Here is a 144,179-nt window from a genome sequence, read left to right as displayed (position 1 = left end):
GTGTGGACAGGGGTGTGATGTAGGGCAAGTGGGATCTGTCTTCAGTGTTAACTAACCTTTTTCACCCTTACATTACAACAGACAGTAGTAGTTCTCTTACTTCCAAGAAGTCAGATGTGATTAGAACAGATGGAGAAAATACAGATGAAAAGAAATAGAGCACTTATTCGACTCCATGGGGCTCATGCCCAGAGATTGTGCTTAGTGAAGGCAGGGGCTTTTGTTTGTTTGTTTGCTTTTTTAACCTCATAATGCAGGTGTTTTTTCTCAAGCCCCTGAGGTAAACCAGCTGTGTAGGAGAGAGAGAAGGAAAATGGAAAGCCTGTTTGGAATCAAACCTTCTTTTATTTATCTATTTCCAAAGGCTCAGAGTTTTTGTAATATAAGTTTAAAATGTGTGTATACATATCATCTCCCTGTAAGATTATAAAGTCTAAACCAAAGAGGACACCAAAAGGCCATAGAATTCTTGAATGCCAAAGTAGGAAGAGCTTTTAGAATCATCCAGAATCATCTTATCAACTGGACCCAGAATTTTGGAGGAAAAAACTAGCCTAAAGCCACACACCTGATCAACGACAATGCTAGAACAAGAACCCAAATTTGTACTTACTAATCACACACCAGTGATTCAGTCACCCTATCCCCTCCATCGGAACTATAATGCATCTGGATTATACACGTTTCAAAGAGAAGCAATGGCTGGGACCTGAAGAAACTAAATATGGGTAAGAGAATAATGTAGAAGATTTAACCCAGATTTCATTGACTACATATTGAAGAAGCTGCATTGAATTCAGTCTATATGTAGGCCAACCTTGTAGGTTTGTTGGGCCACCAAGGCACTTGGGGTAACGGCTCATGCAAAAACATGATGTAGGCACAGAACTTCTGAAGTCAATTAAGCCCTAAAATAAGCTCTTTGTTCCCCAAATTTATTGAGATGTAATTCACAATTAAAAATTGTATATATTTAAGATGTACATCTTGATGATTTGATATATGTATACATTGTGAAATAATCACCACAGTGAAGTTCATTAATGTACCTATAACCTCCCAGAGTTACTATTTTTTTTTTTAATTATGGTGAGAACACTTAAGATTTCCCTTCTTAGCAAATTTCAGGTATACACTACAGTACTGATAACTATCGTCACATTATGGTATATTAGATCTCCCGATTTATTCATTTTTGTGTAACTGAAACTTTGCACCCCTTGACCAATATCTCTCTTCAGAAAGACCTTTCTTTGACGAGTCTGATCACCATCTCTAGAATTATCTTCAGGGTCATAAGAAGTCCAGAGGGTTTCTATTTTTTTATGGAGATTTTCTCTCTAAAAATCAAAAAAATACCCAAAACCAAACAAAAATATCGTGCCTGCTTTGCCATGCTTCCAGTGTTTATTGGGTTTCCACATAAGAAACTATAAGTCTATGGATGTTCTGATGGACACCTGTGGTCTTACACAGAAACCTCCTTCTACTGGGAATAGCCCCTATTCCATAGGCCAAGAGAAGAAGACACTATGGTGTGCTATGTTCCCACCCCATTGGCCAAAGGTTATTGCTAGTCGACAGTAAGTGTTTGATGCAGTTCAGTCAAAGCTCTGGTGGGACTGGCATCCCTGCTTCCCATTGTATCTGAGAATCATCTGCATTCTTCCCTTTTCAACAGTTCTGTTACTTAAAATTCTCTTGGATTCTGAGAGACATTGGTTTTTCTTAAGGTACTTGATCTGTTTCCTCTCTCCTTCAACCAAGAGACCTAAGACAGATAGAAAATAAGAATCAAAATATAATTTTCATAGTTCCATTTATATAGAGAGATTTATGTAAAATCATATATGTACTTTACATACATTTCTGAAAAGATGACGTCATCCCATTTTACAAAGGAAATAGGGGGTAGCTCAGAGACATTTGTGACTTTTTCAAGGTCACACAGCCAGGGAATATAAAATCTGTGACACAACTCAAGACCTGCCTTTCTCTTTCCAGCACAGTTCCCAGTTCCTAACTCAGGTAGTTTAAAGTTTATTGGAGGTCCACAAATAAATATAGAAAATACCAAAACAAAGAAAGTAAATGGACTTACATAAATTGCTATGAATCCAGAAAATAATTTCACAGATGAAGCAGTCTAGCAAAGTCCTTCTTATTGTTCTGAGACCAATCCCAAAGTGTGTGTGTGTGGCAGGGGGAGGCGGGGTTCCCCACAGCACCAAGTAATTCTCCAGACACCTGCTGGGTGTCCTGTAATTCAACTCAATTCTGACACTCTCTACCCAGAGACAGTATCAGATGCCACACACCGAAGGCTCAGTCTTCCAAGACTGTCTGTCCCCTCCCCACCCCACCTCACCTCACTCCCGCCACGCCCCACCTCAGACACTAGTCACAATCTCTGCTTACCTATACTTGGACTAACTGGCTATAAACCAGAGATTCCCACAAGCCCCTCCTCAGGTTTGATTAATTTTCTGGAGCAGCTCACAGAACTCGGAGAAATATTTTATTACTAGATTACCAGTTTATGATAAAAAGATATAACTCAGGAACAGCCAGATGGAAGAGACGCATGGGGAAAGGACACAGCGGAGCTCCCACGCCCTCTCCAGCTTTTCCATGTGTTCACCTACCTGGAAGCTCTCTGTGCCGTGTCCTTTTGGGTTTTTATGGAGGCATGATTATCTAAGCATGATTAATTAAATCATTAACCATTAGCAATTGATCCCACCTCCAGCTCCTCTTTCCTCCCAGGATGTCAGGCGGGTGGGATTGACAATTCACACCTTCTAATCACATGCTTGGGTACCCTGGTAACCAGGCCCCATCCTTAGGTGCTTTCCAAATGTCACCTTATTAGCATGAAAAGAGACATCTTCATTGCTGTCCTCCTTAGCAAATTCCAAGGGATTTAGGGGCTCTGTGCTGGGAATGGGGACAAAGACCAAACATATATATTTTATAAATCTCACCATCAGAGTCCTAAAATATAAGGTATTTCCATTGAGATCAACATGAGCAAAAGCAAAGTAAGTGAAAATGCAAAATATGGCAGGAAGTTAGCATTCACAGAGCACTGCAGTGGAGGTAAGAACAGAAAGCTATTTAAGAGTCATATAGTATTGAAGTTCTTAAAGCTGTCTAAGGAATTTGGACTCTGTTCCCTTAGCACTGAGAACACAATGGAAGACTTTGAGAAGGGAGGCGGATTCTTCAGTGTGGGTTTGGATCAGAGATGGAAGAAAATGGAGGTGTGGTCATTATCGCAATGACACTTATTCCTCCAGAACTTTTCTGTATCAGAATAGAAGGGCATGCTTTATGTCCAGACTGGGAGCTCCACTTAGATACCCATTCTCTCTAAAATTTAGCTCTTTGATCACATGAGCAACATAACCCTTATTCTTAAATCATTTATTTCAATCCAGAGTCTGAGGCCACATCTCCAAAACCAACTACTTGCAGTTCCTCCTAAGTCACCAACGGTGATTTCCATAGTGTGATTCAAGACTCTCGGCCCACCACCTACATTGCTCATGGTGCAACCCTATTTTATGCTAAATAGAGTAAGTTCTCCCTACTTCTTTATAGTCTTACTCATGGCCCTGCTTTTGACTTTATTTTTCTCTTGCATTGCTCTAGAGCAGGGGACAATCCATTTTTAATTAGCCCGCAGCAAATTCCAAAAATATATTTAGTTTACTTAAATAAACCAGGTGAGGCAATAGTACTTTACCTCAAGTGAGTGGCCCAGCTGTTTGTGTATTTTACCACATATGGCCATTGGTGAAAAACGTTGAAAAAAGTTTGGACACTCCTGCTCTAGAGGGATAGATAAGATGTTTTGTATTCAAAACAATTCTGTAAACATGGCTTTTACAAATTGGGATTATTTCATTATGTCAACATTCTCAGATGTTAGCAGACTTTTTCCCATGCTCTGTTTTAAAGGAAAATTGGAGAGCAATTGAAAACACCTTTGACCTCAATTCTAGGAGTTTAAATTAATGGGGAGATTTCAGAGGACAATAGCAAATGAAAAATCTTGATTCCCTACTCAAAAAGTTTTCTACCCCTTTGGAGCGGATAGAGTCCTTTTTCTATGCTTCTATTGTGCCATGCAAAATCCTTTTGTCACAGTGCCTTTTATATGTGCTTAGCACCCCTATTACATAGTAAGCCCATTAAAGGCAGGTGCTGTGTTTTATTGAACTAAATCCCTTTCTTAGAGGGGCTGCCTAGCTCGTAATGATTCTTTAATCACTGGGAATACCTAAGTGTGTGAGACCCAACTGCCGTGTCTGCATTATCTGTCTGCATACCTTTGGCCATAGCAGTTTTATCCTCAACTAAAGAGCTAAGTCAATCCGAACAGTGTATTCTCTCTTTTGGAAAATTGTAATTGCAAAACAAGAGACAAATGAGTCATATTGATGATAGTATTAAAGACTAAACTGTACTCCTTTTCCCTAGGTCTTCTGAAATTCCCTGCTCCCCACTTCTCCTGAGTCTTAGTATTCACCTCTTTGGATTTAAGGAGCCAACCATCCGATATTCTTTCAAAATCCCCACTTTTTAAAGCTAGCCTACGTTGGCTTCGGATACTTTAATCATGAGAATCATCTCTAATTTTGTTTACCGTTATCATTATCATAATACAGATCTCAGAAATTTACACACAGTGAGTATTTGAGATGTAAGTTAAATGAATGATCTCTGGATCGTTGACACAAATATCAGCCTTTTTAGGGTTCCAACACTAGAATCAAAAGTCAAAGAAGAACTGAATATTATTATGACACTTTCACAAACTGCAACCTTACATACGACGGGTCACCTCCTCAGACTATTCCGATCTGGGCATTTCAAATGAAGAGATTATATCACATGACCTTATAGGTTGCCCCTAGGCCCAGTACCAGGCTCTAATCTCATACTACTCTACGAAAAAGATACACGTCTTGACATTAGTTCAAATTTTTTTGGGTGAAAAACTGTGTGATCGTTTATCTTAATCTTCACCTCCATATGTGTAGGTCTCCATATACTACATGAAAGTTAATTTTATGAGTTTTTTTATATGGTAAAGTCAGAGCTGGGATTGAATTCAGGTCCTACAGCTTCTGGTTCAGTGTACTTTCCTTTATCCCATGCTGCTTCTTCAGTTCCACTGCCACATATGGAAACATCTGTCTAACAGTCACCCAGATAGTCTTTCCAGATTGTCCTCATTAATCATTTAACACAGTCAACATTCTTCCCAGAGAAGCAATCCTTCCCAGTGAGGCTTAGGTTATCAATACTGTTTTAGGCAATGCATGGCGTTGATGGAAATCCTGGTAAGGAGATGGTGCTTGGAACAAATTGGTTTTACATAGTCAGAACTGTTTTCTGTAAGTTGAAGGGTGCCTTATGTTTTGATAGTACACACCTGGCACAGAAATTACACTTTTTCAGGACTCAGTATATGCATATTTGATCCTGGATGATAGAAAGTGAATGCACTGGAGTCAGAAAATGTTGGATGCCCCTTGAAGACTACTCACATATTATAGATTCACTCAGATGACTGGAAGTGACTTCATTTCCCTGGACTTTACTTCCTATATAAAACTGGACTTAGGTCAGTGGTTTTCCAGGTATATTCTGAGGAGATGCAGGTTCCATGGTAGGGTCTCAGAAGGCACCTTGCAGCAGCCAGTATAGGCACCTTGCAGCTGCACAGAAAGGGCTTCAGGGAACCTGTTTTCCCACTTCAATTAGAACAGCTCTGCTTTAGTATCACACTCCGTGAATTCTCTAATGGTATTCTTTAGGAGTAACGATAAAAACTCTAAAACAACTCATTTCTTAAAGTTCTAAAAGTGGGTTTATCTATCTATCCACCTATCTATCCATCTATCTATCTATGTATCTATCTGTCACCTCTCTTAATCTGTCTCACAAATGAGGAAGACAGGATGTTACAAACATGCTCCTCAATGCATCGCCATCAAGGGTTTGGAATAAAATCAGTTTTTTTCTTTGTGAAAAACAAATGGATTCACACATCTCCAATTACTGATTGCACTTTGCCACGGTGAGGCCTCACTATTAGTTTATCCACTCAGAATTAACATCTGCATGCCTGAACTCAGCTTCTCTCTCTGGCAAACCAGCTCCAGGCTCAGTGAAAGGCAGTTTATATTTTTTTATCTCCCTGGGTAGCCGCCATTAAACCCTAACATTGTATCTGACCTCTCTCTCTCTCTCTCTCCTTTAAATGCTGCATACACTTATTTACCTAGCCATTGCAATACTTCTTGTCTGTTTTGGGTTTTGTTGTTGTTGTTGTTGTTTTGTGTGTGTGTGCAGTGTCATACACGTCTGCTTTTTTATTTCAATATCTACTTTTATAATCCTAATTGAGAGAAGCATCTTATTAGATGCTGAGGTGACTGCAACAATCTCCCAAGTACCCGTCACGAGGCACAATCATTCTAAGTCTCACTCCACACGATCAAATCTTCGTGGCCACATCAATCTTTGCAGAATGCTGGTTCCAGATATGTCGTCAATAGAGCTTTGTAAATCCAACATTTCTGGATTAGATTTTAAGGCTCTCCATACGCTCTCGCCATCTTACATATCTACATATGTTATCCAAAGTCTTTTTTTAATCCAAAGAATTCACTCTGGAATGCTGATTCCTTTGCTATATCAGGAACACAGAATCATTTGGATTCAAATAGAGGTGATCTGGTTTGGCGTTCCAGCTGTTGTATTTGATAGGACACTTGATTTTCTCAAGTATAAAATGGAGAATGTAACACCCACAAAACTCTCCTCACTAGGATGCAGGGAGGACTAAATGACATGAGTAAAGGTTCATATGAGGGGTTCATTCACTTGATATAAAGTTAGAATCTTTCAAGACATACCCTCTAATATACAAGGGCAAATTTCACATTTCTACATTGCAATATTGCTGCGCCTGTCTAAATCACAGGTGGAAGAGTCAACACACTACATTAATTGAGTCAGTTTCACTATTTAGCTCACATTTCTGTGAGATTGTCAAAATATCATGTGTCTCTCAAAGTATCCTTTAAACCAGGGGTGTCCAAACTTTTTTCACCGTTTTTCACCAAGGGCCATATGCGGTAAAACACACAAACAGCCGGGCCACTCACTCGAGGTGAAGTACCTATTGCCTCACCTGGTTTATTTAAGTAAACTAAATATATATTTGGAATTTGCTGTGGGCCAATTAACAATGGATTGCAGACCGCAGTTGGCCCGCAGGCCACAGTTTGGACACCCCTGCTTTAAACCATTCTAAAGTTTTGGTTATTTTTTTCCTTATATATTTATCACTTCTATAGCATCCTTTCTAAATATAATACCTCTCTTCCATTTCTCCATTTCATACACATACTTCTATTTGCCCATCACAGGGCTACGCTCAAAGCAAATTCATTATTGTCTTGACAAAACTGCTCCTCTGTGTCATCTTTTCTAACAGTCTTCACATTTCAGAAAATCCCTGCATCACACTTCTTGGAATCATCAGTGACTCTCGCAACAGGGTTTAGGCAGGAAAACATAGCACGCCAGGTACCGCATTTCCCTGAAAATAAGACTGGGTCTTAGATTAAGATTTGCTCCAAAAGACACATTAGGGCTTATGTTCAGGGGATGTCATCCTGAAAAACCATGCTAGGGCTTATTTTCCAGTTAGGTCTTAGTTTCGGGGAAACACAGTATTTTTAAGAGAGATTTAATATGGGAATTGATTATACGAGTGTGTGTGTGTGTGGGGGAGAGAGAGAGAGAGAGAGAGAGAGAGAGAGAGAGAGCAGAATCAAGGACTATAGGAATCAGCCATCTTCCCCAGAATTAGGAGGTCAAAGAGAAGAGCTTGGGATGATTATAACATAGACCCTCAGTTAGAAGATGCTCCACAGAGCTGGTGCTCCGACCACTGAGAAGGGTAACATTAGCAAGCTCTAACTGGCATCTCTGAGAAGGTGCGGTGTGATTGCTGAAAGAAGCCAGAGTTTAGAATCCTGTTGCCAGGGGAAAGTGTCGTTTCTGGATCATTGCTGGCAAAATAAAAAGGAGCAAGCCCCTTCTGCTTGTCTTCTTCTAGTGGTCCTTAGTGGCAGAGCTTTCCAGGAAACTGGGTACAGAAAAAAAAAGTAATTTCAGAAGTCCAGTCTCAGCATGAAAACACAAACACAATGTGGATTTGAGACAGTAGCTTTTACATCCACGTAATCACCAAGTCCTGAAAATTCTCCCTTTGTCAGTGCTAGAATGTCCTATCTCCTTATTTCTTATTGCCATGCCCCCAGTGCAGGTTTCATCATTTCTTGTCCAGATTGTCCAAATAAGCTGCTAACTTGCGTCTGTATCTCTTTCCTCCCTCAAATCCATCCTTCACACCTACAATCTAGTTACTTTTCTAACAAATCACCGTGATCATGTTACAACCTGTTTGAAAACCTTTCAAAATTTCTTATGGTTCCTTCATTGTATTGACATATTTCGCTCTGGGCAATCTGAAGTATGCCGTGCTCCATCGCCACTCAGAGAATTCTTCTAAAAAACCCTTATCCCATCCGCAAAGAAAAATATCCCCCCACCCCCCACCCCCGCAAAACTTGATAGCATTCTCTATTCAGGCTTTGAGCATCACTGAGTATCATGTGTCAGACATTAAAAAAAATGTATGTTTTAATTTGTGAGTCTGTTACCCTTACTAAACTACAAATGCCCCCTAGAACCAGTTTTATGTTTATTTTGTTTGTACCTATGGTACTCTGCAGAAAACCGGACCTGTAGTAGATGCTATATGCTAGTCATTGAATGAATGAATGAATCAATGAATGAATGAACGATACATACACTTGTCTCATGGAAAATCGAGCTATTTGTTTTCTTGTCCTGCTGGTTTTGTACATTGTTTTGTCCACACAGAAGCTTCCAGGCTATCTGGATCAATGCTGCCTAAAAAGCAGGTGCTGAAACCCACAGTGCTGCTGCCAGCTCCATGGGCATGGGACAGAGCAGATGCAACAGTGGTTCAAAGGTTTCAGCTTGAGTCACACCAAGGCCAGTGAGTTTGGGGAGAAAACTGAAGTTAAAGCAAGGAGGCGGCTTCGTGGGGTAGTTCACCCTTGCTGCCCTTCTCCCCTCTTCATGGAAGCCTGAAATAAGTTCTCCCCTCCCTGTAACCCCTGCCTCCTCTCCATTTCTACCGCCTCATTTCTAAATGCTGCCGTTTTAGAGAATGGAGTGTACTTCCAGCTGCAGGCACTAAATCATTGTTGTGCTTTGGACGTGTGCTGTGGAAGGGAGTCCTGTGATGAATGGGGCTGTCCATATTTACACTGGGTGTGCAACAGCTGTGGGGATCGTCCTGTGCAATGAGTATTCTGGGCAAACTTGGCATGTCCCCGCCCCACCCCCACCTCCTCCACCTCTTCCTCATGCAATGACAGTGACTGATTGGCCACTTCTACAGAAAACTGCCCTTTAGAACAAAGGAATCCCAGTGTCCCCTCTTGCAGAAGCATATGCACACATGTGGTCACACACACACAGACACACTTACGCACACAGCACCCTCTTTCAACTGTCAGTGTCGCATGCTTTTTGGCAATGCCCTATTTCCCTGCATAGCCCTGCAAACAGCAAAACTATTCAAATGTAGGCAAGTGGTGCAGGAGGAGCAATCCCTGTCTTCAAAAAAAAAAAAAAAAAATCTGCTTATGGGCTTGCAGAGAAATACTGCATGGGTCATCCCCAAACTTAGTGCCCGAGGCAAGTTGTGTCAAATACAGGTCATGCTACAGCCCCCTGTAACCAGTGCTTTTTGCCTGTAGGCAATCCACCTTCCTGACAGCATTGAGTTCTAGTGCCAAAGAGAGAAAGACAAGAGGGAGAGAATACAGATCGCAAAGATACATCACATTTACGTTGTTCTGTACAGTTTATGATGCATACCCTTCCCTTCCACCCTTCAGTGCTAAAGCTTTTCAAGCGTAAAGAATAGGTGTGTGTACGGGGGTGGGATGAGATGGGGAGTTGGAGAGAGAGAGAGAGAGAGAAATTGTTTAATCTCAAAAAGGCTAAGCAAGTTGTACTATTTCAATTAGCTAGACTATTTTAGATGAGAATATACATCTGGTCTTCAGGCTTTATTGTATAATTTTAAAGTATACAATAAAATTTTATACTTTTTATTTCAATATGTATCATGTAAACCAAACCTGAGGAAGATTGCCATCCAACCATGTGTCGTCCAACCAAATTCTGATAACAGGACGTCAAGACATAGAGGTCATGATGATCGTAAAGATCCCAGGGGTAAATCGCAGGGTTTAATCCACCCCACGTTCTGCCTGAGTAGGTGACCAAAGAATCATTGGTTTGACAAGACTGATTCCAGGTTTCCAGATTACTCATCAATAATTTTGCAATTTCTTTTTAGAGCACACAACTGAATTGCTATTCTTAGGTTTCTCCTTCATATGTTCCAACCTGGGCAGGGACACTTCCCGTGATATGCAGCAAAGGGGCTACAGAATCTATAAGAATTGTTCCAAACTCTACTCCATGAAATCCTGGTGGGTCATTGAGGCCTTGGTGGTATCCCAGACAACTAGTAGAAAGAGGGAGGAGAAGACCAAGTTAATTGGAGAAACTCCCCCATCCTCTGTGCTCCCAACAGAAAATTTTATTTGTGCAGTGTTCCACATCTAACAACAACAACAACGACAACATGCTGAAAACCGCTTAGCAGATTTACGTTTCAGTTCTCTACTAGACTTCTGTTCTTGAGCAAATGTTATAGAGCTCTGAGCCTCCTTTCCCAGCAGTAAAAGACAGATAGAAATAACCCCTCCATCAGAGAGTTGGTGTTAAGGATCCACTGCTAAAACGTCTCGGACAAACCAGATTTCATAGATTGGAAAACATTACTGAAGCTAAGAAGATGTTAGTACTGTTGAAGTGGTTCTAAAATGACCTCTTTTGCTCCTGTCTGCCCTACCACGGCTATCAAAGACAAGACTTGATTTCTGTATGGCCTGCAGTCATTCTCTATTTTGAAACCTAGTCAAACGCAAAACAAGGACTCCAAGATGAGGGTGTGGCCCAAGACCCTTGGGGCAGGTTCAGTTTCCTCACATATTTGTTCTATAATCTTAAACTAGTTTATTCACCCAGAAAACACTTTTTGTTCGTGTATAAATTAGAATTATTAATTTATCTGCGTAAAATTGTTATGAGGACTATGTGATTTAACGAATACAAAGAGTTTGGCACCAGGTAGTGATTTAATAAATTCTCTTTTCATTTTGTTTTGATGTTATTTGGGTTGTTTTAGTAGGAGATTTGAACGAGAAGCTAGGCAGTATGACTAAGATGTAAAAAAGAAATCCTCCCATAGCTTTGGGAAAAACTGGGTTAGGTGGGTTTATCAACGGCCACGTTTTTCATGAGTTAATATTAATAATATCAAAGGAAGATGTTTTAATGCAGCATCTCCCAAATCTACTTGACATTGGAACTGGTATCGGCTGGAAGTTTTTAGGGTGAGAGGGTCCTATAGACCTTCCTGTGATGATAGACACGCCTGTATCTGCCTAACCGATATGGTGGCCGCCAGCCACGTGTAGCTATTGAGCACTTGGACAGTGACTCATGCGACTAAGAAACTGAGTTTAAATTTTATTCACACCAATTAATTTCTGACTCAAATGTAAGTAACCACATGTGGCTAGCAGCTACCACATTGAACAGCACAGACATAGAGCCGTGTTTCAGGGAACACACTTCGACAAATGCTACAGCAATACCAACAGCTGGGAAAACTGTCAGAAGCTGGCAGGCCTGCGGAAGAAGGGTGAAGCCGGCAGGAGAGCTGCTAGCTTTGCTCAGGGAACAAAAAGTCGTGACTAACAGCTACTAATCCCGGTGGGTTTACCAAGAAGCTAATGAAGCTGCAGCTTCTGTGCGATCCCTTTGCATGGGTCCATCTGAGGTCCTGGGCGTTTTCCACGTGAGCATATGTTTTAGCGTAAAAGTTTCAACAGTAAAATGCATTCACTCTAATTGATTAAAACAGCTCTTTTCAGTGAAACTTGTATTATGTAATGCTTTCTTCTCATGTTGGTTGGTGACTGTGTAGCCATGCACATTTTTGGAGTCTGGAGAGTGGGAAGTTCAGTTGGTGATACACAGTGGTTGGGTCTCAGTGAAATATATATGGTGTGATCCAAAAATATAGTGAATGTACAAATTAAAATATACTGTAATAAAAATACTGTACAAATACAGTAAAAGACACATTGCCATTAATCCTCCTCAAAATACTCCCCCTCACTTAAAACACACGTATCCCATAGTTCTTGCCACTTTCTGAAGCAGTTCTGGAAGTCCTCTTTTATGAGTATTTTTAGTTGTGTGGTTGAGGCTGCCTTGATGTCCTGAATCATTTTGACTTTGGGGAAGAGCCAGAAGTTACACAGTGCAAAATCCGGTGAATAAGGTGGATGAGAACACACTGTCATTTTTTTTATTTGACAGAAATTGCTGTACCAGGAGCGATTTGTGACATGGAGCGTTGTTACGATGGAGTATGATTTACAGCACACCTTCTCTCAACCGTAGCTCACATCCAACTGACTGCATGGAACAAGTTGAAACTTGTCACACACTGTTACTAAAATTCTACATGCCATTCCCATATTGAAGATCCCTGCCTTTCTGTTGGATGGCACTCGGCAGTAGCTTTCACCATATATTTTGATCACACTTCGTGTTTACATAGTTCAGAGTCACTTTAGTGTATGTGTAGTTATTTCTAGTCATTTCAGTAGTGGAATGGCTTTCAATAATACTTTTAATTAGAGTTGTAAGCTCAAAAAGCGTAAGAAAATCTAAAATGCTTTTAAATATTATAGCTCATATATGAAACCAGTTTTCTAAAGAATTTCACAAATTTGATCACAATCTTAAAAATGTATGATATTACAATAATTAGTGAAGCAAAAAAAAAAACTTCTTTAAATTCTCTTTAGTGGAAAACAAATTTTAAGCAACACTATTAGACAATAGATCAAATTTCCTTTGAGAGAATATTACAGAAGCATTGTCATAGGAAGGAATGATCAAATGAAGCCGGGGGGGGGGGGGGGGGGGAGGGGCGGGAATCAAAGGAAACAATTATCACAAAAATATGACAGACAGTTAATTATTTTGTAAAATAAATTCTTTTTTTCTTTTTTTTTTTGGATTTGGGGACTCCTTAAAAATTTGAGTTTGTTATGAGTTCTTTCCTTTTATAACTAGAAGTTTTTAATTGTAATTTTGTACCCTTGTTTTAAAGCAGGTCCCCCAAATTCTATAAATTTTAGTATCTACAAAATCTATAGATGTCATTTTTTAAAAAAATTCTTATATGCCTCATTTAGCTCATATTTCACGTACATATTATTACAGTGAATCTTCCCATTAACCCTTTGGAGGAGGTCTTATAATCATCTCAGCTTTCAAGATGAGGCTCTGCATCGTAGATTTTGCCTAAGTTTATAGCGCTAGTCAGTAGAACCGAAACTCAAACCAGAGAAGATGTCTACTTCTGGTTTGGAAGCAGAAGGTATCAGCAACCTACCTATTGTGTTGAACTTACTTAAGGGGAGAAACAAAACAAATTATAAAAATAACAAATGTTTTAAAAGTGCTCAGAAATCTGTGATAGATAAAGAGTGTAGAAGAATGAAACTGCAGAGAGAAAAGAGCCTTTCCTAGGCTAGCAGAATCCCTGCTTTCTTCCCTGGGACATTTGTTGAGTCTAGGCACCAGCTGGAGCTAAGGTTTGCAGGAGGCAGAGACCCTTCTGAGGGAAAGAAAAAACAGTGAAACTTTTGACAGCCATGTGGGCTAGCATGAGGGGTTAGAATCCGGAGGAGCCCAAATGCTAGGTTGATGTTCCCCACAGGATCTGCGAACTGCTGCAGTGGGAAGTGGGGCAGAGAGGGGCTAGAATAACAGAGTGAAGTCCCACACGATCAAAGTAGTGTATATTGTTGTTTATTGTTTATTGTTCATTCTGGTTGCTGTATCCTAATTCATTATGTGACCGGAAACAATTTATTTTTCACCCTGCTTTCTAGGACCATTTGGATAGGTTCCAATATTTGGCTCTCACAAATAGTTCTATGAATTTTCAGTCGCATGTGTTTGGGTGCACACGTGTATGTTGGGGATGTACCCAGGTGAGGAAATGCTGAGTCATAGGAATATTCCACCAAATAGCAGGAGGGACCAATTTGTAATGTTTTGAAACTTTGTTATAGATTATTCACTGTCATTGATGCGGCAAAGTTACAACTATAAAGTTAACCTCATTACAATGTATCTATATTCATTTTCTCTTTGTGTGTATACTGAGGGTGCCAAAAAAAATGTATACACATTTTCATATATGTTAAAGCTTTGGTCAATATTGCTCAAGCAATAGTTCACCGTAATCAGAAGTGGGTCTACACACTGATGGTAACCACTTTGAGCACCCCTTGTAAGTGCAGAAGTCAAATGTGACTTCCTTTGTTATCGGTATATATTAACACAGTTTTTTTTCCTTTCTTAAAATGTGTATACATTTTTTTTGGCACCTCCTATATAAGGAGACAGAGAGTTCATATAGAGAAACTAAGATAAAACATAAATGAAAGAAGATATAGAGATTAGAGAAAAGAGAAATGCAAAAAAAAAAAAAAAAGGAAAAGGAAGAAAAGGAAGAAAGAGAAGAGAGATACCTGTGAAGGTAGAGATCATGTGAACTGGAACAATACAAAATAAGTTGAGAGACAGGTCTTAGAGACAGTGCATACTTACGTGTGCATATTTCTTCTAATCAGAGCAGAAAAACGTATTTTTGGAAACATACCTTTGTCTCCTTAGTGTGTATTTTTTATAACATTAGTTGATGTCATTGAGGTATTGATCATGTTCTTTTAAATGTGTTGACACTCAAAGAGAATGTGCATCTTAAAAAATTATTTCAAGTATTAGAAGTAAACAACATGTCAGAGTCTCTGCAAGACAGGAGAAGAACAAGAAAAGCAGAGAGAGAAATATATTTATGGGAAAGAAAAAGAGTTTTACGGAATGAAAGAGTAAGATGGGGTGGGGTTGCACTCCTGTGTTGGGTGGTGGACGTTGACACCCCGATTTGCAGCCGCCCTTGCAGCATAGCTTGCTTTATGATGTCCATATCAAAATAATTTACTTTTAATTCTTCTCCAGTTTGGACCCATACTATCTAGTCTTAAGCTCTTCTTGTCCAAATCTAGAACGTCAGAGACCAGAGAAAATGATGAAGTTTATTTATTTCAGAGCTTCACTTTACATATGAGAAAGACTGAGCCCCACAAAACGGACACGACTTGCTAGAGAGGATACTAACATGGTCTCTGATCTCTCCACACCCGCATTCTTACATGGTTTCAACGGCTCTGTAGTTTGGGGCAGCATTCTTCCCAGTAAGATAGATATGCAAGGGATTGTTGTTGCTTGATTAATTTTCTCTTGCACTGCATTTCACCATGTCTTCTATTTTCTTCCTAGTCCTAAGTAGGAAGCCCTTTTGAACAATGGAGCGGAGCCATATGTTGTTGTTGCTTTTATTTATTAGAAGGAATTTTCTGGAATTCAGACAAGAAAATTATTCAAATATAATTATAAAATTGAAATAGAATTATATTCAAATAAAGACTCTAACAGACTTGAGAAATCATGTAGTCTTCATGTTAGAGATGGGGAAACTGAGTCTCAGAGAGTTCAGGTATGTTGGCCATGTCCTCATAGATAACGAGAGGCACAGATTGGGTTAGAAGTCATTTTACTCCCAAGCAATGTGGTATAAAACCGAGTCTCTGCTATGCATGAAGGACTTTACAGTGCAGTTGAAAATACAGGTCTTGGCATTTACCCTCAAAGAGCTTAGGAGAGGTGAGCCAGGTACCCTACATATAGCATTTTTAGTGGAAGTCCTATATGATCTCAGTAAGCTGTAAACACCATCCAAAAGGGTGAGATGAAAACATCAGTGGTGTGTGTGTGTGTGTGTGAGAGAGAGAGAGAGAGAGAGAGAGAGAGAGAGAGAGAGAGAGAGAGGGATTTCAGGCAGACTAGTAAGTACCCACTTCATGCCAGACATGCAATAAACAAAGAGGATACAGTGCTGAATGACACAGATAACTTTGTGATCTGGTGGGAAAACAAAGAACAATACCTTTTGAGAAAGAAGCGAAAACTAGAAAGAGAGCAAACAAGGAAAGAAATGACTAAGGGGATCTAGCTAAGTACAGGGTAATAATCAAAGGGTTTCTTGGAGGTAAAGTAAGGATGATAGAGGGGCAAAAATAAGATGATGTTTAAAGAAGGGAAAGTCAAGCGTTTTAAGAGGTGTTGTAGAAGGATCAGAAAAAACTGCCCAAGAATAGCTTTTTCTCCCTTGCTCACTGATCCCACGTTGCTATGCTGTGTGCACACAGATAAAGTGGTCTCTTTTTCACTCCCTTCTCCGTGGGTTTCATTTCTAGTCACACTCTCAGCTGGTTAATTCTCTTCTCTCTGAGATCAGAGATTAGATACAGCCTAGATTTATTGCTAGAAGACAAAAAAAGGACTGTTCCTATCAAGGATTCAAATGATTAAATATCCCAACACAGAAATGCTTTTAACTTCTCATATACTAGAATTTCACTTGCCCTCAGATACCAGGTCTGGTGCTACCCCAGGGCTCTGAGTAATGGGAGTAAGGACAGAAAGCCGGGAGATGGTGGCAGCAAAGAGATAAAGACCAGGACTGAGAAACAGGGATGGGCTGAAGAATGGGGTAGGGAGAGTCTGTCAGGGAAAGGATGAAGACAGGATAGAGGAGAAAATAAGGAGATGTGAGTCACGTTGAAGAGGCACTGCATCTAGTAGTTTTGAACTGAAATTGGGAGGACTAAATCAGTCAAACATGGGAAGACAAGCCAAGAAGAGAAGAGAAAATGGCGTTAAACATCTTTCCTCATCCACTTGCTCTATAATTCACCCTTGATTTTTCATTTCCATATGTAAGAACTCTCCATTTCTTATGTTACACAATCCTAGAATTGGAGAGCATGGACTCCAATTTTAAAAGAGCATTTGTTCCAGGCGTTGCACGCTGCAACCTGGTGTCTCCGTTCATATCTATGTATATACAGAGGATGCCAAAAAATATATGTACACATTTGAAGAAAGGAAAACTGTTATTAAAATTGTAATACTCAGTATATACCAATAACAAAAGATGAATACAAGTCACGTTTGACTTCTGCAATTACAAGAGGTGCTCAAAGTGGTTACCATCAGCATCCAGACACTTCTGATGATGGTGAACTACTGCTTGAGCAACGTTGACCAAAGTGTCCACGTGTATACATGTTTTTGACACCCCCAGTATATTTTCTTTGGCTGAAATCTTCACTCATGTTTTGTTTGACCTTTGCATTTTGCATACAAGTCAGGAATTCAAACTTCTCTTGAAAACATTAAATGATCTAGTAACATTTGACTTTCATGCCCACACATGCAGTTATTGAAGTCAACTACCATGCATTCCCCTTCAGGCAGGGTAAGACAATGCTACTTCTCCACAGTCTCCACCTGCCCTCCCGACTGGCTGCTTTGAGTAACTCCCCTCACAAACCCACATGTACATTGCATGTATTAGAAAACAGAGGCCAAGGGAAGTCAAAGGAACACCCTTAGTCACACAGAGAGTTTCTAGCAGAGACCAAAGCAGAGACCCAGGGTTCTTTCCACTATCACCTTGTCAGCTTGTAGCTGAGGCTCTTTGTGACGAGGGATTTCCACACAGTAGGGCTCTTGTCACAGCTCAGCTTAACGTGCCGTCCAGACTCATCCCGAGTTCCCACCCATCTTGGATCATCAGCCTCAGCTTTGAGATTTCGATGCCATCTCTGAGTTAGGAGGGGCCGCACAATTCCCCGCGGCCATTCCTCACATTTCACAGAAGGAACGGAGATCCCTAGCATTGACTCAACTTGCCCAGGTGACACTCTTCACGGAGGAGAGGACCGACTTCAGAGTTCACGTCTCCCTCCTCCTAAGCCCACGTTGCGTGTAGCTGAACACACGGTTCAAGCCGCAGGGTCCTCCAGGGCTCGCATTTATTTGACTTTTTTTCCTCTTCATATCGCTTCTCAGTTCTTAGACCCAAACATGTCCAGAGCTCGCGGGTACTTCTCTTGTCTGGTTTTGGAGTGCAAGCCTGTGCCTTTGCTGACTTCTAGTTGTTGTTGTTTTACTCAAGCCCTCATTGTCCTCTGCCCCAGGCCCCGGCTGTCTGGTGCCTCCCCCTCTTCTCCACCTCTTTCTAGTCTCTTAGATTTAGTTTTACCATGGTTTCCTCCACATTTTTCTGATTTAATCTGATGTTGACTTTGACACAGTATTATGTTCCTTGACTTTTCACTGTAGCACTTTCCATCTGTCTCAAGAATTTAAATTATTATTTCTCTCTCTCGCTCTCTCCCTCTCTCCTTCATGAAAATTTCACATCCCTTTATTTTCTCCAAGAGAAAGATGTGATCAGTTTCTTGGATATGGGAAGAGCAGTAGGAAAGCACAGATTCTATCTCCAAACCTTGAACCGGCAGGCCCTTCTGTGAAGAGGACTTTTGCAAATAGGGGGGCATTGATAAGATGATTGGTCAGTTTCTGGATGTAGTTCAGGTGTCCCCTGCTTTTCTAAAGTTTGTGTTATGCCACTTGGCTTTTATGAAAGACCTGCATTCGCACCTGTTTTCCCTGACCAGAACAAAATCCAAAGAGGATTTTCGTTGTTATGAGAAAATGCAAAAATAGCGACGAGCAGTTGTCTTGCAGCAAACCATTACAGCGGCAGCATGTGCCACTGGTGGCGAGGGTGGCACTGCCAAGCTCTTTCCCTAAGAACTATACTCAGCATCTCAGCATCAAGCCGCCATACTGTGAACTGTATCTGAGCATCTGGGCTTCATCTCAATTTATGGTGTGCATCCGTTAGCAAGGTGTATCTATCCTAAGGTATCAGAAAAGCCTGAGAGAGTTTGTAAGGGCGTTACGGTTAGCATCAAACTAAACATAATTGTTTCATGGTGAACAAAATAAAGACATATAGAATTAACGGCATTTGCTTCTTTGCCTTATGCCATTTCGGCTTACGAAAGGTTTCATAGGAACGTTCTACTTCTGGATAGCCATGGAAACCCATAGTCCAGACTTCCCAGTGAAATTGTATGTAAACTGGCCCGTGGACAATCTGGTAATTGCCAATTTGGTAATTGCCTAGGGCCCCAGCGAGCTAGAGATCAGCCTTCCAAGACACTTCAAACAACAGTTTGATGCATAGGGATCTTTTCCACTGTCATTTCCAAAATCCAACAATTTTCCAGGCACTCCCATTGTATTTTCAGTCTTCATTTAAGTTTTTAATATCCCCATATTTGCATATGAGGAAATAGAGGTTCAGAGAGGTTAATTGACTTAAGTTAGAACCCAGGTCACCCTGTTAAAAATTAATTCCCCCGCCCCCCACCCAAAATATCACACTGCCTGACTTTCAGGAAATGGGTGGAGGAGGAAAGGTAAAAATATGACCTCACATCAGACGATTTTATATATTTTTTAATCTTTTTCATCAGTCCTTTTTCTTGTCTCTTCTATAAATGATTCATTAGCAGGGGATAAGAATCAGTCAATAAATGAGTAAATGAAGAATGACATCTTTACAGAGATTACTCATTCTGGAGGCGATGAACTGGTTTTCCCCCCGTGGCCTCTTCAAGTTGGAAAATTTCAGGTGGATTTTGGGACATGTTGCATATGTCTTACAGAGAAAAAAAAATCTATTTATGGAATCATCCTCATCCTATCAGGACACCTGCTGGATTGCAGTCAAATTGCCAATGAATAATTAAAAGCTAATTTCCATAAAGTGATTTGCCATCCTTTATTGGTTCCTGAATCACCCTCAGATGAGCTACTCCTTAGAGGGACAGTGGCTGGGGTTAGTGACTTTGAAGCTACTCACAATGGCGAAGCAGGAGCCACAGTGTCCACAAAAGGGGATGCAGGTGTGAGACTCAAAGTGTATTCCTGGTCCTGAGGGATAGCAGGTCCTCTGGAGTCGCTGAACTGAACAGAGCACAGGTAGCTGAGAGGTAGCAAAGCTCAAAGACATGAAGCTGACAGAATAACTGCTAGATGCTGACAGGCGCCTTTGTGAGAGCTGGCTTTGTGGTTTTTAAACCACAGATACTCCACGGAGCTGGAAACAAGAGGAGAGTTCTAGCCCCACTCTTGAACTATACCCACCCAGCCACAGCTTAAGTGCACCGCTTAAGTGCAATTGGTTTGGTACTTTTTCAAGTTCCTTTGGGCCTCAAATTCCTGCCCCCCTCCCTTATTTTTATTTTTTTTTAAACAAATCTCATTCAGAAGCCACCTGTATACGAGAGATATGATTGGAGTTTCTTTAGTTAAGTAGACTGGATGGCTTTGTGTTGTTTTGTTTGTTTTTGAGGCCAATTTGTAAATATTTGTCAACAATTTAAATGTGTGTATTTGATACAACATTTCTAGTATTCCAGTCTCTAGGAAAGCTCATACCTGCCCTAAAGGTCGTAAACAAGAACAGTCTTTGCAGTACTGTTTGTAACATCTAAAGGGGGAGACAGCTTATCAACTGAAAAGGATCCAGATAAACTTTTGTGTAACTTTTAAAACAAATGAGCAAAATTTATATGATCTAACATTAGAAGATATCCAACATCAATTACGGTTAAAAGTTTCATAATATAGGTAAAACCTTCATATGATATATATTAATTCTAAACCTCTCACAGATGTAAACATACATGTGTGTATACCTATATGTATACACATGTATATTGAACATCATTACATATGGAGAGGAGCAGTTTACACACTAAAAGTTATTATTTATGGATTTATGTAATTCTATATATATTTATATATTTCCAGATTAAATAACTTTTAAAATGTTGAGCAAATTTATAATTTTGTAACTTTTTGTGTTGCTTTTGTGATTTCATAACTTTATTTTTCATTTCAGAGATAAATTTCTCTTTCAGATCATTTTTTTCTATAGAATCTATTATTTTATATGGTTCCTATTGTTACTTCTATTCATTTTAATTATACTTATTTTACAGTCATTCCTAGATTTTTCTATATTCTCAAGTTTATGGGATTCTAATCCTTTTATGTCTTGTTTTCTTATTCTCTCTTAAGGAGAATGGGTTTGTAATCTTATTTTTTATTTGAGCTGATCTTCAGCAAAACATTTTAGTTCCCCATGGAAACTCATGTACCTTGGTTGTGGACATGTTTTTCTAACGTGCTTTTACATTTGACTATTTAAAACATCAAAGGGTTGAGTGATCCTAGACCAGTTCTTTTTTTTTTATCCCTAATGTGAATTTCTGATCTTGGGTTTCCAATACAATATGGGAGTTCTGAATTTAGATTCCATATCCATGTATGACACACATCTGGAGTTTTGATTCATTGCCAGAGATTTTCTCTACTTATTTAGAGCCCTAGAAATATCTTCCTGATTCTTAGATTATGTTGAGTCCTCTCATCCACATTTTAACAATAAAGAGAACTGCTCAGGCTTTATTGTTATGTTATATTCCAGCTCCAGCTTCTCACCCCTTTTTGCACTTCACAAAGCTACTGCTCCTTTTCCTAACGGGAGATGGAAGGATGAGAAACCCTCATGACCAGCCTTTAGAATCTCAAGTTCACCCTAGGGAAATTGGCCTTGCTTGTTTCCTGCACTGGTTTCATTTCTTTGTATCCACCATCTAAGTATTCTCTCTACCCCTCAAATTCTGCTAAGTGGTTAAAAACATTTTTGTTATATTTTTTTGTCTAGTACTACTATATTTTTGCCGTGAAAAAGAGGGTCTAGAGTAGATCAGTCCATCCTATTATCAGAATGTCTTTATTTTCTCTGCAGTTGTGGAATAACATAAAAATTGGAAGTAGAAAGCAATGAATCTTCTCCTAGCTCCCTGAGGTTCTTTCCTGGAACCCTCAGGTTCCAAGGAATAGTTATAATATTCGTTAATAATATTGATGGTTTACCAAGTGCAAGGAACTTTTCTGAGTCATTCATATGCATTAAATCATTTAATCTTCATAACCCTATGTGGTAGACACTATTAATATCATCCTTATTTACTGATGAGGAAACTGAGGCATGAAGAGTTGATGCCTTGTTCAAGAACCTTGTTCAAGGTCATACATTGTGTATAAAGCAGAACTGAAATTTGCAGTCCAGACATCCAAGCTCGAAATCACTGTGCTAGCCTAGTACCTCAAGGAAATCGAAAATCATTGCTATGGTTCATCCCACCTCCCTCCTGTACTCATCGTGGTACTGAGACGTAGAAATTCACCAGCAAAAATAAAATTCTCGAAATCTGAGCAATCAGCGGTAATGGGCACAAACTAGAACTTCACATTGTGTCTGGAGCCCATGTCACACATGACACCTGAAAAAACTGAGGACTACTTTTGAAATTGGGTCACTGTCATCCATTTTTTGGAACCTCTGTGGGATCTTATAAACACACACCCCTACATCAGGTAGGTAGGTAGACACATGGGTGGGTGAACAGGTGGGTGAGGATGGTATAGAGAAAACTGGGAGATGGTATGTTCGTAAAATATTTTGTGGGTAACATACAAGTGGAGAGTTTTTTTTTTTTTGTCTCATCTGCTATAGTCTGCATAGAGAAAAGGAAACTAAATATTAAATGAAGAATTGTTGACTCTATTGATCAAGTACGATGTCTAGAATAGTTTTGCCAAGACCAATTCCCAGGAATCTTTCCTGAAAAATGGGAAACCATTTGGAATGAGGTCAGTGGAGTGAGAAATGGCCCCGGGTGGAAATATAAATGAGATTGGGATGGGAAGATAATTTGGCCATAGTATTTTACCAGTAGAAAACCTGAAAAATAAAATGAAATGTCTTCGTAGATCAACACATTACCAGAAAAATGAGGCGAACTTACAATTAGTTAGTAGGAGATGGGGCTTTGATGTTACCCTAAAGACTTTGGATAATGAGTTCATTTACAGTGTTTTGTAAGCTTAAGGGCATTTATTGATAATTGATAGAAATAATTAGTTAATAGTATTTGAAGCAAAACTCTAATCAACAGTGTCATTCATTTGGAACTACAGAATGATCAGAACAAGGGCATCATTTTTAAGATTGATATACAAGTGAAATATTTATTCAGGGCTTCTAAGTCTCACTGTGTATCCTGTTATGTTAAGAATGAGCAAGGAACAAAAGAATATCTTGTCTCCATGCTACACTACCCCTACACCGTTTAGCCAGCACTGAAAAGCAAGATCTTGGAGAGGAAGAAAACATCTTCTATTGCCATCACGTAGAGCATCCTCAGGACTTTCGTGTTCCAGGGTATCACTAATATATCCTTATGGAGAACAGCACTGCCCAACAGAACCTTCTGTACTGCTGGGAGTTTTTCCTCTGTCTGTGCCATCCAATATGATGGACGCTAGCCTCTGGCTATTGAGCATTGGAAATATCACTAGAGTGATTGAAAAAGTGAATTTTTAATGTTAAGTTTTCATTCATTTAAATGTAAATAGCCACATGTGTCCACTGGCTGCTGTATTGGACATGCAGGTGTAGAAGTAACTGAGTGTCTCCCAGTGGGCAGGCTACAGTTGAGTCTGTAAGACAGGAGATAATTGCTGATTATGGAGCTCAGACTTACAAGGGAGTATGACACTGGGGGTGCTATTTATCTCTGCTTACACAGGCCTTCCTTAAGTGATGTCTGTCTTTATCTGTGCATAACAGTCACCTTACTCTTAGATTAATAGGAGATCACTGCGGCCAAAATTCAGTCCACTAATGTCAGTCGAATCTATTTCATTCTTGCTCACATGATGCAACATGATTAGGAAACTGAATCCTCCTACCTCCAAAACCCTCCCTCTTCTAGTAATTTATGTTTGAAAGAAGAAAGGGGAAAAAACAACGTGTCCTTACTACAAGGTATCACTGTCCCTCAAAGGTGAAATTCCAACTTCAGAACCCATCTTTTGGGTACAAGCATTATATTCTTGAGAACCTTTCTGAAATGTAAGAAAGTTACCTATCGGGGTGCACACGTATAAGGAAGGGACTCATTAAAACCTTCCTGGTAATTCATTGATCAGGTTAGCTAGTCTTCTGGGAATATGCTCTAAGATGAATACATCGCTGTAAGTACCTCCGTCACTTCCTAAATGTTAGTGAAAAAAAGAACTTAGAGGTGATTTAGTCTAACACTTTCCTTTTACCAATGGGGAAACTGGGGTGCAGGAAAAATTGAATGACTTGTCCAGAGCCAGTTAGGAGTAGCAGCTTCTGGTGAAATACAGCTTTCCTAAGTTCTAGCCCAATCCCTTTTCCAATACACTCCCAGTCTCCCCTCAGAATATCCACGTAAGGACAGCAAATAACTGTTATATTGGCATCCAAATTTTTATTGTTAGTAGAATTTGGAGCTCTGTGTGCTGCCTATGTATTCAGTGGGAAAGACTCCGTAACTTTATAATTCATTAATGATGTCTGTCGCGTGGGTAGGAGAAATGGTACATGTAGCAGGTGTTTGCTCTCCCTGTTATCAAGTGTCTGTATGTGGCTTGGGAAACAGGAAAATCTGGGCCAGTAGAAACTGTACCAGTTATATTGAAGTAATGTATGGAGATTAGATTCCATTTTCTGGCAATATATTTTAGGGATAACATTGAGAAGGAAAATGGTACTGCTCTGGAATAAAGAAACATGGGTTCTCATCTCCAGTCTAAACTGTACTTGTTGTGTGTTTATGGGTGAGTGATTTCTCTTTTGTAAACTAGCAAAAAACAAAAGCCTACTTCTCAAATTTGCTGTGAGAATCGCCCGAGATTGATGGATGTAACACATCCATCAGGGCACAGCATGTAATAGGTACTTAATAGAGTAGTTTGTCTTTCTCATGTTTGGGTCTGTATTCATCCACAAGTTCCCTAAGCATGGGATTCACCATAAAATTATGTCTTCATCATCATGCCCCAAGCCCACTCACACCATCCTGCAGCACCCATGAAACTATGAACGTAGAGAACCATCAAGGTCTTTATAAAATCCTAACCCACAACAAACAACAAACAAAAAGATACATGAAGGACATTTCCAATTAGTGCACTCTAAAACTCTCTGTGTCCCCAAGTCTCACCTTTGGAAGGCTTTCATGGCATTTTCAGTCCTGGGAAAGGTGAGCATCTCCGAGCTGTGTCTTCCCCAACTTCCCTCCCTGTTGTGCTCCTTGATGTAGTGTTAGTGATCTGCTATCACCTCGAAATCCTCCCTTGAACATCACCTCCATTATCTATCTATTTCTTATTTCAAAAAAGTTTGCTGAGCCCTATTCTCTGTGCTTAGGGATGGGGATATAATGGTGGTGAACACCGACCTGGTCCCCAAAACTCCTGAGACTTCAGCACAGTGAGGAAGAAAGGGCATGAAATGAGCTGGGAGAATACTAACACATCCTCACCCATGTTCTTGGCTCAGAGGTACCCCACATTACCTCCTCTGAATCCCCACAACTTGAAAGGATGGGGAAGAAAACAACCGTTTATTTGCATACCTCATAATCTCTTCCTCTCTCATGCACTGCCATCTTCTTTTCTTTTTTCCTGCACAATCCTTATGGTGGTCTGGCTAGGCTTTCTTTCCAAATAAGCCACAGACGTATCGCTCCAAGATGGTTTCCTGTGTTGTAAGGCATCAGCTGTGGTCACGCCATCCACTGGTTAGTCAGAGCACAGCCTAATTACAGACATGTTGTGTGTGATTCTCGATCTTGATCAGATAATCGAAGGCGACTCAGTACTCAGATATTGAAGGAGAGGGGTGCATTGTGGGAATGATGCTCTGCCAGGATAACCCTGATAGAGTGTGCAGGGTATCTTGATGGGGGGAGGGGAGGGGGGACTTTGGGGGCATGTTAGTGCTAGCCTAGAATGAATGGCAGTCCATTGATGAGATGTCCTAGAAAAAGATAATCTGTGTCTAAAATGAAAATTCGGGGCCCTGTAGACACTGATTTTCACAAAACATCCAAGGAGCATGTTCTCTTTTGTAAAAGCAGGTTCACCAGGGCTGTTTGTGGGCCAACGCCATTACAGCTTTATTTAGATGGGTGTGAAGGAACCATCTGTTCCAGCTCACAGGAGGGCCAGGTCCGCATCACAGGCGTCCCTCCTCAAGGTCCAATCACAGCACCTGATGCAAAAGTTTCCTGATGTGATGCTTGACGGAAAGCTAATGACAGGGAACACTTCATTTTTCAAAGTGTGCTTTTTCTCAGGAGAAAGTATGCTCTTTGATGATTGCTTTTCTCCTCCCTGCAGCCCAGAGAAACAGCATGAAGAGCAGAGGACCTGAGAAACGAGAGCAGTTCTCCATTCATTTTCTCTTGTATTTATTCTTTCATCCATTCAATAAATACATGTTGATGCCTGCAATTTGAGATACCGCAGGCATATCTGTGAACAAGGCAGATGAGATTTTCAAGGTGATTACATTACATGTGGGGGGAGTAGACAATAATCAAATACGCACAGAATGTTTTTAAAAAACTATGTGCTCCTGGGTAATAATCTGTGCTATGGAGAAATACACGGGGCTGATGAAATGAAGAGAGGCTGGGTGGCCGCTCCCCATTGTGTGGTCGTGGACGGATTCTCTTTAAGCTGAGGCTCTAATGTCAAGGAGTCAGCCCTGCAAAGTTCTGGGAGAACGTGCATACCAGGCAGAGGAGATTTCCACGGTCAGCTTTCTAGTGTCAGCAGGACTTGGGTGTGTTTGAGGTACTGAGATGACAGTGTGACTGGAGCCGAGAGTAATATGACAGGACGTAGAGTGGCAGGACAGGGGCAGGCCTCACATGAGGCCATGGACATCAGGATTGGGGGCCTGGCTGTGTTTCTGTATATAACGAGTGGAAGTCAGGGAATGATGATCGGATTTCAATGGTGTCAGATGCTATTGGTCCTTAGGACAGATGTCTGTCCTATGCATCTGTTATTCAGTTTCCCCCTCTCTATAAATGAGGATCTGAGACGAGCCTTCAAACACTCCAAAAGAGAGAGAAATAACAAAATAAAATTGAAGGCTCCACTGCTTGTATCTACACACCTGTCCTGAGTCCTCCTCCCTTTCTTTCAGGCAATAGTCAGTACTCTCCTCTGGAATATCATCGCTTCTTGTACGTTTATGAGACTGGGTTGCTGTTATCTAGTCAACTATTCACAGAGCTGCCTGATTGCTTCTCTTCTCACAGTGAAAATTTACTGTGGCCTGAGGTCAACCAGGAGACCTTTCTGTGTCCCCAGCACTAACTCAGGGTTTGACCTGTATGTCCTTTGTAATGTGGCCTCTGACCATGTACTCTGTTTCACTACCTGTGATTTTCACATAATCAAACCTCTAGGGAGCCTAGAGGTTCCATGTATTCCTCTTCCTGGATGTTCCTCCTTCCCCTGTCTGCGTCCTACAGACATTCTTGGAGCTGACAGGTGGCACATCTGCTTTGGTTCTCTCCATCTCCCCCAAACCTAACATAATTAACCCCTCTTCTCTGTGTCACTTCCATCCTTCACTTAGAAGTGCACTGTAGTGACATGTCTGTATCCCACTAGAATGTAAACTCTTTAAGGACAAGTACTTTTTCCTTCACTGCCATATGTCTGTCTAGGTGTTACTCTATGCACAAAAGATCCATGTAGTAAATATTAATTGAATATGAGAAGAACCAATGGGAGGATGGATAAATGGATAATAACCTCAGTTTAGCATTTGTGGCCACCGTAAGAATGTGCCTCACAGAACCCCACCTTCAGAGAGGGTAGCTGATGGAGGCCCCAGCTGTTGTGCTCTGAAACCCATCCCTGCATTCTTGCCTTGGCCACACTTTCCATGGGCTGCTCCCAGCCAGTGACTAAGCACAGCAGAGATGCTAAGGCAGGCCTATCCCTGGGAGACATGGGTCTCCTTTCCTGAGCCTCCCTTAATTAAGCTGCACTGCAATATAGAATACTTCCTCTTCTCTCTCCTTCACTTGGGGTTGGCTTTGTATCTTGGTTCTGTGGCTCTCTGAGCATATCCCTATTCTTACTCCATGTTCTTTCACAGGTACTTCCTCTAATAAAATCCTGTACACTCAGTCCTATTTTGACTAACAGAGTAATTATATTTAAGTCATTTGTGGGAAAATATTGAAGACCCGCTATGAGGTATGTCAGGCATTTTGATAATAGCCTGTATTTCAACTTGAACAATATGCAATTGCTACACTCAAGAAGCTAGCTGAGGATAAAGAGTAGTAAAGAGATATCCTACAGAGGGGAAATTGCTAGAACCAAGAAGTTAGTGGGATATAAGAATGTAGAGAGGCACCAAACCTAACCTAACTCTGCCTATATGTTGGTTGTAGTAGGATGCAGGGAAAAATCACAGGAGGCTTCCTAGAGGAAGCACCACCCACGGTGAAATGGGAAGTGTGGGTCTAGGTAAGAGTTAACTAGAAGGGCAGAGGGATGGTGGCACCAGGAGAGAGTGGTGGTGCTCCAGACAGGACAAATAAGAAAGAAGCCTCCACCTCCAGCAGTAGATAAAGCAGGGTGTGTGTTTTATCAGGAGAAGAAAACTGGGGGTGGCAATATAAAGGGGTGGGGGAGGGGCTACTATCAAAGGGAGTGGTAGTGAGCAGGTAGAGGAGAAGAGGGAAGGCATGTGACTAGAGCTTGGCACTCCCAATTGACAGAGTTATTTGTTTGGGTGACTGATTGGTTTGACCAAATGAAGACCTTCCATTCAAGAAGACAGAGAGCAAGGTATTAATAGTCGGGTGACCCCCTGACCACTTACCCCTGAAGGCAAAGGGAGCGAGTGAATTCATGGTCTTGGGGGCATAGCCCGAAGTGTCTGCCACCCCAGCATAGCATTTATTTGAGACATAGCTTAGTGGTCTGGATCGTGGTCTGGTAGTTACATCAACCAGTTTCCAGATGACGCTCAAGTCCCAGGTCTATCACTTGTCAGGTCCGATTTAAGACAAATAACTAAGTCTCTCTGAATCTCAGTTTACTCGTCTGTGACTTGGATACAGTTATATTATTTGTAAAGTGAAAATAAAATTCAGTGCTTCTTCATCAAGTCTCTGTGCCAGGCAGTATAATCGGGGCTTCACACATTTATTTTATCTTACTTCTAAGAGACATTTTGCAGAATAAGATAATTGCAATTGCCTGGGTAAGACATATCTCAAGGTTGCAAAACTGATAAGTAGACCTGGCATTTTACTTGAATTTATTTCATTAAAAAAAAAAAAAAAGCATGCGCTTGTTTTAAGTTAAATACTATTTAATTAAAGTGATGTGACACGCTGGTAAAGTGCTCAGGGCTTTCAGTCCCCATGTCACACCGTCTCCCTAATGCTCATAGCCCGTACTCATATCTTGATTTAAGAGGCAAGGACTTGAGAGGTCAAGACCTGAAAGCAAATGCAGGGCTAGAGTCTACGTTCAGCAGGTAAGAAACCAGGTGCTGGGAGGAGAGGCAGAGAAGGTGCTGGCAGACCACTGAGACGCAGTGATAGACAGATACCACACCACAGTATGATGAAGAGAAAGGTGTTAATGGGGTGAAAGAGAAGGGATGGAAGGGGAAAAAAAGAAGATTCATGGACAGTCACAACTAAGTGTTTACCTGTCAAAAATTACTCTGACCTGCACATTTAGGCTGTAAAAATATATCTTCAGTCAAGAATAGCAGGGCTCTTTCCAAGGACAGTTCAAGGCAGCATCTTCCACTTGTCTCACGAAATTAATCTAAAACAGGAACATCCAGGGAGAGGGAGAAGGAGGGAGGGAGAGGGAGACGAAAGAGAGGGAGAGAGAGAGAGGGAGAGAGGGAGAGAGAGACCCCACCCCACCCCTCCCCAGAGGACTGGACAGAATGGAAGTCCTTTTACAGCCTTCCATCATCTGTGTTCCGTGGGAGCCAATGACTGAAGACTCAGATTGTCTGGGTTCTGACTTCAAACAAATGAGAGAAAGCGTGAGGCAGACCTAGAAAGGCAGTCGGAGTCTTGAAGTTCTAACTTGCTCCCTGTTGCTTTGTCCTTTAAACTATATCCATACTTATTATAAGACATGGAAACATACATTTATATGCGTGTATTTATTGAGCTGTCAGGATGTGTCAAGCAAACTGCTAAATTTGTTACGTATGTAATCTAATTTAATCCTCACAATAACCGTATGAGGTAGGCACCACGGTTAGCTCGGTTAGCTCCATTTTACTTATAAAAAAAGAACACCCTGACAAGAAAAGTCTCTGGTCAAAGTATCTCTCCATTTAAAAGACATACCTTAGCATGACCAGTGAGGAAATCTTGTACTGGAAATTAGGTTCAAAGACTAAAGTCAGATTTCCAGTTCTGTCATGTCCCAGCTTTGGAACGGTGTGTAATACCACTTACACTTTGTAAATATTGCCAAATCTATTTCTCTCCATCTCCATCACTAATACCCAAGCCATTGTTACATTTTGTTTGATTTTCGCAGTATCCTATTTTATCCCACACCAGCACTATTTACTCGGTCCTCCCTCTGATGGATTACACCAACAGTATCCAGAGTGAGCATAAATGGGGGATAGGTATCAAAGATGACTCTAAATGTGTCACTTGCCCACCTGGCTAGATGGGAGTGCCATTAGCTGAGGGAGGGCTCGTCAGATGTTTAAGGGAGAGGGAAGCTAGATGTCAGTCATGCTGAGTTTGAGGTATGATGCTTTCTGTGTTATCTTAATCTTCTCACTCCACCTACATCCACTTTGTTGGGTAGTTGTGGTTTAAATGAGAAAATGCCTTGTCACGGTGGAATATCTTACATACATAAGGTGCTATTACTAGAATTGTTTTCTTTCTCTTGTACCACAAAAAATCACGGGGAGGTTTTGCAACAAATACATGCAGAGTGCCTGAAGCCGTTTAGAGGAGACCTGCCTTGAAAATATCCTCTAAGATAAGTAAGTGAGCAGACAGTCTCTTGCTCTCTTGTGAGTCTGTTTCCTTTTCTTGGCTTGCATATAAAGGACCGTTCTTTTTTATTCGATGTATCTCCACATATACAAACCCTGCTGTTCGATGCAGGATGTGTAAGGTGCTAAATCCGCGAAGTATATGCATGCTTGTATCCGAAATAGACACTAACATGTTCTAAATTCTAATCCCACTTCCCAAGCGGAGTGCCGGGCCAGAGAATACAGAAAGGGATGATGATTTGGGCACAACTAGCGATCCTCAAGGCTAGGTATAGAAATCCACATCACTACAAGATAACTTCTAGAGAACAGGAATCTATTTTCAAAAGTGGACCAGGGAATGTTTCCAATATTAATTATTCCTTCTGTATCCTCAACAGGCTTAGATGAATTGCTCCTAGATCAGTTTAGCACTAGACTGATTTTACGACATCTTAGAGAAATGTTTTGTTTTCAGATCTCTCTGTTTTTAGATTAATGCTCATTTGTTGAGTGCCTACTTCAGGCTAACCATTTGTCTAGGAATATTACACATATGTCCTTACTCAGTGATCACATGCCTTCTTTTCATTTTTATAGACAGTGAAGGTGGGGGTCCAAGATTTTAAGTCACTTGTTCAGATCTAGTTAGCTAACAGGTAAGGGGGACTTGATTCAGGTTCACATCTACTTGTCTAACATGCCGGATTCAAGGATCTTTTTTTTTTTTTTTTAAATCTTAATTTTGTTTCATGGGTCCAGTCATATATAGCCAATAGGAGTTTATCACATACATGGTCAAACTTCCTTCTCAAAATATTCTGTTCTTATAGGACGAACGTGAAACCCAGAAAGAGTAAATTATATGTGAAAACACGTGACCGTGGTCGCATTGGACTTAAAAGTCAGTCCTTTTGGCTGATGCAGATTCTTTCTCCAGACTACACTCTCCTTCCCAGCACAGCTGCAAGCCCAGTGATTTCGGGAGTTACCTACCATTCAACAAATACCCTCTCCTGGGCTTCCAATTCCCACTTCTCTTCTAACAATGGGAGGGATTCCATAAGAAGTAGTAATTTCTCCACGAGCTGAGATCACAGCATGCAGCTAATTATAGAAATAAATAACTGGCGATTGGAACCATCTGTCCTTCCTTTGGCAACACCTTGCTTTCCTGTGAAATGAGTGCCACCTGCAACTTGCCGGCCCCTCAGAGATACGGGGATGCCCCCTCCACATTCAGAGGTCAACGGCTGTGTTACTCCCAACCCACAGTCATAACCCTATGGGCTGTCACACATCCCGGGAGACACACAACTAATGAAGCCAGCTGCATTCCTGAACTCTTTCCATAGCTGAGGGGAAAGAAAGGAAGGCCAGGGCTCGGGTCTCAGTCCCTGGGAGAGTTCTGTGGGCAGCATGGATGTGCAGTGCCTTCACTCTAACATCTTTCTGGGCCCAGGGCCACAGGCGCTTCATGTCACACTGTCATTCCCTGTGGCAGGGGCACTTATACCCATTCTGCCCAGTAGCAACGTGGATTCTGAAATAACCTCGGAAATCCCCCAGCTCCACCGTGTCCCCTTTGCAAAGAGCTGTTTCTGGTTCAGTTCTCAGCCTTCTGTGTGATCTTGGATAAATCCCTGTATCGCTTTGAGCCTCAGTTTCCTCATATTGCAGTTTGGGGGGGGCGGGGAGTGTGGGTGGGAAATAATAGGACGTACCTAGTAGGGCTGTTGTGAGAATTACGTGAGATATAATGCATGAGCAATATTAGTATAGCACAGAAGCACTCAATGTATTATGCCCTCTGTTCATCAGAAGTGAAAACTTAGTTATAATAGAACGTAGGAACTATTAATCTGGGTTCCAAAGACCCTAAGGAATCTACAAATGCCCTGAAAATATATGAAAAACTTTGTGCATACGATGCTTATTTTTGAGGCTGTAATATTGTGATGTATAATAATAAATGTGTATTTGGTCTTCTTCCCTATCTCTGGCACCGAGCTCCTACAACCCTGGGAATTTCCTAAGTGATGGGAGTGATCAAAGTGTCTTTGGGTTTGTTAACCAGGGAACCCAACCCAGTGATTACAGAATTGCAACTTTCAGGCCCACCCCCTGACTTCATGGGAGAGGAGAGAGGCTGGAAATTGAATTAATTACCAATAGCCAAAGATTTATTCAATCATACCGATGTAATAAAGCCTCTATAAAAACCCAAAAGGAAGGGTTTGGAGAGCTTCTGGGTTGGTAAATAAGTGAGAGTAGACAGAGTCGCACACCTGGAAAAGGCATGAACGCGCTGAACCCTTCCCATATACCTTGCCCTGGGCATCTCTTCTATCTGCCTGTTCCTGAGTTATATCCTTTTATAATAAACCAGTGATCTAGTAAGTAAAATGTTTTTCTGAGTTCTGTGAGCTGCTCTAGCAAATTAATTTAACCTGAATATGGGGTCATTGGAATCTCAGCTTTATAGCCAGTTGGTAACAACCTGGGCTCATCATTGATGTCTGAAGTGTGGGGAGATGGGGGAGGTCTTGTAGCACTGAGCCCCTAACCTGTGGGATCTGATGCCACCTCCAGGTAGATGGTATCAGAATTGAGTTGAATTGAGGGACACCCAGCTGATGTCAGAGCATTGCATGTTGGTGAGGGGACCCCCATCTCCATGATGGAATTGGGGGCAGAACCCTTAGAGGGGGTGGAAATGGATCATAACTTTAATGAGAATGGCATCCTCTGACCTCCTTCCATTCTCCATATTTAGAGATCGGAAACTTGGAGGGGCTCCCCAAGATTTTTCAATTCAGTTTCCTCCTGCTGTGGAAACTGCACACTCAAAGCTACTCAGTGTCTCTTAAGACCAAGAAGCAGGTTTAATGCCTCTGCTTTCCATCTATATCACCCAAAAATCGAAAAGCAGATCCTTTAGCACGTCTCTGTCATTACCTCCATAAGCATTTCCCTCCATGTTGGTGATTCATTAGTTATTTGTATCCATATGTGCCCTGTATGACTTGTCTGGTGTTGGGAACAATATTGTTTGTGAGCTCCCTGGCATCTGTTAGTACATGACCACAGCAAATACCTATTATTGCATAAATGTATTTCAGTTATTGTTTCCTTGGCAGAAAGCAAGAACTTAAGTCAATAAATCTGCCAGTCTTGGTAGTACCTAGCAGTTTACAAAATGATTTTACATTCATTATTGGATCTCATCATAGGTCTGTTAGGTGTTCAAGGCAAAAAACAAAACAAACAAAAAAATACCTTCATCCCCATTTTATAGATAGCATAACTGAGACTCAGTGAAGATAAGTGAATGTTGATGTCAATTTTTTTAAAGAGCACTCTCTCATCATTCAATATCCAGCTGCTGTTATTTTTTCCTTTCTGTTTGGAGAGAGAATAATTCAGAAAATGCCTGTTTGTGCCCTGCTACTTGAATCCTCTCTGTCTTCCCCACCCCCACCCCGCCCAGGATTATTTCAATTTTGTGATCAGCCTAACTTTGACATTTCAGTTATCTCTAAAATTGACTCCATCATCTTCCACCACTGGATAATTATTACTATACTTTTATCTCAGAAATAGGTACTAATCTTCTCTGATCATGAAATATCAGGAGATACGTATAATTTAAATATGTATTTCTTCCATCGCCATGTATCTGATCCCTTTTACTCACTGACTCTGGGTGGTGAACACACAATGTGTTATATGGATGATATATTACAGAACTGTAAACCTGAAACCTATGTCACTTTACTAACAATTGTCACCCCAATAACATTTAATCAAAAATAAATAAATAAATAAATATTTCTTATATACATTTATATATAAACATATATTTATATATAGTATGTCTATATATAGTTTTTTTTTATCTCAGGAGAAAAAAATATATACATATATATAAAAATTTTTTATTAGACATCCAATATTCTGGGAATCTGAAAATGGGCTTCAGGAGGTCAGTAAACTCCTGTGACGTCAACTTTTAAGAATGACTACATAACGTTATGATGTTTACTCACAGAGACAAAACTGTCCTGGAAAGCTGGAGGAGACATGGGCATTGGCAGGGTAAAGAAGGCCTGAGTGGTAAGACATTTCATGGAAGGACTAGAAAGGGATAACGAAGATGGAGAAGAAGTGCATGCAAACTGCTTGTTCACTGCTCAGTTTGTCCAAAACTCAACTTTAGAGCTATGGCTGTCGATTTCCCTGGGAATAGATACAGCATAGACTTTTCCTCACCTATACATGGGTTCATTAGTAGAAACGTTATTTTCATGGTACCAGGACTCAGGCTACTCCCTGAAGGAGTAGAAGAATTCCCTCATCCATCCAATGCTTCATTCACTTAGTCATGCATTCATCTAATAGTCATTGAGCGCTGACTCTTTAGCACATTTAGTTAAAATCATGGAAGCCGGCTAGAGGAGGAAATAGATGAGGAAATCAGCAGACAGAGTACAGTGATAAGAATTGTGATAAAGGCACAGGCGGTTTATTAACAGAAAGCAAAAGGAAGAGGAAACACGTAAATCAAGCTAAAGGCTGTAAGAAATGCCTTACAAAGGAAGTATTGTGTGAGCTAAGTCCTAAAGGATGTATGCACATGTAGGTGGAACATTACAGATTCGGAAAATAGACAGAAATCAGAGATTTCAGGTAGATGAGACAGCCTATGTAAGGACACAGATCCGAGAAAGCCTCCTTGCTCTCCACTGCCTCCGACTTCACCACCACCCATATCGCCAAGCACTGGTTGGGCCATCACCGTGCCAATATGAGCTACTTTGCCATCAGTGATAACTGCCCAGCTATTTCTTAGGTTAAGCAACCTCTTCACAGAAAGCCATTCTTATAAACCACATACACTATAGAGCTGGTTCTGCACATTTTAAAATATTCATTTGCTTTACAAAAAGTATCACCACTAGGTTCAGCATAGAATGTACTCTTGATGCAGTGAACATGTGATCTGACTTATAAAACGATGGTTACTCTCTTTCTACAGAAACACATGTTTTGGGTTAAGGGAGATCCAACTGCATTGAACATTTTTTTAAGTTACATTAAAAAATATAAAGATTCCAGAAACATATTTTTAGGTTCTACCTGTATTTTTCTTGCTTAATCAGAACCAATCTGACTCATTTTCTGTGTGTGGGGGGGCTGGGTGTGTGTGTGTGTGGGGGGTGTTTTTTATTGAAAGTCATCTTCTATATTTTTTTCTTTTCTCAGATTCTCTTGTCCAACTACCAAAAAGCTTAGGAGGTGCCCTGTTGAAGTCAATCTTTTCCTTTTTGCTTAGTTTTTCATCCTTCCATTCCCAGGCTCAGCATAGAGAAATGGGACCTCAAATCAATTTTAAAATCATTATGAATTCTTTGCATTTGACTTTTTAGTGGGAGCTCAAAAATATTTCAGGATTTTAGAGTGATAATTAGACCTATCATTTTAGACAAATGCCACATAATTTGTCCACTTGTGAAGCAAATCTTGCTTCTGGGAAGAAGGGCAAATATTTAAGAATGAGATGAGACTGATACTCACATGAATTAAAAAAACAAGTGGTTTAAATCTTTAAAATGATTTCCCTGGTTCTTGCTCATTAGTCAGTATTGCAGAGTCCCGTGCCAAAATTTTGAGCAGTCCCTGAATCTCAACGACCGTTTCTTTTCTCCCTCTTGATTATTAATGCTAATTTATGTTTGCCTTGAGGTAAGTAGTTGCTAATGTTCCTACTGCACCAATTCCAAGCCCGGGAATTATAAGAGTGAAACACATGGTTATTTCCCCCTTTCACCTGAGCAAAGTGGGAAACACAGCTTGCTTTCAGCAGGAAATCGTGAGTGCAAAGAGGGCACTCTGGGAGATGGCAAATAAAGACAGAAGAGAAGAACCTCTCAGCCAAAGTGGTAATCAGAGAATTTAAAACTTATTTTTTGACAATACAGACAGCCCTTGCAGAACGCCGCTCCGTTTTCGATGAAGTTACTCGGTGAACCAATACAACAGAACAAGACATAAAATGTCAGGCAATACCTGAAACAGAAATCATCTCCCTCTACAAAACTTATTTCCCAACGATGGCCGAGGCAGTGTGTCCCAGCCTATGACCCGGGATTTCCTGTGGCTGTAATAGCACCAGTCTCACAGGGTAATGAAGAATTCAACAGTTGAAATGAGGTTGTGGCTCAATTCTCCAAGTTTCACTGCCGTGGGGTTTGAAAACCTGTCCCCTGCTTCAATGATAATTATGACGATGAGGATAGCAATGGCATCACTCCATTAATAATAAAGATACACATTACATAGTATACATTAATAGTACACATTAACTTAACAACAGTATGTATCAGGGATCAGCAAACTATGGCTGTGGGCCAGATCTAGCCCATAACCTGCTGTTGTAGGGTGCATGAGCTAAGAATGATCTTTACATTTTACAGGGCTATAAAAAAAATGAAAAAACAAGAATGTGCCATAGAAACTATATGGTCCACAGAGCCCAAGGTATTTGCTAATTGGCTCTTTACAGAAAGGGCCCTGGTATGTATATGAATATTCACGCAGCATCTACTAAATGCCAAGTTGTTATAAGGAGTTTTGTTTGGCCTTTGTCGCTGGTTCTTGGGAGAGAGCCTCTACAGCTTTGGGATTTATTCCCGGGGAGACTCTTGAACCACGACTGAATTTATGCTAATGAGATGACTTAGGGCGGATTCCAAAATAGTTTTAGGATGGGTGATGGCCGTGCCGGGAAGACCAAGAGGTGACTGCCTGAAGCTCCAGTGAGCTTCGAGAACGGTGATACACACTGATTTGCCAGGAATGTGACCCGTGGTGAGGACACAGAAGCTTTGGGTTCTGGACTCTCTCAGACCTCACCCCAGGTGTCTCTTCATTTCACTGGCCCTGACTTGTATCCTTCATAATAAAACTGTAATCATAGTGTAGCGCTTTCCTGAACTCTGTGACTTGTTCTAGAGAATTATTGAACCTGAGGAGGTAGTGGAAACTTTGTAGACTGTTGGTCAGCAGGGTGAGTGGCTTGGGCGGCCCTGAGCTTGAGGCTAGTGTCTGAAGTAAGGAACATCATGGAAGACTGTGCCCTTAGCCTGTGAAGTCTGCAATAACTCCAGGTAGTTCACGTCAGAATTGCATTGCACAGGCATTAGGCTTTGTTTTCTAAAATCTTAACAAATATTCATCCCGAAACAACTCTGTGAGGTAGGTGCGATTTTGTCTGAATTTACAGATGAGGAAACTGAGGCACAAAGAGACTGAGTAAGTTGCCTCAAGCCACACAGCTAGCAAGTGGTGGAGCCAAGTTTGGCTTCGGAAGCCAGCTGAGTTTGTAACCATTTGCTACTCAATCATGACCCTTCTCAACTTCATCTGGTGGTAGAAGGATGCAGAGCTGTAACTATACTCCAAATCTCAGAATCCAGTCCCTCCATCACTGTTCTTTTTGCCTTGACCTTGAAGCTCAGGTCTGATGCTGAGTCTTAGACTGGCTTCTTCGACCTCATAACCACGGTGTGCACCAGTTCTGCAGACTGGATCCTCGATTTGTTCCATCTGTCCCAAATCCCAAGGCAGGGTTGTTCAAGAGGGGGGAACAAAGAAAGAGAAAAGGACTATGGAGTAAGGCAGACTTAGGTTTGATTCCTGGCTCTGCCACACTCTTGTATCAGACACATTACTTGATGATCCCAAACCTCGGTTTTCTCATCTATAAAAACCTTTTAATAAAGGTTATTAAAAGAATACAAGTGCGTTCAGGTGTTCTGATGGGAGCAGACTGGGGTTCAAACTTTACTGACGTGTAGAGTTGTGGGTCCTACTTCAGTGTCCATCATGCACCATCCGTAGTCGCGTGTTGTTTAATGCCAGGTACACACTCTGAGAAATAAGTCGTTAGGTGACTCCGTCTTTATGTGAACATCACTGAGTGCACTTAGCACTTACACAAACCTGGACGGTATAGCCTGCACACACCTAGGATATAAGGTATACCAGCATCGTATATGTAGCCTGTCATTGACCTAAACATCGCTGTGTGACACATGACTGTATTTGGATCTGTGGATTTGTAGTAGAACTGTGGTTTCTCTGAGATACTTACAAAACTGCCATCAGGCATGGGGAAAGATGCATACTGGATACAGTCAAATCCCAGGGAGGGTATCCTGGAGGTCTCCTGAGAGAGAAAATTCCTTTTTCTGCATTAGGGAAGACTCCAGAGAGATAAACCAGATTGTGCAATAGGGTCTGAAGATAATAAAAGAGGCGTGATTATGTCCAGAGGGCTGTGACAGTTCAACCTGTCCTTACCAAAGCCTGTTGTTAGCAGTGTGCCCACTGGGAAGGGAAGGGCTATGCTTGTTGATTGAGAGATGTTGCATTCCCTAGGTCTCCTATACAACTGCGCAACCTTGATTCGTGTTCCCCTCTAACTCCAAGCACTCCTCCCTTCTCAGCAAGGACGAATTTGAAAGCGTGGGGGCGCCTGTGAGATCAGAATTTGCCCTTATGCAATGTGAGGGCAGTATGCTCAGTGGATTTCAGGTTTCCTTTTCGATGACTCTAGCCAGACGGCAGTGGAGATACATGATTGTCACAAGGGGATGGGGGGGGGTGGCTTGTGAGAGAGGGATGGTGGTGGTTTCCTTGCCAAGGGACCAGGGAGCTCCTTCCGCCCTATAGCTGCATAGGTTGTCGTGATCTGTCTGGTTACATTGTGGTTGCATTATTTGGACATAATAGGTACTCAAACATTTAAAAGAAAATTCTTCTCCTTGCTTTCTGTTTTCCTTTCTAGATCATTCCCTTAGGTAGTCTTGCCACACTGGCTTCCAGGGTCTGAAGATCTGCCCTGAAACACAGTCCTGTACCTGGCTCTCCTTGATTCTAGCAGGCCAGCTCCCTGCTGCCCAGCTGACAGCTGACTTCCGCAACTAACTCTTGCCCCTTTGCCCCCTCTCCTTGCTGTGGCAACACTCCAGGAAGCTGAAATTTGCTCACGGCCATGCCATGTGATATGGGGCCTTCTGTAGGCAGATTTCCGATGGATGTGACGTAAGCATCTTGTTGGTTTCGCTCCCTGTCCAATGCTTATTTCTACCCAATAGCTGAGCTTCCTCCCAGCTGGAACTGTTGCCCAGAAGGAACTCAGTGTGGCCCCGCGCAGGCCTGAGTCACAGTGTTTCAGAATTCCTTCTGGTCTTGTCCCTACCCAACCCTCAGCCGTTCTGGACCACAAACTCTTTTCTCTCTAGCAGTGTGTAGGCTTGTGCTGCCCAGTCAAGTCGCGTCTAGCCGCCTTTGGGTGTTGAGCACCTGCAATGTGATTAGTTCAATTTGAGATGGACTGTGAGTGTGAAACACACTTTGCATGTTGAAGCCTTAGTACAAACAAAGTACTATAACATGCTTGATAATGTCTGTGCTGATTTCATGTTGAAACTATAAGATTTTAGATACGTTGTGTTAAATGAAGTGTATTATTACTAAAATTAGTTTCCTCTATTTCCTGTATTTAAATAAAAATGGCTACTAGAAAAATTTAAATCACGTATATGGTTCATGTTATATTTTTATTGACGAGGACTGTTAGGCAGACTCTTTAAAACATAATCTGACCATTCTATGCCCCTGATTAAAACCCTTCAAGGGTTCCTGAGGACAGGAGTCAAATTCCCTAACGTGACTTGAAGACTTCTCTGGGCCCAGTTTGCTGCTCCATTTCTCCCTATTTTCCGACCCCTCCAAATCCCTTACAGCCCCGTGAATGGCCTCAGTCCCTGCTCCCCTCTAGGCCTGTGCTCCTGCTAAGTCTTCCACCTGGAAAGCCCTTCCGTCCCATAGTCCATCCCCGCTCATCTTTGTAATTCAGTTTAGACACCTCTCTACCTTAGTCCATCCTCCACTTCCCTCCACAGTATCCAGCGCTGGCTCCTCTCACAGCACTCGTCACAGCGTTTAATCCCCCTCCTCCATTCTCACTTCTTAGCAGGGGCTCTTCTTGTTCACTGATGTGTACCCAATGCCCCCATTAGTGCCTGGCACATAGTAGTCACAATGTTTTCAAACTGAAGTACAACATACACATTTCTGAGTAAATAAATGAACCGATCAGTACTCATTCTTTTAAATCAATAGAGGATATCGGAGATGCTTAGTCCATCAAAGAGCTTGTGAGAAAGATTAGCAGGATGGCTTTGGGGACTATCCCTGAAGACTCAGATTGCTAGGAAATCGGTGCCTGATTCCAGCTTGCCAAGGGACCAGGGAGCTCCTTCCGCCCAGGAGCTCAAATCTAAAGTTTATCAAGGTCACAGGTGCCGGAGGCTGCCATTCTCAACAAGTTCCTGCACAGCTGGCACTTGGCCCAGAATGCCTGGTGAGGAAATCTGTCAAAGTTGTCCTCACTCTTACACCATAGAGTATCAGGGGAACAAGGTCTTATCCCTAAAGCTCAGACCAGTTATGTTTCCAGCAAATTATTCAGGCCCCAGACCCTTCTCTGCATGTTGACAGAATAGGGGATCTTTCTGACCTTTGGCTTACAAGTTTCCCTGATAAAACCTGTCTCATATCTCTTAATATATAATGTTGAGGTATTTGTCTTCAGCTACCTTGCCATAATGAAGCAGTTCAAAAGTAAAAATTATAGGTCATCCCAAATCAGGACTCACTACGAAGATGGTTTTGGAAACCTCATTTTATACATTCCAATTCTCACAGGTGGGGCATAGTGTGTATGCCAGAACCTCCCATTCTCCCGTTGTCTGATCCAGACAGTCCTATGTGTACGCTGTCCGTCCAGTTTACTTTGGCTCACCCATATGCTTCTGCTTCTACTTGTCTCTTGCCTGGCTTAGCCTAATGTCTTCTCTTTACCTAAGAAAATCTTACCTATCTTTAACAGCTAGGTCAAACGTCTTTTCCTTTATGAAACCAAAATAGATCAACTCAATCCTCAATAGCGTCTTTTTATCTCCCATAGTATTTATTATCTTTATTGTTCTCTTTGGCACTTCAATTTTGTCTTAATGCAGCCTTGTGATATTGATTGTATCACTGTGTTAGTGTTACTTAACCTTCCAAAAACTGACGCTCCCTGAGGACACAGTCTGTCTTGTATGACTTCATAGCCACTGTGCAGGGTAGCACGGGGGTCGATAAATTATTTTTGACTGACTGGTAGGTAATAAAAAGAAAGTAGGATAATATCAACTATGGATTAGAGTTTGTAAAACTAGATCGATAGCATTAAAAACTGATATACTTGAATTTAATAGAAGACCTTGGTGAGTGGGAGGAAAAGGGGTTTAGAATCCCTTTTCAGATTCATTCCTCCTACTGAGCAACTCTGAGTAAAGGCTTTTATCCAGGTGCTGAGGATCCAGTGTTGAACAAAACGGAAATTTTGGCCTTCAGAGGGTTTAGCATTCTAGTGGTAGACACAAATAAAAGCAAAGAAACCACAGGTATTACGTTAGTATAAAGAAAAATAAGCCATAGAGTGCTGGGGGACAGGGGCTACAATTGTGACTTTAAAAATTTTAAGTCCAGCACATTTAGGGTCAAAACAGGCTCACTTATTTATACAGGTTGTGTACTACTGAATACTTTACTTAAACACTATAACTTTATTGTTCTATAAAATGTGTAAACATGAGTATCTACTTGTGCATTAAATGTTGCATGAAAAAGTATAAAATGTTTGAGATAGACACTGAATACATGAAAATACATGAAAATCTAGAGAGGTGGAAGCACTCACATATCTGTATAGTCATAAGTGTGTTCACTCTTCCATCTCTGTATCCTAAGATATAGCCATACATTAAGACTTGTTTCAAATACCACCACCACTGTGAAGCCTTCCTGATATCCTCCAGTGCCAATTACACTCCTGCTGTGCTCCCCAAACTGCTTTCAATTTCTCTCTCTTATTTGGGTGCTTATTAGCTCCCTCCTAAAGCTATATGTTCTTCAAGGGGAATGTTATAATTTTTGACATGTTCCTCACCCACCATCTACATACAATCCAAAATCAAGTCTCATAGATCCTACCTGTGGAGCAGCTCTCGAAATTGCCCACTTTCCATCTGTCCTACTCAAATGGAAGCCTTCCCCAGGATCTCTGACCCTGCAATACTTCTTCACTGAGTTCCTTATTTCCATTCCTAACTTTCTTTACTTTATTTCTGCATCACAGCAAAAATTGTCTTCTTTAATATGAATCTAATTAAGTCACGTCTTTTTCTTAAAACCTTCTATAGATTTTCATCAGACTTAGAATACTATGCAAACTCATTATGCAAAGCCCTATGTGACCTGGCCCCGTCTGCATTTCACACCTTGTATCTCACCAGCCCCCTCACTGACCTTCAGCTGCTTCAGTTGGTCCTCTTTCAGTTCCTTTAATTTTCCCTTTTCTTTCTTATTTTCTTTTTCTTTTGTTTCTTTTTTTTTCCTTTTTTTTTTTTTTTTTTTTTGGTTGCCTCAAAGCATCCTATGAGAAACAACCTTTTTTTTTTTTTTTTCATTCTTTATCCAAATAAGACTACATATCCTTTAGGTCACACTTCAAAAATTATCTCCTCAGAAAAACATTCTGTAATTATGCATCTAAATTATTCCATCTATTCTTGTCTGTCTTAAAACTCCCTTATGTTTCTTTGTAGTACTTATCACAATCTGTTTGTGGATTTATTTTTATCCACTCATTAGACTGTAAGTTCCATAAGGTCAGGGTAACAACTATGACAATAAAAATTTGTGGAATAAATTGCTTTTTAAAAAAATCTTTTCATACCTACCTAGTAGGTACTATTAATTGTTTGCTAGTTGAATTCATGTTTAACTGATTTTTAAAGTAATTAAAAAACATATGTAGCATTATATAAACAGAGTCAGTATCCATAGAGGCTCTGGTATTTGCAGGTGTGGTTCAGAGCCTGGTGTGCCTTCCTCTATCCTACTTTCCACCAGGAACCGTGCAGCTAGAAACTGATTGATGTTTAGCCAATCTTTTCCCCAAAGTACATCTTCCTTCAGTGTACCATTCCAGTATCCTATGATTAGCTAACCTGGAATAAAAAGTGTGTGACTCATGTCAGTTCTAGATATCTGTACATGAGACTATATCCTTGTCTATATTCTTTATCATTGCATTTTAATTTATGACATGCATTAAGTCATAGTTTGGTGGTCAAATCAAATATATTGTATGAGAAAATTAGTGTTTAAAGAGGTTCCATAACCTGAAATGATAAAACTAACCAGTAGATGTAATTGCATATGAAGAAATGTAAATAGCTGTCACTATTCACTTAAAAACTATAGAGACTGGGAAAAACATAAGTTAAATTCAGCATGGATGAAATAGGCTTGGGGCTTTCAGCTGGCTCAGTATGTTTCAGGAATATAATACATGTGGAGTCCAGAAAAAATATATTTACTTTGGAATGAATTAATAGAAGTAGAGTATGAAGAATAGAAGAGAGACTATTCCTTTAGGGCATCAGATAACCTAGCCTAAATAAACAATTCAGGAAATGCTAATTTAAGGAAGACATTTACAAAGGGAGAGGACACAGCAGGTCACCAGGAAGGTTAGGGGAATGAAAACATGAAATTAGAATAACAGTGATTATGTCTTAAAAGAGAAAGAAAGAGCAAACATCCAATAAATAAATAGGCAGAATAGCAGTTAAAAGAGCAAAGCTTCAAACATAGATTTAAATTCGAGCCCCTCTAGTTTCTTAGTATATGACCCTGTACTTTAGTTTTCTCATCTGACAATCAAGTATATCAACTTCATTAATTAGTTGTGGGGATAAAATGAAAGCAATTAGCCCAGAGCCAAAGATGTAGCAATTATGCAATAAGTATTAGATTCCATTATCAATATTAATGCAAATAACCTTAAAATAGAATGCATACCCTTATGAGGGAGTGAGCTTCCTGTCAGTCTAGGAATTCAAACAGATTGAATAAGCCCTTATTGGGGGTAGGAGGCTGTGGAAGAAATTCAGTATCAAATAGAAAACTATGCTGACTTCCGAATCTGATGTATTTTAAAATCTTAGTATGGTGTGGGGAGGAAGGAAAGGGAGAGAGGAAGACTGAAAGGGGGAGAGGGAGAGAGAGAGAGACAGAGAGAGAGAGAGAGAGAGATCTGCAATGTTGAATGCACTGCTTTCTATCTTCCAACATTCTGTAACCTTTTTAGTCATCGTTTCATCTGAAATCTCTCTCCAAGCACCTTATACACCACTTCCTTATGCCATCTTCCCCCAGCTACCTTGACTCAGACAATTTCTCATTCCATGCCAGGCTTGCAGGAGACACAGGCCTCAGAGGCACGATCCCGACACATCGTGGAGAGCCCCATTTCTGGAGGAGAGGAGGGTGAAAGTGTGGAGGATTTGGTCCTGCCTGCCTCCCTCTCTCTCTCTCCTTCCGCCCTTCCCTCCTGTAATGGCGCCAGTCAGTGAAATCACCCTGGGGACAGATAAGACTCTTGTAACCCATGGCAACCAGCTGCCTTTGGATAGAAAATGGCTTTTCCATAATTTCATAATGTGCATCAGTCGCAGGGGTGGGGGAAGAAAATGGGAAATAAATAAATAAGTGTGGCTCTGAAGGCTGTCGCACTCATGCCTGGGACTGAAGGGTTGTGATATTCTCCCTTTCATAGGGAAAGTGCTCTCTCTTCCAATAAGCTCAGGCCCTCCTTACTGGGCTGTCCAGAGGAGCTCTAGGACGAGCCACATTCTAATTATTTTTAACAGGATTGTGGCAGTCTGATTTGGAGAGACAGGCTGATGCCAACCCTAAATTGTGCGGCGCCAATCCTAAGTTTTCAGACAGCCCCTTAGAATGTTACTGAAAAGTTATTTTTCTCAATGACGTACCTTCCTCCAGCTTATTATATTTGTTCCCAGCACTCATGTATTGAGAATCACAGACTCGAGAACTGAAAGATGCGAGGATTGTTACCTTGTTGAACCCTTAATTATATGATATATTAGTGGGGTCCCATAGATGGAAATGACAATCTCAGGTCAGCGATGACCAAGGAAGGTCTTGAACTTAGATCTCATGATTTGCAATATAATAGTCTTATACTTTTCTCTGGGACAATCTCATTTGCTTGTTTTCGATTTATGTCCCCTGCTTACAGTTTCTCTTTAGTTTCAAATTACAGTAAATTGTATGGGTAATAGTTTGGTGAAGGGGATGTATGTACATCCAGTAACCTAGCTTTAATTAAAAAATAAGAAAATAAGAATGATACACCTCAGATTTATTTAATTACATCATTTCTGTAAGACTTTTGTGCTCATTAGGATCCGGTGGTTTTAAGAACTGCTTCCCAAGTTTTCAATAGATGCCTCACTGTTTCACAAATATTTGATTAAAATATCATTTTTATTCACTTTTCATTCAACAAATACTTATTGAGGACATAATCTGCACGGAGTCCTGTACTAGACCTTTAGGGAACATGAAATGATCTATTGAAAATTATAACAATAATGACAAAAATCATACATAACATGCACCCCAAGTAGTATAAGCCACATATTAACAAAATGAGAAAACTATGATTCTTAACTTTAGCTACTAAATTAACTTGTTTTAGTGTAAAAGACAGCGTTCAAGTTTTTTGGTAGTCCTGTTTATTTGAAAAAACATCCTGATTATTGCCAAGTGCATTGCTAAAAGGCTGTTAATATTTGAAAGTACTTTTCTATGCTATCAGGATTTTATGTTCTACCATAAAAATATAATTAAAAACAGATAGGAATCTGAGGTTTACCCAACAACAATGACCTTTAAAATCTCTTATTTCTATATATTTTTTTCATCAAAGTAAGTCCACTTTTATTTAAAATTTAATGTTAATTTTGAATTTTATGTCACAATTTTTTAAGGAGCCCTCATATTTTCAGTGTATGTGGTGAAATGTTCATGAATGAAATGATATAATAAGGGGAATCTGCCTCAAATAAAATGGGTTTGTTGGGGAGGGGAGGTGAAACACAACTGACCGTGAATTGACAATTATTGAATCTGGGTGATGGGTGTATGCTATCACTTTTATTTTTGTGTATATTTGAACTTTTCCATTATAAAAAGCATTAAATGCTTTTTTTAAAATTTTTTTTCTCACCGAGGGGCTTCAGAACAAGTAAACATACATTTGGGTTTATAAACTGTATTGATAAAATACTACGTTTTATTTTGTTTCCTTTCAGCATCCACAAACTAAGTAAGGTTTGTTTGAAGTCCGCTACTTGTGGATGGTGAAAACCGCTGTTCCATCTCGTTTACGTCCAACATTCTCAGAGATGAGTGGGGTGCATTCTATGGGAAGGAAAACAGAAGGGCCCAGGGAATTCTAGGATTTATCTATGGCCAGATCTTCAGCTAGAGACAGCTCTGGGAGGTAGACCAGATTTCCTAACCTTGAGCTGTGCCGCACCTGAGAGAAAAAGCAAGTTGCTCCTTTACCAGTTCAATAATTAAAGGAACAAAATGTCATGGTCCTATGATGGATTGTAAGTGGGGTCTACATACAATAGTCCTTTCTTATGTGGAAATGGCAGTATTATATTTTTACCATCCAGAGGTCCATGCTGACTAGGTGTCCCTATTCTACACTCAACACATTTATAGGCCAAAAATTGTTTCCCATGAAAGCACGAGTTTATGGGAAAACAGTCAACAGGTATTTGATGTAGCTGTGACAAACAGGAACTATCTGTTGATGTGTTTTTGTTATTTTATGTACTCTGTGTTTATGTATTTTTTTTTTGCATTAACTTCTCCTTTAAATATATCTTCCAGCCAGCTGCATAATTGGATTTTCTTTTGTTATAAAAAGTGAACATAAATTACTCCTGTTGGGTGCAGATTAGGTTACAGGATTTCTTCTTTTCTGTCACCGTCAAACCCGGGGTGTCAGAAAGCTTTAATATTTAATGCAGGCCTAATTAGTCGCAGCTGGGCCCAGGGCACTTAGCAAAATCTGACACCAGCCATAGAGTCAAGTTCATTTAGAGAGCTTAATTACCAGTTATTTCTATACTGCAGTAAATGCCCCTATTAAAGTATGGTTCCTCCTCACCCCTTGATTTTATAAGTAAATTGAAAAATAAAGAAAAAGAAAAACCTTTGATTCCTGGTGACAGTGGACTAAGATTATGTAATTTGGTTCTCGGTGTGACATTTATACGAGATAACTTAAAGAACCTGCAAGTATGTACAAATAGAATCAGAGATGGCTAGATAAACCTGGAGAAGATGGACCTGTAACAGGAGGTTAAAGAAAGCTCGAGATTCACGAGGATAAATTGCCGCCCATGATCAATATTTTGAAAATAGCTTTTACGCACGTCTGACCAGTCATTTAGAAAATGTGTGTTGAAAGCTCATTATGGGCAGGCGTCATATTAAGTCCTAAGGTTACAATGGTAAAAAAGAAAAAAAAATCTGCTCCGGGAGGGGAGGGGTGTACATTCTAACAAGGAACCACAGACTTTAAACAAATCCCATATTTAATTTGTATTTACACTTCTGGTTACTGCTACAACAGAGCATCATAAGATGCTAGGAGAGCAGGGAGATCTGACACCAATTGGGATTTCAGGAAAAGCTTCCCTGCCATGTGGCTATTTTAGTTATGAACTGAAAGGGAAGGAGGAGGAGTGAAAAGGGATAGGAACAGAAGTACACAAAGTCTCTGAGCAGGGAAGAAGCAGAGCATGTGTATGGAATGAAAGGGCTGGGTGATGACACTCCAGGAGCTTTGGGCAAGAGAGGTTTAAGCAGATGGAAATCAGATAATGTAAACCCTGATGGACCATGTTAAGGAATTGAACAATTGATTGTGTAATTAGTTGTATAATGTCTGCCTTTCTTGGTGCAATGTCTGTTACATTTCCCTCCAAAACCTAAGCACTTAACACACATGCATTGAATGATTCAGTTTAATTGAATGAATGATAAATGACAATTGCAAACTCTAACCACCCAAGCCCATCACTGCTTGCTTTTTTTGGCTCCATTTTATAATTTAAAAAAACACCCTATCCTTTTATGATGTAGTCCTCAATGCCATTATCTAAGGCAGGTATAATTATCGCCATTTAGACCTAGGGAAGTTGGATTTGTCCAAAGTCATACTACTTCTAGTTGCCAGAACTTAGGCAGAAGAAGGAGAAAGTCCCATTCGTCCAGAAAGGGGGTTCATTTTTATGAATACTGGAATAAGTTTCTGGAGAAACACATCCACCTGTATCTCTTACAGCAGTTCTCTCCCTGCCATCATCACCTGTTCTCTCTCGTCACTCTATAATACCCTCAAGTCTTACTGTAGACCCAGACTTCCTTGCCGGGGCTTCTCAGCTATTTTAGCTCTCATGAGACTTTATAATAGTTCAAGTGTGAATTACACACTTTATCACTTAATGCTCACTTCATGCCCATCTCCAGTACTTTAATTTTGCCTGCTGGTGCCTTTCTGCTCTAAGTGGATCATATGGGCCATGAGGGACAAAACATGTTTTATTATTTTGTTGTTGTTTTGTTTTAAAATTTTTGCTTTGGGACATTTTTTTGGTCGTGGTGGTGGGGGTTGTGTATGGGGTCTTGTTGTTCTTGTTGTTATTTTATTTCTATGTCATTTTATTTCAGCCAATACACAAAGCACAGGAAAAGCTGAATAAACAGCTTTTATGGGTTGATCCCAGCATTCCCTGGCCTGAGTAGAAGGGATACTTATCTTCCTTGTTGTTTACCTAGGAGGTCTGAAACTTCTGATGAGATGGACTGGGGCTGAGTGGATTAGATGAGTAGTGATCCATCCCAGGGCAGAAGAGTCTGAGGTGGGAGGAGTTACATCCTCCATTTTATCGGAAAAACTTTCTCAGCCTCAGGTGACCTTCTGAAACAGCCCTCTTGATGGTCCTTTAGTGGTCAAATTCCACAACGTTTACTCAGTCTTCACCCCTACTTGAGTCTCAGAAGCTTTTCTCCCTGTAGAATTCCACACCCTCCACCTTTTTTTCCCCTAATTCCATCCTCTCCCGTTTTATCATAAGAATGTTTTATTATAATCCTATTTTCATCTTCTGGTAATTCCTTCACCTTTCTAGATGTGGTGTTTCCCCAAGTTTCCCATCCCCCTCTGTATTAATGTGTTTAATCAAAATGTTTATAGTTTAAAAATTCAGTAATTCAAGTTTTTTTTTAAAAAGCAGTCCTCTGCTCCACTTCTTCCCAGAGTTAACTTCTTTCAACGTTTATAATGGCTTCTTCCCTATTTCTAAGACATGAGGGTATACTGTTTCATTGATTTATACAAAATGCTTAGTTATCTTGAAGTCATACCCTGAAAGAACATAATTTGGTTCTCTTACATGATCTACAAATTAAAATTCTTTTCATCCATCCTCTCAATGTAGTTACATCAATTTTATATTAAATTGATATTCATAGTTTATATTATTATGAAAATATAAATACAGTTCACAGTTGAAATACATAGCATACTATGATTACATATATGTTTGTGTGTGTGTGTGTGTGTGTGTACATTCATACACACACACATATTACCTTTCCTAAAATTAACAGCTGTCTCATTTTTTTTCCCCATAGGCTGAGTTTTCCATGTTCTTATCACTAATTCAGTCTCAAACCTTTTTCTTAATGTACTGAAATGCACTAGATAATTATAATTCATTGATTCCTTTTCCTTTCCTTTGGCTTGGAGCTATCCACCAGGAGCCCTCCATCTCCTCTAAACAGCACTATGTCTGCAGGCTGCTCACCGCTTTTGACCTAGGCCACTACTCGCCTACCATACTGAGTCTTGCTTCACCTCTGTCGGATGGCCTGTTTCCTCATTCATGTCTTCTTCCTTCCTGGATGACACTCTCATTTAGGTTTCATACAACCTTCATCCTTCTGATAAAAAGTACATAGGGGTTAAGTTTTTGAATCCCTCCCTGTATGTCTGATATATTGTTATGAACATTAAATAATGGTTTGTGTGTAGAATTCTAGCTTTGAAATAATTTTCTTTCAGCATTTTTAAATTATTGCTTTATTGTCTGTCAAGTTCCAATATTGTTTTTAGGGAGCCTAATGCCATTCTGATTCCCAGTCCTTTGAATATGATCTGTTTTATATCTCCTGGAAGCTTTAAGAATATTTGATTTATTTGTCATGTTCTGAAATCTTATAATAATATGCTTTGATATGCTGGGTACGCCGTGGGCCCTTGTTGAATTATTTCTTTGGTAAATATATTCCTCCTATTTTGTCTGTTATCTGTAACTTACTTTAGACTTCCTGTATTAATCTTCTATGTTATCTTTTATTTCTTATTTTATATCTATTTTTCCATTTACTTTCTGGGAGATTTTCTTGAATTTAACATTGCATTCTTTTTTAAAATGTATATATATATATATATATATATGTTTAATTTTTGCTGTTATGTTTTCAATTTTCAAGATCTTTCTATCTGTAACATTTTCACAGCATTTTTGTTGTTGTTGTTGTTGTTTCAATGATTAAATATCTGTTTCTCTCTAAGGAATAGTTATATTTTCCCAAACATTTCTTGTTGTTCTCTACAATATTTGTATTTCCTCACAATTCCTTTTCTAAGACATATTTGCTTTGATCTTTTTTTCATATGAGCTTTAATTTTATATCTATATCATATCTATCTATCTATCTATCTATCTATCTATCTATCTATCTATCTATCTTTCTATCAATCTCACTAAGAAGTGTCCTCAGAGCAGTATGTAAGCATGAAATTGTCAAGGTGGGCTTCACTGAAAGGCGCTTGGGTCAGGACCTGGCATTTATGTTGGCAGATATCTTCTTACGTAGGTCTTTTCTGTTGGACCAGTTACTTTCCCCTGAAATGAATGTGTGGAGAACATAATCTTTGTTTCCAGCATTCTGGAAGCTTTGAAGGGCACACTGCCAATCAATTCATTTGTCCTCCATGCTTTGCCTTTTGTCTAGCCTCAGTTGTGTGCTGAGTGGTCCTAAAACTAAAGTTGCTCTGATTCAGCATTTTAAGGGAATAAGTTTTCTGTGTTACTTTGGAAAAACATGGAATGCATTTGAAGGAATTTTTCTGAGGATCTCATTGAGCCTTATACACACTTTGAACCACCCTTCTTATTTCTGGTCTCACATGTTATCTTGGACTTCGTAGGTGCATGTCACCTGCAATTCCTGACTCTCTCCAGGTTTCCATGATGCCAATCACTCAGCCTTCTCTGATGGACTAAGTCAGTTACTAGTTATAGGCTTTTACCTTTGATAATTTCATTGATGTTCCTTATTATGTATTAACTCGTCTTTAATTCTCTTTTACTGTATGGATTTAGTTCATTTTTGGTCAGTCTTTATCATTTTAGTAGGGTTTGGAACAAAAGTGGGGAAAAAATCTGTGTTCAGTCTACTATGTTGAACTCCAGGTCCACGGTTGTCTTTTCCATATTCCTTTCTCTTTACCCAAGCATTTAATCACATTATGCTCAGAGAACCCTTATATGTACAGTCAAGCCCAAACCAGTCCTACCAAACATATAGTTTTCTTCTAGTTAGAACTCAGATGTTTTGCAAACACCTTAAATTTCTTGTGTCTCAATTAGAATGAATACACACCATCATCCTTGACCACAAAATAAACTCTTGGCTAATTGTTTTTTAAGTAAATAACTTTTTAATGGAATAATTTTAAAATATCAAAAGTAATGCCATATATCAAATTTTAGAATCAAGATAGGATTCACCCCTGCTTCGCCTAAGCTCTTGGTTAATATTCAACAGCATAATACAAAGAGAGTTAATTGTTTTGGCTTTAAATGTGATCAGTGCAATTTGCAAAACCTACATTGAAACTAAATCTGTACTCTCTTATTTAACAAGTGATTACTGAGTGTCTCCTCTGTGTCTAGCACTGTGTAAAAACTGACTGATAGACAAATAAGACATTTACTCTGTTCTCCAAGAGCTCACACGCTCATGAAGGAAACAGATAAATAAGCAAGAAATCACCATGCAATTTGATAAATGCCATAATGGAAGTTAGCACCGAGGTTCTGTGGGCAGGGAAGACTTCCCAGAGAACAGAACTGAGTGGAATATTGAGGAATGATTAGAAATTCTCTGGATATACGAGGTCTGACAATTAAGTTCATGAACTTGTTGCAACTATGTTGCTAATCTTTTTTGATATCAGAGGGATTATTAATTTGTACCAACTGGACAAACAGTTAACCAAGTTTACTATTTGGAAGTGCTGAAAAGGCTGCATGAAAAAGTTAGACGACCTGAACTTTTCACTAACTATTCATGCCTCTCGCATCACGACAAAGCACCAGCTCACACGGCACTGTCTGTGAGGGAGTTTTTAGCCAGTAAACAAATAACTGTATTTGAACACCCTCCCTACTCACCTGATCTGATCCCCAAAGACTTCTTTCTTTACCTGATGAGAAAAGAAATATTGAAAGGGAGACATTTGGATGACATTCAGGACATCAAGGGTAATACGATGACACTTTGATGGCCATTCCAGAAAGAGTTTCAAAATCACTTTGATGGGTGGACTAGGTGCTGACGTCGCTGCATAGCTTCCCAAGGGGAGTACTTGGAAGGTGACTGCAGTGATATTCAGCAATGAGGTAGGTAGCACTTTTTCTAGGACGAGTTCGTGAACTGAATTGTCTGACCTCGTACAAGGACATGAAGAATACGCTTGGCGAAAGCTATCTGTATGTGTAAAGAAGCACAGAACAAATGTGGTTGATTAAGAGGAATGATAAGTTCAGTCTTCCTAGAACCCAGAGTGGGAGCGGCAACTGGAGGTCCATGTCAGGTTAGACCATGGAAGGCTTGGACTGCTCTTCTAAGGAATTTGGGTGCATGCTCAGCAGATTTAATTTTCCATCTGCTAAGGAACATTAATGAGTCATCCAGTCTAATATTAGACACTTGAATGTTTATACAAACACTCGCCTATTCACATTTACTCACAAAAACATGTATTCACATGTATCCTGTGAGGGCCAGATACCTGGATTTCATGTTCCCCATGCTGGACTATATTGTCTGGAGGCAAGGGAAGGGAAGGCAGAAATGTTGGATGTTGTGCTTCTCGAGACATGTAATACAGCATAGGCAAAGAGTCAGAACCAGGGTAACCCCCAGAGAGGAGAGTCTATTCCATGCATTGTGGAGGGAATCAGCAGAACACACATCTGGGCAAATCTGAGGCCCCAAAGGAACCAAACTGACCTTGCTAACGATTAGATTTTCTAATTATAATGCATAATGGCACTCGTTCCTGTGACTGTCATCAGAAGCCACATAGGTATTCTCAGGGGAGAAGGTACAAAGAATTTGTACCCTGGATGAAATAATCTTTCCAGCTCTGGGGAAAAATGGGACTCTTTAAATAAAACACGTAAGGGAAACAACTTTGCCTTATTTCTGCGTTCTAGAAAGAAACAGCATACTCAAAATTTGGAGACGTCCATACTGGGAGACCCTGTGGACAGTGAACAATAACTGGAAGACGATAAAAGAGGAGGCCATAACGTGTACAGCCTGTTATAGTTTATAAAATGTTTGCATACCTAGCTTTTAATTTGATGCTTACAACTTCTTGAGAGAGGCAGAGCATCATCCCGGCATTGTCACATAAAGAAGTACATTCCAGGAAGCTGAAATTTGCTCAGGACCATGTAAGTACAATGCCACTAAGCCTGAGTTGGAATCCGAAGGCTCGAGTCTAGTGATCTAGAGCCTACCCATCTCTCTTCTTCGCCCCAGTTTTCTCTCTTGCTGGGCATAGGTGTGTGGAGGTGGGTTTGGGATGTAAGGACTCAGAATTCACAGTTGTATGGCAGCCATGGCAGCTGACAGATATCCCAGGACTATTTTATTAGAAATACAATGTTCCTGAGACCATATCTGCAGTTTAATTTAGTTTTTAGAGCTACAGTCAACAAGGGGTTAAAGATGGGAGAGCAAGGAAGATAATTGACATGTGGGCCTATTGGTCTTTCCCCAGGCCATCTGGGAGCTTAAATAGCCAACAGTTAATTAAAAATAAACTGACACTTTACTTTAAGGATAGTTTTAATAACCATTTATAAATGTTACATTAAAAATTCATACACTGTTATCAACTCCTGCTAAGGATTTACAGCACAATGAAGGTGTTATGAATGTTTTATAGGTTCTGGGGAGAAGGCTCTTCCTGTAGAGATATTTTCAGAAGACTATTTGTCTTTTCCAGGCCACATCATAAGTACTTAAGACAATAGCAGCTTGTGGAATAAAAATAGCTCCCAAAGTTGAGGTTACGATCTTGCCCTCATACTTCTAACTAGCTACGGCTCTTTCCTTAGGCATCGTGTGTTCTAAGCAGAGTGTTTGTTCCAAGTCCTGGATGACGTAGAGAGGAAAAATGGGCTGGCAGGGACAACTCATAAAATGACATGAATAAAAACACCATTCCCAAAGATTTCGCATTCCACCGATGGAGAAAATGAGCAGAAACTGAAGGTGTGATAGAAGACTCAACTGGGAAGGTGTCATACCTGGTGACCTATGTATTCTGCTAAGCGACCACATTTCTTTCTGCTTTTGTACATGAAGCACTAGGTTCTTATCTGCTCTTCTTTGGCCAGATCCTGTGAATTGTGTAGCAATCCTACATATTGTAGACACAGCTTTTTGACCACAAGTTTGGGTATATATAGGTTCAATTTGCAAATTGCAATTAAGCCGCAGTTAGGCTCAGAACTAGGGACTAAGTCCCTTCCAACTGTTGCCTTTTCTTTGCTCTAAGTGAGAGCCATGAAACTGTATATATTACGGGGTTGGTGGGAGAGAACCCCAAATTGTCTTCTTCACAGTTAACAATTGGACAGTATATTCCCTTGTCCATGGGCCCAAAATTACAAACTTTATCACTTTGCAGTTTAAGGCCTGTGAGTTTGTACAAATGCATGAGTGGATTTTAAAGCCCTGGATAGTTACCTCCAATGGCGGCCCAGCTTCCAAGCTAAAGCACAAGAAACAGAAATAGAAATCCGTGGTGCATTTATTTTACCGTGTGTGTGCACGTGCGTTAACATTTAAGTTCTACTCTCTTACAAAATTTCAGTTATACAATTCAGTGTTATCAAGTATACTCCCTATGATATACATCAGATCCTCAGACCTTATTCCTCTTGTAGCTGAAACCTTGTACCCTTTTACCAACCTTTGTCTACCTTTGTCCCACAAGCCCTCCGCCTGGCAAACACTTTTCTACCCTCTGTTTCTATGAGTTTGATTTAGATCCCACTTATGATATCATGCAGTACATTTGTTTTTTTTTTGTTTGTTTCTCTGCTTTCCTTTTAGTTCTATAAGTACAGGTCAGTATTATTTAAAGTTCTACAATCCTTGATAAGGAACTTCTGGACTGTGGATTAAATCTAACTCTTGATGCCATGCTGACTGATCCAAAAATATCAGTAGGAACCTACATGTGGAGAAACAACACAAACTTTACTGTAATGAAAAATTTGGTAATTTGTTTGATGAATTTGTTTAAATGAGCCTGAGTTTATATTTTAGGCACCATAAATATATGAGTCTTTTTCACTTCATTTTGTTGGGGCTCATTATGTCCTTTTGTAATTATTCCATTCTTTGAGTGGAGTTTGTGTGTGTGTGTGTGTGTGTGTGTGTGTGTGTGTGTGTGTGCTTTTGCATATATTATACCTATTTTCATTTTTTAATTGTGACATAGAAATAAAATATCACAATTATCATCACCTATTACAGGACATAAATTCATCTGGGTATCTTGATTTTCTTTTTTGTTGTTTGTTTCTGGACTTCTAGAAGAAGCATTACAAATCTTTTAAAATTTTAAAATCATACCATTTAAAGTTGGATTAAACAAAAATCTTTAATTTCTTCCCGTAGAAACAGACTGAGAAGAAGAGAGAGTCAAATAGTTAGAGAGAAAGCCAGGGTGAGAGCAAATTTGAGAAAGACAGAGAGAAATAAGGAGAATGTGAGAATAAGAGAAAGACCATGTGTGCAAGAGAATGTGAGGGCAAGACAAAAGAAATAGGGAAGACAGAAAGTCAGGGATAGAAGGGACAGAGGCGAAAGTCAATTTTACATTTTTGGAACGATTTAAGATAATGCCTAGTTTTAAGATCAGACCTGAAAACCATTAGGTTGGTGTCATAACATAGCTGAAAGAGTACTGGACTTGAACTTGTGTTGCTATGTTTGCCCTACCACAGTGGCCATTCTCCTGCCTCAGTTTCCTCCTTTATAACATCAAGATATGTATAAAACCTTCCCCCCCCCAAAAAAAATAGAGTAATACCTTCCTCATGGTATTGTGAGAATCAAATGAGATAATGAGCATAACTTAAAAATAGTACTTTGTAACCGATACATTTTCATATCTACGGTATTAAAAGGAGCACCTGTGACCTACCATTTGTATATACAATATAGTATCATCCTTCTAAAAATATATTAAGGAAACAATAGAATTGTGCGTAAAGAAACAAAAGCAGTGAACGGAAGATACCCTGAGCCACCCTCCACACTGCATCCCTTCTCTTCCCCACCTTCCTTCTGAGATTTTGCCTGAAAAGCCCGTTTTCCCATTGCCATTGCTACTTTGTTCTTTACAAATCTATATCTGGGAGGCCAAATTCACTAAAGCATACACAAGAGGGATTACTGCTGCTTTGGCTTCAAAAAAGTTTGTTTCATTTGTTTCATCCTTTTATTCAAACAGGCTGGACCGGACTCCTACTGCTCCCCAGCCTTACCAGCTGCCGTGTCTGTCAAGAGTTTCAGTCCGTGCTGGAAAAAAAAAAACAAAAAAAAAGAAGCACTTAGTGTTAGCTGCATTCTTACCAGTCTCATCACATGTGCAGACAGATTGTCTTTCCATTGAACAGTCTAAGCTCCTTCCCACGTGCACTTTTTCACATGGTAACCTATGGCAATATACAGTATGGATGTGTCTTTCTATGAGTTTAAAAATAATGAGCCGTTCACACTCCAGAGTGGTGAAGTTTTATAATTCATTACTCTTTAGATAAACCAAACCAATATTGAACTGAGATGGAGGACAGAGGCTGGATTTCTTTCTGTGCACCCTCATAACTGGTTCCTGTCTGTATGATCTTGGGAGGATCATTCTTGTTGTCTCTAAGTGTTCTATACACACAGAGAGAGGAACGCAGTGGTAACAGATATTGAGAGGTATGTTGCTACTTCTTCGAAGTAGCCCACAGAAGCCAAGCTAATATTAGAAACTTTATACATTCAGTAACTCTTCTGAATTGAATGTTTGTGTTCCCCAACATTCATGTATTGATACACTCACCCCCAATGTGATGGCATTAGCAGTCAGAGGCTTGGGAAGTGGTGGAACCATCATGAATGGGATTTGTGCCTTTATAAAAGAGACCCCAGAAAACTCTCACTCATTTACCATGTGAGGACACAATGAGAAGACAGTCATCTGTGAACCTCCAGAACTGTGAGAAATCAATAGTTGTAATTGAAGTCATTCAGTCTGTGGTATTTTTGCCATAGCAGCCAAATGGACTAAAGTAGTAACTCCTTCGGACTGAGTTTTCCTTCGGACTGAGAATTTAGGAACCAAGGAAATAGCCTTTGAACCAGACCTTGAATATTACATAGGTACAAATATGAGGCATTTCAGATGGCATCTAGAGATGGGATGGAGCAGCATGTTCATTCATTTATTCACTCATCCAACACCTCTGAGTTGAGTGTCTGCTCTGTGACAGTGATTATTCTAGGGGTTAGGGATTCAGCACTGAACAAGACAGGCAAACATGATTCAGTTCACATGGACTTTGCATTGTAGTTGGGAGAGAACTTGCAATTTGATTTGGCTGCAGCAGAGAAGGCATTAGAAAGAGCAGTGGTAGTTGTCGGGAATTATATTGGAGTTGGGCAACAGAGGGCCTTCGATTCTAGGCTAAGTTTGAAGTTCATAGTCATGCAGTGCTGCTACTCTGAAAACCTGCTAATGGGCCATGGGGATTGATGGAGACTTTCCTAAGTAGAGTAACTATGTGCCTTACAGTGAAATGACCTCCAAGAGTGATCACGGGCAATGGAGCTGGAGCTGTGGGTTGGCTGAAGGAGAAGAGACAGTGTTCCATCCATGGTGGAAATAATTCAGGCTTTGGAGTCAGATTGTTACCAGTGTGGGACTCTGGAGGAGTTAGTTAATTTCTCTGAATGTTGGGTTTTTTTTCATTTGTAAAACAAATCACAATTTATATACTTATTATAAGGATTAATTTACAGGACAAGTCTACTCAAATCTAGTATCCACTACCCAGTTGCTCCATAAATACTAATGAAGTATTTCTCCCAGGTGGGTTTAGAACATAGCAGAGGGGAGAACCTTCAGAGATGTTGCTGAAAGAGCAAATGAACAGTAAATTATACTGAGAAACAAGAGTCCTTTTCCCTAAGCTGAGAAGTCTTGGGGGTTGCTTTTGCTTTGCTGAAGAGAAAAAAAATGAGGGATGAGATGGTCTGCTAAACGATGACAGACATGGAATTTATATCACAAGTATGTCTTGTTAAATATTTTCATTGTCAACTATGTAGATTTTAACTGAAACATCTGCCAGCAGATTACATTCTCTTTATGAAAGAGTCCATTCACGAAATATGGTCCCATCCTCAGTGGAAACCTGTGAGGAAGGCAGAGGTAGATGGCAGTCTTTCCTACAAATTAAGAAACAGAGAATCAAAGAACAGGTTCAAATTTTAACCTATGGTCATCCAGAAAAGTGAGGTTTGCCTAAGAAGATAAGTCTTCTGATTTGGATTTCAAAATTTCTTCTACTAGACCCATCCACATTTTTGCTCTAAAGCGCTATTTAATGTGGAATATGAATCTTCTGTGTCATTTCATTAAAACAAACCATTAGGTGGAGAGGAAAATATCAACAAGCAGAACCTATAAATGGATGCCATGAGTTGGAAGATTTTAAAAGCCTAGCTTCAAGTTCTAGCTCTAAATATTACTAGTTACATGAAGTAGATAGGAATCTCATATAGTTGCAGTGAGATAGGATAATTATGTTTGTGAAATAATTTAGTTCTGTGCCTGGCTAGTCAGTTTCAATATACAGATAGTACAAATAACTCTGCTGAAGTTTCATCCAATGAATTGTACCATACACTACTTCCTTCCACCTCCCAAAGCCATACAGTCTGCACTGGTCTGGCCAAACCAATGGTAGATAGCTCAGTATTTTCAGGGCAACTTTTAATTGCTGGAGAGCACCCATTAGGAGTGGCCTTCTTACATTCAGTTCAAATGCGCTAATGTCCTCACTATTCTAAGGAAAACAGACTGTAGACTCTATTTCTATATATGATATTTCCTTTAAATTTCAGTTCATACTCTGTCCAAAACATGCATCATTTTTTACCGATTCTTCTTCTCCTTGTCCTTCTTCTTCTTCTTCCTTTTTTTTAAGCTTAACATTCCAAACTTCCTCAACTGGCTTCCTAAGTGACATAATTTTGAGACTGTTTTCTAGGTTTTTGGTACAAAAATTGTTAGTACAACCCTTTCAAAAACTAGATTTAAAAAAAAAAAATCTATTTAATTCTCACCAGTTTTATGTGCCAGTAGCAACATATACAGTTCTCTTCTAGACATACTTCTTCACTTCTTAAATATAATCCACTCCTTTGTTTCCTCATATCCGTAATATCCTTTCTTCTCCTCTTTCACCTTTCTCTTTCTTTCTCTTTCAATTTAATGCACGTGTGCTCTGGCCCCTTAGTGTCACACTCTTTTCTCTGACTATTTTGTGCATGCAGTTGAATGGATCACTATGCATAATATAGTTAACATTGTCATCCTTTCGGAAGTTATATCAATTGGTACAAAGGTCTTTAATTTTTATCCTGAGTTTTAACCAGCCTTTACTGCTCAAAAGCCTCCTCAATTTCATTTTTTGTTGGTTGGTATTGAGAAGTAATTTCCTTTCCCAATTCTGAAAATCCCTGAATTAATGAATTCTCTTTATTCCCTTCCATTTTTTCTTACATGCTGGGCCACACTTTGAAACCACCTCTTTATTAATGCATTGCTAGATGGAGCCAGAAGTACAAAATTCTCTTTCATGGCTGTTTCTCCTAAATCCACAAGATCATAAGGTGCATAGTCTTCCTCCCAAGTTACCACAGGTAGAAGTTGTACCCAATGTTCACCTCTGCAAAATAGAAAATACGATCTTTCCAACTTCTGATCATTTTTCTTACCACCTGTCACACAATTACGAGGTCAGTGCCTCATATTTCAGAGTTTTGTTGCAGCAGTTCTCACTTTCTAGGCATCTTCTACCGTGTTTCCCTGAAAATAAGACCTAGCTGGACCCTCAGCTCTAATGTGTCTTTTGGAGCAAAAATCAATATAAGATCGCGTCTCATAAAGGAGAATGCCATTGGCAACAACAAAGATGAGTGAAAAGGGAAGATAAGGACTTAAAGAAAAAATTGTGACACGGTTAGTAATACTTGAGGAATACTAAGATTCTCGGAGAACATTGAGAGACACACATGTGATCTCACGCTCATTAACGCTCATTAACGTGCATTTAAATTTCCCTGAATTGCCTCGAAGTTTGCCTGTATCCAATATGAACACTTCTGCAGACTCCGAATTCCAATGTTCGGGAATCAGTCTTTTCATTTTCAAATAAAATAGACTCAGCCCCCCACAGAAAGAGTAGCAGTAAGTCCCAGCAATATTTTCCATTCAGAGCTTCTCACTTCCCCTGAATTGTGGAAGACATTTAGAGGCCACACAGTTCAAAAGAAAGTCCAGCTTCCACAACAGAAGTCAGCCATTGTTGCTTACTGTCACTGACACACGCGGTCTTCTGAGAATACAGAGACTCAGCCCCACAAACGATGTTAGTCAAGTTCTGATCCAGTTCCTTCAGCAGGTTCTTAGACCGTCAAGGAAGGCACATTCTACTCTTTTAGTGCTAAAACCAGCCATAGGTACCCCTTACTAGAGTTCTTAGATTTGCACGTCTTGATGTTTGCTTCTTTCATTCCCATGTGCAGCCATGCCTCGGAAAGCTGGCCTTTTCATTAACTATAAGTCACATTTGGTTTATGTTTCTGTCACTGGCAAAATAAGAACTACTGTCTCTTTTTTCCCAAGGACCCACCAAGACTTGAGTGGTATCACCTTTCCAGTGTTTGAATTCCAAACAGTCCTTCTCATCCCCATTCTCAGATAATGAGAATCCACACACACTTTCCTGTTCACACCCTTCTAAGGTCTTGTATGTGGGGAGCATGGGAGAATGCTACTTTCATGATCTCAAAGTGAATTTATTCTCCTAAATGTGACCATGTTGACTTTCTGTCACAGCGCTCTCCTGGGGAGAGCAAAGCAAAACAAAACAGAAACAAATCAATAAACAAACAAAACCTACATAAGCTTGGTCTTCTACAGAGTACACCCCCTCAGTTATTCAGAGAAGGTTTCTCTATTAGTGAGTATTACATATTTTAGAATGAATGTTTTTAAAATGCAGTGTTTTTAGTAATGGAAAAGTAAACTTAAATGTCAAGATGTGCCTGGCAATCAGTGGTTGTTGAATGAATGAAGGAATACTATGTATCCACTATTACATACAGTTTATAGCTCTAAACAACATCTTCAGTGCAGAACTACCTGAATTACCTGGGAACATCACAGCAACTGCTACATCAGCAGTTATTTTGCCAGTTGTTTAGAGGGTGTGAAAATTAACACAAGCTGGCAGAAATACTGGTGATGTATCTGGGAGCCATGTTCGCCTAGAATAAAGGTGATTTCTTTAGATAAAGCGCTACCTGCAGGATCACAGAGGATGAGAGGCACTCCGAGTAGAGATCAGCATCAAACAAGTACTAAGAACAAAAAGCACCAGAGAACTCAACACCACGTGCTGCTAAGTGGTCTTAAGCTCTATCTGATATCACACAACTATATAACGCTTACTTATGAGGATGGAACATGCAGATACTGAGGTGGTTCATGAGAGCACCGTGGAGAGGCGGCTGGGACTGATAGTACGTGTTCAGTATGGACATGAATCAAACAGAATCAAACATATAAGACATATTTATTGTGGATCAAGCACTGTATTCCGCCTTTGTCACACAGGAGAGGACACAGCCCTGTCCTCTGGAAAATCACCACTGTGTATTTACCATGTTTCCCTGAAAATAAGACCTAGCCGACAATCAGCTCTAATGCGTGTTTTGGAGCAAAAATTATATAAGACCGGGTCTTATATAATATAATATAATAATATAATATAATATAACACCGGTCATATATTAATTTTTGCTCCAAAAGACGCATTAGAGCTGATTGTCTGGCTAGGTCTTATTTTTGAGAAATCAGTGTAGTACATACTTTATAAGAAATTCCCTTGAAAATTCCCTAGAAGGGAAAGAAAAACCAGCATGACTTTGAATGGCCATTAGAGCCTGTACTCTTAGTCCCAAAACATGAGGTCAGGCACAACATATGTGCCGACGCCCACTTCATTTTCGTCATTCCCATCCTTCTCTCCCCTTTCACACAGGGGCACACACTCCTTCTCATACTCCGTGTTGGTAATTGTTGACCACACTAACAGGACCCCTTCCTTACCGGGTCCCGGCTCCTTTTTCCCTTCTCCCTTCCAGAGTTTGTTACTCTGAGATGACTCACCCAAGTCTCCCTGAAGCACTTTTAATCTAATCTTCTTTGTAACTCTGAGGTGAGGGTCATTTATAGATATTTTTCATAAAACAATATTTCAAGAAAAGTAAAAACCCAAACTTGGTGGTCAAAAAGCCCATTACGACAATCTCTGAGGTTTGTCTCCCTCTACTGTTCAACCAGGGGAGCAGCAAGACATTTCTCCGCGGGCCTGTGCGTGAGTCCCAGCTGCCTTGACACGTGCCTGATTGCCTCCGTAAATAAGGGCAAAACGTCAGATTGGGGGTGAATGGGCGAATCACACTGCTACCTGGACTGTCAGTTTCCTAACCTAATGCAGCTCTCACTGATGCAAAATCCAACCCTCCTGAGCTGACGAAATGGATTTTACTTTCACAAACTCTCTAAGCCCTTGATGGAATTCTTCCCCCTGGTAACAATCTCAGAAATCTCTCCTTTAGGATGACTGGCACAGTGACAGAGGAGGAAGGCGCAGCATCAGTGAGCAGGAGCCAGGTCGCCATTCAGACTCTGTTACCCTCTGGTTGTGTGCCTTGCCTGCCTTTGGGGAAGTTACATTCACTGTCTAAACCTCAGTCTCTTCCCCTGTAAAAGGAGAAAAATGATCTCCACATGAGAAAACGAACTGAACAGAATGATAAAATTTAGGAATCGTAAGTGACTTTAAACATCATTTAGCCTAACTTCCTTGTCATATAAGCAAACTAGAGCCAACAGGTTCACAAACCTACCGCTCAACCCCACTGCTCATTAGCATAATATGGGAAGCTTATTATAATACAAAACTGCCCTTGCCCAAGTCCGGTTTACAGCAGTCCTCATTTAAATGGTCTGGGCTGAGGCTCAGCACTGGTTCTTTTTAAAGTCTCCCTAAGGAACGCTAATGTGTAACCAGAAATAAAAACAAAACAAAACAACACACACAGAACACAACAACAATAAAACACTGGCCTACAGAGAAAGGAAACACTTCCCAGGATCTGCTGAAGGACCTCCAGGAGAACAGAGCCAATATGTAAAATGCATATTTTATATATTCTAATACAATGTTGTTTCTATGTCCTCAGTGGGCAGGTAACCCACCTTACTCTCTCCAGCTGGGTGCAGTTTCTCTCTTCAGTAAGCTACCAGAGCACCTATCACTTCTTCCCTCTTAGTCACATGATTTTTTCATATTTTTTATAGAGACTATAAGAGTATAAACTTCTTAAGAATAGAGACTGCATCTGCATTATTCTGTATATTCCATGTAACCAGGGACTGTGTGTTACCACGTTCTGCACAAAAATATACGTTGAACACTATGTTCCATCAACCCCCCTAACCCACTCCCTACCTTCTTTATTCTGAGCTGTCTTTTCTCTTGGGCTAATTCACCCAAATTCCTTTTATTTTTCTCACTGCTTTAATTTTTCAGGTCTTTCATCACATCTCTGCCTGACATTGCTCTTTTATTTTCTTTTTTTCTTAGGCAAAGGCATCTTACCCTTTGAACATACACCCAAATTACCAGCCACAATGACTAAAATGATTAGTGCCTCTTCAGTATTTTGGGATTAGTTTCACTCTTCACATATTATTCTGGGGATTATGGTTAAAGGGCCATGAATGGATAAGCTTCTTCCTCCAAGGAGGCAAATGAAACTCCCTTGAGTCAGCCCCAAATGTCTTGTACATTCTAATATTTGTTGCATTCTCTAATTATGTTTTGCTCTTTGCTATAGATATGACTTACCTCCACTAGCCACTGCATCACACATGTGTGGGCGCACACCCACGCATGCACCTTAGCTTGCAATACACTTATTTTAAATATTTTGTTCTTGTTATTTATTCAATACCCTCTCTTCCCCCCCCCCTTTTTTTTTTCATTAATCTACTCCTTGACCATATTTCCAGGGGCAGGTAAGATTCTAGCTCTTTAAAACAAGCCTTCTCGGATCTTCCTAGCCACTGTTGGTATCTGTCCTCTCAACACAGCTGACTGGAAATCACCTGTCTCGTCAGGTGAGCCCCGACACAGTTAGAATAAGAAATGATTTTCTTACTGTTTTTCCAACCAGAATGTAAACTCAAGCTGAGCGGTCTCTCTGCTGCTGCTTCTCTGGTGCCAGTGTCTTCCAGTACCATTCTGAGAAAACAGTAAGGTAGTCATCAGAGGCCAGCCTTATTGCACACTGACTCTATGCTAGATCTAAGTTGAAACACTTGTTATGATTGACTCATTTAATCCTCCTGACAATCCTAGGGAGTTATTGCTATAATTCTTCTCACTTTACAGATCAAATACACACAGAGAACTCAACCAAATCAGTGAGTAAGTTTACCCAGCTAGTAAGTGGTAGAGACGGCTCTCCTCTCTGGACCATCTGACTTCAGAGCCCACGCTCTAACTCCCTGTGTAGTACTTCTCTACCTGTCGTATTTATAAGCACAGTATATGCTGAGCATGTTGGTGGGAACAAGGGAAATGACGATGTGAATCCTTTCCTGTAGGGCCTGGCCCACGAGTCCTCAGGAAATGGTCAGGGTCATTATTACACAGGACAGTCCTGGCTCTGCTCCTGGCTGTGTGATCTTGGTGCAAATCACCAATAATCTCTGCACCTACAGGCTCCATCCACACAGATCAGGACCACCAGCAGGAACCTCTCAAAGCGGGTGTCTTAGACGCATGGCAGAATTATCTTCACGGGAGGAGAAGTTCTGGTTGCCATAATGACAGTAGGCCCCTGGCCTTGAGCAGGGGAAAAGGCAAGGATGCTGAATATTGAATCTTTTCCAGGCTTGGCATACCAAGATTACTCTCACCCCAAACTCAAATAGTTCTCTCATTAAGAAACACTGGACCGAATATTTCTAAGGTCCCTTCAGCATTTTAAGTACCATAGAATTATTGGGCTTTTTGCTAAGATATGATTGCCTGTCAAGGTTTTAACCTTTATCACTTACTAAAAAATTAGCTCAGCACTAGTCATCAACTAGCTGGTATTTAAAACACAGGGTTATGCATTTATAATTAATATGGATTAGATACTATTTTCCATGCAGTGTGGAAGACAGGTCAATTTGGAGAGCCACACAGCTGCTGAATAATGTAAATGATGCCTGTTTAAAATAGGGTATTACGTTGCTTTTTTAGAGTGTAGGAAGCAGTGTGGCACAGTCTGGAAGGAGAGAAACCATTTTCTAATTCTGTATGTATCAATTACTAGCTATGTAAACTTGGACGTCTTATTTACCTTTGTGGGACACTATTTCCCTGAATGGGGAACAGGAGCAACACGGTGTGTTTTAAGAACGTTGCAAGAATTAGAGTGACTCTTTAGAAAGGCTGGCACATATTGCTGGCTCAATAAATGGTATCCATAATGATTTTTATTATTCTTTTCATCATACGGAAGATATTTATTGGTTCCTCCCACTGTACTAAAAGAGGAAATGTGATTTTGGATCTTGGCCTTGAAAGATAATTACATCTTGCTCTGGTGGATAAGTGAGCAACTTTATGACCAGAGAATGTAGCGGCCCTAATGTATGTTTGCATTGATTTGACAAATATTTCTTGAGTTGCCATTACATACCAAACACTGTAATGCATCCTAAAGATAGATTCAAGTTGGTCTTTACATTCTCACAGTTGGCATGCTGGAGGATTTTGCCTTGTATCTCTGCAAGAAATGGTAACAGCATGCCACATTTTCAAAACTTTTTAAATAACTTTTAGGAACGTGATGCTAGACTTACTGAAATGTTCCTATTCATCAGCCTTATTGCTTATACAAAGAAATCATAAATCCTCCAAGTTCATTTAATCCAGGAGTTTTATCTTCCATAACGTAGTGCGCGCGCGCACTCACACACACACACACACACACACACACACACACACATACACACATTATGTTACCCCTGTGCCTCAATATCAAGAATGTCGATGGGCACATTACTTACTCATGGTTGCCTTGATTTTTCTCATTATAAAATTTGATTCGTAAACCTCCTTGGTCTATTACTTGAAAAAATTGATTTAGCAGTAAAAAATGCTTAGGAAATGTAGGACTTCACTGGGTCTTTAATGTGCACTGGGATTTTCTAAGAGGTTGATGCAGTGTTTAGCATTTCACAAATAAATCTGACCTGGGAAGCCCTCTTAAAAATATTTCCCTATTTTATCTGACTTGATAACAAATGCTGGTGAATTCTTAGGTAATGATTCCCTTTATCTCATGGCTTTCTCTGACATATTTAATCAACATTGTTTTGAACACATAGTTTGCAAGATAGTTTCTCTTCCTGGAAAAGTGGGAAGTAATTTTAATTAATTTTTAAATCTGTAGCTAGAGCAAGCTCATTTTATTTTCAGTTTAAGGAGGAGACATTACAGCTATTATTAAATGTTTGAATTATCCCTTTTAGGTCCCTTATTTGTCTCTGCCTTGAAATACCAGTGGTTTCTGAGTGACAGCTAGCAAATGCTTAGTCCCACAAATTTACACTGAGCATCTATTACATTACCTAATAGATTTGGGTACCCATTACATTGCATGTGCTATAGTAGGCACAGAAAAAAAAGAGATAATTAAATTATAGCTCATGCCTCAAGGAGCTTATATTCTAATAGCAAAGACAGTTATGTCTGTAGGCAGTTATAATAAGTGCACGTTAGAAATATGTCATAGAGGAAGAAGTGATTGTCTGGTTGGACAAACATCTGAAAACAATTTCTTATGACCCAGGCAGACAGTCTATTACAATCTAGAAAATACTAGTCGAACCAAATTCCCTCTACTTGGAGCTTAGAGAGAAACAAGAGAACATCATGAACAACAACAACAATTGTTCAGGATTCTTCAGCTTCTCTTATCTACCTCATGTCGCTTCCAGGAATGACTATAAGATGTATTGCTTAATAGAACCTATAAGAGCAGTTGTACTGTGAGGAAAGGTGAGGGTCACCTAAAATAAGAAATGTCTACAAATGCACTTTGAATTCTGCCTCTAAAGAGCCAGCGCTGGGTATCACATCCTCACTCTAAATTGCCACCCCATCTGGTAACTATCAAAGCCATTGTCCCCACAGTAGCCCCTGACAAGGCTCCCGTTAGTTAAACCCAATTTATCCACAGGATATCACTGAGGAACATGATGATACAATTGGTAATGACAGTAGTGCTCAGATACATTTATAATGTTCCATATTCCAATATTTAATTTATACCAAAATCCTGCTCATTGGTTTATATAATTTACCTTTCAAAATTAAGAGTCCTAAGACGCAGAGATATTGAATAAGTAAATTCCGACCACATCGTGACAAAACAGTGGAACTAAAGCACAGTATCTAGTCAGTTGACTTAATTTTGCTGTATATATTTTTAACCAAATTCTGTGAAGTTGATACGTCTAACAATTTAGCTGCCAAGAAAGCGTGCTAAATATCCATTATGACTTGGGGCCATCGTGATTTGTGAGCTAGAAGTTACCTTTGTTCTCAGGCTACTGTTATGTGGATGATGACATCGAAACTCTTCTCAGGCCAAACCCACCTATCAGCCTAATAGACCCATTAGAATTTTTATCGTGCTGTAATTAAAACAATAATTTTCAAAGTTATCTAACTCACTCAACTGAGTAGATCATGAATTCTCAATGTTAACATGAAACACATTCTCGGGGTCTTAGTCAAGGTTGTATGAAATGACCACCCAATTGACCATATATCCACTTCTTTCTCACCTATTCGAGAAAACATTGGAATTCAAGTGAGTGACAATATAAATATATAAACTTTAGTCGAAGTGATCGTAAGTAAGTTATTGCAAACTTTTGTGCCTTAATTTTTACTAAGACACTAATTGTGCTAGTCCTCATGACAGATTAAGACTCACCAGGGTGCCACAATACAACCATTTAAAAGATTGATTTATTCATGTATCACATAATATTTGTGCGGTTTTTATTTTTAACCTTTTTCTGAAGTCATGCTTAAAAAGTACCTTCAAATATTAACATCATTATTTAATCCTTTGCTTTCACTCAGTTTCATTTAAAATTCACAAAAAGAAAAGCTGATAATAATTGTAATAATAGAACGACTAGATAACTAAAATTGTTACAGTGTTTTATAATTTACCAAGTATTCCCACACCAATTACACTTGATCCCCCCAAATCTTGTAATATGTTCAGTAATTCCCATTTTAAAGATAAAGAAGCTCAGCTTTATAAAGGAAGTGTTGAAGATACGAGAAATTGTGTTTATTGACAATTTTATCATTCCAAGGTTAGTGTGTCTATAAAAGGAAGAGAAAAATTAGAAACATACAAATCCAGGGAGAATTACCTCAGCCACCAAACCAGAAAGACTAGCATTAACCTGGGATTCTTAATTCCAATTGGTTTGTTCTGCATCAATACAGTTAATTAATATACAACTCCAAATTAGCATTTTCAGGCAGGGAAATGTCAGCGGGTTTCTTCTTGTCCTTCTGCTAAGTGGAGGACATTAAATCATTATTACGCATAATAGTTCCTAATTTACAGGTGGAAATATTAGCTCCCAAATGCATAAAAATCATTTTGAGCCTGAAGGTCAACAGTTGCATATTGGATTGTTTTGGTTTCCTGCTGGTCACTTTGCAACACGGCTTAACAGTGACTGTAGTATCTTTCTTCCAAAGTGAATTACGGCCTGAACCTCATTTCTTCATCTTTCCTTACCATGAGATAACTAGGAGACCAGACTGCCTGCTGCACTTTTCTAACATAGGAAAGGAAGCTCTGAGCGGTAAAGTGACTCATCAAAGGTCACTCATAAAATTCAGTTGCTCGCTGGATCCTCCAGATTGGTACAAGCCTTGGAAGGAACTTACCAGTCTGTTTCTTCTTGCTTATCTGAGTGTCTCCTCTCTCCGCTTCTGTACCCTGTGACATTCATGGGAACAGTGTGGCAAGGGGAAAACGCATGGCTTTACCAGGAGCAAACACACCCTGTAAATAAAACTGCAATTACTGCCTGAGAAGACTGGGACTCACTATTGCAGTATTTTATCCGCTGGGTGGCCAATTCATTAAAACAGATATCTAGTGTTTTAATCACCCTGCCATACCACCATCTGTTTCCATGCCTGCCTCCCCCCAATCCTAAACATCCCCCATACCGCCTGCCACAGTCCCAATCAGGTTTTCGTATAGGAATGGACAGCTTGTGAGTGAAATGTCGGGGGACTGTACAATAATTCATCTTTGGGGCATGACAGAACAAGCTGTTGGATGCTGTGTGTGAATATGCAGAGCAGGTCTTGCTGGGCAAAATCCTGGATCGGAAAAAAGCATGGCTCCCACTTGGTGGAAACAAATGCCTCCTTCCTCTCTTCACCCTCCACTCAAAACCGTTACCAATTTTTCCAGAAAGTCTGAGAACTATTTCAGAGCCCAGGAATAAGCGTCCTGGATGAAGGGGCTCTGATTTCTAGTGCTTAGGAGATAAATCCCATGTGTCCATTTATTAGTAGTATTCTGACTATCACTTAATAGGTTTTTCTATGAGTTAGGACCATGCCAAGGACTTGACATGCACTATCCCATTTTAATTTCTGAAATAACCCCACTGGGTAGTATGTGGTGTCTCCATTTTCACAGATGAATCAACTAAATAAGACTCAGACTGCTTAGGTCATTAACCCAAGGTCACGGGCATTAGATGACAAGAGACTGGATTTGAACTCATGTTTCTTTAATATCAAATCCTTAATGACTGTCTTCCCTGCCAAGCTTCATAATGTCACAGAGATGTCAGCACCAAACTGCCTTCAGTAACAATTTTATATCATATGCTATGGTTTACAATATCATTGCTATTTTTTATCATTGCAACCAGTTAAGTCTTTTTGTTAATTCTCCATTTTAAAAAACAACAAAAACAAACAACAACAGCAGCAACTCAGGCTCAGAAGGTTAAATTATGTTTTACAAAACCACTCAGCAGAATCTTAGTAACATAGGTCTTTTGGTGCCCCAGTCTAAAGCTTACGAAAGCAATGCTTAGTCATGAATGCCTGTGCAAGACCTGAGTAGGTTGGACAAAACTTATTCTAAGTGATGACTGAGCCTCAGCCTCCTGACCTGCAGGACCTCCATGGCCAGCAGGGTCCCGGGGCTGTCTCATACTGGGTCACCATGCTGGGTTCCATGAAATCAAATCCGTAGACCATGCAGGTCCAGCGACATGATTTACAGGATTGGAAGCAAAATAAAAATGCAACACACCTTGTTTCAAAATTATTAAGAATTTCAAGACAGCAACAATGGAGCATTAATTAAACCAAACTTGGGAGCCTTGTGAGTGTGAGATCCTGTGTACCTGTGTAGGTCATATGCCCGTGAAGCGTACAGTCTGAGTCTCCAGAAAAGACCCCGTTTTCCTGCATCTTATCCTCCTAGAATCTAGAATAGAAAGAAAACTGACTGAGAGACAGCCCTGGGTCTTGGTTTAGGGTATCTGGTTAACTGGCTCTGTGACTTTAAAGTTTGTCCTTTAACCTCTGGTCCTGAGAGTCATGAATTCTGGGAATTGGACTATGTAATCTCTAAAGTCCATCCAAACTACCTGAGTCTACAACTCTTAGACTGTCCGGTTGCCTCCCTCATTATACTTAACTTCATTTATTTTTTTCAATTTCCCTTTCTGCCAGTGTAATTCTAAAACTAGTCGGCATCGCTAACATCTGTACCACAATCAACCACACACAGTCTTCACTCTCCCAGCTCATGCCAAATCTGCTCATTGACTCAGATGTCTACCCGGGGCCATTTAGAGAACATTATTTTGAGACTGTTAAAGAGAGAAAAATTGTTCCGGTTTAGTCTACCAACTCTAAGGGAGTGAGGGAAATAGCAGGAGATTTTCCCCAAAGGGACACATTTGTTAAAGTCATGTGTTTCTTGTTGTTTTTGGTTTTTGAAAATTTCTGTATCATAGAGATAAGCAAAGGCAAACCAAAATTGCTTATTTATGTATACTTCAGAATAAAAGTCTTTCTTTAAAACATACTCTATACTATGAAAAATTATAGTAATACCAACATAACCTGCCTTTTCTCCATCCCTAATTTTCTCCCAATGTCCTCTCTACAAAAAAAATCAGTATCTTTTCTGCTTTGATCTCACTCCCATTCCCAAATTCAGATTAAATCACATCCTTCTCCTCCTTTAAAACGCTTCCTGAATCTTCTTTAGAGTCCTCCGTTCCCCAACCCCCATCCCACCCCACCTCCTACTCAAGAGTTTCGATAACTTTTCTTCCTGCCTTAGAGAACATATTTCTTTACCACTGCACTAAAACATACCTTATTTTGTGCTTGAGCCAGATGTGGGATTTTTATAAAACTTACTACTCCTTTAAAGAAGCGTTCAAATTCCATTTTCTGGCTAAATTTCCCAGATGTCTCCCCATCCAAACTGGCGTGATCTTTCCGTTAACACAACCCTTTTTAACTATTTTACCACTACTTATCGTTGGTTAAAAGTATGAATGCACATGCCTCATCTTCCCAGCTAGCTTATAGGCAACTTGAGGACAAGAAATAAGCTCTTAGGAGCTAAAAGCATGTCTTGATTTGATTAGAGTCACAGTGAGTGTTTGTTGAGTGAAGGACTGTGAATTATTATCAGAGAGACAAGTTAAAACAGGAACAACTGGATTAGAGTCTTATCTCAGCTGACCTCTCACCCTGGATGTTCCTTGTCCATGTTTCTCAACTTCAAAGTCCATCAAGAGCCAAGTGAAGAGGCTGTTTCTCTGAGATCATTCATCTGTTCTGTTAATTTGTGTTAAGTGGTACTTTATCAGAGCCAAGCTTTTAAGTCCATTAAAAAACTTACAGCTTGTCTCAAAGTTGGGAACACTGTAAAAGACAACATCAATCCTGAGGCTCTGCCCGCCACTCAGGACAAGCAGATGCTTTCAGCCTAGGTCTCCAGATCAGTTTCCAGGAACTCCTCAATGACCCAGCGAAATGACAGCAGGCTGTGGAGCATGACTTCTTCCGAGACATGGACCAGGCTGTCCTGAACTCAAGAGTCCTTTATGAAGATATCCGCTGGAGAAGAAACAGCCTTCCGTGTAATTCTCTTTAAATACAGTATCCTCATTTCTCCAGTCTTTAAAATAATGCATTTTTAGAAACTCTTTAAAAACAACAAAATGGACAGGCCAGACATACATAGCTCACTAACATGGGAAGCTTATTTTAAAAACACAGATTCCCACATACCATTTGTAGAGAATGTCTGGGGTGAGGCTCAACATGGTATATATTTAAATGCTCCCTACATGTTTGTTATTTGTAGCTAGGGTTTCGAACTTCTGGAAGCTTACTGCAGAGTGCAAAGCAACTTAACATCAGTTGTTATTTCACAGAAATAGCTGGGAATGTTATTCCCATTTTAATCGTGAGCAAACTAGGGTTCAGAGAGATCTGATGACTTGCCTAGCATGAGTCTTAACTTTGATCTTGAGTTAGAACATAAGCTCAGCTCTTCTGAGTCCTAGTCTAGGGCCTGTCCACTGTTCACTCTGAAGCCTGACAACTATAATTACTAACACATTAGCATGCACTAATTTATCAGGTTGCAGTAAACAGGATGAGAAAACCAGGGTAGTACATTTTAATCATAAAGAGATCCATATACGCAGGAAAAGTTCAAATCACGGGGAAGCCCTTTAAAAGCCTCTATATTCTGGGAACCAAAAATCCTATCAAATAATCCCATAAATGGCCAAGCCTCTTTCTATTTCTTTTCTTTTTTTTTCCCTTTCTTATCTCCATCACACATTTCCTTTTCTTTCTTCCTCCTCAGCAATGACTTAGGCCCATTACCAATATAAAAAGCGTTAGCTCACAGAGCCTCAGCTTAACAAAAAGAGGATAGAAATGAATTGTGTATACATGTGCTAGAATTGGTTCTCAACCATTACTGCCATGAGGAGGGTGCCCCATAGCCGCTCTTCTCCAGTTTGTTGTTCTACCCTTCTACTAATCAGCTCCCTTTTCAAGAGAAAAGCAGTGCTGATATGTTTGATCAGAGTTCAGGACTTTCCTGGGCCATATTGACTAGTGGATGAGTTCACTGTGCCCCAAAGTTTACCATCTGTGTGCATCTCTTGTCTCTTCTCAATAAGACCTGCAAATGCACAGTATACAGATACAGGGTACTTCAGTGTATGGGTGGCAAGTCAGATCACTGGAGAAAGGGGACCCTATTTTCAATTGAGCTGAATAAAATACTCCTGTAGAAAAGGGTAAAATTGGACATTATTGTCACTTCATATACATTAGAATTTAGGTCAGGAAAGATTTATTAAAGAAGTCCAAAACCCAACTATTTCTCCCCAATTTGACCACCACTGCCCAATAGCTCCCGAACTGGTCTCCATGATTCCACCTTCATCCCAATGTCTAATTTCAACGTAGCAGTCTTACTGCGACAAAACAAAACAAAACAACAAACCTCAGATCACAGCGGCTTCCAATTATTTAATGAGTTTTAACTCATTGACAACTGCACGCACAATCCTGACGGTGGCCCATTACAGCAGTCTGTGACTGTCCCACAGACTGTCTGTCTGACATCAACGCAGGCTCCTCTTACCATCGCTCGTATTACTCCAGCCATACCAGCGTACCTGCTCTTCCTCAAATAGGCTAAGCTTGTTCTGGCCTCAGCGCTGTTACACTTGCCCTTCCTTGTTTTAAAATACTCTGCGTATAGAAATCTATATAACCTTCTTGTTTACTTCCTTAAGGTTTCTGACCAAATTTATTACTATAGAAGTCTTCTTTGAGCACACAGGTATAATTTTAGTTACCTGTTTGACCTAACATTGTGTCAGATACTGTGTTTGCACTTTTATTTTTTCTGCTATCCTTGGATATATGCCAGATCATTCTACATTAACAAGCAACCACAAATTCTCAGTGACTTAAGTAAAAAGAGATTGAGCATACGAAGGCTTGCTGTAGATCCATTTCGGGCTGGTGACAGGGAGAGAGAGAGGCTCTGCTCATCACAGTGACTCAAGGACCCAGAGAAACCAGCAGCCACAATTGGAATATTTCTAATTACTGGGCCAGTAAAAAAGCGCTGACCGGACGCAACCTGGAAATGACCTTGAAAATCCCTTCATTGTTGATTGGCCATATTTATTTATTCTTCTGTGAAATTCCTGCTTATATCTCTTGCCTTTTGTTTTCTACCGGACTTGTCTTCTTCTTAATAATTTGTAGAAGATATTTATATATTCTTGGTACTAATCCTTCTTTAGCTACGTGTATTATAAATAAGATCCCCCCACTTTCTCTGGTCTTTTCATTTGCTTTAAGGTAACTTTTGACGATAAAGTTATTAGTTTTATTAATGTCCAAATTATCAGTCTTTCCTAATCAGAGTGGAATGATAGAGGCCAATGTGGAGACTGTTGGGTGGTGGTGGTCAAATTGGAGAGAGAGAGTTGGATTGTGGACAATTTGAGGGGAGAACTAAGATAAATTGCTGAATAATTAGGTATGGGGAAGACACATGAAGAAGGAAAGATAAATCAATTATGACTTTAAAGTGTGGGCCTTGGTCAATTGCAAGAATGAGTAATTTATTGAAATTACAAATGGAGACTGGGGGAAAATTATCAAGAGTTTGGTTTTGGCTGTGCTGATTTTGAGATATCTATCAGCTATCTAATTGTAGATGGATGACAGGTGGATGTATGAGACAGAGTTCATGAAAAATATGAGATTTAGACATAAACATTTGGAAGTTGTTCATGCATATAGGAGACATTTAAAACTAGGGGATCATAACAAAATATGCACATCTACAGAGTTTGGTAAATAAAGCAGAGACAATGGACAATGTCTAAGGCCTAAGCCTTGGAGGACTCCAATATTTACTGATTAGGGAAAAAGGAGGATTTAGCAGAGGAGATTAAAAGAAGAAATTACCAGTGGGCTACATGGAAACACCAAGAAAAAGTGGTGCTCCAGAATCCAAAGGAAGAAAATGTATCAAAAAGGGAGTGATCACTGTGTCCAGGTAACAACAGCAAGACAAAGACTGAGAAATTATTGCATTTGGCAACATGGGGATTATTGGAAAGGGTGACAAGAGTAATTACCATGAGTTTTGGTGAGTAAGGTTTGAATAGAATAGTTTGAAAAAGGTTTTAAAACTAGGAATGAGGGAAAGTATAGACAGCTCTCTTTAGGAAAGTTGTTTGTTTGTTTTTAATTTTGTTTTTGTTTTTTAGGATAATAGGAAAATGATGGAATCACATGGGATTTTTAATGGGATGTGATGACAAGGGAGTAAGTACATGGGATATGATGACAAGGAGATTTTTTGTTTTTTTCCTGTTGTAAAAAAAAATTAAAAAAAAAATCATGTAGTATGCCAGTATGCTGATGGGAATAATCTAGTAGAGAAGAAAAAAATTGATAATGAGGAGGTGATGTCCTTGACTGGGTACGATGGAAAGGGTTGGTCTAAAATAGGAACATGGACAGCTCGTCTAATATAGCTGAAAATAAAAGGGAGTGTGTGGGTAATAGAGTCAGAAATGTAAGTATATTTGTAGAGGGAGACTCTTCCCGTACACTATCACCTGCCTTTCCAGATCTCAAATTCCACGATTGTACCCCGGTGCCGTCATATAACTGATCCCATTAAATGATGCGGGAAGTGATTTCTCAAGTGATTCCGAAAATTAGAGACCCATTTAGGACGAGAATCTTAATCTTTTGGTGACTACCCCTATGATGTTTCGTTCATTCACACATTCATCCCATCGATTGTTATTGAATCTCCTTGACCAAGAACTCTTCTAGACACTGGGGATACGTAGTGAAAATATGATTTCTTTCTTCCAGTATATTTTAATCTAGAGTATGACACAAGCATAAATTGCATAATTAATTAATCTGAGTTGCCATAAGTTCTAGTAAAACAAGATCAGTTTGCAATAACAACAAACTATGGGGACTGACCTAAGGTAGATGGGCAAAGATAAGTGATCTTGGATAAATATGATTTACATGTATGAATTAAAGTATAGGGAGTTGGGTAAGAACGTTACGTGAAGTAACCACCACACAAGAGGGCTTCCAAGTATTAAAGTATGGCAAGAGTAATGAGAACAAGGAGGAGAGAACTGTAAGTTGGAGAAATAGCTGGTAACGTATCACATGGGGGAAATGGTTAAAAGTTCATATTGATTTGAAAGATATTAAGAAGAAATTAAGGGGAATTTAAGCTAGGGATCATCTAGAGCATATCTGTGTTACGAAAGGATGACTGTGTGAAGAAGGGATTGAAGTAAACAAATACATTGGTGGGGAAAATGGTTGGAATATTATTAAAGTTGTTTATGTCTAAAATGATAGTAGCACAGACTAATATAGTACATGGGGAGCTGGGGAGAGGGAGCAGATGTGAGAGATATCCAAGAGTTTGAATTGATAGGATATGATAATAGGTGGTTGGTAAAAGAGAGAAGATACTTTTGAGAATGACTTCCAGGAGTGAGGCTTGGACATATAGGTTGACGATGGTGACCTTACAAATTAAAGAAGATTTTGGAGTCTTTAAAGTAATGAGTTAATATTCGATAGATAACGTTTGACTTGTCAGTGAGATTTTCAGACTAAGATGGCAAATATAATGTACCAAATGCCTGCCCACGTGTTAGGCTGGGTTTTGTGAGTACGGAGATAAACAAAAATCTCTTTCTACTCTCCAAAAGTTAATAGTTTAGCAGCTTGTACTCCTCTGTTTTGCTATAGCACCTTTCTTCATTTGAATGTGCCACCAGGTCTGAAAGTTAAACTTTGCCCAGGAAGGAAGAAAGTTAAACTTTGGCTGGAAGGAAGAAAGAAAATATTCAAAGTTGATATCTGTTAACTAGGCAACAGTCACTCATAAAAGAGATCAGAATGTGGTATAAAATATGCTAATAACATTTATGCAAATGAAGTTTCACTGTATTAACTACAAGATCAAGGGATAACTGCAAGTAATTTGGTAATGGGCTGTAATTACCCTTCCATGTATAGCATGGGGGATAAGGGTGATGCATGAAGCAAACACTGTTACTAAATCCTTTCACATTTCATCAGTGCCTTTTCTTTATCATTGTTCTTGAACATGCCCAAAAAGTCATCACAGAATAATCAAGTTGAATATTAGGTTAAACGGTAGAGAAAATGGTTTATTCCCACTTTTTCTTTTCCTTCCCCCCCCTCTTTTAACTTGTTAATGTCCAATAGAAAAGGTGTCTTTCTTAAAGTGTTAGTAATTAGAGTTATAATTCCAGTTCTGCCATGAATTAGCTGGGTGGCTTTGGGTTAAAATTACCGACCTCCTTTTCTACTCAGTTTCCCAATTCTTTACATAGGGATGTTAATATTTCTAATAATCTCTTCAAAAGGTGTCAGAAATGATTACTTTGTATTTGTTTGAAAATAGTTAAGGTAGATTTTTCCTTTTTACTTTTGAAATATTTTCAAAGTTACGGAAAAGTTGCAGCTTCCCCATCCCCCCTCCAAATCACTTGAGATTAAATTGTAGACAAGTTGTTCCATTAGCCCTGAAAACGTCAGCATGTTTCCCTGTAAACATGGTGTCATCCTACATAGTCATGGTAAGGCCATGAAAATTAGGAAATTAACTGATACTCTCTATTCCCTGCTGTCTACACCACAGAACACATTTGATTTCTGCCAGTTTCCAAAAGATACTCTGTATAGCCAAAGGATTCACTCTAGAATCATGTCCTCATATCCCTTTTAGTCTGCTTCAATTTGGAGCAATTTATCAGTCTTTCCTTGAATTTCATATCCTTGATATTTTTGAAGATTAAAGCCAATTTAATAAAATGTTTTATAAAATGGCCCTCAGTTTGGATTTGTCTGATCTTTTCTCATAATTAGACTCAAATTATGAATTTCGGGGGGGTAGAGATATGACAGTAATGAAGTGTTCTTTTTATTGCATCATATTAAGTGGTACACAATTTCAACTTGAAGCATTACTGGTAATGTTAATCTCTTGATTAAGGTAGTTTCTGCCAAGTTCCTTTTTTACAGAGTTATTCCTTTTCTCTTTGAAGTAAATAAGTACTTTGTGGAGAGATATTTTAAGATACATAAACATCGCATTCATCTTCAGACTTTTATCCACTAATTTTAGCATCTCTTTATTTTTTACTTGCCTGATTTAATTATTACTCTGATGTTTGAAATAGTGCTTTTAAAAATTTCACCATTTGTTTGAAATTTATTACTTCACATTTCAGTATAATGAGATGGTTTTTCTTCTCTGCACTTGTTTATTCATTTAAGTTATATTAGTATATACTCATGGATTTCTATGTTATCCAGTGTTATAATGTTGTTTTTATTTATTGAAATTACCTTATATTTGGCCAGTAGTATCTCCTTGAAGATGCTCCTTTTTTTTTTTTCTTTCATGTTTCTGTGATTCTCTGCGTCCTCCTTTATTATTAACACAATAAGATGTTCTAGGCTTATCTTGTAGGTATCTTGCTCCAGGTTTGGAATCAACCAATTTTTCAAAGATCCCTCATTCTTTTTAGTGGAGGATGGTATTTTGAAACTAAAATCTGAATACAAGATATGTTCACTTTGATGGATGATGTGATACATCACACAGATTCCAGCTCCTCTGGGAGTGTTGCCCCAAATAGCCCTTGGCTGTTAAATGCTTTCAGGGATCACTTCAACTAAGAAATCTATGCTGTATGAGGTTCTCTAGCAATATATTATTAGAGGTACCCCTGTAATAAATGATTTATTATTAAAGGCTTTGGCTCCGTGCTCCAAATCAGGAATACTCTGAACTGGCATCCCAATTCCCAAGTTTCTTGTGGGATCAGCTGAGGCCTTCGTTGGATCTGCATATCAGCTTAGTTTTTCCCTTAGCCCAATCCTGCTTTATTTTATTTTCTTCCATAAGTGTGATTTCCCAAAGCACTTCCTACTAAATGTTCTGTCTCAAAGTCTGCTTTCCAGAAAATATAATCATAAGAGATATAGGGTATTGCTGTATCCGGACCCTCTCAATGGACAGAGCTAAGAAATACATGTATGCATTTACCTTTACCTACACCTCTATCTATATCTTTTCCCCTATATATTTATCTATATATTGAACATCATTAATGTGGCAGGGAGAAAATCCACCACCCCAAAAAACACATGCACAACTCTGGAGTCTGTGAATATGGTAGGTTGGCTGACCTTAAAATAGCGAAATTGACCTGGATTATCCCAGTGGGCCCAAGGTAGTAACAAGAATCCTTAAAAATGGAAAAGGAAGGCAAAAGAAGGAAATCAGGAAATGTGACTATTGCAGGTCAGAGTGACGCAAAGACTTGGCCTACAGATGCTGGCTGTGAAGATGGAGAAAAGGGGCCACAAGCCAAGAAACGTGGGATGACCTCTAGAACTTGCAAAAGTCAGAGGAAGGAATTCTCCTCTAGAAACTTCAGAAAGGAATCTATCCCATCAGCACCTTAGGTTTTGTCAAGTGAGAACCATGCTGGACTTTTGACTTATAGATATGTAAGATAACAAATTTATGTGTTTTTTAAGCCACTACATTGTGGTAATTTGTCACGGAACTAATAGACAACTAATATAATGAGTTCATACTGATTCCACAAATTCCAATCCAACACCACCGGGTCTATTAGTTTTCCCCTTTTCGTATGTATAACTCCCTTTTCCAGCATTGAGAAACTTGGTTCCCATTATGCTCAATATATATATTACCGTGTTTCTCCAAAAATAAGACCTAGCCAGACAATCAGCGCTAATGCATCTTCTGGAGCAAAAATTAATATAAGACCCGGTCTTATGTAAGAAAGGAAGTATGGAAACATGGAAGGAAGGAAGGAAAGAAGGAAGGAAGGAAGGAAAGTAGGTAGGTAGATAGGGAAGGAGGGAGTCAAGAAGTATGAAGGAAGGAAGAGAGGAGGCTGAGAAGAAACAGGAGAAGTCAAGTCAGCGTCCAAAGTCTATGCACACAGCCTATGGATGGACCTTGGGTTGTCATTGTTTTACCTATGCCACCCCCAAAATTTTCTAAAAATAATCAGTGCTTATGTTTGCTTCCCGGGGGTTTCAATCCATAGTTTTCACCACTTTCTCAAAAGAGATGCCTGAATTCTAATAAGTTAAAAAGCATTGCGTTTATAACTCTTTGGGTTGAAAGTAGAGTGATGACCTAAAAGTCCTTAAAAAGTCATTTACAAGCCTCATAATAGACTATAATAGATCTTTAAAACACTCACAACCTTTCTTATTAGTAGTTGTTAAAATTTTACATTCTTTATCTCAGTTTCATCTAAGATGCAAAAGATCAGAAAAATACCCATAGGTGCCCAGAATCTCCACATTTCAAAGAGAGATTGTAGACCATTTGTAGGGAATGCTATAGGATTGAGAACCCAGTTTTCTCAGCTAGTGTTACCAAATTCTGTTTCTATAAAGACATAGATCAAAGAGATCCTAAAGGATGAATTTATTGAAGAGAAATTTTAAAGTGTTCACCTACCCCTCCCAATCCCTACAACCCCAAACGATGGATCAGCTGTTAAAGAATGTTCCAGTTAGAAATCCTGAAACTCCCCATGAAAGAAAAACACAGTTTTCAGTATCAGCCAGGTGCAACCTGCAATGGCCCTGACCTCTAAAGTCTGTGCTTTCACTTTTCTCCTCTTTCCCTGAGGCCCACACCTTAGAGGGGTCAAAAAAACATGGTTTCCCGTGAGCAAAGATGAAACAAAGAGGAGTCAGGTGACCCTCTTGTCCCACTCTAGACATCTGGAAAAAAACTATACCAGCGTTCAGGGGGAGAAGCTCTAAGGTAGCTAAGAATCGGAACCTTTGGGATTATTGCACTGGGCTCTAGATTTTAATCCCAGAAACAAAGATTATTTCTGCAACTGAAAATTACCAGAGCACTACTGTATTTTCTGATAAATGGAGGGAAAACATGGCGCCTGCTCCAAATTACATACAAACAGTGGGGAAGAAATATCTTCACATATTGTGCTTGACTGGCTGGGGAGGAAAAGTAAAGCTGTCTTCTGCTTATTTTGGGGGGGGATCAAATCCTGTCAAAATGGCTCCTTTTCATCAAATATAACATTGAAACTGGTAGCTATTGGTGAACTCATATTTTCTATTGCCTTGTGGAAAAAGTCTTTAGAAGCTTGTTTTTTTTCCTTTTTTTTTCCTTTCCTTTCCTTTCCTTTCCTTTCCTTTCCTTTCCTTTCCTTTCCTTTCCTTTCCTTTCCTTTCCTTTCCTTTTCTTTTCTTTTCTTTTCGTTTCTTTTCTTTTCTTTCATTGACCCATGGCTGAGCATGTTAGCTTAACTTTAAATTCAGCCTCCATCTATAACACTCTACAATCCTGAAAGCTATTACTCAGGGGTCTTTAAGTGCCCTGCAAGAAGAAAGTGTGAGTACATTGATGTTTTCAGAACTGTGAAGGCTAATTACATATTCATCCACCTTGGGATATTTCAGTGAACTTACCGTGTTTTCCTCACCTGAAAACCACTTAAATACTTTTGAAGTTTTGGGGATTGATTTTTTTTTCTTAGTCAAATGTACTTTCTCTCTAATGGCCAAAGCCATTCCAGAGATGCACTGCTGTACTCCTCTTGCCTCCCCAGTCATCATGTTACCATTTATATCATGGAAATGCAATGATTATTAGGCGGACGAACAAATGGGATAAAGATTCTGGAAGTCATAAGAAATCATAAATCCTTTTAATTGTTTCAGTAGTTTCTCTGCTCTTAAGTTTGGTAGTCTTCAATGTATTCCAAGATGTAAAATCTACTCATTGAATAAATAATTATTTATGGAAAACCTGTGTTGAGCAAGGTCCTGAGCTAGGGACTCAGTAGAGTACTTCTTCAATTAAAATTACTATCTTCATTATCTAAAGTAATTCTACAGACCTTGTCATCTTGTTCGTTTCATAGCCTGACATCCTTGCTGTGACTAACCCATTTCTAGGTACTACATATCATGCCCCAATCCTAGAATCACAGGATATTTCTATTCATTGCCTAAAATTAACCTATTCATAGGCTTGTCAACTATGTGTGTGCGTACACACACACACACACACACACACACACAGACACACACACACACACACGAAGTCTGACAAGTTCGTAAACTCAACCTAGAAAAAGTGCTACATGCCTCATTCCTGAATATCACTACAGTCACCTTTGAAGCACTCCCCTTTGGGAAACTATGTACTGACGCCAACACCTAGTCCACCCTTCAAAGCAATTTTTGAACTCTTCTTCTGGAATGGCCATCAGAGCTATCGTTGTATTACCCTCGATGTCCTGAATGTCATCAAAATGCCCTCCTTTCAATATTTCCTTTATCTTCGGGTAAAGAAAGAAGTCATTGGGGGGCCAGATCAGGTGAGTAGGGAGGGTGTTCCAATACAGTTATTTGTTTACTGGCTAAAAACTCCCTCACAGATAGTGCTGTGTGAGCTGCTCCATTGTCGTGATGCGAGAGTCATGAATAGTTAGTGAAAACTTCAGGTCATCTACCTTTTTCACACAGCCTTTCCAGCACTTCCAAATAGTCAACTTGGTTAACTGTTTGTCCAGTTGGTACAAATTCATAATGAATAATCTCTCTGATATAAAAAAAAACAGTTAGCAACATCGTTGCAACAAGGTTTGCAAACTTAATTGTCAGACCTCGTCCGCATACATATACATATATATGCACACACACGGTACACATACATATATACACATACGGATTGTACTGTCTGTAGCATGGGGAGAGAACATAGGTCAGGGTAGTCTGAACTAGGCTTTATTGTAGAAGTGATGGTTAAAGGAGACTTTGCATTTCGACATTATTTAGAAGTACAGTGCCTAAGATCCCCAACTTGTATGTCAGCCTGACCTGAGATTAGTCTTATCTGAGTCTACTCACCAGGTTTATGAACTGACACACATCATTTTTCTTCTGTCACCCTCACTATTTTCATCTGAAACAGTGTGAAATATAACCTACCTCACTGAGTGTTAGGAGTTATTAAAGGAGAGAACATGCAAATGCTTAACCTAGTGTCTGGCAAATAGTTCATGTTCAATAAGTGGTAATTTTTAGTGCTTGCTGTGTGTGTATGATCATGATAACACTACACAGTAGCGTGAATTCATTTGCTATGATCATTTGTTCTCCCAGAGAAAGAAACTTAGCCTGAGAAAGTTTAGATGATTGTCTACATTTATGTAGCTAGTAAGTGACAGGACCCTAGATTTAGGCCCATCGGTAGCCACAATGTCCTGGTAACTCCCTCCCTGTCCCTGGTGCACAAGTGTTCCCACAAACACACAAGCACAGGTGAGCCCACAACTTCCATCCTCTTGTCACATCTTAGAGCCAGGGAATCCTGGAATCACAAGCTGGAGGAAACCATCAATGGGTATATTGGAAATGTAACTCTAAATCCTTCACATCCCATGGATGTGACAGATTTTTGCATATTTTATATATTTCAGTTCTGAATCTCCCCATAAATCTTCAAGTGGACAGAGCATACTCTATTAATACCAGTTTACAGAAGAGGAAACATAAGGACTCAGCATGTACTTGGCTTTTCTTGATTCTCAGCAGAGTGACTTGCTGAAGGCCACACATCCGGTAAGTGATGAAGCTCTGCCTCCAACTCAGCCCTTCTAACTTCAAGTGCAATGTTCTTGTATACAGTTTACTGATATACATGAATTATACCACCCCTGTGTATTGATGGCTTCAGAATTTACTCAGCGTTCTTCTAGGGTTTTCAGTACCTCAAGTAATTGTAGCTTTGAAATAAACTTTTGAGGTATGTATTATCACTCCTTCATTTTATTGACAAGAAAAAAACATGCCTGCAGAATTCAAGTAAACTACCCAAGGTTAACAGAAAGGACTTTTGGAAGCCGGCACATGAGCTCAGATCATTGTACTATAGAAGTTCTTTCTCTAACACTCTGCCACAAAGCCTAAAGATTCAGAGATCAGCAAGCTTCATCATGGAAGATTTTTGTACTAGCACCCCACTGAAAACCATTGCTGCTTCCATGAATGAGTTGTTTTCAAACTTAAGTATATTGCTCAAGGTCAAACAGCTATTTCATAGATTCCTTCTCATTTCTGTTCAAATTCAAGCCATCCTCTAACATGTATAATAATTGCATTTAACTTTCATGAAAAAAATGTGATGTACTCATCTCCCTGTCACTGCACCCTTCCCTTCACCCATACACTCAATTAAAGAAGGTTTAGAGGAGTGGAAATAATTTTTTAAAAGGCACAGTGTCCCAAATCCCTACAGTTTTAGTTTTCTTACTCTCTAGATTCTAAGTGGCCACTAGCTGAATCTGAAAGACTAAATAAATTCCTGTGGAATGTCTCTGGGTTGTTGTCTTAAAAGGACAAACTGAGAGGAAAGGTATTGCTTTTAACACCCACTTATCCTCTAACCCATGGGGTGTCCTTGCTTCAAAACAAGACAGAGCAGAAAGTGTTTAAAATGTCAGTGCACATTGGTGGGAGTTTAAATGGGGGCACCATGTCTGGAGCGAAGTTTGGTAACATGGATCAAACTGAAAAGGGAAGACACATTAACACAATGATTCTACTATAGAAATAAATTATAAGGGACAGTTTGCATAAGAGGAAGAGAGAGAGATTGAAATATTGACACACTGGAAGCAACCTAAATATTACGCGGATGGGAAACTAGTTGATTAAACCATGGCAAAGCAATTCAGTGGATTTATAAGGTGTTTTGTTTGTTTAAAAGTGATGTGAACCTATATGTAAATGAAGGAAAATTGTTTAGAATTTTTGATAAGTGGAGACATAGGTTACAGGTAAGTATGTATGTGTATTTAGGCATTGCAACACATGTTTATTGAGCAATGATTAAATGCCAAGCGTTGCTCCAATGTGGTCAAAATTTTTATCACAAATAATTGTATATACTTCTGTTTTATACACAATGAGATAGATCTCTAAAGGGCTATTTATAGAATGATAAAAATACAGGATTAAGGGAACACATTTTACTTTTATTCTGTTTTCTTGTCAGAATTGTTTACATTTCAAAAATAATTAGCACATATTGTTTTTATAATTAGAAAAACCAAATTCATTCAGAGAAAAGGTGAAAGACACAGTGCATTGGCTCATGGACTTTTTGCCACAATGTTTCTGTCCCACCAAGGTGGGAAGAGAAGGCAAGGAATAAAACTGCCACTGATGGTTTAATTTTCCAAGAAGTGAAAAGATAAAGGCCCCTCCCTCTTCTACTCTGCAGGGGTCATCTTTTCCAGGCAGAGAGGGGTCCAGGAAGTTGTACTCTGGTGAGGCAGTGATTTCTCTGAGTTATAAAGCAGCTACATGAATTACAGCTAATGAAATTTACAAAAGAAGGCCAGAGGAGGGCTGTGTCAACAACTGTCCCCAGAGCTCAAGTCACTTCATTATGCTGGGCCTTAGCCAGGGCCGAGATCTATTCATCCTGCCTCTGTTCATGGAGCAGATCCCTGCTCTTGAATATCAGGCCCATATCTACATGGATGGGGCAATCACCTGAGCTCTAGTGAGTCTCACCTCTGTTTTCAAATCACTTGGAGGAAGATTTTCAGATGACACCTATGCTTGAGTAAAACATGTTCTTGATTCAATTATTCTGGTTTGGTTTGAGCCTGAGTATATTTTGAAAGCACATTAGGTGATTCTACACAGGCAGCCAACATTGAGAACCCCTGCCCTTGGAGGAAGAAGTCCTGCTTTCTTGTGTTAGCTCTAATACTTAACTAGTCGTGTGGTTTTGGGCATAATATTTAATCTCTCTGAGTTATCACTTGTGAAACAAAATGAAATTGAAAATATTCATTTTACCAAATCATGTGCTTGATTTGAGGATTACAATGAGAGAATATGTATGAAAATACTTTGTAAAATGCTAAGTAAATAATATTTCGTGAGTCTAACAAGCTTCCCCACCCACCTTGCTGAAATATGACACTTAATTCAAGGTCAGTATACTAAAGCATTGTTTCTCAATATGTGGAATGTGAACTGTCTGCATCCAAATCACGTGGGCTGCTTGTGAAAAATGTAGAGTAAAACTTAAGTAGCATTTCTGGAAATGGGGTCCACACCTGCATTTTAAACAGGTGATCCAGCACACTCTTATGAAATAAGATTGAGAACCAGGGCTAAGTTCTCGCAAGCGGATGCAGTGGAGTGTGGCAACTCTCTGGTGTAGGGCAGATTGACAGCACTTCAAATGTAGCATCCCTAGCAGCATCTGGTTAATATTAATAACAAAAGTGGATCAGAAGATACAATTTCTCTCTCAGCCTTTGACCATGTCAGGATGGATTCTCTTCATGCCCTGCTGACTATCTGTGCTGTGTCTTGTGAAATGGATTTCTCTCATTGCTGTTTGACCTAACACAAAAGTGGCTTGCCAATGGTGAAACTTCACATGAGTTAAATGCATGGTGTTATTTGCCTTTACATCACTGGCCTGTTACACTCACAGTGTACCCTGTAGTCATTTGAGAGTGGGTGACTGTGCTCCCTCTGCTTTTAGAGGTCTCTAACTCCAGGGGCTAATTCAACACCTTGTCTAGCACAATGCTTTCTTATGTCTGGTCTTATTGTCTCTCTTTAAAAAAAGTAAAATTTAATATATATACACACACACACACACACACACACATATATATATATAATTTTTCAATTACATTTGGCATGCAATATCATATCACTTTCAGGTGTACAACATAGTGATGAGACATTTATACAACTTATTAAGTGATCACCCTGATGAATCTAGTACCCATCTGAACTCTGTATTTGATGGATTGGTTGTTTCCATTTTGTTTAGTTCTTTTTCTGGAGCTTTATTCTGTTCTTTCATTGGGGACATGTTTCTTTTGTTGCCCCATTTTGGCTGCCTTCCTGTGTTTATGTATTAGGTAGGGCTGTTATGTCTCCTGGTCTTAGTAGAGTGGCCTTATGTTGCAGTTGTCTTGTGGGACCCAGTGGCACAGTCTCCCTGTTCACCTGAGCCAGGAACTCCAGGTGTGTCCCTTGTGTGGGTTATGTGTGCCTTCCTTTTGTAATTGAGCCTTGGTTGCTCTTTGCATGTCAATAGGAGGGATTGACCTTCAGGCTGATTGGTTGTGAGGACTGGCTGTGACTACAGTGGAGGAGCTGTGGTTCAGGGGCTGACCCTATGGAGCAGGATTCACTTTAGCAGGGCTCTGGTGCCTGCCCAGTCTTCCCTTTGAGTGTATGCTCTGTGAGGTGAGGTGGCTGTGTGGTGCTCCAGTGAGGTCCAAAGCTGGCCACCAGGCATGCTGGCTGCAGGACCTCCTGGGAGGAGATCTGCTGCAGGCCAATTTCAGCCTCTGCCTGTGCTCTGCCCATAGCCACCTGGCATGAGCCACAAAGTGATCCACAGATGTCTCTACTGCACTGGGGTTAGAGGTGCCTGGGAGAGGCTAAGCTATTGGCCAAAGTCAACTGCCACTAGTGTTGGGCTGTGGCTGCTCAGCTAGAGGTATGGAGCACACTGTTACTTGTTTAGGGTCTTTGAACCTTTGAGAGATTTGGGGAAAGTCCACAGCCTGAGCCAAGACAGGCCATTTGATTAGAAAAGCCACTGGCAGCCCTTATTGTATCTTCTACCTAAAAGAAGTCTATACTTGGGTTAAAATTTTTCTGAGATCTTCTTTAGGAAATGTTTAATTCTTAAGTGTTGTATTCTGCTCCTAGCAGCACAAACAGTTCCCCAAGACAGAGAAACAGCTTAGGATACTTGCCTCTAGCCTAACCAGTTCCTACTTTCCTAGTACTTAGAATAATTGCCTAGGGGATAGTCAGCTTCAGGGGCACAAGGTAGCATATACTCTGGAAAACTCTGTGAAATATGCCATGCTTATAGAAAAAAAGAGCTCCAGGCTGGGTAGCTGAAGATTTGGGATCATGTCCTTAGAACTACAACTTAGGAACAAAGTTACTTCACCTCTCTGAGCCACAGTTTATAAATTTGTAAATGGAGAAAGCCCAATTCTTCAAGCTCTCTCAAGAAGAAGAAAAAAAAAAAAGATTGGGTGAGATTAGAATGAGAAGATGATGAGCTAATACTTGGAAAACTATTAACTATTGTACAAAGTTCTACAGGATTTTACAAGACTGCCAACAATGATACGATAGCTGGTTATCCCTCAAATAATCAGCGTTCTCCTCCCCAAATAGCAGCATCTGCAAGTGCTCAGTGACTCCTGAAACATCTTTACATGAAACAAAATCCCACCGTGCTGTAAACTGAAGGCTTGGTTTGGGGTGCAGATGACTCAGAGCATCCACTCTCAAGAGAACGTAACGGCACAAAGTGCTAAGAGCAGAGCTGTTATTCCGCATTTCCAGGGAGAGTATGCAGACTCACAGGGCCCCAAAGTACAGCTGATGAAGGAGGCAGGAAGAATAAAGGCAAGAAAAATAGGGGGAATTCAAGATTATTCTGAATGCAAGCACGTTAGGCATGTTCTTTGGTACAAAATTCAGATCAGTTTTAAAATTGAGACTTACCCTCCCTTTCAAAACCTCCTCTGACTTGGGAGAAGCCTGACTATGATACAGGAACCGGAGAGAGCCCTGAATGGAGCAGATAGGACATCTTCTACTTGGGGTCGTGGTGGAGGGTGGCACTGGACCTAGGGTAGCAGAGTGGATTAGTGGCAGGTCAGCCCTTTCACAAGGATAAGGTATTTCTCAATAAAAGTATGCTTCCCGACAGACAGAGGCAGGAAACACTAATTCACAGGCTTTTAGTAGCTGACAGACACTTCACATTCAATAACTCTCTCTTTACTTGCAACGAACATTAAGCCAGTGGCAAGAGGCTTGGGCCTTCACAGAGAACAAGATGACCTTGGTCTGGGTTAGAGGGAAAGAGGAGAAAGAGGCAGCAGGGAGAGATACTGAGATCTACTCTCATAAGAATAAACATAAAATGAAAATAGTCCAAAACCATTGCTGTGTAACCCTAGAAACCTGTTACCCCGCGGACCTGATCCCCTGGGTTTCCACATTGCAGGCTCATAGATGGTCAGAGTCAGAAACAGACGAAAAGACAATCTAGTTCACTCCCCTCCTTTACAGAGTTTTAGAGAGGATAAGTGGCCTTTTCTTGGGTACCAATATAATCAGTTATCAATATATTAGATACCAATATATTCAGTGACATGTTTAGAGTAGAGATGGTGGTTTGGGGCTATTTAATGAACTATAATTTTTAGCAGATCTGAAATTTCTACAGATGTATCTTGCTACATTTTTAATGTACCTTGTGATTTTTAAATGCTAGAAAAGTGAAATACTTAGCTCTCGCAGTTATAGGCAAAGTTTTAGATAAGTGTGTGTGTGTGTGTGTGTGTGTGTGTTTCACAATAACACTAGGTATTAAAATGTGTTAGATGCTAATGTACCAGGCATTGTACTAAGTGCCTTGTGTGAATTATCTCATGTAGCCCACACAAGAACTCCATGGAACTGGGTGATTTGTTTTTCTATTTTGCAGAAAATAAAACCAAGGCTTAGTAAGGTTAAGACATTGTTTGATAATCATACAGTTAGTGGGAGACAGAGCTGGTAATCAAAGTCAAGTTAGAGGCCCTCCGTACTCCTGTAGATGGGTTCAGGCTCTGGAAAGAAGCAGCCCTGTGGAATGACTATGAACATAAACCTGGGAGGCCAGAGTGCCAGCTTCATTACGGGCTTTGCTCTTTACTCGCTATGAAACCTTGGGCAGGTTATCTAATCACTTTGCCTTAGTTTCCTCATTTGTAAAATGGGGTTATTATCGACACCTGTGTCAGAAAGTTGCCATGAGAAAAAATTAAATATGCAAAGGATGTAGAACAGTATCTGTCACATAGTTTATGTTTTAAACACATTAGCTGGTATTACCCATAAGTGGAAAATCAGAAGATCAAATGTTTACAGTGAAATATAGTCCAGAATCTGGGCCTATTCCTTACGATTCAGTAACTAAATAGTAACCTGCTGTAAGTCAGGCTTTATGGTGCAGGCTGGGCAAATAATGATGCAAAAGTCTAATATGGCCCCTGATAACCAAAGTACAAGTTCAATAATAAGTAAATGAAGCCTCTCTAGCTGTCACAAAACATCATAAGTATTTCATAGCTATTTTGAAGATGAGGAAATTGAGGCCTAAGAAGCGTACTTGCCAAAACTTACAGGAATAATGAGGGACTGAATCAGAACGAAAATCTCAGTCCTTATTTTTCTGATTCTAAAAATCTGTGTTCTTATCTGCTCCATTATCTTGCATTATAAATGTGTGAGTGTGTGTGTGTCCTAACTTAAAAAATAAATAAATAAAACAACGAATAGCCAAGATTATGCAGAGAACCACATTTCTGACTTTCACTTCAAAGCTCTTTTTATCAACATGCATGGCAAAGGATATGAAAGCACTAAAAATTACGAAGAAAACCTTGAGGTTGTTAAAACATTTGGATATCAGAACTGAATTATACTTATCCGATTTAGATTAAGTCAGTAAGAAATGTTACCCATGCCTGATGGTTCGCCCGTCCGTCCACACTGTCTGCCATGTACCTCTCTCCACAATCAGGAAGCACAAAGCCAGTGATCTTAATGTAAAAAGGCAGCTCAACTTTACATCACACTCTGAGCAAGGATGGATCAATTCCTAAATCGGAAGGCTAAAGTAATAAAAGTTTCAAAGGTGGATATCTTTATGAACTTAGTATTAGGAAGCACGTTGATGGATTTTAATACATCGAAATTAAACACAATTGTCTAACAAAAGATAACATAGCGGAAGTTAACAGACAGGTGCCAGACTCAGAGAAGATAATTGCTAGATTAATTGACAAAGAATTAATCAGAAGTCCTACAAAAGAACACGGAAAAACTAGGAAACCCAAAAGAAAAGTGAACTAATTATTTTAATAGCACACGAGGAAAAAAATTGAATGGCTACTTACTTGGAAGAGATGCTCTATTTCAACACCGGTCAGAATAATGCAAATTATAGAAGTAATAAGCCCTGATACACAATCAGAATGGCAACACTTAGAAAAAGTGATCCCGCATACTTGTGATTACAGGCCAGAATGGGAACCCTCAGACACTGCTGATGGGACAAGCTAATAAGCCACTTCGGGGGGGAAAAATCACGTTCTGTGTCCCATTAGGTTTATACCTTAAAACGTGTATTCTAAAATATAGCAATTATGATCCTCTGTAGAGGTCCCAGCGAAGCTTTCACAGGTGCACAAAGCCCCGTCTGTTGTACACTGCCCTTCTTTCACATTTGGTAGTAAAGAGTTGTGTACGATCTGTGGCCTATCAATAAGAGAGTGGATTAATAAAATGAAATAAATATTAAGAAACAAAATGAAAATTTATAACATGCAATGAGCAGAAAGGACTGAACTGTATATGGTTTGTTCCCCCAAATATAATGTTAAAGAAAAAAATTATGAAAACAATATTTATTATATAATACAGTTTATCTTAATTTAAATGTCATATCACCACTCAACAAATCATATATTTTTCAGACTTTCATATAAGTAAATAAATATATGAAAGTGTATTGGAAGGAAATACTGGATAGAAAATTTATAGGTCCGCACCAAGAGACGGAAATAAGATTATAAATGTAAAATACAGGGGAAATAATAAAATACATGATGAATGTGTACCAAGAATATTAAAGTAGCTACGACTACCTGAAGTAAAAAGAAAAATGGTAAAGGAGCCATACATAATATTTTACCATTCGTTGTGCACTTACTATGTGCCTGACTCTGCATTATGCAGTTTCTATTAATTATCACACCTAAGTGTCACAGAACATTACAAAGTGAGTACTACGTAGCTATTTTCCAAAGGAGGAAATAGAGGCATCAGGAGACAAAATTGCCAAAGGTTACCGAGATAAGGAGGGGTTGATCCAGAATTGACACCTACATCGCTGTTTATCTGAGTCCAAATTCTGTGTCCTCATCTCTGTTGTCTGCCGTGTGGTTATTTCAAGAGAGAATCCTATGTGAAAGTGTACGGAAGAGGATTAATAAAGTAAAAGCTTATTTCGGCCTAGGCGGCTTATGAATCATTTTAGTTTTGAATTTCCAAATTATTTATCACCTTGGAGAGTTTTAGGCAGCACAACCGAAGCTAATCTGGCACGTGCTGTGCTTCCCTTTGCATAAAGAAGCAATGGATGGGGATGAAGCCTCCGGCACCTGACGTTCCGTTGGACGTACTGTGCGTACCAAGTGATTGTTCTCCAAAAGAGAAAATGGCTCAATTAAGAGAGATGCTTAAGTTGAGTCTGAAGTGGAGTGTAAAGGAGCTCAAGTTTTCAACAATAGGCGTGTCTAGACAGAAAAGATTTGAATCAGAAACTAAATTAACGGGTTTTGTCACAGTTGGTGGAATCACAAAGAGTTTATTTGGACATCTGAGGAACCATTAGAAGCAAGTGTCAGGACAGAATCAGTAGAAAAGTTAGCTGAGTTTCCATCAATGAACAGAATTTAAGAACACAGGTCAAATGCCTGTTGATGTTCCATCAGCCCCACGGACAACACAATAGATCTTACTGAGACCATTGCCTTCGTCAGCTGCATTATACATTACATATTACATATTTTATGCCAGCCTAATCCACACTGCTATCCCCGGGGCACTAAAGAGTCCATGTGTGTTGAGTCAGATCATGTTCCTCAGGGTAAGAGTTTGCCTGCTCTTCCTTCTAAGGATCCATAGCCTGCGCTATGGCTTTATTCTAATGGTAGGTACACATCAGCTTGAGAAGTTTCTGGAAATAGGTAGGAGCTGATTGTAGAGAACACCCGAGGGTCACCTTTATCAGTAGGCCCATACTCCTCCAGGGTCTGCCCATTTTTATCCCTCCCCACTAGGTCTGAGGCAGTAGTCCTGATGCCTAGGATGAAAATCTCATCTACCATTTAGTGAGGACAGAAAAAAACTATTTCCATTGCAGCCAAACTTTGTAACAGAAACACAGATTCTCATGCAGAGTGTTAAATTCATCTCTGTGTTTCCATTCACCTATCATGACACTGTAATATGTAATGTTTCCCAACTTAAAGAATGACAGAGGAAAGAAAGAAGAAAAAGACAAATCTCTGTAAGAGTATAAACAGAGACAAGTCATGTCACAAGATATGATGGAAATGAAAAGAAACAGCCCCAGAAGGTAGCATGCAGCAGGAGAAAACACATGGGCAAAAGTAATGTGTGAATTTGTTTCTGAAATTTCCAGTGATGAGCTGGGTGACTGTGCATTAGTGATTTAACCTCCCTCTGCCTCAGTTTTCTTATCTGTCAAATGGGACTAATTAAACATCTTATATGACTCGCAGGTCTACTGAGGGGAAATAAGGTAATACATATGGAGGCTAGTTGGACAATATTATAAAACTGCTATTGGAACCCAATAGATTATTATTAATAGCAATACATGGCCAGAGAAGGTGCATTTTAATTCACCGTGGTTTAAATATATTAAGAGAAAAGTTTTTTCTCACCTATGTGGGAATGCAGTAGTAGGAGCAGTGAAAGTGTGAATGTGAGAAATTTAGGACATATTCATTCAAAATGGCATGGAAAGATATTTTGTCATGTAGAGTTTTATATGTGTGAGAAGACCTAACAGAAGGTGTCTTTAAGGCCAAGAAAAATACACAGAGAAACACTGGGGACAGTCACATAATTAGATAAGCTTCCTGGGGAAAATGAGACTGTATGTGGCGAGAAGGAGAAAACAGAGCACAAAGATAGAACATACAAAACTAAGAATAAGACAATCTAGGAAGATCTGATGGACGACTTTGTGCTTTCCTCGGAGAAGCTTGTGCTACATTGTTCATGATAACCTCAGGTGTGTGTCCATGAAGGAAGGATCACATTTCACATCGCCCACCATGCATCTTTCGTGAAATGACATTGTGTCAAATGTTGAGAGAACCTCATAGTTGAAATGATCTCAGAAATTGATTAGCAATTCCCCAATTCATGCAGGAATTTTGGCTATGCATTTTCTTCCTTTCAGAGAAGGGGACCTCACTACCTTATAAGCTACTCTATCCCATTATTATACAGCATCTTTTCCCAACATCTCTTTTTTACGCGGAGACATTTGCAGCTGTGCCAGGTCTAACACATGGCTTTATTCTATACTTCGAAAATATACTCGGCTCACCTACCAACATTTGCTGAGTTTCTGGTCTGTGCCTGGCACTGTACTAAGCAGTAGGGATTTAAACGTGGTAAAAATGATGATAACTATGGTGAGGGCAGAACTGCCCCCTTCTCTGGAGTTCTTTAAATTACTTGAATGCAACATCTGAGTCTTTCTTTGATCTTTTATTCTACTACATAAATATATGCAGTTTACCACAAGTTACTTATTTACTATCATTTCCAGATCTTCTAACGTTCTTATTTTCTCTGACATTTCTTATTTTCCGTTTTTCAAAGTTGTCCTTAATATATAATATCCAAGATTTTAAAGGTAAATGAGCAGGTAATGTCTTTAGAACTTTGTGTCCTCCTGAAATAAGAAATGTACTACCCGGCCGGCCCGGTGGCTCCGGCAGTTGGAGCTCCGTGCTCCTAACTCCGAAGGCTGCCGGTTCAATTCCCACATGGGCCAGTGGGCTCTCAACCACAAGGTTGCTGGTTCAACTCCTCAAATCCCGCAAGGGATGGTGGGCAGCGCCCCCTGCAACTAAGATTGAACACAGCACCTTGAGCTGAGCTGCTGCTGAGCTCCCGGATGCCTCGGTTGGAGCGTGTCCTCTCAACCACAAGGTTGCTGGTTCGACTCCCACAAGGGATGGTGGGCTGCGCCCCCTGCAACTAGAAACAGCAACTGGACCTGGAGCTGAGCTGTGCCCTCCACAACTAAGACTGAAAGGACAACAACTTGAAGCTGAATGGCACCCTCCACAACTAAGATTGAAAGGACAACAACTTGACTTGGGAAAAAAAAAAAAGAAATGTATTACCAAGAATTCCATGATCGTAAGAAAGGACAAACTCAAGAACTTAACAGATAGCCCAGATTTTGCGGGCATTGTTGTCACACCTTCAGTAACAGAGAACAGTTGTAGATTTTAGAGATTTGGGAAGCACGGTATAATGAAATAAACCTTGACCTTAGAGTGACAAAATAGTTGGATTTGAATTCTGTCTCTATCACTTATTAGCTGTAATATCTTGGCCATAATACCACTCTCTCAGCATGTTTGATCATATTTAAAATAGGAATATTATCTACCTATTTCATAGACTACGGAAAAGAAAAGTGAAAACAAAATGAGATCATATCTATGTAAGTGCTTCATAAACAATAAAATGTAATGTAAATGTAATATAGCATTGCTATTCTTATACTCAATTGGGTTGACACAGAACAAAATGTTCCATTCTGTAATTACCTGAATTCCACAAATGTATGTTATAGTCTAACAAATTAAAATCCCAGTAGTAATAATAGCTACCATTTTTTGAAGTTTTATTATGTGCCGGGCAGTGCAAGGTGTTTTCCAAAGATTATCCCATTTGGTTCCGGAGATATAGACAATGCTATGCATTGAACAAACCTGTTTTGTTTTCCTGTGGGGCACAAGCAAAACTACAAACCTCGACTTTACCTCTAATTAATTGAGGCCATGTGATTAAATACTGTCCTACCCAGGCTTGCTCATAAAATCTTTCATGATTTTATGGAGAAGAGCCTGCATGATCTTCTGCTTTGTCTCGTTCCCCAACAGCTGGATGGATATAAATGGTCAGGTCAGTCTCTTGTGCCCTGAAGTTGACACTGAAGATTACCGTTCTTTTGCCAGCCCTTGGTTCCTAAATAATGCTGTTGTTCAGAGCTGCCTCCCCAAAGCCCCCCTGTGCCAACCTGACAGGTTGGAATTGTGCTGTGAGCAGGAAGCAAACTTTTGTTGTGCTAAGCTACTAAAGTTTTGGACTTGTTAATTACAGAAGCTAGCATTTAATTATCCTGCCTATTGGAGTTCCGTAAAACCTTCCATTTTTGCCACAATCAGGAAAGAATGTCCATAAGATCCCACCACTATATCTATCAACCTACAAGTATGTGGGCTTCTGAAATTCAGTTTCCTCCTTTCTTGACCATTGGGATTTTTGTCTGCTCTGTTCATTGCTTTATCTTAATTTCCTAGAAAAGGACTCAATCAATATTTGTTGAACAAATATATGAATTTCTGAAAATCTTTTGATGTCGGTGGTTGCTTTTCCAGCCAATTTTCCAGATAAGAAAATGGCAATGCAAATGTCTATTTATCTTATTTCAGAGTTTATTCTTTTATTAGTTTCAAGTGCACAAAGCAATGTAATAGTTAGAAATTTACACCCCTCACAAAGTGATAACCCCCCCAATATACTTCCCCTCTGACTTTGTATACAGCTGTTGCAATACCATTGTCTATATTCCCTATGCTGTACTTTACATCCTGTGACTGTATATAGATAGATAGATAGATAGATAGATAGATAGATAGATAGATAGATAGATGATATATATATATATATATATATATATATATATATATATATATAGAGAGAGAGAGAGAGAGAGAGAGAGAGAGAGAGAGAGAGAGAGAATTACAGTTGACATTCAATATTATTCTACTTCAGCTTCAGGTATGCAGCACAGTGGTCAGGCATCTATGCAGCCTATGAAGTGATCCCCCAATAAGTCCAGTACCCATCTGGCACCCTACATAATCTTACAACATTATTGATTATATTCCCCAGACTGTGTTTCACATCTCTGTGACTATATTGTGACTACCAATTTGTATTTTCTAATCCCTTCACCTTCTCCCCCATTCTCACCCCCTCCCATCTAACAACCATCAGTATTTGTTTTCCTATATCTCTGAGTCTGTTTCTGTTTTGTTTGCTCATTTATTCTGTTCTTTAGATTCCACATGTAAGTGAGATCATATGGTATTTGTCTTTCTCAGTCTGACTTATTTTACTTAGCATAATATTCTCTAGGTCCATCCATGCTGTTGCAAATGATAAGATTCCCTTCTTCTTTTTGGCTAAGTAATACTCCATTGTATAAATGTACTACAGTTTCTTTACCTAGTCATCTATCAATGGACATTTAGTTGTTTCCATATCGTGGCTATTGTGAATAGCGCTGCAATAAACATAGGGGTGCATATGTTTTTTTGAATTAGTGTTTTGGATTTCTTTGGCTAGATACCCAGGAGTGGAATTGCTGGGTCATAAGGTAGTTCCATTTTCAGTTTTTTGAGGAACCTCCATACTGTCTTCCATAGTGGCTGCACCAATCTGTAATCCCACCAACAGCGCACCAGGGTTCCCTTTTTTCCACGTCCTTGCCAACACTTGTTTGTTGATTTATTGATGACAACAGTGAGGTGGTATTTCATTGTGGTTTTTATCTGCATTTCTCCAATGATTAGTGACGTTGAGCACTCAAACACTATGCCTAGCTGCCCCTTTAGGCCACTGAAAACCTGCAGTTAAAGATGATGATTATGCTTTATAAACTTCAACTTTCTATTGTCAAGATGTTGTTACCGAGGCAAGGCTTGCTGCCAATACTATGGCACCAGCTTTTAAGAAAAAGAAAAAGCATTATTGCAAGGTCAATTGGCAAGGAGACAGGAGGCAGAGCTAAAATCTGTCTCTCTGATCCAGGGTTTGGGCTGAGACTTAAGAGGTTAAGGGGAGTAGGCTGGCATGTGGAAGTGCTAACAGGACAGGTTTCCACGTGGTCGCTAGTCAGGTAGCCAGAATATGGTTGATAGGCAGGTAGTCAAAACCTGTCAGTGGGGAAGCAACCTCAAGTGATACTTTCTCACCAATAAGAAACAAGAGCAGCTGGAAGCATTAACTGCAAAAGAGATGTTATCAGATTGAGGAAAGGTTCCCCCAAACTGTCCCTGCCCACCATTTAGAGGAGTTGTCCCCTGAGTTACCTGCCCTCATTACCAAACTAAACACACCCACCAGTGCCATGACATTTCCCTAGTGACCCATATAAGACCATAAAGAGGTGGCAACCTAATTCTCAGAACTGCCCCCCCCCCCATTGTAGGGAAACTAACCCAGTTCCTATCCCCAAGGGCCCAAGAGAACACTATACCCGTGGACCTCAGGGAGCCACATCCATTCTCGTTTGGAGTGTGCTCCTTTGGTGCATCAAGCTTTCTCTTTAATAAACCTTTCTCTCTGCAAACTGTTTTACCCACTCTCTTGATTTCTGTCCCGAGAGGAGCAAGGAGCCCTGAGCTAGTAACATCCATAAGAGGGCTTTGGAGCTTGGCCAGTTACGGGAAGATAAGGTAAGGGGCTTCACCTGGCTCTTCCTGGACAAGGGACCCTTCGCTTCTGAAAGGTTCCAGTTTAGGTTCCCTTCACGTCTTGGTCCTTTGGTTCCATGGGGAGGGGGTGAGAAACTGGTTCCAGGTATAACTTGGAGGTGAAAATTTTCTCCTCTTCTCATGCTTTTACTGTATTACTTGCAGTTTTGTTCTGTTTTCTCTGAAAAGCAACTCAGTGTCTTGTTAGACACAGGATAGGGCCAGTTTGAGGCTGGTTCTATGATTACAATGTGAATCTTTCTCCTTAAGAACAAATTCTGTGGCTCATAAGGAGGGGACTCAAAGGCCAATAAATTACTTCCAGATCAGCCAATGAAGTTACAGGACCAATATAGGTTTAACATTAATGCGTTTTATTTATTTCTCCTTTAGCCAACCAGATAGAATTTGGTGGTACATGGACCTTCATTCCCAGAAGACTAAACAAAAAATTTCAGAGAAAAAAAAGTAAGGAAATGAGATGTTTAAAGGGAGGACAGACAGCCGTACTGATTTCCATTTTATCTAAGTCACTATAAGGAAGAAAAGGAAAGAAAACTGCTACTGATTAAATACAATAAATCACTCTTAACACTAACAGGAACATAAAAGTGTTACTTTCCTTGTTTTTTTCCCCCAGCTGAAACCTTGAGATTCAACCAGTGGAAGGCTATTGTGTCATTCCACAGAACTGTTACATGGTACAGCCTGATTCTAATCTAGTTCTTTGGTCTTAAAGTCTTCAGCTGGTTCAATGACTAGTTTTCCAACAGCTTATTATTATGCAGCTGCCACTACCAACGGGTAGCAGAAACACTTTTGTGCAGGGTAATGGTTAAGGGCAAAGTTTGTAAAAAAGTCAGAACTGGGATTGAAATCTGGCTGTAAAATCTTGAGCAGTTCAATTAACTTTTCTGGATTTCACTTTCCTCAGATGCATGATGGAAGTTTTGTTAGGACTCATCAAGTTAATGTGGTGCAACCCTTGCACGGTGAATGTCACATGGTAAATGCTCAGAGTGCAACTGTTTGAATCATTGTTATTAGTATTTGAGTCAGTATCCCATTGAAAGCTTTTTGATGCTACAGATTTGCTCTTCCCTCGCCAGATTTTTTTTTTAATTAAAATTTATTGGGGTGACAATTGTTAGTAAAGTTACATAGATTTCAGGTGTACAATTCTGTATTACATCATCAATAAATCCCATTGTGTGTTGACCACCCGGAGTCAGTTCTCCTTCCATCACCATGTATTTGATCCCCCTTACCCTCGTCTCCCACCCCCCACCCCCCTTACCTTCTGGTAACCACTAAACTATTGTCTGTGTCTATGAGTTTTTGTTTCTCATTTGTTTGTCTTGTTCTTTTGTTGTTTTTGGTTTATATACCACATATCAGTGAAATCATATGGTTCTCTGCTTTTTCTGTCTGACTTATTTCGCTTAGCATCATACTCTCAAGATCCATCTATGTTGTCACAAATGTTCCTATATCATCTTTTCTTACCGCCGAATAGTATTCCATTGTGTATATATACCACAACTTCTTTATCCATTCATCTATCGAAGGACATTTTGGTTGTTTCCTTGTCTTGGCCACTGTGAATAAAGCTGCAGTGAACATTGGAGCACACGTGTCTTTATGGGTAAATGTTGTTAGATTTTTTGGGTAGATACCCAGGAGAGGGATTGCTGGGTCATACGGTAATTCTATTCATAATTTTTTGAGGAACCTCCACACTGCCTTCCATAACGCAGATTTTTGAGTTTAATAATAGATACTTTTTCTTTCTCTGGATTTACTTTACTCATTTGATGTAGATTTATCAAGCACATACTAAGTTCTATGTGCAATGTTAGATATCATGGATAGATAATACAGTTAAAGTACGCTGTCACGATCAACCTACATTGAAATTACACAACATTGGTGGCATTTAGCAACAAAAAGGGACCAGGTAGAATAATAACAAAAATCACAGATCCCACACAGCACACGCCTTACAAACATAAATTTTCCTTCCCGTGAAATGCATTTTAAAACCATAATGAGAGGAGACATCTGATTTCCACTCCAATATGTAAAGAGCTTGAAAGCCAGCTGACAAGGAGAAAATTCTGAGATGCCCAAAATTAAATTACTGTAGGCCAGAGGGTGGAAGGAAGAGACAGGAGAGGTTAATCAGTTGTCAACTGGGGGGCAAAACCAACAAAAGACGCTTCCAGGACTGAATGGATGTCGAAACTGTGACCTAACTTCCAGGCGGCTCTTTCCCCTGTTATCGAAAGAGAATAGCAGAGTAGCTGACCCCAGGGGCTGTCAACCCTCGGGAAGCTCTGATTCTTGCTTATGCAGGACCGTTCCAGACCGTAGCCCACCACCAATCCTGAAGACAAACACTCCTTCCTTAGGGACTGTGCACCTATGCCAGAACGAGCCCCACTTCACATTCTCTCACCCCCTGTATCTGTAGTGTAAAGTCTTTCTAAACAGCTCACATCTTTCTTTGCAAAGTGTTTGCCTCAAAGAGCCCACGGACTCCAGGACTGCTGACTTGCTCGTCTTCTCCCCCTAGCCCTGCTGCTGGTGGCTTAGACCTCAGACCTCAGGACCTGGTCCTTTTCTGGCTAGCATTTGGCTCACTAAACCCTTTATTTCAGGAAAGCTTTCGGCCGTGAAAGGTTTCGTTTAACACCACACTTGTATTCTTACAATAAGGTAAACCTGGACAAGCTGAAAATCAGAAACTTGGTTTTTGAATCATTAGAGAACGGAGGTTGAAGGTAATCTTTCACCTTGCAATCTGGTGAGAGTGGCTCATGCAGAGAGTGGTAAGAGATAACCAAGTTCTGCTTACCTAGAGCGGAGGCTGCTGGAGCCCCAAACTTGGAGGAACGCATCAAGGGTCATTTGGATGAGTATCTGGAGATAGTGGATGAGCACACAAGGGAGAAACTCCTGATCACTCTAGTCAGACGGGCATCTGCACACATTCACAGGATTTACCTTGAGAACCCGTCAGGTTCTCAGAGTGAAACTGTGACGAAGAGCCCCTCACGGCTCAGGCAGGGGGAGAGGGACGTGAATCACCGTGAATGCTTCTCCCCGAGTAGAGAATGTGGGGCAACGGAGGGGAAGAAAAAGCTGTATGTGTGAAGGTCACATACCCAAGGCAAGTCTAAAACATGGAGATTTCACCAGAAGATTATAGAAAATGCCCCCCTTATCCACATGCCTTAAAACCAGTCAAGCAGTGCTTCTGAATAATGTCAATGGATCACAGCAGAAGGAACAGCAAGACAAAGATTTCCTCTGAGGAGAAGTATGTAGAGGTGTCAGAAGTCGTCAGGAAAGGAAGAAAAAAAAAGACAGTGGAAGAATTTGAAGCCTCCTACAGGAGCTATGCCTACAGAAAACTGTAAACAGACCCTGCCTTGAGTTATTATAAATCTTAACGTGAGAGGCCTACTCGCCTCAGTTTCTTTTGCCTGATACGTGTTTGGCTTTAAACAGAAACGTTAAAGGTCATGTTAAGTGTCAAGAAACAACACAGTCTGAAGAGGCAAAGCATGTGTTGTTATCATGCTCAGGTTTAATACAGTTGAAGTTACCATAATTTTAAATAATTATGATTAATATGTCAAAAGTTCTGATGACAAAAGTAGACAGTGTGCATGAACAGATGGGTAATGGAATAAGAAAGATGGAAACTCTAAGAAAGAATCTAAAGAAAATGCTAGAAATCGAAAAGAAAGAATTGAGTCTTCAACTCAGCTGAAGAAAGAATCAAAAAGCTTGAAGATAGGTAAAAAGAAACTTCCCAAACTGAATTGCAAAGAAAAAAAAAAGAATGACAGCAACAACGGCAACAAAAGCAACCATAACAGAACATGGAATAACTGTAGGACAATTTCATAAGGTGTAACATATGCATACTTGGCTTACCAGATAGAAAAGACAGGGAGAATAAAGTAGAATAAGTATTGGAAGTAATAATGCTTGTGAAATTGTCAAGATTCATTATAGGCAGAAAATTACAAAGCAGGGAATCTCAGAGAAAACAAAGAGGAACGATTATCCAAAACACCCACACCTCTAGGTAGCTTACATTTAAAAGGGTGTTCTGGAACCACTTCCAGAATGATGGGGTGGGGATTCCCCCACACCACCAAGCTGGTGGCTTAGAATTCAACTCAATTCTAACACTGTCTATACAGAGGTAGTACCAGATTCCACAAACATGGGTTCAGTCCTACAATACTGACCCCCAGCCACACACACACACACACACACACACACACACACACACTCTCTCTCTCTCTCTCTCTTCAGATGTGAATTGTAAGCCCCTGTCATTCCCTGTGCTTTTGACCAACTGGCTACACATTGATGGTTCCTAGTACGTACTCCTTAGACTTCAGACTCCAGTCTCAAGTTCAGGTTGTTACTCTGACTGATTGGCTATCAATCAGAGTTTCCCACAACTTCCACCTTGGATTGATTAATTTGCGAGACCAGTTTCCAGAACTCAGAGAAACATTTCATTTAGAAGATCACCCGTTTTTAATATATATTTATATATATATATATATATATATATATATATATATATATATATATATATATATATATATATATATAAAACTCAGGAACAGCCAGATGGAAGAGACACACAGGGCAAGGTGTGCGGAAAGGCACAGAGTGCCGTGCCTTCCTTTTCTTACAACTCGGTGTATTCATCTACCTGGAAGCTCTCCAAACCCATCCTTTTGGGTTTTGGTGATTGAACTCGATCTCCAGCCCTTATTCTCTCCCTGGAGGTTGGGGTTGGGATCGAAAGTTCCAACCCTCGAATCACGTCCGTGGCTGTTCCAGGAACTAGCCCTATGCTTTGGTGGCTACGGGCATTCCAAGTCACCTCGTTGATATAGTTGCAAACATCTTTACTACTCTCCTCACTCAGGAAATTTCAAGGGTTTTAGGAGCTCTCTGTCGGAAATGGAGAGAAAGACTGTACGTATATTTCTTATTATAAATCACAACATCACAATATTCAACCTGCAGAAACTCAAAGACAAAGTAAAAATCCTGAAAAAAGCCAGAGGAGAAAGTACCATATAGTTACAAGGAGAAGAATTATAGCAAACTTCATGACAGAAACCGTGCAAGCAAGAAGAAAGTAGAGTGAAATAGTTAAAGTGCTTAAAGAGAAACCAACAACATGTACTTCAATTTATATGTCCAGTGTGATTCTCCTTCAAGAGTGAAAAAGAGATAAAGGCATCTTATGTAGGTAACTTAAAACTGAAAAATTTCATAACCAGCAGCCCAGCACACCAAGAAAAGTTAAAATAAGTTCTTCAGAGAGAAAGAAAATTATGTAGGCCAAAAAGCTGGACCTGCATAAAGAAAAGAAGAGTATTAGTGAAGAAATAAATGAAGGTAACTTACTGTAGCGCAGGAAGTAAGGAAGCCTGTCCACACTCCCTGCACCCCCCAAAAAAGCACAATGTTGGGTACATGTCAAGAGACACAGGAACTAATAGAAAGAACTCACAAAGGTCAAAGCTGAAACAACCCACACAACAACTAAGTAAAATAGTATTGGATTATAAACCAAAGTATGAAATAAATGTTCCGAAGCTCATACTGACATAAATAAATGATTGATTGATTGATTGAATGAATGAATGAATGAATGAATAAGAGATAATAAACAAACCCTCCATGCAGAAGAACTCAAAATAATGCATGTAGGTACTCCACCTCCAAGGTGGTAATCCATAATTGCTTCACATTTCTCAAGTGTGGTTTGCACACTGCAGTGCTTTCCTTTCAGAGAGTATAGTATTAAATGGGGGTGGGTGGGATGTTAAGTTAATTTCTCAAGGTCTTACATCCCTCAGGTGTATCCAAATGGGACCAAAACCTTACAGATATGTCTATTGGTATAGTTCCTGAAATGTCAAGGAATAAAACGTTTTGACTAATCTGTAGCAGAGTGGATTTATAAAACGTATAGGTAGAAATGGTTTGTACATGTGTGTCTGCACGTGTGTATTCAGTACATGTATACACACACACATACACACAGCAGGGAAGGAACCATAAGACTACCATTTTACACAGGCTGGCTGCCCAATTTTAATTTGACTCACCTTCTAATTTCTTTTATACCCTGAGCAGAAGTTATCCCCAGAGCTAATTCGTACATACACTCTTTAGCACATGCCATCTGCTTCTGAAATCTGTGGCTTCACACAACACGTGTCCTGCAAGGTAACTAGGTTCTGATATTGTCCTAAAATAAGTACAGATCTTGCCTTTCCTTTGGACAAAAAGTAAAAAGTACCCATAATCCTTTCATAGAGCCATTTCCTCTGGCTTATGAAAGACATAAAGATGTACCCTTGCAATGACCTCATCAATGTATTCTCCAGAATGCTTCTTGATTTGCACTAAAGGATGTGGACTCTCCAATCTGAAAACAAAACAAAACAAAACAAAACAAAAGTAAAGTCTGAATTAGGGAAAAATCCTACATATAGGAAATGTTAAAAGAAAAAGATCATATTATTTTGAAATGTATTAAAAAACTAAGTAAGGTATAAATTTGCTGAATCAAACATCTATGGTTTTCAATCCCACTTTCAAGATTTTTTGGTTTTGGAATCTTAGATAATTCACTGGACACTTTTGAGATCCAGTTGCCTCATCTTTAAAAAGAAGGGGTGGGGAATAATAGCAGTTATAATCCTCTGATCTTTGTAATCCTTACTAGTGGTGAACGCATACGAAACATTTAGTGTACTGCCTGCCACAGAGAAAATACTCAATAAATGTTAGCCAGTTCTATTTTTGTATTAGTAAACTCATAGAAAAAAAATTCAGTGGAAGTTTATAATTAAGCCGTTATAATTACTTTTAGGTTGATGCAAAAGTAAATGTGGTTTTTGCAATTTTTTAAACCTTTTAAACAGCAATTACTTTTGTACCATCCGACTATAATTCACAAAGTCATTTTTAAGGGTAAGTAGGTGCGAATATTGGATAGCACAGATCATCCATTCAAAGTGTGGGTAAACGGGGAAAAAAAAACAGCTTCCCTTTATTGTGCTTGGTATGTGCTAGATATTTTATCAGGGGCTTCAGATACATTATTGTAATTAATCCTCTTTATTAACTTATTTTATGGCTAGAAAAGCTGAGACTCAGAGAAATTAGATCAATTGCCTACAATTTTAGGGTTAAGATGAGGGATTTGAACCCAGATATAGCTGACTTCAAAGCTTTTGACTTTAAACCAGATTGAAGATTTTTCATTTACCCAGATGACTTTCTGTTCCTTTCCATCATATTTAATCAAGATAAGCAGTCAGAACGTAGGCTGTGACGCTGGACTACCACACTTTGCTACAGCAATTGTTGGGTTGTACCACGTCCAATGAAAACATTTGTTGAGTCTCCTATCAAAACAGACAGGGACGTTCAAGAGATCATAAACTTTGGGCCGATGCAATGTTTTCCTGAGACGGAGGCCAGATACAGAAACAAGAGCTGAGACAATTGTGGAGAAGTGAATAGTAATGAGAAAGGAAGGGTCTGGAGACACCAAGGACGATGGTGCGTTCAGTGGCCTGAAGATGAGATTTCTCTCTGCCAGTCTGTGACTGGGTTGTGGTAATATTCCTCGGCCCTTGTCTTCTTGAGGGAAAGAATTCAGTCGAAAGACAGTGTTTAGTGCAGGTATAGGGTAGTAAGAAGATTATTAGTAAAGGCAGATACACTCCAACATGTGGAGAGGACTGATCCAAAGAGGGGGTAAGACCTCTGTTTACATTGTATGAAAGCTTTGATTTCTATGGGTAGAATTGCCTCCCCCCTCCCTTTTCTTTTTCTCTTTCTCTCCTGCTGAGGTGCCCAGTCCTCCCTTTTGGTTCTCAAGGTAGTTTCTGTCAATGTTCTTTTTAGGATTTATTTGAGAAGCTCACTAAAAGGGTCCTGATAAGCAGGGTGTGTACTCTGGATAAATGGGATGTCTTCCTCCCTTCTCTGGCTTCTAACAGCATATCCCTTTGGTTTAGGGGCATGTGCAAACACAGCCCCTTGGTTTAGGTGCATGGGTAAGCCTGGTATCTTGCTGGGCTAGGATGGCATTTTTGCCCTACGTGAGGGCTCCTGCAAGCAGTCTTGACCCAAGTAGGAGCTGCAACAAGGGGCTTTCTAACTGGGTCTAGATCTTTTCTTCTGCTCATTTCTATCTACCTACCCTATCAAGTCCATGAATGATAGGAAAAAATATGGCCACTGCAATGTCCCAGCAATAAGGACAAATTACATCAGTGTTCTGAGGATGGAATTACACGGTCACACATGCTGCTTTCTGAAAATTTTACTCTGGGAAGACTTGCTTATTTCACCTTACTGTAGGAGGTATGAAAGAAACTACTGATTGATCCAGTGTGTTTCCTCTCAATGGCATTTTTGTCCCCTTGAACTTTGAAGACTCAGCAATTGATGTAATCATGGCTTTGACAAGACCACACTTCATAAGTCATAGCAGATCTGCATACATAGTAGGTGCCCCCTAAAATGGCTGTGGCCAAAGTTACAATTGCATGTTCATGTGGAAAGAGCAGGAGAATGAAATTAAGAAGACCCAGCTTAACACGTTTGTACCAATTCACTTTCTCTGTTTCACTTCAGTGTTCTCATCTCTAACTCAGAATTTAGAGCATTGTTTAGGGTGAGAAAAAGAAGTGATGGTTATGAAAATACTATTTATATTTTTCTGTATAAATCACTTGGGTTATTCACATATGTTCATATATGCTATATACTACTGGACAGAACTCTAAGGTCTATCCCCAGTAGTTCCAATGCGTGGGTTCACTGTGCAGATTTTCAAAGAAGAATCTGCCCCATAATCCATGTGATAGACCTGCAGTAAATGACAGTTAAGGAGCTTCATTCTCTTTACTTTTGGGACCTTTTTCTGGAGTACGAGCTACATGTGCAACTTCTCAGTAACTCAAACCAAGAAACTAATAGTATTTTTAAAATTTAATTTAATTAAAAACCAATTTTGTCCAGTTTTATTGAGATGTAACTAACACATAACAGGGCATAAGTTTAAGGTATACATCATAATGATTTGAAACATGTGTAGTATATTGCAAAAGGATTAGCACAATAACTTTAATGTCCATACTGCACATAGTTTCACATAATTCATGTCCATAGTTAATGTCCATACTGCACTTTTAAGAGCTACTCTCTTAGCAACTTCCAAATATACAATGTAGTGGTAAGTATAGTCACCATACTGCACGTTATATCCCCAGAACTTATTTATCTAATCACTGGAAGTTTGTACCTTTGACCACCTTCACACATTCCTCCCACCCCCACCCCACCTCTGGCAGGCACCAATCTGTTCTCTGTTTCAATGAATTTATTTTTTAAGATTTTCCATGTAAATGACAACATACAATGTTTATCTTTCTCTGTCTACCTTGTGGCACTTAGTAGTCATTTTAAAATTTCCCTCTCCTCACCACACGGATCCAATCAATCACCTACTTGGTGAATCTCTACATTTCCATCTCCCCTACCCCTATCCTAGTCCTCTTGGATTTTCACAAGAGGCTTCAAACTTGTCTTCCTGTTTTTAGTCTAACTGCCTTCAAGATGCTTCCTTACATTGCGAGTAGAGTAATTGTTCAGGGATAACACGAACAGTACCATGACCATAAGAAATATGAAAACTCTTCAAAATATCCATCCACGACTTCTCGTAGCACTTAAGACAAAATGCAAGACTCCTAAGCATCATGCCGAGACAGTACACACTGTGACCCTTCCTTAGTTCACCCTGTCACCTCTCCATCTTACTCTCCGTCCAGCTCAACTGAGCTCTATTCCGTGAACTTCCAACCACCCCCTCACGCCCCACCACCTCCACCTACAACCTAATTCTTTTACTTTTACTTTTACTTTTGTGGAAAGAGCACTTTTACTTTTACCACCTACTCCTAATACCTTTACCCTTGTTCTCTCAACCCTACGGGTCTCACTGTAAGTGTCACTTCTTGGAGTGTGTCCCTCAGCGCTGGATCAGTTGAAGAACCTCTGCTATATCCCCTTAAACCTTCCTCTACTTTCCTTATCATAACGTTCAGTACTTTGCACGTATTTAAAACTGACAAATTGTCTGCTGTGTGAAGAATTAATGAATGCATATGTGAACTGAATGTTTTTTAAGCCATAGTTTTTATTTTACGTTTTTCATGTCAGATGTGACCCATGCCGGACGCAGCATCATTTCTTCTAACTCTAGAAAATGTCCTTGCTTGCAAAAATTTAATAAATGACTGAATGTATATGAACTAGATTCAACAACAGACTTCATTAGCTCCATTCTCTGTTTTCAGTGAGTCGTGAGATATGCTCAAATACATACAGTCCAAACGTATTATCCCTTATACAAACAGTACATTTTTGGTGCTGGAGGCCAAGCTGGCAGGGAAGAGACTTCAGTCTCTCTACGACAAGCAGAAGAGAACTAAATGAGGGCCCTTCATTTGCCTTTGCTGACCTCACTCTTTATCTCTGGCCTCTTACGTTGGAGGCCTGAAAGATCTGGCTGCCTAGGAAGATGGAAGGCTGTCAGTTAATTTGTAACGTCCGTAGACAGCTAGAGAGTTGGTTTAATTGAAAGATATAATTACCAGGTGTTGAAGGCAAAGGGGTTCATTAATTTCGCAGACACTCTGTTGACTGAACTGTCCACATTTTAATTCTTCACGGTACATCAAGGAGGGGGACACCTGTGAGTCGCAAGCAGGGGCTGATCCCGGGCTTGCAGACACTTAACATCCCACCCCAGGGGCAAGCGATCTTTCAGAAGTGGAAGGTCACGTTGTCTTACCCTGTTGCAAACTCCTCTTCATAAAACTCTGAAGTGATCCTCCATTGCCCCCTGTAGCTCAGCGAAACTCTCCATAATCTGGCCTTCGCCTGCTTCTCCTGCCTCAGTTTTCAATACAGTCCCCAAACCTGAGCTGTCTGTGTCAGACACTTTGCACTGATAGTCATCACCATTGTTATCACGATCGTTTCTCATCATTACTACTGCTGTTAATATGTGCTACTCCCTTACGATGGCAAACGCACAGCTTGCAGCATTCCTTTACGTGAGTTCATGAGGTCTTCCCGATGACCCCTGGCAGGGACTGTTCCCATTTTAAAGAAAGGAAATTTGAGTCCGGGAGCCATCAAATTACTTGCCCGAATTAAGCAGCTAAAAATCAGGATTAGACTGCCTTCTTTCTGATTTTGAAATCTGTCTTAAACACAAATTCTTGTTTGTGGAATCCTGTTGTCTGCCACCTTTATTTGTGTGTTCTTTGAGGGTGAATACTATGTGTTGGTACCTGCGGTGTCCCCAACAACTGGCAGCGTGCTAGGCATTTAACAGGCCCTCAGGAAATCTGGTGGAGGAAAACATGGCTAAATGAACTCCTTTTTCCTCATCCTTTCGGTGATGGGAATAGCGGCATCTAGAAAGGAAAGGTTGGTTGTCCCATTGTCATTGCCCAAGTAGAGATGCGAATGACAACACCTGCTGAAGTAAGCAGCTCAGAGGTCTAGGGTCCTTGCAGTGACATCCCCAGAGATGCTGAGGTAGGGTCAGCATAGTCTCATTGGGCAGAGGCTGAGCTGCAGGACAGAAAGAGCTTTGCATATCACCCTGCTCGTGTTGGCCTTATAAGTCAGGTGTTCTCCAATTTGATAACACACTTTCCAAACATGGACATATCAATACTCTGAGAGTCATGAGACCATCTCATACACATGGAATTGGGAGACCTTTTTGATATTTGACTGCAATCTAGAAGGATGGATATAAAGATAGCAGCAATGATAAAAATGAAAATAACAATTACAACTAATTATTACGTTATCCACTGTGTGTCTGGTGCTATCCAAACATTACCTCTAGTCTTTCACAACAACACTTGAAGTATGAATTAATATTAGCTCTATTTGACAAAAAAAGAAACTGAAAAATCACATTCCCAAGGTTAGTTATCTCCTGAAAGAGAAGCAATTTGAATTAGGGCTCTCTAATGCCAAAAACGTTTAATGTATTTAAAAAAAAATAAGTATCTGACTACTTCTGCATTTTTTTACCTCAATTTTTAAATATGTTTTTTAAAGTGTGGCTGTTGACGAAAGGCGTATTTTACAAAGAGGATGAGATTTACAGACAAAATAGGGGCTATTTTAGAAGGGGGAAATGACAAGTTTGAATGTCCCTGATGTTGCTAGCCCAAACTATCCACACACCCCAGACCACACTAGAGTCTGCCAGTTCAATTAACCAAATATGGAGGAAAATAGCTTTGATTAAGTAGGAATCTTAGGAAGTGGTTAATTACATTTCCTACATAACTGAAGACATTTTTGTGTTTCAGCCCATCTTAATGAAAATCTGAATATATCAGGCCCTTTGCAGAAAACAGATCACAATGCATTTATTTCTATGTCCTTGACACTTACTTAATCAGGTTTTGCAGAATATATACACTGTCTTCTTCAGAGCTTGTACGTTATTGGAGTGTTTAGTAACGCTTCCTGACTCCAGAGAAGAGATTGTTTCCTAATGTTTGAAATGAGACAACACTCTGACAGCATAACACTGAAAGTTATATCACACTAGGGAATCTGTATTTAATGATTGGAAATCCATAAATCTTCCATTTTATTTTTCTGGGTCTCCTTTTGAACTTCATTTTCGCTTTATTCTAAACCTCGGTTAAGTCAATGTGGGGTAACGGATGCAGAGTTGTAAATGATTTCCTGGAAGGTAGAATGATCTCAGAAAATTGCCAGGGAGTTGTTGAAAACTGCTAATCCCTGGAGTTGATTTCAACAATAGATTCTTGCCGTTTATACACTTACTCTGCTGATTCGTTTGTTCTCGTTCTTACTTTCACTTGCCTTCAATCATGCAGCACATTTACAGAGCACATTAATTCCTATAGTTGCCACCCAAATATCTTAGACCTCACCAATCAGTGTGTACAAATATGGCAGCATGAACATCAGTGCTTAGATCTCAATTATTTGATCCTATTCTGCTGTATTCCCCCAGCCCCTTCCTTACCAAGTGGTGATGTTTCCGAAGGGTTTAGGAGAAAGTCCACTTATCCTCCTTCCTCTTTAAGGTGACTTCTCAATGTCCTTGCTTCATTTGGCGAGCTAGTCTTCCCCGGCGATTATCAAAGTGGTACCTTGGTCCATTGTGGCCTAAGAGGGCACAAGAAAGACTTCACCAGATGGGCTTCAAAGCAGAGTTAGCCCAGAGCCTTACAAGTTTTGCTTGAGCACCACTCCTTTCACTTTTAACTCTTTCTCTTACTTCAAATCCAATTCCTTCACAGAATGGGCAAAACACACGTCATCTCTGTTGTCCGCGCTTTCTCCCAGATGATGCATTAAAGAAACAAAACCGAAAACAACGAACCTCTCCTTATTCATTTAGCCCTCGTCACTGCTTGCTTTTTTCAGAAGCAGATGCTGAGACAGAGTTTGGGGAACATGGTCCTTCTTAGAAATTAACATCTGTGAAAAAAAGAGAAAGGAAGCTGAGTGGGGCAGCGGAAGAGGGCGCACAGCAATCTGGGCCCCCCAGAGCCTCTGTATCATGGCAGGGAGCTCTGGAGTCAGGTTTGCCCATCAGAGTTCCCACCTTGGGCTGAAATGGCCAGGCCATTACACCCCTACCTGGGTCAGTCCCTGCATGTGGGCTGCTCGAGGAAGGACACGACCTCAGCGAGGGTGGCTCTCTGCAGTGGAGGCCAACTCTAAAGAAGGTGACAGCTGGAGGATGTTTGTTGACAATACTTCCAGCAACAGAGCACTCACTTCTCCCTGAAGAGGGATCTGTGATCTAGGAGTTATCCTGTCTGTTGTATAAGTAGGAAAGTGATGCTTACTCATGCTAAGGATCTGTCCCTCAGTCAATAGCTAGTAAATGGTGGGACCTCTTCTTAGCCATGTTCTACTGTACCCAGAAGGTAGAACAAAGACCAATGATTATGAGTCCCAAAAAGCACATTTGGGTGAAATACAAGAGAGATGATAATGACAAGAGCTGTCCAAACACAGAATTGCCTGCCCTGGTGGACGTGTCACGACCACTGGAAGCGTTCCAACAAAGGCTAGGTGGCCATCTGTCACGCTTATTGCAGACGTGAATTCTGACTGACGGGAAGGTTGAACTTAATGATTTGACAGTATCTTTTCCAATCCTGAGGCTCTAATTTGAAATCCCTGGTAAACCCTGCAATTTCCATTCCAATTCTGTTTATAAGTCTTTATACAGCTGACTTGCTTTTCCAATATTTTTATTTCTTCTTAATTTAGAGTGAACATTTCCAGTTAAGAATGGAATTTGGATAATTTATACTTTAATTAATTCTCATTGGAAAAAGATAGATATTCAGCTATATACACTGTGCCAGGATAACCAAGATAAAGCTGGACTATTCTAGGCCCTGCCTCACCAGTGTCACATTCAGAAGAAACCCTAATTTCATATGAACAAATATTTGAAAATATAAAAGTATATTTAAATATTACATAAAATTAAAAATAGATGCCAAGCATCATGCCAAGAGAAAGATAAACTCCTTAAAAGAATTTTTCTTAATGTCTTTTTCTTATATTTACAATGAACGACAGCTGCCCCTAAGTTTTTCTCTTTACAAAAGCCCCAGCTCTTCAAAATCTAGCCCAGGCTGCACTCCACCCCTCTCCTGTGGCTCTGTCATTTTATCCCAATAATACCTCTCAGCCCTCTTCAGTTTACAAAGTTGATCTCTTCTTCCGGTTCTTTATTTCACCCATTAACCTTGAACATCACTTTCTTAGAAGGAAGGGACTAAGGGAAGCTCTGAATACTCACATTTGATTATAAAACTTCAGTGACATTTTAAAGAACCCCTTAAAAAGGGGGGGGCATGTCTCTTTGTGCCACCCATAGACCCTTCTCATCCACATCCTGAATCCCTGCATCCCAACCTTTCTTCTCATTCTCCCACAGGATCTAAGAGCTGAACATTGACCATATCCGTTCATGTCTAACAAGCCTAGACGTGAGTAACTTACACCAGTCCAGAGCGGTAACCATGCTGGTTTTCCGATTCAGTCGCCTCCCAGTCCTGGTTCCGTGCCTCCTGAGCAGGAAGGGAGGATGCCCAGTCTGTGTGCTGTCTCACAGCCACAGTGGGCTATAATAGTTGGTGCTCCTCTTCATCTTCACTGTGTCCCTGACAGTTTCCCGTCCTTGCTTGGGTCTACAGTATGCCTGGGAACATTCTCCATCGGGGTAGGTTTTCTCATCGTGGAATGACAGCTTCTGGCTGCCTGAAGCATCAGCTGATGGCGTTGAAGCTACTTATCCATGCCTACCTGGGTCACATTTGGGGGTGGGGAGTGTCTCAATTCAGGAGGCGGTAGCCCCTTCAGATTCTTATTCCTTATCTGGAGTTTCAGTGTGAGTTCTGCTGTTTGATTTGTTCCCAGGGAGATATCATGATCACTTTTATCCCCCTTTTCTCCTGTCTCTAATTAGCTTCACTACCAGCAAGAATTCAGACATCTCATATAGGTGGTGAAGTCTGAAATAATTTTGTGACTCTTGGCTATAAATTGTTACTGCACTGACCTGATACAGGAATTCTGATCGTACAGACCACTTGCCACCACCTGCTGCCCAATTAGCAGCAGCAGAAGTCCCTCCAGTCTGGAAAAGTGTGCAGCTCCTGAGTCCCTTTTGTGTCTCTGAGCACCTATCAACTAGACATTCCAGGTCCTCTTCACTCTTTCGAGGAGGTTTAGTCAGGCGGTCCACCACCAAAATAGATTGCATCGAGCGCATAAATAAATCCCAGTTCTGGACTCTCTACACTCCCTTAATTGCCAACATTTCTCCTTGTTCCTTCACCTCTTGGTTCACTGCAAGTTGTCTCTACATCTCACTGTTTCCTGTGTTTGCTTTTTCTTCTCTCATTGCCGTTACAGTTATCCCTGCATATTATCAAGTTTCTTGGAACAAAAGGAGGTCCGTGACTTTTTTGGTACAAGGACCGTAATTTTGGAAGCATCACATAATTAAAGACAGATCCTGACACAGGGTGTCAGGTCTTCCTGTTTAACAGCTGGAGTCATGCTGCTCTGTGGCCCCATCAAAGACACGGTTTATAACTCACTGAGCCAACTTTGAAATTATGACATTCTTGATGAATTGTTTTTAATTTAAGCACGTCGCATAGTGTTAAATATTGTGCATAAAGTGAGACTTATTGATATTTTATATGATGGTATTTCTAATTTGCAGAATTCAAATTCACGTAAAATATTATCATACTGCAGTTTGTAACATCCAAAGTGTGCTTGATGGAGTACTCCAGAACTGCAGTTTCATTCTCAAGGATTTTATCTTAACATTTTGGCTGAGGAAAAAGCCTTGAATTAGTCCATTATGTCAGCCACTGACTACGTCTCTCTTTTGCAGAAAGTCTATAATTCTTTAAAATACTGAGCAGCCATAGGAGCCAGGTTAAAACAATAACTAAATCTAGCCAACAGTTCACTGTGGTGGTCATGGCAATGTGTGGCTTAAATCTCCTAATAGCCCCAGTCATGGTCTCGCTGGGCCCATCACCCGTCCCGTGACAGGTCTCCCAGCCAGAGACTGAGCATGACGAGGGTACGAATGCCAGCCCATTCCTGTGAGATGCAGGGCTCCTCTCATGGGTGCTTGTGGCCCTTCATGCAACCTTAAACAACCGCAGTCTGGGACAGATCTTACCCAGTCCTCTTTCCTCCCTCTCCTGTCCTGGTGTCAGACCTGCATCCCAATCTGAAGGTTCTCCCTGCCCTCTCCTGCTCCCTCCCTTTTAGCCTTCATACGCATTTCTCCCCCAATAAATCCGGTCTTTGCATCTGGTGCTCCACAACAATCTTTTTTAGCTTTACTCAGTTGAGTGAACATAATTATAGCATTGCCCAAATACTGTAATTAAGACCTGAAAGTGGAGTCCTCAGAATTCCTCTGGCAGCGAGGTAGCGTCCCCAGGACCACCCTTGCTCGTATTGGATCAACATTATCCCATGTGTCTTAGGACCACTACGTTGGCAGCCATGAAGCAAATACACTCTTGGTTCCTTGTGCATGCTCAGATTTAACCTGAGTTGAATCTGAATATTGTCCTTTTTATTTCAAATCCTGGATGTGTCCTCCAGAATGAAACCAAATCATGTTGGGCTACTCCATTTTACTATAGTGTCGCATTTGTCAGGAACTCTCTTCTGGCATCCAAATAGTTTGAAAAGAAATTTTCATCTCATTTTGTAGCCACTTGTAATTCTTCAAACGGGGAATTCTTTAAATACAACAAAACTTATTGAAATCTCAATTCTTTTTTTTTTTCTCTGTTCCTTCATTTTTTATTTTTTATATTAGTTTCATGTGTAGAAAACAACATAATTTTTAGACATTTACAACCCTCACAAAGTGCTAAACCCCCTCCAAGGCATCTGACATTGTACATAGCTATTATAACACCATTCTCTATATTCCCTATGCTGTACTTTACATCCAGTGACCGTATATATATTTAATTATAGTTGACATTCAAAATTATTCTCCATCAGCTTCAGGTGTACAGTGCAGTGGTCAGGCATCTGCACAATCTATGAAGCAATCCCCGCGATAGAAATCTCCATTCTTTGACATTTCCAACAACTGTTAAATACCTCCTCCTCTCCCCAGACTTACTAAAATTCTTCTTTCAGCCTCAGGCAGCCCACAATGGTTAATATTGTTCTGAACCCCAGCACATACCCTTCTATAGCCATACTTCACACCAGAGTAGCCTGGCCTCTTCCAGCGTATGTAGAGCTAGCATTTCTGGTTCTCCATTTCATCCTTCACACATCGCCTCTTTCTCTTAGGAAGCAGAAAATGAGAAAGGGCATCAACATTATATACTAACAGTGGTCTTTGAGCCCATTACCTCGTCACGCAAGTAAATGGTTAGTCCACTTCCAAGGGCTATAACGGCAGCATCTTCTCACGCCACGCAGCCTTTAGGCCTATGAGAAACTCTCTGACTGACTTTTGGATCCTTCCAAGTGAGGGACTCATGAAACTAGCCCAACCATTAGCAATTCAGCACCTATCCTTGTGAAAAGTCCCGCAATCCAAGAAAATTTAGGAGGCGGCAGAATGGCCCTGTGGCTAATTCAGCAGGGATCTCTCATTCGCACCTCTGAGGCCTGGCAGCTCAGTTGGGTGTTGTCTAGTTAAGGCTAGAAGAGAAAGAAGTCCATCCCTGCGGGCTGGTCACGGTCCTTGTCCTGTCATCCATCCCCACTTCACACCCCGTAATCAATCCTGGCCACCGCTGCCTGCTTGTTACTGCTGGGCCTGAATTGGTATTCTTCCTGCTTTACCAGGCTGCACTTAGATTTATGATTTATTTAGAATTGGATTACATCAAGGCTCAAGGCCAAGGCTCCACAATCCGTCACCGTCTCTACCGTGGCCAAACATAAACATTTGTTTTAGCTGCATCAGCATCCCTAAACCCTGGTCCAAGGATACCCATTGTTAATCGCTATAGCAACTGCATTGTCTTGTATTTTTTTTCTCTTCGCCAACCCCAACCTCATTGCCTCCCTCCTTCCTCGTTCCGAATAAAAACATTGACTCCATCAAATGATAGATATTCCTAATTTAGCAGAATGGTGGCAAGTCTAAGTTCAGCTGTTGAAATACATCATAGCCAGGGTTACTTTGCTATTTGTTTTTGTGCTGAATAACAGCGAGTATTTGAAGTTATGGATCTCACATGCACACAGGAAGAGAAAGGAAGTGTGTGTAATTGTCGCCAATATTGATGATGGCTTCTTTCCCACTTAGCCAAGTCTCAAGCAGCAAAGTTAGGGTTCTGCTTACCTAACGGGTCACACTTTTATACTTTATTATAAATATTATATTTATTAATAATAGTAAAAAGAGCCGTATTTGATCTTCCTGTAGCTCATCACAGTTAACAAAGGCCAAACATTACCTCATCCAAAGTCTACAGTATTTTGTTAAATGCAGATCTTTGTGTTCCGTTTTATGGATGAGGAGATGTAAGTTCAGAGAAGAGAAGTAGTGAGCCTGAGCTCATAGAGTTAGTAAAGAATAAACAGGGAACTAAAGGCAGATCAGATTCAAAGCTGAAAGCACCTTCTCTTTTAGCATCATTGTGTCCTTAACAAAGGAGGCATCTGTGTGGATAACTAACATATTAATTTAAAACTGACCTACTGAAGTGCACTGGGAGTATATCTTGATAAGACACATTTCTTTTAAGCTCTACAAAAGTGAAGGTACGATGAGCTAAGAGACCAATACTTCTGAGGTCTGCTTAGGTATTGGAGAAATAAATCAAACAAGAAATGATATAGAAAATGAAATGGATTGAGGAGACCTAGCTTTTAGTCAAGCTCAGCCATTAACTCACTGGGAGTCATTTTTCTCTTTCTGAAACTTAGTTTTCTTGTGTGTAAATTGTGGGGGTTAAAACAGATTATTCCTTGGTTGAAAAACTTGTAAATTATCAAATTCTATTTTAAGTGCACATTGCACGCGTAACCTCGAGCTTGATACCCTGAGGAATGCAAACCGAAGGATGACTTTTCTATTCTCCAGCATCTTATAACATAATTCACGTTCAGAAGGCTCAGATATTGTCGCAGACGTACAAACCCAAAGCAAAGGGATAGGAACCTGTTTCTAAATGTTATTTTCAGGTTCAAATGTATATGGTGTAACTTGGACAACTGGAGTTCATCGAGGACTTGAATGATCAAGGAACATGCTCAAGGTATAAGAGAAATCTGAACTGGATGATGCAGGGTGAGAGGAATTTGAAGGGGTAGGAAAACGGAAGTTCACAACCAATGGGGAAGGTAGTGTAACTGGAGTCCCAATACACAGAGTAAACCGGAACATTTCCATTTAGCTATGAGAGTTGACTTTTCTGTACCACAAATGATTTGTTGTGAACCTTTAAAGTTGGACCAAAGATAGTGACAAAGGGGACTGAAATGACTGTCCTCCATTTATTCGAAATTGAACCTTCAAAAGCCTATACAGAGAGACAAAGTGAAAAAGAGAGGAGACGAATAGAAAAGAATAAAATATAAAAGAACAGGATATAGAATGTTAGTATTGGGGGAGAGATACAATCCTTCTTGTGATATTGATCAACTAACCGTGGGAATAAAGAGGCCCAGAAAAATGAAGTGACTCTTCCAGAGGCATACAATGGCAATAGCCACGGTGATCCACCCTTCATTTCTGTCCCCATTCTGGTGTTTGTATGCTCTGTGAAAACAGTGAAAGGAAACCAGAAAGGAAGACAAACAAGAATGGCTAAGAGGGAAGAGAAGGGTGAGAGGAGAAGGGCCAGAAAAATATGGCTCGCTCAGATACAGCAGGGCTGGTTCAAAACTGCCAAAAACAATGGGAAACTGGAGCGATACTTCTGATTTTCCCTCATTGTGTTGAGTGCTTCTTTTAATCATTTAATGACTGATAGAGACAGAAAGTCACCAAAATTAGATCTTTAGTCTGTCTGTCTGCTTCTGTCTACAAATTGGATCTCCAGTTTGGATTAGCTCTAGCGCAGGAGCTTGAATTAGAGTCAAGATAGTTTTCCATGAATGGTGATCTAGACCAGGGGTTCTCATCCTGAACACTGAACCATCTCAGGAAATATAAAAAAATATCCAGGCTCGTGCCTACTTCCAAAGATTTGATTGTTTTGGGGTAAGAGTCAGGATTACTTTTTAAAAATTTATTTACCCACATTAAAAATAAACTTCCGAGTAATCTTAATCTGAAGTAGTATCTGATTATCCCAGACAGTTGCATCTACAACATGAGCCAGAAGCTGAAATGAATGGATATGAAGATCAGGACTAGAGAAGAACACTGATGATTCTCTCCCACCCTGGAAAATTAAGGATTTCAGGGAAGTATGCATTCATAATCCATACACTCCTTCCCTGTCCGCACGTAAGACCCCAGAGATGATGGACCTCCTAAGAAAAGAGCATAAGAAATGAAACCAAAGCCTCCAGAATGCATCATCTAAGGAGGCAAAATGCTTATTTGAAAGGACTATAGGGGTCATTCATAATTTCTTAATATTTTGAATTGGGAAATATGCACCCCGCTAAGGTCACTTTCCACTGGGGCTAAGACTCAAGGAGGAAGGGGAGGTCCCCCAGCTGGTCATCCGCTTCATTTCTCCAGGTTGTCTATGTACTTAGTGGAGTAGAGCTGGTTTTTCTAGAGCCCAGAGCCTGGACCTGAATTGGATCTGCCTTTCTACTAAGAATGGACATGGGAAAAGAAGAAGACGTTGCTCTATGAGGCGGAAAGTGAACCAGGATTCTGTGGGTCACTGGGGTTCCCTGACCTGGGTTTTCAGCTGAGAATGTCAGCACTTTGATAAGACTTATCAATGATTCCGACCCCCTCATGAGCTCTGGAGTCTTGAGTCTTGACCTCTCTGCTGGAGAATGCTGACCTCAGCCAGCCTCACTCTACCTGAGGGGAAGCTCTACAGAAGTTTTCACATAAATTGAATGGGGTCCCCAACAGACGAAGGGGAATCGCGACTGTGCTTGAGGACATTCTGAAGGCAACACATCTCAGCTCCTGCCCCAGCACCTATGGGGACTCTCACTGAAAAATTCTTGTGAAAGTGGTCAAATGAATGATGATAATAATAAATCATTTGTAACTGTTTATATTTGCTAACATATGGCTGAGATACATACACTCACTTAAAAACTATGAAAGCTGTTACTATTGATAGGCACATTTGAAGTTGAACTTAGAGAATTGCATATGTAATATGCGTTCATATAGTTGCATTATTAAATGCATATCATTGATAAGAGCTATCAGTGGTAGTGGATTAGAGACATTTCACAGAGCCCATGACGTCTGAATAAGATTTTGAGACTGAGGTAATTTAGAGCGTTGGGAATACTGGGGAGAACGTCTTTATCAGAGTAAAGTCTGGGCAGATGAACTAAAATCAAGAGTTTCTGGGTTATCCAACCATTTTGGAAGGTTTTTCTGGTACGGCATGAGGACACAGCTGGGGCAGCATGAGCCAAACTGGTTCCATCAATTGTTCTAATGCTTCCATGGCTCCATATGCCCTTAGGACAAAGTTAAAACTTGTTAGCCTGGCCTCCAAAGCCTTCAAGATTCTAGCCCTCTAGTGTTTGTGTCTAGACTCTTATATCTCATTTCCTATCTTCTCCTTGCTTAACTACCACTCAGGTCCACTTTTTGTTTCTCACAGAGTCCCCGCGTTCTCTCATCTTGCTGAGTTCCAAAAGGCTTTTTCCTCTGCTTGGAATAACCCCCTCCTCAGTCTTCCCCTTCTTGATGCCGACTCATCCTTGAGACTTCAGCTTAAATATCACCTTCTTAAAATGACATTCATAAGTTTTCAGACCAGCCTAGCGCTCTTCCTGCTGTCCCTTTTACAACATTGATCATCCATAAAATTCTGTTTTCAGGGTTTCTGTCCCATTAGACTAAGGAGTAGACTGTGTCTTGTTTACAGGTGTAACCTTGTTACCAAGGATTTTCCCAAGCATCTGGTAGGTTTCCAAAAAGCCTTGTTCAAAGAGTAAGGCCAGTTTGTGAAGGACCATGAATGCCAGGGTGAGGACATTATCCTCCAGGTGACAGGGATCTATTGTAGATTTTTTAACCCAGAGGGAAGCACTATGAAAACTGGGCTACAGAAAGCTCTCTCTGTGTAGACGATGCTGAAATCAGAAGCAGTTGAGGCTTCCAGCTTGGAAAGCCTCCCTGACTGTGTCTTAGGAAGCCATATTATAATAGCTGGTCTGTTGGTGGACCCAACTGTGTGTTGTCGTTTTGTTTTTACTGCAGAAAATGATTCCTCTCCAGCCTCCCTCCCCTATTACAGTCCCAACTGATAAAAATGCAGCCAATCAGGTGATGCCAGGATGAAGGAGGAAGAGGAAAAACCCTTTCTTCAATCACTTCCAAAATCTCCCCAGTGCTTTGATTTGCTTTCAGAGAACACTTTAGCTCCAACAAACAATTGCGAACTACCCAGTTGCAAGGTAAAATGAAAAGCCCACAGGCATTAATTATATATAGATATTAAAAAAGAAGCTACTGCTTAATTATTGTTTGCAAATCTCGGTATTTAAATTGACTTATTTGCAAATGTCTGTTTAGAAATTGACTTTGTAATTATAAAGTTAGTGCAGGGATGTCTCAGGCCCTGGAGGAGTCTCTAACGAGGAATGATAATGTAACAGCCAGAGTGAGACATCCTGAGCTGCATTTTAATAACTAGAGGTGGTTGGCAGGGGGGCTGAGATGCTTAAAGGCGTATTCTTAAACTGACAAATGAAGGGGCCAGGGTCTCTGTGGTTGGCAGGGGATCATTGGAGGAACAGGAGGGGATAGTCAGGGTCCTAGAGTTCTAAGAACCTGGTGCGGGTGGGCGTGGAGCTCAGAGAGAGGGTAAGAATGTGCTGTGTTGTGCATGAGAATGAGGCTTCCTTTGGAATCCGCCTAGGAGGCTTCAGTACGTCACCTGCCATACATGCACCGTGCTTTTCCCAGTGGGTGAAATCCAGGTACTGGTGTTAGGGATTGCAGTGTCTTTCCCTAAATTTCACATGCTAAGTGCGTAACCCCCAGAACCTCAGCTTGTGACCTTGTTTGGAAATAGAGTCACTGTAGACATAGCTAATTTAGGTGTGGTCATACTGGAGTAGGGTGGGTTCGGAATCCAATCCTGGCATCCTTACACAAAGGGGAAATTTGGACATAGACAAACACACAGGGAGAATGCCATGTGAAGACCAAGGCAGAGATGGGGGTGATGCTTCCACATGGCCAAGTAACACCAGAGATTGCCAGCAGACCCTCCGGGAGCTAGGGAAAGGTCTGGAACAGATTCTCCCTCACAGCCCTTGGAAGGTACCAAACCTGCTGACACCTGGATCTCAGACTTCTAGCCTCCAGGTCTGTGATATAATACATTTCTGTTGTCTAAGCCAGTCAGTCTGTGGTACTTTGTTATCGTGGCCCTAGGAAATGAATACGACTGGTATGTGCGATTCTCAATGACAAAACCTATCCCTATGAAAGAACTGCAGATGGAGGTAACCAGAGATTCTCTCAAAATACTAGAATATTAGAAATGGAAGGTCTCTGACCTTAAAACCACTCGAATGATCAGTGCTTCTCAAATATGCTTATGTGGTGGAATCACCTTGAGAGTTATAAAAATGCCTGTGCCTGGATCCTAGCCTCAGAGATTCTGGTTCAACTAATCTGGGGTGCCTCCTGGGGATAAGGCTTTTAAAGCACCTTAGGAGAGTCTAATTTGCAGCCAACATTGAGAACCAGTCTTCTATTTCAGATATTAGGTTATTCCCCCAATTTAACAAGTGAGGAAATTAAGACTCAGAGTTGAAGGAATAATTGCCCAGGGTCACATTGCCGAAGAGTGTAAGAGATGACAGACAGCCCAGAGACCTTGACTTTTAGTTCAGTTCTCACAGGGCTGCAGTGCTGTCACTTGGCTCTAGACACAGAGTGGAAGAACTGATTTCCCTTTTCCTGGGCATCCTCTAGTTCTAGGCAAATGGCAACCTTGGCCATCATCCCTAAAGGGAATTTGTCCACCTCTACTTGTGTTTTGTGACTTTACAACCTTATTTTGCACATACCTCATTCTATATCACAACAGCTCTATGATATTAACTGGACCAAGTGTGTTCCACTTTTTAAAGAGAATGAGTAAGTACAGGAAATGAGACAGGACCCCAATGTACACCATTGGTTAATGGCAAAACCAGGATTCAAATTCAGGCCTTTTGAAACTGATCAAGTATCCTGTTCATCATTTGCCTAGTGAGAGTAAAGTTCAACTGTCTTGATCCAATCTATATTCAAAATCTTTCTAAACTCCCTTCACTACTTCACTACCTTCATAGGGAAAGTTTGTGAACCAAAAATTTACTGGATTCCACTCAAATGAATGCTGTCCATGCTTTCTCAAAAAATGAAAATCTTGCATGAAACCTGTGCCTTCATTTCAAATATGCTTTCTCAAGTCTCAAAGTGATGATGGAATCTGGCCATCACAATGTCAGAGGAGTGCCCAGAGCAGGGTGTTAACTGGCTACACAATGACTGTCCTGGTAATCATGTCACTCACCCCCGCTGCCACTACACCTGGAGATCAAACTAGAGCTATGTGATTCTTACCTGAAATTCTAATCTTGCAAAGTGGAGAGGATCCAGGCTTTTTACTTATACAGGTATAGGTCTAACATCCAAAACCTGGCTCCAGCATTCACTAATTATGGAACTAAGAAGAACCAAGTATTTTGAACTTTAATTTTCTCAACTGGATAATGCAAAGAGTAATGCCTATTTCCTATTGTCTGATGGATAAATCAAGGTAATGTAAATAATGATCCTAATATCCTCTGAGCCTTCAACAAGGTCAGTTTGAATCTTTTCCTCTAGATGAGTAGCTAAAAACAATGGCTACAAGGCAGTCTCCCTTTGGACCATTGCACGAATTACCTATATTCCCAACCATTCTCTTGTTTCTTCCCCAGATGTAGAGCTCCTACTTTAGAAAACAATCCAGGACTCAAGTTTCTTTGCACGGGATGCAGACTTCTCCCCAATCCTTCCAGTGGCTTGTATTTTGCCGGTGATCCAGCTCCCAGCTTCTGCTTTTCTGTCACCCCTCTGTAACATCGCCTGCCTTATTTTATGTTCTGCCTGCCTTCTGTGACACTTCCTATTCCATCATACTAGATGTCGCTGGTCTTGAAAATCTGACCAAGCCTGAATTTTTAGTTATTTCCCGAAGGAAAGAAACCTGAATGGGGAACACTGATAGGGTAAAGATCTCCAAACTTTTGAGGGAGAAGTTTTCTCACCGAAGGGCAAAGAGCAAAGTAAAGAGAATGGGACTCAGACAAACCAAGGGAGAGTTAGTCCTCATACTGTTGAGAATCAGGTCCTCAGAGTAGCACTGGATGCTTGCTATTCATTACGGGGAGGGCCCTTGGATCTCTGGATGGATCCTCCTTTCCTCCTAAAGGTCCTCTGAGCTTATTGTCCTTGACTGTGTTAAACCAACCTGGAGAAACCAGTTAAGGTGGTCTGGCCCTCAGGGATTGCAAAACAGGAAGGTGACAGTCGAGGTAGGAAATGTTATAGCTTTTGATACCTTGCAATTAGTTTTGATTCACTGAAAAAAAAATTAAACTTTTTTTTTTTAAGAAAAGCTCATTATCCGGGTGAACACCCACAATATGTATATATCCTATTTCTGCCTAGTATACAGGCATTACTATTGAGAGTTTGCACATAAAATAAAGAATGTTAAAATTTATGGGGCCCATGGGCCAAGCATTTCTTGCATCCTGATACTTGTGACAAAAGTGCATGTTGTCACTTCCATTTTACAGATGAAAAAACTGAGGCTTAAAGAAAATAAGTGATTTATTCAATGCACGTTAGCTCATCCAAAGTCATACAGGAGGCAAGCAGTGAAGGTGAAAGTTAACTCAGTCCTCTGTGATGTCAACACCTATGCTCATAACTACTACATAGTACTGTTTAGGAAATCAAAGAAACTCCACTTTTCTTTTCCCCCCTCACCCTCATCCCAAGACCCTTCAGGAAAGAATAATACAGGAATTCAGTACTATTATTTATCTATATACCTATACTATTTCCCAACCTGTTTCCTCATTTGTAAATGTAGAAGGTTGCACTCATCTAGAAAATCTCTTTAAGACCCACAATTGTATTATTCAGAAGCAAGTATTTTCAGTCAAAGCAAGCAGCTACTGCTGAAGGGGAGGAATTAACATAACACGATTAATACTCCATTTCATTAACAATTAGTTATGTTAAATGCCATTCAATTTGTTTGCGCCATCAATTTCTGGGAAGGTATCCACGCTTCTTGTAACTTTCCAATAACTTTCCATCACCAGCTGAGTTAATTTCCCAAGTAGGCAGGCATCAGACTTTAATTCCCAGCCTTTAATATTCTCCAGCCCTTGGGCCACTGGTGGACCTGCACGATCTGATGTCAGCTGCTATCTGAATCCAAGTTAGGGCTCTTCCTATGAGATAGGACTGGGCCCTCCCTGCACTGAATAAAACAACAGAGCCCAGGAATGGAGATGTTTTTCTCCAGGCCCACCCCTACCACAGTACCCACCCCCAGTGATTTGGGGGGGGTGGGTGCCGTAAATGTATGAAAGGTAGGTTTTCAGATCCAATACAAATACGACATCCTCACTGAAGTTTGCACCGACCACCGTAGCCTGAAGTGAAGGAACCACAGAATGCCAAGTTGGGAACTGATAACAACAATAATAACTCCAACAGCAGTGGCAGGAAACATAGCATTTATTTATGCACGTATCACATGCAAAACACAGCACTAAATGCTTTATGTACATTTTTTACCTTAATCTTGACAACAACCCAATGAGGTGGGTATTATGCCCTGTTTCCCCAAAACTAAGACCTAGCCAGATAATCAGCTCTAATGAGTCTTTTGGAGCAAAAATTAAAATAAGACCCAGTCTTATTTTACTATAAGACTGGGTATAGTATAATATAATATAATATAATATCAGGTCTTATATTAATTTTTGCTCCAAAAGACATATTAGAGCTGATCGTCTGGCTAGGTCTTATTTTCGGGGAAACACGGTAGTAATGCCCCTTTTATTTTTGAGGAAATTAAATGGTTATTTGTTGTATTGGTTCTTATTTATTTATTGCTACATAACAAATTACCCCAAACTATAGCAGCTTAAAACAATAAATATGATCTCACACAATTTCTCGAGGTTAGGAATCTGGGAGCAGCTGAGCTACGTGGTGCAGGCTCGGAGTCTCTGATGAGTGTGCAGTGAAGACATCACTCGCTACTGAAGTCATCCAAAGACTCTACTGGGGAGGGAGGACTATCTTGGAAACTCAGTCACGTGGTTGTTAGCAAGAGGCTAACCTCCCCACTTGGGCCTCTCCTCACAACATGGCAGCTGGCTTTCTCCAGAGGGAGGAAACCAAGAGAGGGAGAGGCAGAGGCTGCAGTGTCCTTGATGGCCTCGACTCAGAGGTGACATACCATCACTTGTGCAGGACTCCATTGGTCCCACACGCCATCCCTGATACAGTGTGGAAGGGGACCACACAAGGGCATGCCTACCAGGTGGTAGAGGTCATTGGGGTCTATCTTGGAGGCTTCCTGTCACACAAACTAAAGTTACACAACTGGTAAAATGACGGTAAGTTAATTTAGAAACTCAAGTGATGTGTGACTCCGTAGACCATGCTTTTAAATCTACGTTGGGGCTACCTCCTTGAAAGGTCTTCTCATGCAGTTTCTCTTTAGGGCCTCTCAGGACTAATCAGGGTTTGATCAGAGAAGCAGAACCGCTAGAAACGGTCTGGGATCAGGGATTTGTTACAGGAAGTTGACCAACATCATTCTGGATGCTGGTCCTACAGTCTTTGTAAGGCGGTTTCTTTGGAATCTGGTGCGGTGACCTAAAATGCTGTCTGCATGGCAGGCAGTCAAGAAAGATAAATGGACATGAAGTGGAGGAGAAAAAGGTCAAACTGAAAGCACAAAGACACACTGGAAGCCGCAGGGATAAAGTGGAACATGTGTTGGGCTCTCAGTACCTCCAACCCTCCCAGATTTGACGGGCTGCGTGGGTGACTTACAAGAAGTGCTGGTGCCCTTCAGTACGGGAAGCGGGCGACACTTACGGAGGAGCAGGTCTGATGGGAGCTGAAGGAGCTGCTGGGCTGCTGTTGCCAAGGCCTCAAGGTAAACCCGGAGAAAAGCAACCGTGTAGGTGATTTGCGTCAGCCTGGTACCTTCTGAGTCCACATAGACTATGGTTACTACTTCACTTCCTCCTTTCACATGTTGTACAAAATGACTCTTGTGGCCAAGTAACCGTGAATTAGTCAGAAAGGGAATCCTTAGAGTAAGTATTAGCTTAGCTAAATTGCCACACTACCAGCCCACCACGCTGCCACTTCTATTTTGTTGCCCATCTCCGCTGTAGCACCTACAAATCCATGGACACACTATCCATGTACACATGCCTCAATCCAGCAAGACTCCCAACGCTTCAGGCCTCTGCATGTGCCTATGCTTGTGTGTACACTGATTCCTCTGTCTGGAATATCTTACCCCCAACCAGAGCCAGCTTGATGAGCATGAGATGTATGTGCAGGGCCCTGTCCCGAGAAGAACCCAGAGCTTTGGATAATGCTCATTACTTTACCGAGAAGACTACTTTGGACCGTTTTGAACAGCCGAGATTGCTAGAAAGTTTTTCCTCGTAAAGAAATCTAGTATCATCTACTCGTCTTCCCATAGTGCCTACACACTAGTCTTAATTTCACCCATTTATCGCAGAAAACAATGAATCTGCTCTCTCTTCTAATAATATCCTTCAGGTAGGTGAAGGCAGGAATCATATGCTACTTATTATTCTGCATAGATTTGCATATTTAAGTGTCTCTGTGGCTTGGATCCACGTGTAATATATCTCGGTGCTATTCACAGGGCCTAACAGTCCTTCGGTTGGCGGCAGACGCAGGCTGCCCTGGTTGGGGCTGACTGGAATGACTCTGGCTCGGCCCCACGTGTTTCTCATCCTCCCGCAGGCTGTCTCGGGCAGTGTTCATGGTGATGGGGGAGGCACAAAACAGAGGGCAACACTGCCTGCCACGTCCTTTCCTGCTTTCTGCATGTGTCACATCCCATTGGCCAGCAGGGTGACCAACCAGCTGGTTTTTTCTTCCTAAGGGATTTCACTGGGACTGAAGAGCTTCCCAGGATGCAGCATATTCAATGCTAAAACCAAGACCAGAGGAAAACCAGGACAGTTGATCACCTGCCCAGTCATGTGGCCTGGTCTGGAGTCAGAGCGGGAGGCGCTGCACAGCCAAAGGGCAAAGGATGCAGATTTGAGTGGCAAAGAATTGAGTCCATTACTGTAATCAGTCTCCTGCTAATGGGCCATGTGTTTTTCACATCACTCTTACAACAGCCTTTAGACCAAATTAGTGTGTGCTGTCCTCAGTCTTTGTCTCCAGCTAAAAAGATACCAAATGCAGCCGAGAGAAAGGGAAAGCACATTGCTAAAAAACACAGTGGGTTTTGTTTATCTTTTTTTTCAGTCCTCATACAGCTATGTTTCAAGTTGACGGCAGAGGTCTCTTGGTTAGCTGCTCCCTAGAGTGTTCCCGAACAAGCCTTTACACTTTCCAAATAAGCCCAGGTAAACTTAGCCCTGACCTGTAGCTCCGAATGTCAGTGCTATGCCAAAACAACACGAAAAATGTAAAATGCAGAGAGCAGAATTTTTGTTTTTATGTTTTGTCTCCACCAGTCAGACAATGTTCGATCGGGTTTTCTTTCCAATCAGGTCACACCCAATGCACGATGACCTGGTGGGCAGAACCTCCCTCAACTACTGCATGTACGTCTCCCACTTATTTCTCTGTGGTTGACACTCTGTTCCTAACAGTAAGTGCTCAATCATTCATTCACCATCTACTTCTCGAGCACCTATGATTGACTGGACGCTGTGATACACTCAAGGAAGATCGGGATGAGTAACTCTAAATCAGTGACGTCCAAGGGGATGACAGAGATAGACTTCTAAACATAATGAGCGGCCATTTTTATATAAATTCCAAAGTTGCCACCATAGAGTTATATGTAAATACATGTCAAGGACAGAACTGCTTTCTTCGGCTACACAATCAGGAAATATTTCAGAGACTACGTGCTTTTGGACTAGGTCTTGAAGGGTGACAGAAGCTCACTTATAAAGCAGAGCAGTGAAGAATATGGGATTTCAAGTCAGGCTGGGTTTGGACTGATACTCCACTGGTCATTACTGTGACCTTGAGTTAGTTAATTTCCCATTTTCCGTTTCAGTTTTCTCGTAGATAAAATGGTGTTTTAAGAATTACATTAGATGAAGTTATGCGTGTGGGTGCATATATGTACAGCCATACATGGTACTGTGCTTCTCAGAGAGAAATCACTCTAAGGATAGATGTTACCATTATAGTTTCTTCTGATAGAGAAGTGGCAAGAGTGGTTTGAGCAGAATATTCCAGATCGAGAAGACATTAAGTTTAGAAACATGAAAAAGCGTGGCATATTCTTGACATAAAAAAACAAACACAAAAACAAAAAACAAAAAAACTAAAATCTGATTAGGGCATTGAGTGTTATGTGTCAAGATGCGTGGTAGAAAGCCTAATGGATTGACAAGGAGGTGAGGTTGGAGACCTGAAGAGATCACTGAATGGAGGACTCTGAAAGCTGTGTCCAGAAATCCTGTGTACAGTTTGGTGGTGTGGTTACCAGACAATAGAGAAGGGTCAACCTAATTGTCCTAAGGACACCCATTAGAATATAAAAGATGCATAAATTCAAGGCCATATCTGGTTTATCACTTCCTCGGGGGACCTAACAGAATGTCTTTCTCAGTGTAGATGCTCCACAGATATCTGCAGAATGAGCAAATGAGTGAATGGCAAGTGGCACCCAGAAAGCAGTCAAATGACAGATCTTGCTGGAGCAGTTCAGGTGAATACCAACCATTTGACCTATGCCAGTGGCAACAGTAATATTTTAAGGAAAAAAACCAAACAAACCAGGAGGCAGAACCGATAGGACTTTGTCACTCACTGTCTATGGGTGGCAAGAAGAAGCATGGCGTCAAGGATAATCCAGACTCCAGCATGGATCTCTAGGAAGACTCCTGAGGCAACAGGATTCATAGTAAATCAATCCAGTTTTGCTTGTCCAGGTAGAATATTTTGCCATATTTGTGTGTAACACTGTTGAGGGGTTCGAATGAGGTCACAGATTTGCAAACATTTTGTAAATTGTAAAGCAACTGTGTAACAGTGAAAGATATTTATTCATTTACAGATAGTTTGATTGCTTGTTACATGCCTGACATAATTTTAGATACTGGGGATATAGTATTAATATATCCCCAGACAGTGGCTTTCCAGTCTATTGTAATAAGAACTGCTTTGATTTTAAGTTGGCCAAGGATCACGTATGTGCCTCCACTCAGTAAGAGCTAATACGAATTGAACTCTTTCATTATACAAGGAGTTTTCTACACAGAATTTTATTTAATTCTAAGGGAGAACTCAAAGTAAGTATATCATTCCCACTTTGGGGATGCAAAAAACGGAAACTTTAAATATTTAAATAGCATGTCCAGATTTACAGTGCTACAAAGTGGTAAAGCCAGGGTTTGAAATTGGGTGGGGAGGGAGTCATAATAGACTCCTTGTGTGGGGAGGAGGGTTAGGCAAACCCTGTATAACTTGGAAATGCATAATAAATATTACAAATGCTATTTGGAAACTAAAATAAAATGGTTTTATTTTTATAATATAAGCTATAAATTAAAAACTCAACCAATCTCCTCGGGAGTGTGGGTTGAACTCTTTCCTATGTAAAAGATTGATTGAGGCTTTCATAAGGACCCTTCCCAGTTAAGAACCTCAGCTACTTACATTTTCAACCTAAATCTATTAAGAGCAACGTCTCAACAACCCCATGAAGTTAAATACCCTTGTTAAAGTGATCATATATATTTCAGTTAAATAATAACCGTGGGAGAGGGCAATTAGCAGATGCGGTCAGAAGAGAAAAAGATATTTTCGGATGAGATTGGAAATGAGATGGAGAGTCAATGAGGCAGAAATATACAAGACACTTTTTCCCCCCCTAAAGTTTCCTGAATTCTGTTACTAATGATACCTTGAGATTTGGAGGGCTCTGACCAGAACAAAACACATTGCAATCAAGGAGGTTCAAGGAGACGGACACAAAGTCTCTCTGCCATCCCTTTCTGCCTGATTCTTTCTGGATGTGGTGTTCTTCCTCCATCTTCGCTGCATTTGTCTATCACTTGAACTGAATCAGGCATTATGTTCTGTCAGCTAATCCAAAAGGAAGAAGGCACCAGGAAGAAAAGTCATCAACCTGGGCACTGCAAACAGGGACTCACTCACATTCTCTTCCCCAGTTCCTGCACGTGTGCTTCAAGTCCCACCACTATTTTGCCATCATTTTGGATTTGGACATTTTTTGGTCTTCTAGCCTGGCTGCAGAAATGAAAATACCCATTTGTGGTCTTTCATAGGATATGCTATGCTTTTAGTGAAGAAATGCAAAGGAAAATAGGAAACAATCTCTGTGGGGTGGTGAGAGAAAAAAAAAAAAGAGGCTCAGTGTTCATCTGAACTGGATTCAAATTCTGACCCCTACATTTACTAATGTGTGTCCATCTCCTTCATTACTGTATCCGATCAACCACATATGTCATGGCAGTTCATAAATATTCATGAGAAAATGAGCGTGTGACCTTGGACAATCTCTCTCTCTCTCTCTCTCTCTCTCTCTCTCTCTCTCTCTCTCTCTCTCTCTCTCTCTCTCTCTCTCTCTGTATTCTCATTGCAAAAGCCCATTAGTATTATAATTTGAAGCACTGGATGAAATAACATGTAAAATTCTGACCCAACTCCTGATCTATAATAAATATTTTAAAAATTCCATTTCCTTTCCTCTCATAATTAGAAAAGTTCAAGTCCCAGCTATACGATGTACTGGCCCGATCCTTGACCAAATCAGTCACCATCTCTTGAGACTTGATTTTCTTGTTGCTACAAAGAGAAGGATAAAGACATTCCATCCACTTCTCCGAGTTGCTCTGAAAATTATGAGTTTATGAAACGATGCATTAAGTAAACAGTAAAGTGCTGTTTAAATTTTTTTTTCATTATCTCTATAGATTTGGGTCAGATTCTCTCACTGGAGACATATCTTCCTTTGGTTGTGAGAGCATGCCATAGCAATCTTAGAGTCATTATTTAAAAATCCCACTATGTTTTCATTCCTAAGTCTACCTCTAAGAAGCCAGATGCTTTCTAGTGCGTATAATTGCACAAAGCAAGATCCTAAAGGAATTGATGAGGCCTCAAGGAGCATTATTAATGGGGGTCCCTTCTAGTGATGTAATTTTGGAAGCAATTTTCCATGAAATTACTGAATGTGTGTATCCATATAAATTTGAGCCCATTTAGAACAATTTTCATTTAGTCCCATGCTCACACTAATGATATTTTTCAATAGATACTCTCATTTAAGATGAAGGGACATATTTATCTATTACATATGTCTGGGATACTTACTTCAAACTGGATTATCAGGTAAATGTTTCTGTGAGGGGTTCCATATTTATTTCTATTCATCATCACTGGCACACCACAAGGCTTGGACAGTTTGGTAAGGAAAAGCTCTGAGTCACTGAGTGTCTTCACTTACAGCGGAAACATACGCCAATGGAAGGAATTGCAGTTCATCGCATTTTGTGATCTGACAAACTAGCATAGCAAGTGGTTTAAAGGATGGATTTTGGAACCAGGAAGACCCAGTTTTGAATTCTGGATCTTTCCTACATTGCAGGTTGCACGAGACTTTAGTTTTCGATCCTAAAAAGGAGAATCATAGTATCAATCTCCAAAGGTCTTCCAGGGTCATTGTCAGAATAAAAAAGAAACTGAAATGTAGGTAGTGCTTAGCACAATGCTTGGCATATAATTCACTCGTTAAATGATTGACATATATGACATCCTCATAGGATTGTCATATTGATACTGAATAGACCCAAAATAAAAATGTGTGTGTGTGTGTGTGTGTGTGTGTGTGTGTGTGTAACAAGAAGTGCAAAATAGTCCAACCGAGTCCAAAGCTACACAGTTAATTAAGCAGTAGTACAGGGATGAGAATGAGCTTCATGGACCTCGGGGGTGAGTCCGCCGAGTCTCCTGTATTTCAAGTGAAGAAATGAAGTACAGAGAGGATAAATAACTTGCCATAGCTAGTGGAAGTAACAAGAGTAGACGACTAGACTTCGTAAATGCTAATTCAGTATCGTCTCATTAAACATCTCTTCTCCCAGAGTTCCATAAAACCCTTTCTGCACGTGTCCGCCCCCAGCTTATTCTTTACTCTATACAGAGAGGTTACTGGGCTGCTATTTTAGAACTGAGGGTGAGGGGGATCAAATGTATGGTGATGGAAGGGGAGCTGACTCTGGGTGGTGAACACACAGTGTGATTTATGGATGATGTGATACAGAATTGCACACCTGAAATCTATGTAATTTTACTAACAATTGTCACCCCAATAAATTTTAAAAAAATAATAAAATTAAAAAAAAAAAAAGAACTGAAACACATTGCCACCACATCCCATGTCTTTTTTGTCTATTTGTTTCCCAAGACAGAAAGGAAGTGTTACAGAGTGTTTTTTATATCTTCCACTTCCAGAAAGTCAAAGTACCCTTCTCTTTTCATCCTTTGTGTGTGTGTGTGTTCACATGTGCACACATATGCACATATGTAATGGCCTCTGCCAGTTACCCTAGTGTAGGACAGCAGCAGCAGCTTATGGGTTGCCATGGCCCTCCGTTATCCTCAAAGATATCAGTGACGCTCATGGTGATAGGAGTGATCCTATAAATACTGGGTATTCATAGTTACTTCACTGTGCAACCTGCAGACAGACAGCTTCTCCTGGCTTCAGCCAGCCAGCCATCATCACCGCCGTGCTGTTACCGATTCCCACGCATGGTTCTCTCTTAGGTCTCTGACGCGCTCTTAGGGCCAGTCTACAACTGTACTGGAGCTTCCCATCTCCAGATGCATCCAAATTACATCTTCTACTTATTACATCTTCTCCCGCATGCTTCAGAAATACACAGGACATTTCGTAATTTTCAAAAGGTTCCATCTGACCCCATTATAACCTGTTATTCTAGTCCTTTATCCCCTCTTCAGCCTAACTTTTCCAACAAAAATCTAGCAGCTCGCCTGTACATCCTCCCCGTTTACTTCCTCTAACTCCCCAAGGCGTGACATATGCCTCCTCTTTTCTGAGGTTGATCTCTGTCCAAGATAACAATAATTCCCCATTGCTAATTTCTTTGTCGTTCCCTTTTTTTTTTTTTTTTCCTTTTAGAACTTGTAACACTGTTAATCTCCCTAACCCCACTGCTCTCTAAATTTGAGCCTTATATGGGGAAAAGGTGTCCATGAAGGAAAAAAAGGAAGAATGAGAATTTACTGGTATGGCTTAGCAAGAAGCCTAACAAGGAAACATGTCTGCTTTTGTAGCATTGTGGACTGGTAAAATGGTCCTTTAACTTAATCATGAGCGCTCCAGTTTCATAGCCACTCTCTATTAATCAGGATTATCCCACAAATAATCCTGATTAATAGAGAGTGGCTATGAAACTAGAGAGCTCATGTTGAGCTCATGCTGATTTTTTTTTTTTTTTTCCCCGGTTTAAGCTTCTTCCGGGCTTCTTGATCCTCATGCCAATCAGGGGGCCTGATTTCACATTAGAAACACAGCACCGACAGCAGAATCTGGATCTTCTCAGTTTGGGCTTTATTTGCTTGTTTCATTTTATTTTATGTTTTACCTTTATACAATTTATATTAAAACAAACAACAACAACAAAACATTTTCACCAGTCGCATTTTGTTGATAAAGAATTCCAGCAGCTGGATTTTGCTGTCTTGTTTGCGTTTGCACACCTGGGTTCCAAACTCCATCACGTGGCTTTGTCCAACCCACTATAGTGTGTGTAGTTCTTAATGGCTCTCAAAATAACGTAGGGTCAAATCATTGGTTTTTCTACAACAGAATCATTTTTTATAACAATTGTTGTCCATGATATTGAGATTTTACCAATCAAACTTATTTTATTTCTTTTATCAGAGAATATAGTCAATATAATGTACAATTATTTTGAATTTGCTGAAGCTCCATTTGGACTTTGTCTATATTGTTAGGTAGAGACAAAGTTCATAAATGTTTCACCTTCTTGGTGTATTGTCAGGTTTATTAACGTGAAATATTCTCTTTTCTCCATTTATAGCCCTAACTTTTCATTTATTTGATATTAATATTTCTGTCCAAACTTCTTTTTGGTTTATATGTCCTGTATATGCTTTTTTCTTTTTATTTTGAGAGAAATATTCCTGTAAATAGCATCTTCTTGGCTCTCTTTATTATTATTATTATTTGTTGTTGTTGTTGGATTCGTAGCATTTTTTTTTAAATTTATTGGGGTGACAATTGTTAATAAAATTACTATTATTATTTTCTTTACCCACTTTCTTCTTTTTAATTCTCCCTTTTCTGCTTCTGTTAAATTGATAATGTTTTCTTTCTCGTTTTCTCCTCTTCTAGTTTGGTATTACATACTGTGTTTCTATTATTTTAATGGTTTTCCTAATTTTTTTTTAACCTAAATTTTTATAGACATTTTTTTTCTAGCAACATTCAAGTTTAATCAGTATCTATAGCGTCCATCTATTTAAAGACACAAAATTTAGTTGTGCTCTTATCTGCATTTCCCACCACCTGGTAGAATTGGAATATTAATTCCAGATTGTTATAGAAAATACATACATATATATATATTTTTTTTTTCATATCTCATCTAGGCACTGATGTGTTATTTTTTCTTTACTCGTATCACTTAGCATTATGTCCTTCTGTATTCATTATTCTGTAAGCATATATATAATCATTCTTTAGAAATATTTTTGCTGGTGACTTCCTAAGTCCTTGTCCATCTATAAATATTGCTATTCCCTCTCATATTCAAATAATTTAGTTAGATACAAAATTCTTATTTTACTTTATTTTTTAACATATTCACATGTTCTGCCTAGCACACCCATGTATCTATATGCCATGCTTCTTAGCTTTTCTTTTATACATTTCATCTCCTTACACCTTTCTGATGCTGTAGCAACTTTGTTGAAGTGTAATTAGGAGTACGGAAATTTTAATGAGTAGGAATACTTACGCTATCAAAAGGGTGTGGCAGGATTAGGTTGGGGGGACTTACCTGACAGTCCCTGCCAGCCCAAAAGGGAACTCCAGAGCAAGGACCGCCCATTAGAGGAGCCTCACATCACCATGCTTTGCTTCATCATTGGCTGGGGCTGCCCTGAGAAGAGCACGACCTTGACGGCAAAGCTGAGGTAGCCACGTAGGAAGCTAACAATGAGTACTGCCAGCTAAGTACAGCCTAGCCACTAGACTTTGAGTCCTTTCTTGAAGGGGATACAGGGATACATCTCATGTGGTAGAGGTGCATTCTGGGAGATTTCTACAGCCTGTTCTCCCAGATCACCAATTTCTCCTTAACTCCTGTCTATTCTACTGTTCAGTCTCTCTCTTCTGTTGTTAATATTATTATTGCCATTACATACCCATTTCCATTTCACGACTAAGAGTTCCTGCTCTTGGTTTTTGCTTCATGAAATCCCCACCTTCCTTTTCACTGGAATGCTTTTCTCTTTTTGTTATTTCCCTGTCATCGCACTAGTGATCATGTATCTTGGAACAGTTGCCTATAAGCTTATGTTTACAGTTGAGTTTAACTTCAAGGCCAGCAGGAGACTCTTCTAAGGGTGAAAGCTTCTAGTAAGGTCTTTCTCTGGCTATTTCCAAGAAGATTAAGAAATGGATGGGGCGTAGCAGCAGGAGAAGGGCTTCTCCCGCTGATCTCTCCAGATTCTGCTTTGTTTCTCACCTGGAAATGGGACTCTGCAAGATACCAATCGAGTGGCTGTGTTAAATGTCTCTGGTTAAATAGAAATGTTCCTGTGGTGTTTCAGGAAAAATAAGTGAGAAAGAGAGTCATGAAATTTCTTGGAAAGAGAAGTGTGAGTACCACTAAGATTCCTCACACAACATGGAGTTAACATGAAGACAGGCCTTTTCCAGATGTTCAGTGAAACTTATGTGCAGACAGAAAGAAGTCTGGCCAACACAATATTCTAGAAGAGGGTTGATTCCCTCATGATAGCTGTTGTTCTGAAGGCCTGGAGCGAGGGAAGTTCACAGAGCCTGACCTCCCCACCACCCATACCCGCTCTCTCCTTCCCGTGTCCACTTGGCATTCACATCCAGTGTTGAAATGCCCATAGTGCTGCCCCTATGCTGGTTTTATCTGTAGTTACCAAGGAGCCTGCAGCTTCTGCTTCCTTTGGTCAAATTCCACTTCCTCTAAGTCTTGTATTTCCCCCAGCCTCTATTTTGAATATGGCTCCGTACTCACTCAATAAAACAAACAAACAAATGAACAAACAAACAAAAACACTACTTTTTGACCTTTCAGGTGTTAAATACAGATCACAGAGATAATGGAAGGAACTCCAAGCACCATGTTGGGTAGAAGTCCCACCTTAGTGACATTTTAATTTTCCCCCCCATTAGGAACATAGGGCTGTTTTCACTGCTGTGAAGAATGGAGGCTTGAAGACTTTATCTCCAGAAGTCCCTTTGCCCCTCTCCTGTGGCTCCATGGAACACAGTGTTTAAAATCACTATGTTGGATAATCTTCAGGGCCACTTGTACTACTGATTTTATGATTTCAGAGTCCACAAGTCGCTGTGTCATCTGTAAGAACTTGGGAGCCTCAAAAGGCAATGTGTATAGAATTTTCCCTCTTGTCCTCGCGTTCTGCAAATTGTTACAAAGCAGGAAATTTCCATAGGCTGTTTCCCAGGTCCAATGTTAAACAAAGACCATACCCTTGCTTCCCTTTAACATTTTTGACTCTTTCTCCACATCTGTCAGGAAACGTCTCTCCATTTTTCCACGTTCAATCAATCTGTCTTCCATTTCATTTCTTTATTGATTATCTCCCAGATGATAATTGCTGATAGGCTGAGAGGAATGCAGACAGCAGAAACTTGTGAATATCAATTGTATGTTTAGTCTAGGTCAGGAAAGCTACTCTAGAAATCTCTGGCCACTTGTGAGAAGCTTGGTAATTTCTTCTTCTCATTTTGATATAGAAATTATTGAGGTAAACTTGTTTTGCCTTTTTTTTTTTTTTTTTGGTAACTTTTCCACACATTTTAGTTTTGAAAGTTGAGTTCAAAGAAAGGACTCTGAAAGATACCAATTGAGTGACTCTTCTTAAATGTCTCTGGTTAAATAAAAGTGTTCCTGTGGGGTTTGGTGGGCGGGGGGAGTGAGAAAGAGAGTCATGAAATTTCTTGGAAAGAAAAGAGTGAGTGCCATTAACATTTCTCACACAACATGGATTTGCGTGAAGACAGGTCTTTTCCAGATGTTCAGTGAAATGCATCACATATGCAGGCAGGAAGAAGTCTGGCCAACATAATATTCTAGCAGGGCTTGATTGCCTGGTTTTGCCCTCTGTGAGCACCTACACTTTGGCAATAATAATTAAGCAGAGTTTACTCCAATGAAATATCAGTCTATGGAAGCATTTCCCTATGTGTGTTCTCCAGGACAGTTGTCATATGATATGTGCTGTGAAAAAAGACCCTGTAGTCAAATACATTTGGGAACTATTTTATATTCAATCCTGCTTTAGGGGAATCTAACATTCCTCTTATTATTATTAAGCAGTTTCATTATATTAACCCACATATTTTTCAAAACAATTTACCATAGCACCATCTTTGTTAAGGTTCCTTGGCATTTGTTGAGGTGGATAGTGGTATATCCTAGTGGTTAAGAGCATCAGGCATAGAAAGAAGGACCTGGTTTCCAATCTTAGTCCTTGCACTTGCAAGGTAACCTCTTGCAACTTCATTTTCCTCATCTATAAAGGGAAACAATAACACCTTGTGAAACTTCTAGGTTCACATGCACCAATACATCTACATGCCTGTGCAATGAGCAGAGGGCTCAGAAAATTGTGGCTGGATAAATTAGCAGTGATGATTATGACGAAATGAGTAATATTAATAGAAACTCAACAAAAAGAAAATCCTGGAAGACTCTAGGGTGGTAAAAACATGGATAGTTCATTCTTCCTTCATTTGGTCCTGGAGATACCATAGAATGAGAACAGAGACCAAGAAATGGTTTGCTGCTAGGAAAAAAAAGAGAGCGAGCGAGAGAGAGGCATACTCCTGAAGGACGATTTTCATTGTCCCCCTGCAGTAGAGCCTTCTCTGCACCCAGTATCACTTCCATGCCACGCTCTACAGTGCTTTCTGTATCCTTTCTACTACTTACATTTACCCTGACAAGGAAGTTGCTTTCTGTAATCCCCATGTCCTTCTTGCCCTACTACTTCTTTTTTGGTGATGAAACTCAACATCCTTAAACACAACCACTGTTTTGTGTAGCTGAGGAAGTCTCAGAGGAGCCTGGGGAGAGACACACTTTTGCCATGAATTGACCTTGTTTTACGTTTGAATTGAGAGTTTCTAGCAACTGCATTTTTTTTTCAAGAATCATATGATTTTACTCATAAGTGGGATATAAAAGTGAAAGTAACAAATTATCAAGACAAACAAACAAAACTCAGAGACACGGACATAGTTTAATGGTTACCAAAGGGTAATGGGGGTAGGGATGGTAGAAGAGGGTACAGGGGGTCAGATATACTGGGGGTGCCAAAAAATGTAAACACATGACTTGTATTCATCTTTTGTTATCAGTATATATTGAGTATTACAATTTTAATACAGTTTTATCCTTTCTTAAAATGTGTATGCATTTAAAAAATATATATATAGCAGCTGCATTTTAACAGAACAGCTGACCCTAGTAGGAGTTGGTAGGCTTGAATTTTCCTGTTAGTTTCTGTTCCTTACTACTGGGTTAGGGAAAAATAAAACAAAAAAAAAGAACAAATCATCAAATGCATTTTGCACCTGATCTTGTAACTCCAACATGGGTGCTTGGATTTTCAACATTCAACTTGATTAAGCGCTAATCATGATTCAGAATTCAAGGAAAGGCATACAGAGCAGGATAATGATTGAGCACATGAGCTTTGCTGTTGGTGTTAAAGACCAGGATCTGTTTAAATTTGGATAATTCACTTGGCCTCCATAGGCCTCGCTTTCCTTATCTGTAAAAAAAAAAAAAATATATATATATATAATATAATTATATATATTAATACATATATTATTATATATTTATATATATTATATATTTATATTTATTAATAATTAATTTATATTAATTATATATTTAAATATATATTAATATATTTATTATATATAACATATATATTTAAATATATATCCTAATTGTAAATATATATTTATATATTATATATTTATATTTGTTAATAATTTATATCAATTATATATATTTAAGTATATATTAATATATTTCTTATATATATATTATATATATATATTTAAATATATATATCCTAATTATGAAGATTGTTGTTAAGATTAAATAGAATAATGCACAATGTGTACTATTTGGTTGGTTTAGGAGACTGTTTCAGAAAAGTGTGAAATTTGAAAGCTTAGCGGTTTTTGCCTGAGTCAGATTGCTAACTTAGAATGGGACATTTTGTTAACCATTGAGTTTATCCATCCAGATATTAATGCACCTTCTGTCCATTAAAGAACTTGCAGAACAGGTTGTAAACAAGGAGATGTTTTGTTCGAAAGCCAGAAATGTTTAACCAAAAGACCGATTCTTATCTAAGACAGAACTTAACATTTCTGAGTTTGTTAACAGGTGGGCATGTGTTTCTGAGGAGAAGTTAAAGAAGCCTTCGAACATCAAATAATTAGAACGCCGTTCTTGTGAAGTGGACAATTGAGAGCAGTCCTGCAAGAATGTGCACAGGATGTAGTCCTTGCTCTGATGGACGTCTCCTTGGCCTCCTTGGTCATTTTCAAGCACATGGGAGAAACTGAGACAGCATACAGGGCTTGGTTCATAGTTTACAGAAAAGGAGCCAAAGTCTTGTTCAATTTTCTCTTTGGTTGTGCCTAAACTGCTGTCCCACCAGGATAATAAGTATTTGAGATCAAATGACTATATTAATATTTATTTTTATCTACCTGCTACTTTTCATCATATTTTAGTCATGTTTTATGGCTTTAATTCCCTTTGTATGTCCTTATTTAAAGCTATTTTATAGTTTACATTATATGGTTCTGTTCATTGAAGTGGTACCAGATCTCTGTCAGCTGTTTCTCTCATCTGTTGCTTCGTGCTTATGCTGCATCACTTCCTCTTGTGATCTAGAGTTATAAACTCCTCTTCCTGTACAGCCTGAGTGGAGGGCATATCATTCTAGAGCAGAAC

Source organism: Rhinolophus ferrumequinum, chromosome 12 (assembly GCF_004115265.2).
Source record: "Rhinolophus ferrumequinum isolate MPI-CBG mRhiFer1 chromosome 12, mRhiFer1_v1.p, whole genome shotgun sequence".
In the NCBI taxonomy this organism is placed as follows: domain Eukaryota; kingdom Metazoa; phylum Chordata; class Mammalia; order Chiroptera; family Rhinolophidae; genus Rhinolophus; species Rhinolophus ferrumequinum.
The sequence above is the reverse complement of the archived record's forward strand: the minus strand, read 5'-3'. Positions refer to the sequence as shown.